The sequence below is a fragment of the Crocodylus siamensis genome, chromosome 1, assembly GCF_052110815.1.
Source record: "Crocodylus siamensis isolate JL-2025a chromosome 1, ASM5211081v1, whole genome shotgun sequence".
NCBI lineage: Eukaryota > Metazoa > Chordata > Crocodylia > Crocodylidae > Crocodylus > Crocodylus siamensis.
In genome coordinates this window covers 206,099,828-206,244,006 of record NC_143395.1, presented here as the reverse complement: position 1 = coordinate 206,244,006, position 144,179 = coordinate 206,099,828, and the positions used below count along the sequence as shown (strand labels likewise).

Genomic DNA, 144,179 nt, shown 5'->3' with positions numbered 1-144,179 from the left:
GGGGAGGGAGGTAGCAGGGGGGCTGCTTCATGTGTGGGGAAATAAAAACTTGTTCCTCTGATGTGGCTGCAGTGAGTGTGGGGCTGGCGGTGAGCCAGGGCCTCCTGCATCTGGTGACCTGACCCTGCTGGTGAGTGTGCTGTTTGCCCAAGGCCTGGGGTGGGGGGGGGGCTGCCACTGTCACTGCTGCTGCAGGTGATCCTTCTGCTGCCAGGCATCTTTTGCCCATGCTGCCTCCTCTGCCCAGGTCATGCAGAACAGTTTTCCCTGAGCCTCATAGATACTATGCAGCACAGAGGCTGGGACAATCACCCATGGGAGTTTCTCTCCTGTGAACTCACCTGCCACCTCGAGTACCAGCATTCCTTGATATTGCACAAGGTGCACTTCATCAGGGAGCTGGTGTGGATTTTGTGGGGTTGCAGGTGGTTGGTGTAGAGCTGCATGAGCCAGAACAGGAGTGGGTAGGCAGGGTCCCCACTGAGGAAGGGTGGGACCACAATGGCACCCAGCTGCAGGTCCAGCACTCCTGGCACAAAGAGCCCACTCTTCACCAGGCCTGGCAGGCCAAAGTTGTGAAACATATGGGAGTTATGGGTGCTGCCTGCTGCAGCATGTTGAAGTTCCAGGGGTGGCTGTGCCCTGCTTCACCCCTAGGACATCTTTCCCATCTCTCCTTCTATGCCTTGATGATGTAATGAAAAATAGTGAGGCTTCCCACAGGCCTTTGTGTCACCCCAGTTCTACTGAACCCTAACAAGATTTCTCTGGCACCCTACTGGTCCTCAGGCTTCTCACTGGGCCTCACTAGTCCTCAGGCCCCTTGCTGGGACTCATTCTATAACTGTGCCCCCAGGGCATCTCAAGCCTTAAGGGCTAATTGCATAGATCCAAATTTTTTTCTATACGTGCCTCACGGGTGCTACTGTAACATTGTTCCCTTCATTGGGACTTTAGGCTTCTCAGCCTCTGCCCTTTAATGTAGCTAGAACTTCTAGCCTGGGCCCACTGTATCAGACCTGGCTCTGAGGCACTAGCTCTTGCTTGTCTTTTCTGGTCACCAAGCCCCTGGCCCCTCTCTGCTCTACAGCCTAGCACTCCACCCATGTCTGGGCTCAACACTAGTTCAAGCCTTGGCCCTTCCTCTGGCAAGGCTCAAGGCAATCATGTGTCTTTTGGAAACTAAGGGGACCTCCATAAAACACCCCTTACTGCCTCAACTCAAACTGCTGGTGTAAACATAACATAAACATAAGCTCCTGGGCTACAACATAAGCATAAAGAGATAACAGCCCCCTGTCCCTTTAAGAGGCTAAACCTGCAGTTACTAATAAAGTGTACCTCCCATCATGGGTTCCTTGCCTTGCTGTTCCTGCAGGCAGCAAAGCAGTCAGGCTATCATCCCCAGGCATCTCTTCTTGGCAGGAGCCCCTTTTCCCATGGCTGCAGGGCGAAACTCCCTTGCCAGCCCCAGCCTTGAGTTTATATCAGGGGTAGGCAATTATTTCAGTTGGAGGGCCACTTAATGAGTTTTGGTGAGCTGCCAAGGGCCACAAGAGTAGCTGTGCCCCTTGACAGGTGCCCTGCCCCCAGTCACCATCTTGGGACCAGAAGTCTCTCCCCTAACCCTCTTCCCCCAACCTTTGCCACTGGAAGTCCCTCCCCCTACCCCTAGAAGTACTCCTTTTGAGAAGGGGGTTTGCCATCTTGGAACTGGAAAAAAACCCTCTATACTAAAAATTAAAATCTACAATAACATTTCAATTTTATTTCAAAAATATTTTTGTCCTGATTTGCATGCGTTTGCATTGTGTATTTAGAGGTGATTGCATAATAGCTCAAAATTTAGTCTTTCTCGTATATATTGTGGGGTGGATGTGGAGGGTGTTGGGTGTATGGGTGGGTGGGTATAGAGTTTGTGGGGGGCTGTGGGTGTATGTGTATGTGAGGAGTCGGGGGTGGATGTGTGTGTGGGGAGTGAGGGATGTGCGTAAGTGTTGGGGGTGTGGGTATGGGTGGTGTATTTGTGGAGATGTGTGTGGATGGGTATGGGTTTGTGGTGAGTTGTGAGTGCATGAGGGTGGAGGGGAAGGGTAGTGGAGGGGTGTGTGTGTTGGGGGGAGCCTGTACTACAAACATGACCCCCCATTTTGCACAGCCCCTGCAGCCAGCAGCAGCAGAATGCAGAGCCCCCTGACAGTATGTGGTCCCAGCAAGCCCCAGGATTGCTGCCCCAGGGCACCAGCACAGGCCCCACACTCCCACTTGCCTGTCACTTTTACCACCACCATTTCCCCCACCCTTGGTGCTACCACTGCCACCCTTCCCCTGCTACTTTCCCACCTTTCACTCACCCCAGCTCTCTGTTACACCCACCCAGCCAGTGCTCATGTGCATGAAGGCACTGTGGTGGTCCATGATGCCCTGGAGCACCATGGAGTGAAATCCCCTCCAGTTGTAATAGGGACATTCTCCATGGGGCAGGCAGGTGACAGGGATGTGGGTCCTGTCCAGGGCCCCAATGCACTGGGGGAAGCCCCAGGCTCTTTGTCACACACCTCCCTCCTTACTTATGGCCAGTAGGCAAGAAAGGGTGTGGGGTGCCCATTTGCTGCCTGGTTCTTCCAGTCTTTCTCACAGCTCAGCAGGCAGTTTTCCCCATCTCTTATCCACATACACTTCTAACATTGGATCCCAGGCTACCCGTCTTACGATCCCTCTGATTTTATTCCAGCTGCTCCTGAGGACTCTTTGACTGTTTGAGTTTTTTCCCCAGTTCACATTCCTCCGTGGGAAACATGGCACAGAGGACACAGTGGTGGGAGTCTACTATAGACCTCCCACCCAGGATCAAGAGCTTAACCAGGAGTTTGCCAGGGAATTGGCTGAGGATGCACACTCCCGGTGCATGGTTGTTACAGGAGACTTCAACTACCCAGACATCTTGTGGGAAGAGCGCTCGGTCAAATCTGAATGGTTGCAAAGTTTCCTCATGTGCGTGGATGAGCTCTATCTGACTCAAGAAGTCTATGGGCCGATAAAAGGTAAAGTGCTGCTTGACCTAGTACTGGCAATGGGGGACGACCTAATTGTTACACCCTGTCTCCATGCAGTGCCCAGCGACTAGGGAGATGATGATCGAATTGCCCATGAATTCTGTTACTCTTTAGGCAGAGCAAACAGGGAGCAAACAACAGCACACATTGCTCACAACAGCTTTATTCAGAATGGAGAGCTTCAGACTAGCTCCTAAAAAACAACAAACTGGGGAGCTGCCTTAAACACTAGTTCTTTTCACATTTTATACGCCTTAGTTCATACTCATTAACATTCTCCTGCCTTCATCCCTCCTCCTGTTCCACCCATTTCTTCTCCCATTTCAAGCTCCTCCTCTGTTTATCAATTACTTCATTAGCATAGGATTGCCTATGCATTTCCTTCATTTGCGTGCCTCTCTGCTAAGAGTGCATGCGTAAGGCCATGAACTCATGGTTTCATAGTTTCTAGGGTTGGAAGGGACCTGAGTAGATCATCTAGTCTGACCCCCTGCCATGGCAGGAAAGAGTACTGGGGTCAAACGACCCCAGCAAGGTGTACATCTAGCCTCCTCTTAAAGACCCCCAGGGTAGGAGCCAGCACCTGTACTCTGGTACTTTCTTAACTGATTTCAGCACCATCTCCAAGGTCTGGCTTCTGTCTTATGTCCTGATGATAGCTGGTGGGCTGCATTTTGTTCTTCTTACCCAAGGAATCGTGTATCCTGCACACTATTCTATTGTTAAAGAAATTACTTACCTAAGCATTTGCAAGGTTAGTTTAATACATCATTCTGCCTTGTGACAGGCAGCTTTTGCTAAAACACAGATTAAAGCCTTGTTCCAGCTGCAGATTCAATGCTCATCAGTAATCCAAATTATTGTCACCCTAACACTAATCAGCAACCTAATGATCAAAGGGAAGCTGGGTGGCAGTGACCACGAGCTGATTACCTTCACCATCCACCACAAAGCTGGCAAGTCACTCAGCAATACAAAAGTCCTCAACTTCAGGAAAGCTGACTTTGACAAGCTCAGAAGGCTCATCAGTGAGGCCCTAAGAGACCACGACCTGAAGAGGATGGAAGTTCAGGATGAGTGGTTGCTTCTCAAAGGAGTGATCCTGGATGCACAAGCTAAGTCTATTCTGTCTCAGGAAAGGCAGCAAAATGGCACAGCAGCCCCCTGGGCTCTGCAGAGAACTAGTGGACCTCCTGTGTCTAAAAAGAAAGGCCTACAAAGGATAGAGGACTGGATCCACCTCCAAGGAGGAATATTCTACACTGGTCTGGACCTGTAGGGCGTGAATCAGGAAAGCCAAGGCTGTGACGGAACTCCAACCAGCTACAAGTATCAAGGACAATAAAAAGTTCTTTTTAGATATGTGGGGAGCCAGAAGAAAAACAAAGGACACTGGAACCCTGCTAAACCCGATGGGACAACTGACAACCGACACCCAGGAAAAAGCCAATGTGCTAAATCGGTACTTTGCATCAGTCTTTCACTAGTCCCAAGAGATGCCCCTGCCCATTATGGGACGGGAAGGCCTGGGTGAGGGAGATTCCTTACCCTCCATCAATGCTGACCTCATGAAGGAACACCTTGAGAGTCTGGATACCTTCAAGTCTGCTGGCCCTGACAGTTTATACACCAGGGTACTCAAGGATCTGGCAAGCATCATAGCTCAACCCCTGGCACAGATCTTTGAGAACTCCTGGTGCTCTGGTGAAGTGCCTGAAGATTGGAAGAAGGCCAGTGTGGTGCCTATCTTCAAGAAAGGGAGAAAAGTGGATCCAGCAAACTACAGGTGCATCAGCCTGACCTCTATCCTGGGGAAGGTCTCAGAAAAGATTATCAAAGAGACCATTCTTAATAGACTGACCAATGGCAACATCCTGAGGGATAACCAGCACAGGTTTGTTGTGGGTAGGTCTGTTAGACCCCAACTCCATGTGGCGCCCAATGACTAGGGAGACGACGGTCCTGTGGCGGGCCAGTAAGGGGAACTCCTGCGTTGAGCCTTCAACCTCACTACATCTGTCCACCTTCCAGACTCCACGTGTCTCTCCAGGGGTGCCTAAGCCCGAGCAGACCCACTTTCGAGCCCCACCACGGAGTCCGGGGGTAACATGTATGCCACCACCCCAAGAAGGGACTGTCTTAGTCCTGTGTCCTCAGGGAAACACAGGCCTAATAGTCCTATTGGTACTTGACCCAATACAAGAACTTGGGGCATGTCCCCAAGTTGGGGACAAAAAAGAAAATAGTCTCCCTTAGTCCGCAGACCCAAGGAGCCTCCTAGGCATAATTAAGTCTCCTACACCAGTCACAAAGGACAACTTTATTGTTCCTGACAGGATGAGGTAGAATAGGGTAAGAGGCAGAGCACTATCAAGGGATTACCATTGAGCAAAACAATCTAGCTGAGGTAGCCGTTTGATAAGCAAATGCATAACTGTGAGCTGACTAGCTCTCTAGAAACACTTACAAGTATCATTCAGAAGATGGTAGAGATCTGGCTCGGAGATTTCCAGAGAGAGAGCATTTCAGATGGATCAGACTCTCTCCCTGTGTCCTGATGCTTGAGCCATGCTGGTAAAATGGCTTCTCCCCTTCCTCTTCTTGGACCAGGCCCTTATATAGCCTTTCTGACCTCAGCAGCCCAGTCCAATAGAAGCCAGCAGTGTTGGCAACTAGCCAACCAATTTAAAAAGCATCACTGGTTAACTGGGCAGATGAGCAGGGGCTTTACCCTCCCCCCACTCAGGTGAACAGAGGGACCACACCCTAGGCACCAGCTTTTGTCACATAGGCAGGGACGAAAATCCCCCCTCCCTTAGGAATTTGACCCCAGTGTCTCAAGCTGGCAGGGACAGATTCCTGGGGAGAGACACAGAAGGTGGCATTTGTGGAGGTGGCACCTGTGGAGCCTGTTACTTATTAGCCAGAGCAGAATAGGGACCAAACACCAGTACACATTGCTCACAACAGCTTTATTCAGAATGGAGACAGCTTCAGGAGAGCTGTCTTGCCATAAGAGATGAGAAGCAGCAATAAACAATAGTTTTTTTCCCATATTTATACACTTTGGTTTATACTCATTAATATTTGTTCTACCCTCACCCATCCTATGTTCCACCCATTTCTCCTCCCATCTCAAGCTCCACCTCTGTTTGCTGTTTGCTTCATTAGCATGGAATTGCCTATGCATTTAGTTCATTTACATGGTTTTTTGCTATGAGCGCATGTCTAAGACCTTGATTTCTCTTCTTTGGTCAATGGGCGGACTTTGACCAAAACCTGGAAGCTTCTGGAGGCTTCTTCATCAATCGCCATTCACCTTTTTGCATATGTTCATCTTGGAAACTGAGTTAGGCTTCTCTTGCCCTGGACCAGATCAGCTCTCAGATCATTCTGGGGCATGGTAGGTGATCTTGCATTCTGTGTCCAAGGCTCTTGCACTGGCTGATGAGTTCCCCTCATAGTTAACGGGATCTCTACCACACTCAGAAATTCTTCTGTGTGCTTGCTTGCCCAGGTATGGCTGTTCCCCTGGTGTTCAGTATGCCACGGTATTGTCCCCTGCAAAAATCTTTCTGCTTTCCTCCTGAAAACACCATTTCCCTTTGCTCTTTTAGGGGAGTTTGCCCACCTCAGGGCATCATACCCTCTGTACAAGTAGGGCCACATTCCCGCTGCCCACAAGACTCATTACAGTAGCCTTCACCCCATGTGCTTCTGGGGGGCTTACTTGGCTTTCCTGGGGCTGAGAGATTCACTCTGGGGTGAGCTCTGTTTTTCTTTGGGCTTGAATCCTGCTTCTCCAAAGCCAGCTCAGGCCTTGGCAGGAGAACCTGTTTCCCCCTTTGGCATCTGTTTGCCCTTCTCTGGGGTTCCCTCCTGGTGCTCTGATACTGCAGTTCTCCTTTGGGGTGAGCTGGCCTTCTCCCTAACAGCCACTATCATGGAGACTTGCCTCTGCCCCCTCTTCTCTCAGTTGCCCTTTGGGTTGGGGCTGTGCCTGAGGTCGGGTTCTTGCAGTTACCCTCATTATTTGCCATGGCTTTGGGAGCCTTTTGGCCTTCCCCCAGGGGTGCAGGTTTCTGGGAGCACATCTGTTTTTGTGCCTTCATGTGAGTCTTTGTTTTCTGATTCCTCAACCTCAGACTTAGTTTCTCCACCCACCTCTCACACCTGACTCAGCTTTGCAATGCTACGCTCAGTTTGGACTGAGCTGCTTCAGCTCTCCTAGCTACAATGTAAGGTTTCTCAATCTAGGTTTGACTTCTTTTTTGAACTGATGGAGTCCAGTGTCACATCTCAGCTACTCTTCATTCAGTCTCCTATCTTCTAGGTTAGCTCTCTGAGTTGGCTCTCTGGAGTGCTCCTGCAAGTTGTCCTTCTGCACACAGACTTCAGCTAACTCCTGGTTAGTTTTCAAAAGTGCTTCTTTGCTCTGTTTTCTCACCCTGCTTGCTCACCCTGTCCATGATGATGTAAATATGTAATGGGCATCAGCTCCTGCACCAGAGCTTAGATGTTAATGAGGTCTTTCTGCAACACAAAATCTGCTTGCTCTGTATGCATCTCTCTTGCCAGTCCTGCACCTCCTACTTCAGTTTTTGCTGATACTTATTTTGTGCATCTTTTTTTCAGGGCTGCTACCTTGGCCTTCTGCTTTTTCCCTTCTGTTGAATTGTCAGGGCTTTCATTCTTTGGGACAGAATCTATCCCCACAGTCTGAGAGGCAAGAGCATCCACTTTGTCTTGGAGGGCTCATAGCTTTGCCTCCAGTTCTTGGCTTCTTTCTGCCTCTGGTGCTGTCAGCTGTTTTACTTATTTTCTGCTCTTGGCCTCAGCTGCCAACAAGCATTTCAACTCTTTGCTCTTGCTTTCTTTGCTTCCTGTCAACATCTGCTATCTCAGGGAGGTGACCTCTGCCTCAGCTTGCTCACAGTTTCAATGCTTTACTACCAGCTCCCATTGCAGCTCCTCCACCTGTCCACCAACTTCATCTGCAAAGAGTTGTGCCTTTAGCAGTTCATATTCCAGTGTGACTATACAGTTAGCCTCCAACACCGCTTTACTCTTGCTGCTTGGGAGCTTCAAATCCTGGATGGATTTGTTTTCCGACAGTCTCTGCTGCACCACTATCCAAACTTACTGGGCCTCTGTACTCTGCAGCTGAAGCTAGCTGATCTCTTTTTTTACATGCTGGAAGATCTGCACTATTTTCTTCAGCAAATCATAGATAGCTGCCATCTGGATTCCAGCCTGCTGAATCTGCAAGTGGATTACCCCTCTTAACCACTCCTCCCGTTCCTGGGCCTGCTCAATCACAGCAAACTGTTGTTTGATTAATGCCTGCAGTAGCTGCTCCATCTCTACTTTCTATACCTCCCCTAACCTTACTGCTGGGCTAAGAGATCTATCTGTATCTGGCCTGGCCTCACTTGACCCACAGGTTTCCTCACTCTCTGGCATGGCCAACTTTCCTGACCAGTGCACCAGCGTAACACACTGGGGTCTCAGGGGTGGCCATGATGTCCCCTGGTGGCTCCATCACCATGCCCCGCTCAACCCCTAGGGTGCCTTCCCATGTCTTCTGCCATGCCTTGATGGTATAATGATAAATAGTGAGGCTATCCACAGGCCTTTGCATGGCTCCAGTTTCACTGAACCCCCAATAGGTTTCCCCAGCACCCTACCAGTCCTCAGGCTTCTCATTGGGCTTCACTAGTCCTCAGGCCCCTTGCTGGAACTCATTCTATATCTGTGTCCCCAGGGCACCTCAAGCATTGAGGGCTAATTGTGTGGCTCCAAATCCTTCCCTATACCATGCCCCCCAGCCTGGGCCCCTTTTGACTTCCCTAAGCCTCACTGTTCCTGCAGGCAGCAAAGCAGTTGGCCTAGCATCCCCAGGTGGCTCTCCTCAACAGCAGCTCATTCCCCTGTGTCTGCCAGGGAGAGACTCCCTTGTGAGTCCCAGCCTTATGATCAATGCTTATATGATCCCAGGGCCCTGCCTACCTCTGGTCACCTGACCACCTGCAGGTAGCTGCTAATTGTTTCATTAGCCTGTTGCCCTAGCAGCCTGCAGCTGCTGCACCCTGCCTGGCCTTCAGTGGTCCCTGGCCAGGCTGCTTTTATTTTAAAGTAACAGGAAGTCCCAGATCTCTGTTACACACACCCACCCAGCTGGTGCTCATGTGCCTGAAGGTGCCATGGTGGTCTACAATGCCCTGGAGCACCACAGAGTGAAATCCCCTCTGCTTGCAATGGGGTGGTCTTCATGGAGCAGGGAGATGATGGGGATTTGGATCCCATCCAGGGCTCTGATGCACTGGGGGGAACCCAGGGCATGGAACCCTGCCTCCACTGCCAGCGATCATGCATGCAGAGTACAGTGGTCCTTAGCACATCCTGGAGAGCACTGAACACTTCCAGGACAGCTTCCCTGGTGGTGGCCTTGCCCATGCCAAACAAGTGGCTGATGTACCACAGGCTGGCAGGGCCAGCTTCAGGAGGATGAGAGCCAGGTGCTTGTTTGCAGGGAGGGGCAGCCACATGGCAGTGTCCTGCCACTCCAGGTAGGGCCAGAGATGCTCCAGGAGGTCCTGGAAGGTGGCCCCAGTCATTCAGAAGGCCTTCAGCCACTACTCATCATCCCAGATGTGCTAGATGATGCCTCTAGTCCTGGCTGGCCCAGTGGGTCCAGAGGTGGTGGGGCCAGAGGCCTAGGAGTATCGCAATGGCCCCAGTGGTGGAATCCAGAAGCCCCTTGTTGTTGTCCCTGCTGGCAACAGCTGCACAGTGGTGGAAACAGTGGCAGCCCTGGGAAGGTACACTGCACCCAGGTAGGCTGTCACTGCATGGAGAGGAGCCAGGTGGGGTGAGACGGTCATAGGCCAGGAGATGGTTGGCGCAGCAGGCCAGGAGGGCCAATGCAGTGGTCATCAGGAGCCCAGGGCACTGGTCATTGCTGCCAGGGGCAGGGACTGGAGCAGCCGTAGTGCGGGGAGGCAGAGTGGACAAGGAGAAAGCTGCCACGTGCTGCCCCTGCAATGTGCACTCTGGTTCTGGACATGGAAGTGGCTGGCCAGGGAGCACAGAGTGGGGCTGACTTTTGAAGAGAGCTGCCAACTGCTTCCAGCTGCAGCTGGAGCCTGGAGCTCCCCCAGTGGTGGCAGGGGACCATTGTAGGGCTGCAGGAAGTTTGGTGCTAAGAGCAGAAACTCTATAGCCTAGTCCAGGGGCAGGCAATTATTTCGAGCAGAGGGCTGCTTACCGAGTTTTGGCAAGCTGTTGAGGGCTGCGTGGGTAGCTCCACCCCTTAACGGGTTCCCTGCCCCCTAGTCCCCCTCTTGGGACTGGAAGTCCTTCCCCTAACCTCTAACCTTTGCCACCAGAAGTCCCTCCTCTTGCCCCTGGAAGTACTCCTCTGGGGAAGCGGGTCTGCCATCTTAGGAGGGAAAAAAACAAATTAAATATTAAAAGTCAAGCATGCATAATAATATATTTTAATTTAATTTAAAAATATATTTTGTCCTGATTTGTGTGTGTTTGTGCTGTATATGTAGAAATTATTGCATAATATCTCAAAATGCAGTCTTAAGGCGTGTATAGATGAAGTGGGGGCCCTAAATTGTGGAGGTGTTTTTAAAAAAATACCACTTCAATTTAGGGCTAATTAAACTCCCGTGTCATGCAAACACTCCACTGACTTACCTGCCTGTCCAGTGTGGAGGGGCAGCCAGGCTGCCAGCGGGCAGAGCGGTCTTTGGGTTGCATGGGGGGGTGGGGAGGGCTGGTGCTTCCCTCTGTGGCAGTGGTGCCCCTCTCCCCCACCCCTGCAGGCAGCACTCACCCACAGGCACCCAGCTCGTGCACTCCTGGGGGCCACTGCAGCCATGGAGGGAAGCATTGGTCCCCCACACAGCTCAGGCAGAGAGGTAGGCTCCATGGTAAGAAGAGGCTCAACACTTTTCTTGGTCGGAACCTGCTTTCCTGGGCGGCTGTCAGGCTGCCTGCAGGGCTTCCTGCAAAGCCATGGACCTGCACAGAGCCTGGTGCTTCACACTGTGGCTGTAGGGGCAACAAACTAAAACTCTTCAAAGCACTCAATCTGCAGAAGTTTACTCGCAAGTAAACTGAGCCTAGATCAAATTCATGTGTAGACACACTCAAGGACTCCTAAAGCTGCCCTAAAACCTCAGTTATGAAATCTCCATTTAAACTGCTAAATTATACACTATGAAAGTTATGAGTTTTGGATATGTACAGGTCCTAGCACCTTCACAAAATTATGATATAACCTGGATTACAAAAATGTAGTGACATAATTCACTTAACTAGAGTACAGTAATGGATGGATACAGCTTGTTCAGGAAGGATAGACAAGGGGAAAAAAGAGGTGTAATCCTATAGATAAAGGCAATGTACATGTGTTCTGAGGTGCAGTATGAAGTAGAAAGCAAGCCTGTTGGAAGCCTTTGGGTAAAAGTAGAGAGGAGAACAGTATAGGGATATTATGGGGAGTGTTTGCTACCGGCCACCAAACCAGAAAGAGGAGGTGAATGAGGCCTTTTTTTAAACAATTGATAGAAGCTGCCAAATTTCAGGACCTAGCTCTCATGAAGAACTTTAATTAATCATGAGCCTGCTGGAAAGGAAACACAGCAGTAAATTCTTGAAATGTATTAGACATAACTTTTTCATACCGATAGTAGACAGGCCAACTAAAAAGGAGAAGCTCTTCTTGACTTGCTGATCTTAAACAGGAAGAAATTGGGTCCTAAGGGGAGGAAGGATAGCAGCTGAATAAAAACACTGTACTTCAGAAGAGCAGAGCATTTATACATGTGGTCCAGGAGTTGGGGTAAAAGGGCACTTTAATTAAAGTGCCCGGAGCATATTGTATATCAGCATCCCCACACTTAAAAATGGTGGTGAGGGTGCTTTAAATAAAGCTCATTGAATGAGCTTTAGTTAAAGTAACCCTGCCATCATTTTAAAAGTGGGGGGATGTTGATACATGAGAGGCTGGAGTCTGCTGGAGTATGGTAATTACCAGGCTTCAGCAGACTTGACTGAGTCTGCTCTGCTGTGTAATAATTAGAGCGCATTGAGGCAGCCTTGCTGCTCACGTATAGGCACCAGCAGATTTCAACAAACTCAGGGGTCTGGTGGGTAGGGTCCCCCAGGAGGCAAGTCTGAGGGGAAAAGGAGTCCAGGAGAGCCAGCTGTACTTTAAGGAGGCCCCCTTAAGGTGCAGGAGCAAGCTATCCTGCTGCAATGAAAAAATGGGAAGTGCAACAGGAGGCCATCCTGGCTAGACAGTAATGAGTTGAAACTCAAAAAAAGAATCCTTCAACAAGTCCAAATGTTGTCATAATACTAGGGAAGAGTATAAGTGTATCACATGGGCATGCAGGGAGAAGATGAGGAAGGCTAAGACACTATTTGAGATACAACTGGCAAGAGACATAAAAGACAACAAAAAGGGATTCTACAATTATGTCAAAAGAAACAGAAAAACCAAAGCAACAATTGGTCTCTTACAGAATGCATAAGGCAGTCTAATTACAGACAGCACAGAGAAAACTAAAGTATTTAATGCCTCTTTACTTCAATTTTCACAAATAGGGGAAGCTTTCAGATGATGAGTGCACATGGAAGCAAAGATAGGGAAGGAGACAAATGGCCTAAAGTAATGACAAAACAGGTTAGGGCTTACTTAGCCTAAAAACAGATATTTTTTTGTTGCAGCATCAGCTGTGCTAGGATGTATCCTGGAATAGCTGATCCAATTGATCAGCAAAAATAGATGTCACTGTTGTTCTGTAGGGTTGGGCCCCTGATGCTCCTGGGGCAAATTAGTCCATTAATAGCTAAGAGGGCTGATCCTAGGGCTGAAGTTCCTCTGGCAAACGCCACAGGTACTGGTTAAAGGGAGGGTTGGACCACAGATTTCTCAATCTTCTTTCCTTTCATTCCATTTCTGCCATTTTTCTGCTCCCAGAGTGAGATGTTTTTTCTCAAAGTAAGATGTGCCTTCTCTCACAATATAGCCCTGTCCCGAGCTAGTTTTTTTTTCAATTTGTGGTATCAATGCTACACTTCTTAATGTTTACCTTGAGGGTGTCCTGGTATTAGTGCAATGATCCTCCCACTTTATGCCAAGGACCTTCCAGAGGTAGTGCCAGTGATGTCATTCCAGACTTCTCAGGTGGATCCTGTACATCACCCAAGCTTCACAGCCATAGAGAAGAGTTGGGATTACCACAACCTTGTATAATAGGAACAATGCTCAAGTCCTGATGTGATCATTGAACACATGATGATTCAGTCTTCCAAAGGCAGAGATGGCATATCAGATCCTGCATAGGGTCTCCTCATTGATGCTGGTCTTCTTTGAGAAATGTCTGCCAAAGTATTCAACATTCTCCAATTCCTGTCCATCAATGAAGAATATTGGCCTGGAGCTTGCTAGTGAAGCACTTTGTTTTCCTGATGTTAAGGGTTGTCCCAGGGGGACACAAGCGGAAGCCCCAGGCCACCCTCCTGTGGTGGGACTTGAGACAGGCTGACCCGCTTGAAGAGAGGAATGAAAAGCCCTGAAAATGGGGCATATTTACTGTTTTCAGAAAGAATGGAGCCATGCCAAGACAAACTGCCCATGCAGTTCATCAGCTACTTTTACTGCCAGTTGGGAGTGGCGCCAGCTGATGACATCATCAAAAACCACTGCCCAGCTAATTTAACAGCCAGAGATGAAGAAATGGAGGCGTAGCAGCAACACCAGAGCCAGGAGGCAAGGCTGCTCCCCAGGCTGCACACGGACTGTGTCGGCAGCCCAACAAGAAGCCAGAAAGAGACCCACAGGAGGGGTCCCAGCTCCATTAAAAGAAGCATCTCCCTGGCTTGGCTGGGCAACCGGGCCAAAGAGGACAGTGTTGAAGGGATCCTGAGGACCACAGACACTAAACCTGTGAGTGCGGTGGGCTGAAGCCCCAAGCTCCAACTATTCCTTTTTTTCCCTTTTTTTGTGTGCTGTTGTTTTAGAGAGTCCACAAGAGCCCAGAGCAGAGAGAGAGGCTTTGGGTGCCTCCTTGTGTCAAGGGGAAAGAGGCAAGGAAACTCAGCATACAACTACACTTTGAGAAAAGAGTGGGGACCGTGACAAGGGTGGTCTCATGCTTTTGGCCTTCCTGGGTGAAGGGACAACAAGAGATGGGCAGGGAGAGAGAGCACAGGTTACAACATCAAGGGACTGGCCAGAAACCCATCATCTGGCTGTCCTGAGGGCTGGCACATGGCTGGGGTGTAAGGGAGGTGAAGCCCCAAGAACACCTGCTAAGGGCAGCACCTGGTCCATGAGAATCCGCAAAAAAGAACGCCACCACTGAAGAAAACAAGATCAAGTCATGGCAGATGAGTGCCAGGGCCTCCCTCAGGGGCAAACGCAACCCAACGCCTAGGCCTCAGGGACACAGCCTGTGGCCGGCACTGGGTGTGCACTCTAAAGCTACTAGAGAGCACCTATATGAGGCCAGGTGGGTGCAAAGGTCAGTTCCAGGCACTGGTATGCTTGAGAGAAGCAGTTAAGGACCATTTGTAGGTCCTCCTCAGTATATGCAATGACAGCAACAATCATCAGCATACTGAAAATCTACAATCAAGGCTGAAGTAACTTTGGTTTTGACATGGAAGTGGGAGAGATTGAAAAGGTTTCCATCCATCCTGTACTCAGTGCCAATGCCATGTGGCAGATAGTATCAGACGAGCATTTTGATGACCACAAGAAATATGGAAAACAAAATTGGTGAGATCACACAACCCTGCTTGATGCTAGTTTGAATGGCAAAAGGCTCTGTAGTAGAGCCACTGTATAGGATGGAGGCAGTCATCTGGTCACGAAGGAGTCTTAAGATAATGATAAATTTTCTTGGGCAGCCAAACTTTGGTAAAATTTTCCATAGATCCTGTCGGGGATATGTAGGGCCTTGTAAGGTATTGTAGGGCCTTGCCCCCCCACTGTGGTTGAAGTTTTTACCTTGCATCAGATCTTACTTTGAGGATGCTGGCATTGCATTGTTTTTCACCTGCTACAATTTCATGTTTTGGTACTGGGGGAGTTGGTCATGCATGAAGAGTTGTGCCAGTCCCATGCAATGGAATGAAGCATCAGTTTGTGGGGCTTCTCCCCTGTGCTGTACCCTTACCACTGCTAGTGGTTGTTCCAGCTGGGTGTTCTCCTACTCTTGGCAGAAGGAAAGAACAAGCCAGGCTTCTTCACATAGCTGGACTGCACACCTTATGGGCCACTTAATTCCCAATTAAATGTCCAATGGGGGGAAAAGAACACACAAAGGATAAAGGTATGTAGAGAACAGTTTGTCTAGTCTCTCACCCCAGCCCCAGCTTTTCTAGGCTGTGATGAGCATTCAGGCCTCTGCAGGCCTGCCTGCCTTAAAGCTTTCAGACCTTGGGGCCCTCGGGAGTCCTTGCCCCAGAAGGGTGATTAGCTTAAACAGTTCTGGCCCTCAACAGGGCAACTAGCCTATGCAGTCCTGGACCTAGCAGGGCAAAATCAATCTGTCATCTTGAGATTTCAGCAGGCAACCAGCATCACTGGCATAGCAGGGGAAGCAGGCACAAAGGATAAAGAAAAATTCACCCACAGAAGGGGGGTTAGGGAAAGAAAAGGAGGAAAAAAGAAAGGAAAACCCTGTCCATGTAGGGCTACAAGCCCTCAGACCCTTGGGGTACCCAGGAAGTCCCTCTGGGTAAGGAAAATTCACAATACCTTGTCATCCCTGCTTCTATGGTGGTTCTTTCCAGCTTCATGGACACAGCCTCACATGCCCATTGACCATACCTCCTTTTGTGGTGATCCTCCAATCACTCATCTTTCTGCAAAGTACCTCTGCTCCATAAGTGTCAGCAGGCAGGCACTGGCTGGAAAGCTTCCTTGGCATCCTGGCCTCAGAGACACAGGAGGATCCCTATGAATCTATGAAAGAAGGGGCTGGCTATAAAATGCCTCAGCCAGCTCCAAGTAGCTAAATCCCTCCTCTGCCTCCCTGCTAGGAAGGCTCTGAGGTGACTAGCACTGCAATAGGAGTCCCTGTAGAAGCTCCCTGAGTCTTCGTTATATTAAATACAATGGGGACCCAGGGTGCCTAGTGTCCCCTACAAGCCTTGGTATTCTGAGGCTTCCCCACTCCTGGGCTCTGCCTGCCCAGTGTTGGGTCTCTCCTTCCTCCCTGAAGCACTGTTCATGCCTTTTCAATCTCCCACAGTGGTGCCTGCAGCTGATGTCATTATCTGGGAACCACCAAGCTTGATTGAGAGAGAACTCAAAAAGTGGCCTGGAGACACCGTGTGTCGCATCAGGTGTGGCTTTCTCCACCCCTCAGTGTTGGGTGGGGCTCCTGGGGTTCCAGGGATTTTTTGTGCAGTCCTTGCTGCAATGAGGGAGCAGTCAGTTCAGTAGAATTTGAGCAAGGATCTTCCCAGTGATGGAGAGAAGGGCAATACCTCAATAGTTTCCATAGTCAGACTTATTTACCTTTTTTAAAATGGTGAAAATATTGGCGTTCCTTAGGTCAGTAGGAATTTCTTCAGTGCTCTAGATTTTGAAAAGCAGTGTGTAATTTGTTGGTCATAGTTTCTCCACCAACTTTGAAGACCTAAGCTGGTATGCCATCAGGGCCAGAAGCTTGATTGTTCTTCATCTGTTTTATTGCCCGGTAGACTTCTTCAGAGGTTGGTGGACTGGCAAGTGCTTCGCTTTCTGAATGCTGTGGAGTGGATTCAATGGTTTCATCAATCATTGTTGATTCTCAGTTCAGGAGTTTTTAGTAGTGCTCCTTCCAGCAGTTTTTGATGTACTCATTGTCATGAAGGAGTACTGAGGAGTGTTCACATCTAAGAGGGGTAAGCCTGCAAGAACTTGGTCCATACACAACCTTTATTGCACTGAAGAATCTCCGTATGTCATGATTGTCAACAAATTGTTGGATTTCTTTCACTTTCTCTTCCCACCATTTGTTTTTGATTTCTCAAATCTTCCTTTGGACTTCAGCTTGAAGCTGTCAAACAGTTCCCTGCTTCTGACTGTACGTAGGATGGTTTTGCCAGTTGCAGAGAGATTTTCTCTTCTGAGTGATCAAGAAGGGCTTTGATCTCAGCACTGCTTTCATGAAACCAGTCCTAATGACATTGGGTGATAAAGCCAACTGATTCCATACAAGCCTCATGGATGGTCTCTCTTAGAGCTTCCCAATCTTCCTCAGCACAAGTGCTATCATTTTTAATCCTAAGATTGGTGAGTTTCTTACTGAGATGTGTTTCAAGGGCTTCACAGTCCCTAGAGTTCTGAAGGTATTTGATATGGTGCTGTCTTTGGACTTATTTGGGTTGCTTTTGATGTTTCAATGCAACCCTGATGAACATGATTGATCTCAATAAACAATGATCAGTCCAGCAGTCATCAGCTCCTCTCATGTTATGTGTGATAAGGACATCTTTTAGATCACACAGTCTTACAATTATGTAGTCCAAGAACTGCTATTGTTTTGAGTGGGGGTATTGCTATGTTGTTTTGTACCTGTCACTGCCTGAAATTAGTGTTAGTAATGACAAGGTCATGCTCTGCACATTTATTGAGTAAAAGAATGCTGTTGGAATTGGTCTGGCCCACTCCTTCCTTCCCAGTGGTGCCCCTCCTCATGTTCTTCATGGACTACCACCTGGATGGGATGGAAAGGCTTGCATGTACTGATGACCCTAAGAGCAAGAGTGTTGGGCATGTGTCACAGAGCACTCGGGTGCCCTGCACCTGAGAGCAGAAAACAGGTCGGGGGAGGCCCCTAGTCGCAAGATGGGAGAGGCTCAGTGGCCAGTTGCCTGGGCAGCCAGAGTAACAGGTGCTGGTTGCCAGGAAAACCTCTGGGGAGCCAGCTGACAGGAAGGGGCAGGGTCTGGCCCATATAAACCCAGGCAGGAGGCCAGGAGGGCAGTTCCCCTCTGGTGACCAAGGAAGGAAGAGCTTGGCCAGTGCAGACAGAGGGGGCAACTCTGACTGTGTGAGCATCCCTGGGGTGCTGCTGGGGTTGGAGTATTTCCTAGTAGGGATTGAATGGTGTTTGGCTGGACGGGTTAGTTTTTTTGTTGTAGCCCAGGGGGCTTTGTGTTTTGTGTTTGTTGTTACACTGGAGGACCGGGTGAGGCTATTAGGGGTTGGAGGAGGCCTTATAGGGGCTCCACAGTAGCATGGGGATCCCGGTGCCAGAGAGGGCACAACATTTGGGGTGTAGCAACCCCAGCCCCAGAGCGGGCAGTTGCGAGAAGCCCCAGAGCGGGCAGTGCGAGACAAGCCAGAGAGTGCCAGTGAGGGTGCAGGCTGTGAGACAAGCCAGAGAGTGTCCATGTGGTGCAGAGAGTGGAACAGACCGAAACAACATCAGGTACATCCACAAGGTTTGGGCTGCAGTGTAAGGGGAGGAAAGGAGCCGCAGATAGTGCCCCAGGCACCGAGACAGAAAGTGGGCAGCCTCCTGCTTGATTAATATCTTCTAATCAAGCAAGTAACAACAAGGCGTGGCAGGAAAGAAGGCAGGCGTTTGGCCCATAATCGGACTTGTGGGGTCACTAGTAGATGGAGCCAAAGAGTCACATCTGTCACAGCATCTTATACTCCTGGTAGGGTCATCCATGCTGGTAAGATCAAATGTGAAATATCAGACAAACAGCAATCCAGCACAACACAAAGAATTCAGTGGTGGAGCAAGCAGATGTAGAAGGCATACTTCTCACTGGCTGAAAAGGTGAATTAAGGCTGCAGTGGAGGATGTTGTTTTGGATCTCCTTGCCACTGGATACCAGTTTCTCCTCTTCCAAGATTTGTGTGGTTGTCAAAGTGCAGTGGCCTCCTCATGCAAAACAAGCCACATGCAAGCTTCTTCCACTGCTGCAATAACCAATATCAATACCCACAATTTCTACAAAGTCCTGCAATGATGGACAAGTGGTGACAGGGACAAACAAAGTGATCTCCAGGAGTCCCTAGTCACAGATCGACACTCAGGCAGCAGTCACACAATGGTTGCTTCACCCTTTATAGGTGGGTGACAAGAGGGTGATTTAGCAGGTGTGATCCTGACTAAGCAGCCCTTTTTAGGATTCCTTCTGTTTACCCCACATGGGGAGGGGTCTATGAAAGGTGTCCCAAACAAGTTGTCTCATTTATCTTGCCCAGCTGGATAGCCACTTCCAGGGGGATCATTCTAATTGTGGTTGAAACACAAAAATGTCTTTTGCACCCTACAATGTATAAACCCTACTGGATGACTCAAACCATGACAGATCTGAACACAGAGCAGCTATTGTCACTTGAGAACTCTCATGATAACATCAATATCACTGCTCTCAGTAAGACCAGACATTCAGATGAAGGCTAACTGAGGGAGGAGGAGGGTGGCTATACGTTCTTCTGGGATGGGAAACCTTCAAACAACAGGTGAATATATGGTATTTGTTTTGCCATTAACAACTAAATTGTCAGTCAAATGACTGAATTCTCTGTTGACATTAATGAGCACCTCCTGACTCTCCATCTCTAACTGACCAATTCATTTTTTCATTCATTTTTTACCATTATGAGTGCATATGCTCCAACACTCGATACCAAAGAAAACAAGAAAGAACACTTTTATGCTGACCTCGATGAAATCCTGACTGGCATCCTGAAAAAAAGATAGGATTACCCTCCTTGGAGACTTCAGTGTGAAAGTTGGCTGGGACTTTAACATGTAGAGGGGCACCATTGGGAAACCAACAATGTACCTTGTTGCCAACAGTATATTGGGTTGTATTAACAGGAGTATTACTTGCAAATCTAGGGAATTGATCATTTTGCTCTGTTCAGCATTGGTAAGGTCTCACTTGGAGTACTGTGAGTTTTGGGCCCCACACTTAAAGGAGGATGTGGATTTGAAAGAGTGACAAAAATGATTAAGGACCTGGGAAGCAAGATTTAAGAGGAAAGGCTGAAAGAACTAACGTTCTGTAGTCTGGGGAGGAGAAGACTGAGGAAGGATTTGATAACAGTCACTGAATAGCTAAAGGGTGATTACAGAAAGGGTGAAGATGGACTTTTCTCTGTGGCCGTAGGCAACAGGATTAGAAGCAATGGCCTTGTAACAGGGAGCTAGTGACTCTTGTTGCCTTAAAAGAAAAAGTGGAATAGCAAGGTCTTTCTGTTACAAGGAGCTAGAGGGCTAGCTGGGTGCTAGCTTCAGGGTAATAGGCAAGTAGAGCAGAGTTCCAGGTAGATAGCAGGGAAGGAATTGCAGCTTATCTAGGAAAATAGGAACAGGCTACTCATTAACTTGAAGGAGCACTGCTGTGGCCAGTCAGAGGAGCTCCTGAAAGAGGCTGAGGAGATATAAACCTGAGTTCCTGAGGTGAAATTGCTAGTGTTGTGGTGAACTCTGCAAGGAAAGGGGCTCCTTCCAACTCAGACTGTCAGGCAGTGGAAGCTGCAGGTCAGAAAAGATACCTAAGAGGCTGAGACAGAGCCAGTGAGTGGGGATGAAGCTTTTGCAGCAGCATAATGACCCAGAGGAGACTTTGGGTCCTTAAGTTTGAAGCATTTTTGGTTTTCATTTGAACTGGAGGTTTGGGTTACGGCTGCACGAGTGGACAGGAGGCCACACAGCAGGGTGCCTGGGGATGCTCTGTGTTTTGAGACCTGCATGGGGCAACGATGAAACAGGGATGAGGTTGAGGAGGCTGATGAGTAATTAGTGGGGCTGAAGCTCAGGAGGCAGAAGCCAAGGTGGGCCAAAGTTGAAACCACTGAAGACTGGGTAGTGGGGCTGGAGCTCAGGAAGGTCTACAACTAAGTCAGGGCCAGGGACCTGGAGAAGGTTAATGCTGAGTGGGCCAAAGTGTGGGTGGAGGGGTTAAGGCCTGAGAGAGCCTGAAGTCAAGACAAGCCCAGAGAAATAAATAGGGCTTTGTCGGGACCAGGATTCTGGCCAGCATTGGGACAGACAGAAGTCCCAGTGAATAAACCAAAATCAAAATCTACGAGCTAGTGAGATGCTGGTGCAGAACTGGGTAGAGGATTTTGGGTCTGTTACCATGAGTAGGACTAGTGGGGCTGGTGAAGCCAGACCAACTGTGGATCCAGTGGATATACTCAGAGATGCTGGGAACAAGCCTCCAAATGTAAAAGTCAATTTTATCGAGGCATGGCAGGAAAGACTGAGGGGTTACCCTGAGGAGCTGAAGTGGGTAGGATTTATTTAGCCACCAAGGAATAATGTAGTCATCCTCAGGGCCAGTTCTGTTACAAGGCCCAAGCTGCAGCAGAGGAAGTTTAGGTTGGAGATTTGGAGGAGCTTTCTGACCATGATGATGGCAGAGATGTTATGGCATTTCTATCACTGGAAAATGTCAAGAGCACATTGGATGGACACCTGGCTGTGATGGGTTAGCCAGGGATTATCCTGCTTTGAGCAGGAAACTGGACTAGATGACCTTAAGTCACTTCCAGCTCTGCTTTCTTATGATCAATACCTCTGCCTTCTCCCTAACACTGGTGGATTCTTTGACTCACTAATGGGAACAAGCTTTGTTCAACCAAGAGTAAGCAGCACTTGCCAGACACCATTGCTACTTCACAAATAATGAAATATGTTGGTCTTAGTATGTTCAGGCTTGTGCAGGAGAAATCTAAATTATCCATTCTAGTTTAGCCATATGAGTCAGTCTCATGGGCATGTCTACATGAGATGCTACCTGCACAGTAGCCTAACAACACTGCACAATAGTGTGTCACAGCCCAGACAGTGCTACTATGCTGCTGCACAGTAATGTTAGACTACTGCACAGTAGCATCACTAAAAGGAGTTTGCCTGTGCTACTGCACAGAAACTCTAGTTACTGTACATTTAATTAGTACTTGATTATATAAGTACTAAATTAAATGTGCAGTAAGCACTGTGCATTAATGAACATGTAGACATGCCCACAATCTATAAAAGGGGCCTAAGATGAGGTGTCTTTCATTTCTGGGACTTAACTCCCTATGGAGAGTTTATCTCAATGAAAACTTTATGCCTGGTAACTCAGCTATGTCACCAGATAATTCACTAGTGTCATAGCCTCTCCAGTAGGAGCTTTCCTGAACACATTAACAGAAAAAAACAGACCAAGAACTAAACCCTCAAACAGGGGACCAAATCCAGATGTGGGAGGGGAAAATCCACTGGCTTCCCCATGTTAGGCAACAAAAAAAGAAGATAGAGTAAATATGGATGAAGAGAGGTTTTGGTATTCTCCATCATAGAGAACAAATAAATAGTGCTCCTTAATGGAAAAACACACACAAATCAGAACACCAAAAATTCATACACAAAAACATGCTCAAATAATTACTGATGGAGAGGAAATGAAATGAGGGGTAAGTAAAACAAGAAAGAGGAGATTGGTGAACTCCCCATACTAGACTGCTCCATAAATGTGCTGTTAAGCTCCATCCTGCACTTTTGATGCCATCAAAAGCTGCTGGAACCCCCCAAAACTTGTTTTAATTTTTGTGCCTCAGTCCTATGGAGCAGCAGGCAATAATGATAGTAGGAATGCTATTTTGTTTGACTTACCAAAATTCCCTAGGAGCATGGCATGCTTCTTGAATTAAATCCATTATGCTTGGTGATACAGTATAGTTACTAAACCTAGTTTTGTAAAGTTAATCTTCCCCAAAAGATTCTAGGATCTGTGAAATTGTTCATGGCAACCATGAACCAACAGCTAATCTGAGCCTATGGCTCAAAAGTGGGCATCTGACGGCATCTTCTGTAAATAGTATTGAGCAGAAAAGAAGAGGAAAGACATCAGTGGAATGCACTTAAGAGAAATAGATACATGCATGAAAGAAAAGTACTTTGATATTAAATATATTTATGACTTTAAAAGGCACGAAAAATGATACTAGCCATTAACTAATAGACATTCCACCTTTGTTGATGCAGCTGCCATCCCTAACTAAAAACACCTTTGCTATGACTTTATCTGAAGCCAGGTGCACACATGGTTAAATTTTGGGATTGGGCTGGGGAGAGTATTATTTTCTCATCCTTTACTGGTTATGCTTTGTATGCACGATACCTGTTGAAAATCTGATTGTATGTTACTTGTTTCATTCACTCTTGCTGTGCTAACATGTGGAGCTCTTGACCTTCTGATCAGTCATCCTTCTTTCTATGATAATATGTATGCTGAAGGAACCTAGTTTAAGGAATAATGCAGGTTCTGTGAGCTTAGCTGTACAAAGTAGCTCATTGTAAACTGCTCTGCTATAATTTTGCTGCTGATGAAATTTGTGTCTAACCAATGTATTTAGGTTCTGGGGGAATAGTGTTATCTGAATACTTTGACAGGAATGACCCTTGTCACCCTTGTCTGGGGAAGAAATGACTCAAAAATATACCTTTTTATACATTTTTCCAGAGGCTTACAGACTGAAAATGTGGTTAGTCCTGTGTTACTATACAAAGTCCTAGAAGCTGCATTCATGTTACACTGGGCTGCCTAGAAAAAAATCTTCTATCTTGTAAATAGATGGAGGTGATTCATAAATTCATAGAAGAGAATCATAGAGTTGGAAACAATGTCAAGGGTCCAACCCTCTATGTAAATGCGGGAGTGCTATTCCTAAAGCATTCCTGTTCAGTGCTTATCCAGTCTCTTGGGGCACTTGTACATCACAGGTTTAATCCTCATTAAATTCAATAGGTTTAAAAAAATTGTAATTGTTTATTTTAGAGTGCCTCATCAGTGTTTGCACATACTGGGCTTTTGAAAGAATTAAGCACAGTGTACAATTCCCTGTAAATTCCAGCAGGGGGAGAGGCGTAGCAATCTACCCTGCTGCTGTCTTCCCAACTGAATTACAGTAAGGGGTGCATGTAAACAAGTAATACACCACTAATACCCTCCCTCCTGAACCCCTCCCCCCTGGAAGCCTCATGCTAACCTCCCCTTTACCCCCCCCCACAAAGCCATGGTGGACACCCCACAACTACATGAACTCCCACCCATCCCCTCCCATGCACCCTATACTCCCTTAAAGAACCCTTCTTACCCCCGAAGTGAGAGATTCCCACAGTAACCTGAAGTCATCACAACCCCACCCCATCCACCACAAAACTTACCTGGGGGAGGGGACACTTCAGCTTTCCCCACCTGCTCAAATAGGTGCCCTGCTGCTTGCACCCCCATAGGATCTGGTCTCCAGCAGGTGGCCCATGGCAGGGACCCCCACAGCAAGCCATGTGCATTAGGGCTGTGCGAAATTTTGTCACCAGTTTTGCTATGACTCATTTCAAGGTCAAAATAGTGAAATCAAAATGAAACAAATATCGTCAAAACAGCCTCGAAACAAAACGAGGCAAATCGAAACGTTTCATTGTTTTGATGCTGTTTCAACATTTCACCCATAGGATATAGTGGGGAAGGTCAAAAGAGCCTATAACTTTGTCATTTCTGGCCTGATTTGGATTAAACTTGTAGGACTGGTAGCCCTTTCTCGGGGCATGAATCCTGCCAAGCTTCAAGGAGATGGGTGCAGGGGTTTGGGGGAAACTGTACCTCAAGCTGTAGACAAGCAACACTCATGACTTGGGTGACGCTGTGTGTGTTAAGGCGCAGCAGGGTGAAAGCTGGAGGCCTACTATCGCCCGCTAAGCCATGAAGCCTGTCAGCCTTCAAGGAGATAGGTGCAGGGGTTCTGGGTTCTAGGCCCCTGCACCTGTAGCTGCTGATAGGCAAAACTCGTGTTAAGGGTGCTTGTGGGACTGTGTGTCTTGGGGCAGAGTGGGTTAAAAACTGCAGCATTGCAATGCCGGCTTATGTTCATACTGTGGTCAGTTATTACCCCCAGGTCGGTGGTGACAAGTGATGGGGGATCTTTAGTCCTACTGCCTGATGAGAGGCAACAGTTGCATAAGCACCCATGTCATAAGTTTTGCCTGTCAGCAGCTAGGGGTGCAGGTCCCCAGAACCCCCCTGCACCCATCTCCTTAACAGCTGGCAGGCTTCATCACCACAGCAGGGCCTAGCAGGTCTCCAGGTTTCAACCTGCTGTGCCTTAAAACACACAGTGTCACCCATGTCATGAGTTTTGCTTGTTCATATCTTGAGGTGCAGTTTCCCCAAACCCGCTGCATCTATCTCTTTGAAACTTAGCAGGCTTTATGGCCTCAGCAGGAGCTAGCATTCCTGCAGTTTTGACCTCGTTGTGACTTAACACATACACGTGGCACAAGTTTTGCTTTCAAAACTGGGGTGTAGTTTCCCTGAACTCCCTGCACCTAGCTCCTTGAAACTTAGCAGGCTTTGTGGTCTCATCAGGGGCTAGCATGCCTGTAGTTTTGACTATGCTGTGGCTTAACACATACATATGACACAAATTTTTCTTTCAAGACTTTGGGGGTGCAGTTTCCTGAACCCCCTGCACCTATCTCCTTGAAGCTTGGCAGAATTCATGCCCTGAGAAAGGGCTACCATTCCTGCAAGTTTAATCCAAATCAGGCCAAAAATGACAAAGTTATAAGCTGTTTTGACCTTCCCCAATATATCCTATGGGCAAAATGTCGAAACAGGGTCGAAATGGCAAAACTGTTTTGACGGACTGGAATGGAACAGCTGTTTTGAGCCAAAACAAAATTAGAAACAGAATGCTGTTCCACTGAAATGTCAAAATGGAATGCTGCCATTTCACACAGCCCTAATGTGCACCATCACCTACCACACCCCCAAACCCCATAAACTCCCATGCAAGAAAATAAATATAAATGTAAATATACATATGAAATGTATTTTTTATTCATAAATATATCAATATACATTTTTATGGGGTGAGGAGCAGGTGGCTCCTCATCCTCCTCCATGTCACCGGTGGTGATTGCAGCTGGAGTGGGGGGAGGAAGTACACCACCTGTGGTGGTGGCAGCAAGTGCACCACTAGGACCACAGGATAATACATCATGCAGGGGAGTAGACCAAAAACTCATGTCCTTCTGACAGTTTGTTTTCTGTTTCAGGGCTACATTTCCCAGCATCCCCCAGTGGTTGGGGCTTCGGATGATTTCCACGGGGACTGCTGGTGCACCTATGTGCATGACTGGGTCTCGCATATGGCACAGCTCTGTGCAATGTTGGGGTGGCTATAGCTCATACTGCACCCCACACAATCTTTCCACCAGACCTAATGGCATGGCATGCATCTCAGCACATCGAGAAACAAGAAAGTGGACAAGAAAGTGGACACCTTTTCTTTACACCAAAAAGCATTCTTTGCACAGTTGGATATAGTCTTAAAAGGTGGCTAAGAAGCTGGCTGAATAGCTAGATAGCTGGAAGCTGGCTGGATATAGCATTAAAAGCCTCAGACACCTTTAGGAGGATTATTGTCCTCCCAGAAACCAAGGCAAACAACGCCCCCCTTTGACCCCCCACACACATACCAAAAAGCTGAGGACTCCTACAGGCTGCTCATACCATGCCCCCCACGCGTCCCACCTTGGCCAAGGAGAAGTTTAATTAACCTTTCACAGGACATCATCCATCCAGGGACACTAGGTTACCAGGTATTGGGCACTGATATGTTCATGCCCCCCACTTACCCTTGCCCTTCCCCAGCTTCCAGCCTGCAAACAAACCCCCTTTCCCAGCCCAGGCAGCTACTCCATTCCCTCCTCCCAGGTCCTGTCCATCCTCTGCTCCATCACCTTCCCCCAGACTTCCCACCCTAACTGAAACCTCCTCTCTACCGCTACAAACAAAAATGTACTGAAGACACAAACATTTTCTGGTGTAAATAGGCAAGAATTTAATTTTAATGGAAAGAACCATTGAGTGCTAGTTGTCTGCAGCATCCATAATATGTGCTGCCAGGCAATCCTGCACAAGGGCCACCTGAACAGCATCTCCATGCTGGTATTGTCATGTGCCATGAGCTGCCCACCCACGTCTCTGCCTCTCACACTTCATCACCTCACAACTTACTGAAAACCTCCCCCATGGTTTCACAAATATTGTGAAGCATCTAGGCTGCCACTATAAAGGCTGTTATGTTTTCTGACTCCAACTCAAGCCTGCAATTTGGAGCCCTCCACTGTGCTTTGAGGTGGCCAAAGGTGCCTTCAACAGGTATCCTGCATTTGCTGAGATGGTAGTTGAAAGCCATCTCCTGTGGGTTGGTAACGTGCCCTCCATAAGGCTTCATGAGCCAGGGCTTGAGGGGATAATCAGTGTTAGCTATTATAAGTGGGACGATGCAGGGAGCCATGCCAAACTGGTTCACGATGTAGCAGAAGCTGGATGGGGCGGCCAGTTTCATGATGGCCATGGCCACCCTCTTGTCCAGCATGATGATTCAATGCGTGACACTGTCCTGCCTCTCAATTTTTGGCCCATCCTAATTACAGGATGATGTAATTAAATGTCTCCCTGGTCATTCAGAATATCTCAAGGCACTGTTAATCATTCCAAGTGGTCTGTACAATTTGCTCCCCCCAGTCTAGCTGCTTGCATGGACCCAAACCCTACAGTTGCTGCTCCTGAGGGTGATCCACAGAGCCCTGTCAGTGCCCACCTCTGTGCTTGTCTCTTGGTAATCCACACATCTCAGTGCCATTTTTCACGAGGTGCATCTACATGCAGGCATCTCATCACAAGTGTTTAGAAGCAGGAACATAGCATATACTGCCATCATTAGCTGCACCTCTATTTTATGCAGTAAATCCAAGGCCAATAGCAGAATACTTAACAACATTTCCTCCTCACTCATTTTGTCACCATTCTCCTCACGCATTTTGTCTTGAATCTCCATTTGGCCCTCCTCCTCACTCATCCCATCTGGATTCCACAAAGCCAGGTTGTTTTCACATATGCAGGAGAGCCACTTCTCAGTACATACGACCACCACTAAGCAGGGGATTGGGGGGAGGGGGTGACTCTGAATGGTAATGGGAGCTGCATACAATCAATTAGCATTGCAAGTGACATCCTATCTGCATGTCAATGATTCCCATGGTTAGGTGTCTGTGCATTGGGCCATGGCCTTTTCCCTTTACCATCGTGGGTGGGTGTAGGGAAGGTGATGTACCACACATCCACTTCGAACTCAAATGTGGGGTTAGGATGACCCCTAGCACCTGTTCATGGGTCCTGGGTGCACAATACTGGCTTTTACCAAATCAATGAATAGACATACCTAAGAAGTACCTATCCAGAAAATGGTAGATAGTTCTCAGGTGTACCTACTCATTCTTGGGTTTTTATTCTTTGAAAGAAGCATCTCCCCAGAAAACAGGCCTGCCCTGTTAGAACCCTGTTTTGAAAGAAATATCTCAGAAAAGAGCCTTGCCCTGAAGTAGCCCAGGTTTGAAGGAAGCATGTCTCCCCAGAAAAGAGCCGTGGCCTGCACCAGCCAAGATTTCAAACAGAATGTGTGATGGACAGCACTATATCTCAACAGCTACCATTAACACCTCTCAAAAGGAACTAAGGCAGGAAGAGTCACCACAACCATCAACTCCTCTCCCAACAAATGTCCCTCCATACTTGACTGCCACCCAGTTTTGGAATGAACCTCCATTAGCAGACATGCTGCATTTGTAGTGCTGGATGAGCATGGCAGCCTTCTGCATCCTGCTGTCCTCCCCTAACGTGTTAGAACGAGTTCTGTGCCCCTCCACCCCCCAGATATAATTCCATTGTTCAGTTCATTCATTGCAAAAAAGATAGGGTTCTGACAGTCAAGGACACAGTGCCTTCTTATGGAAAAATACCAAGGGTTCATTAATACCATTAATATCTGAATTATCACTCACTGGATGAAGCCACTGTAGTAATTCTACCATCTTTTCCTGAAGGTTCTTGAGTTTTTCTTGTGTAGTTTTCACTTGTAACTCTCAGAGTCTTTGTTGCAAGTCACTAACATTTGCTACTTCACAAGAGCGGCAAGTTATAGAATGAATTTACCCAAGTAGCTGCCTTTCATATTGAATAAAATAGTCTTTTATAACCTGGAATTGCAAGCATGGTGGGGGTAAGGGAGGTTTCTAGGTGGTGGGGTGGCTGTTCTATGTCTGTCTGCCTGCCTGCTGCCTCTGTTTATTGGACATTACCTGCAAGCATGGAGGGTACCCCATGACCAGTGGGACAGAAAACAATGTGGTTGGCTCCTGATCACTTTTTCCCACATGTAACAGTGTTAGTTGGCTGCATGGGAGGGGTGGGGGGGGGCTGTGGGTGTAGGTCGGTCTGCCTGCTCCCTTTGCTGCCTGCCCCAATGGCCTTGGTTTCCTCTCTCTGCTCACTTTGCTCCAAATGTAACTGTGTCACTTGGTTCTATAGGTTTACTAAGCTAAAGAGTGCTTACTGCTTCTTGCACATTGTTTAACATTGTTTATCTTGAACATTCTATAATGGTTGGGATGTTATTTATGTAAGTTAGGGTGAATAAATCATTAAAGCTTAATTCTGTAAAAGAGAATTATCTGTCTCCTTTTCTTTCAATGTGTCTCCTGTCCTCACTTGCAAATAAACACTTGTCTGAAAAAGCAGGGAAGGTCATGTAACTGGAAAACCCAGTGAATCCTCAAGCGGCAACAGCAAGGCATCAGGAGGGGTGGGGGGGATTAAGATTCCTTGGGGCCCTAGGCCTGGGGCCCTTTCCCCTCCACCCTGTGCCATGCCCCACAGCAGGAGCACTGGCCAGAGCAGGATGCACTGTCCCCCAGGCCTGGGGAAGGAGCCACAACCCTGCCCCACAGCTGTGGGCTCCACCTCAGACTAGCACTGCAGGAGTAGTTGTCCAGGATAGGATGTGGTGCCCGCCAAGACGTGGGGCAAATACCACAGCTGCCTCCGCTCTCTGGTCCACACTGGAGCTGGCACTAGGGGTGCAGCGCCACTGCCCACTCAGAGCATGTGGTGCAGACTGAGGTCCAGAGTGACCCCTTGCTCTGCCACAGCTCAGTCCAACCGCAGCAGTGCCCAGCAAATGATGGCCAGCAGCCACGGCCTGCCCCATCATGCATGCCCAGCCCAGCCACTGCTTTCATCCATACCAAGGTTGGGGCCCAGGCCCAGCTGTGTATTAATCTGCCTATAAGGGGACTGGGGGACTGGTGGTTGAGAGCGATAGGCGTTGCCAGGGCCAGGGGTGCCATCACAAGTTAGGGCCAGCAGGATGGGGTGAGACTGTGCAATCATGACTGGCATGGCAGCACAAGGGAACCTAGTGGCTATGGGATGGCTGCACGCAGTGCTAGGAGTGGGCAGGCACCAGCTGTTATCTTTCCTGCTGCTATGAGTCTAAATGGAGAGCTGGGTAAACTTGTGCACTCATTAATGGTGCAGAAGGCAGCACACAAAAAAGGGGGCAGCTACAAGGTGTGCACCATTTAGCTGTGTCTGACTGAAAGGGAAATGAAAGCAGTCCCTCCCCCCGCCCCCATAGGCATGCAAGTGGTTCTTTCCTGGGCTGAACCTGGGGCAGGTTATGTGGTAACTGTGCCATTCTCAGTTATGGGCTGCCGGCTGCCATGGATCTATCTGACTGTGAGGTGATCTCTTGTGCAATCACAAATGGTGTGGAAGGGAGCCAGCACACAGCACAAGAAAATAAAAAAGAGCGGCAGCCATGGGCTGCATTCAGTCATGGGTAGGGGCGGGTAATGGGATGATGGTGCCATTGTCACCCTGGCCAGGGCATGCCTGGGGCATGATTCGTACAGGAGAATGAATACTGATGCATGTTAGACTGAGTGGACTGCTGTATCTGCATCTGCCATGCTAGACCTGACATTCGGGAAAACAGATTACACCCATTTACCAAAAGGGGGCAGCTGCAATTCAAAGTGACATTTGGTGGACAAAGGGTGAACTACAAAAAAATGGCTGCACCATCTGGTGGAAAAGTGGCTTATTACATGTCTTTGAGTTCCTTTGTGCTTGCACATAACAAATCCATGGATACAACACTTTAATGCATGGTGAGCCAAGCTAAACTATGTCTGAGGAGTTTTACTTTAATACACCAGAAAGACTTTTAAAATGTCCAGAAAAATCTGCTTATGCACACAGTGACACCGTTGGAGCTCAAGAAAGGGCAGAAACACGTGACATGGACAAACACCCCTGGTGATAAGCTTCAGATTCAACAACATCCCTGGGCAGCCTATCTTGCCCTGTCAGTAAAGAAGACTTCCCTGATATATAATCTAAATATACTTTTCTGCAATTTGAAGCCATCACTTTACATCCTGACATCTGCAGCAGTGGAAAATAATTGTACTGTTCTTTCTGGCAGTTTTTCAGATATTTAAAGACTACTCTCATGACTTTAATCATTTTCCCCATGCTGTTTAGTTCTCTTAATGTCTCCTCAGACAGCTTGCCTTCCAAGTTGTCAGGGTCAAGTCTTAAACCCCTAACCGCCAAAGCCAAGCCACATCTGAGCTCTCCACTAGGTCACAACTTGTGGAGGAAGGCAGAATGGCAAGGAAAGGCTGGAGAAAGGTCTCTCACTACTGGCCCCTTATTGGCCAGAGGCTCCCAGTCTCTGATTGGATCCTGCTGCCTATAAACAACTTCCTGTTACCTGGGGAAATTTTCTGGGCAACAAGGTTCTTGTTGCCTTTGGACTGCCCTGATGTTTCCTTGCCTCTGTGTGCTGCTTCTAGATCTAGCCACCTGTTGTTGAACCTTCCCAGATTTTGACCTCTTCCTCTGCTTTGCAGCCTGCATTGTTGGAACTCGGCTGTCACAGGCATCTGACGCAGCTTGCTCCCTGACCTTGCTATGCTTGGCATTTTGGTCCTGACTTGGACTCTGACCCTGGCTACCTCTTAGACTTTAAGCTAAAGGCTTGTGCAAATCTGCAGTCAAGCCATCTATGCCATGATGCATGAGACAAGCATTTGATCAATTTTGTCAATTCTGACTATTCTGCACGACCTTTTCATGAACAAATTCAAGGAATGTGGGCTGGACAAAACTACAATAAGCTGGAGAGATAACTGGCTCAATAGCTACAACTTAAGGGTAATTATAAATGGATCCATGTCAGAATGGCAGGAGGTTTTAAGTGGAGTTTCTCAGGGGTTTATCCTGGGCCCAGTGCTGTACATTGTGCTTATTAATGTTTTGGATGCTGGCATGGAAAGCTTCTTGAGCAATGTCACAGGGCAGGGGCCCAGGAGCGGCTGTGATCTCTCCTGGCGCCCCCTACTTGTAACTGTTCTATATTATTAAGCTTGTAACTGTTTTATATTAGTTCAATTTTATATTATATTTCTTTTCTTTTCTGTGTAACTGCCATGCAGCACTCTCACATTTATGTAACCTTGAGGCCTTTGCTGTTAACCAAAGCAAGCGCCTGGTACCACTTTTTGCTGCCTTGCAATTTTTACTGTTAGTCTAAACAAGTGCCTGGTACTATGCTCTGCTGGCAGTAGGCCACACACCTGTACTCTGTAAATTTTACTTCTTATCTAAAAAGTGTCAGTTTTACAGAAACGAAACTTATGTAAAGAATCTGCCTAGTAACTATTATGTAAAAAAAATTATCCTATCTCTGTATGCTTAGCTTATATCATAGTTAGTGTCATAGAGGCAGTCCAACGAACATCTATAAAAGAGGTAAAAAGGCAGGAAGCAGCAGAGACGACGACCAGAAAATTCTGTAGGCCTGATCATCCTACAGACCGGTTCCTAGCCTCCCCGCCTGGGCATACCCCAGCGAAGACAAAGGCCTCGAAAATCCGACAACTGACAACGATTCACCGTGTTACAGTTTTGTACTGTATATCCCATTCATGAGCCGTTAACCAGTTCTGGGACTACGGAGCCGGCAGCCGCACCTAGCTTTGGACTAGTTCCACTGTTGGAGAGCAAGGGCTGGCTCTGGAACCTCGTGAACCAACGGACACCCTATAGATTATCACATTCATGAGCTGTTGACCAGTTCTGGGACTACGGGGCCGGCAGCCACGCCTAGCATTGAATTAGTTCCGGTGTTGGAGCGCGGAGGCTGGCTCTGGAACCCCGTGAACCAACAGACCCCCTTTGTATCCAGCATACTGTAACTGAAGAAACATCGGAGACTCCACTTCTCGACTGCCTCTCATCGTAGCTTAGACAGCATACCTACGCTCGCTATACTTGTATTTACTGCATCTTCGTTCCAACCGGCCTCCCCTCTTACTCGTAAGAGGGTGAGGCCAGGTGAGTGAATAAAATCTTTTTGTTTTACCTTATATCTACTCTGTAATAACTTCTATACTAACATCCCATCTCAATGAGCCGTTGACCAGTTCTGGGACTTAAGGAGTCAGCAGCCGCACCTAGCTTTGGACTAGTTCCAGTGTTGGAACGCAAGGGCTGGCTCTGGAACCTCGTGAACCAACGGACACCCTATAGATTAAGGAACACTAACAACTTACTCCAAGTCATCTACTTGTGCCAACTCGGCGAACCTTGAGGGTGACTATAAAGCTACCTCAATCCCGCCCCACAAGCTGCGCGCTCGCACAGCTCCGCAAAGCCCGCGGCTCCCCTAAGCGGTGCCGGAACTGCTAGCCCCGCATCCCGCCACACTACTGTGCCAAGTTGTCCGTCAAGCACCCTTGTTCTCGCCCGCCACATCTTTGCTGGTAATATTGAAAAAGGGAGGCTGCCTTCTTCGTCCCCCTAGACACGGTGTTCTTAATTATCCTCGTCCCTGTTCTGCGTAGAGTGATTTGGTGCACCCCGCCCTATGGGCTATGTGTGGCTCCTACCACCCCTAATACCACACCCCAAGCCTCTCAGATGTACTGGATGTTGTTGAGTCTATTCTCACAATGCGCTCGCCCTCTCCTGGGGCTCCTTATTCCTGTATGCCCTCCCTGGGGCTCACCGCGATGCTCTCACCCTCCCTGGGGCTCACCGTGATGCTCTCGCCCTCCCTGGGCCTCACCGTGATGCCCGCGACTGAGGCTCAGGTGGCCTCAGCCGTGCCTGGCCTCCAGACCCTTTTCTGGGTCTTGCACCCCACTGGGCTTCTCCCAATAATGTCCACACTGGGCTGGGGTCGAGACACCCCAAAATGCAGCGCTACCTCCGGCGCCAGGAACCCCCCCCACACACACTACTGAGGAGCTCATATGAGGCCTCCTCCAACCCCTACAGCCTCACCTGGTCCTCCAGTGTAACGACAAAGCAAAACCATAAGCCAACCGGCTGCAACACAAAATAAGCCTCCTGGCTAATCATCATTTCCATCCCTGCCAGGGGTTCCTCTACCTGGTATCCGTGCCCATAAGCTGCTCAAGCCATCCGGCTTCCCAACTCTTCCTGCTCCCACAGAGCTCCACCTTCCATGACTGCCAGGGGGAACTGACTCTGGTCTCAGCCTGACTTGTTTATGTAGGCCAGGCCCTGCCCCCTTCTGGTCAGCTGACCCCTGTGGTTGCCCCGGCAACCCGCACCTGTCCTTCTTTAGGAGCAGGCACTTCAGTGCCCTGAGACAAGCAAGTTTGCAGATGATATGAAACAGGGAAGAACTGTGAACACACTGGAGGAAAGGAAAACAATTCAGAAGGATCTCAACAGATTGGAAAGCTGGGATGGAGCAACAGAATGAAGTTCAAATGCCGATGCTATACCTTGGGAAGAATAATCAGTAATATAAATACAAAATGGGTGGCATTTGCAGGATAAATACAAAATGGGTGTCTTAGTGGATCACAGACTCAAAACACATCTCCACTGTGATGCAGTTTCATAAAAGGTGAACGTAGTTTTGGGATGCATCACTAGAAATATTGGGTGCAAGACACAGGAGGCAACAGTGCCTATCTACTCACCACTAGTTAGGCCTCATATAGAGTACTGTTTGCAATTTTGGGCTCAACATTTTAAAAAAGGACATGGAGAAGTCAGAGAGGGTCCAGGGGTGGGTGACAAAATGGCAAGTGGCTTGGAAGGCAAAGAGAGGTTGGAGGAGCTAAGCAGCTAGGAACAACAACTCATGGGGGCACATGATAGTAGTATTCAAATACTTAAAGGGAAGTCACAAAGAAGACATGAAGCATATTTCCACTCTTGCTCCAAAGTAGGATGTGGACCAGTGGCTTGCAATTGCAGCAAAGTAGGTCTAGACTGGTTATCAGGAAAAACTTTTTCACTGTTATAACAGTGAGGCGGTGGAAGACCACTTAGGGAAGTTGTGGACTCTCAATCACTGGAGGTGTTCAAGAAGAGGTGCAACAGCCACTAGTCAGAAATTATCTAAACATAGCTATGTTATGTTCTACTGTAGGCATTTTGTCAGTGGGTGCAATGTGCCCTGTAGCTCTGCCTGAGAGCTGTTGCCCGCTTCCTTGTGCTTGTTTGCCACACCTTGATGTAAAACAAATAAAGAGGAAACCTGAGTGTTGCAACAAAAGGGAAACAGTATTCTTTCAATGGGGAGTGTGTCCTTCACAGGGCTCCACCTCCCCTATACCCTGTCCTCACCACACCTGCCAGGCCAATACCATGGTCTTTCCCATACAGCCAACTCTGGCTTGACTGGTCACTCACCTGGTCACTGACATTTATTACCCCCTCCACAGTGGTACTCACCAGGGTTCACTTAATCCTGATGCACACCAATTTTATTGGTGCATGCTCCACGAGTCCAGTACCAAACACAGGGTCCTCACACCCTTGGTGAAGGGGTTCTCCTCCTCAGTCAGTTACTCCCTTACACAGACCTCACAGATTCAACATTCATCATTGCAGGCCTTGCCTTAGAAAAACCACCAGTCTTCCTCAGTGGTGCCCTTTGGTTGCTTCATGGGCTCCACCAACTAGCTTCCCCAGAGGAACTTCTCAGCCACTCTCCATACCTCATAACTTACCCATAGCCCGTCTCTGCACTGGAGGTTTGAGTGGGCTTCTATTTCCTGCCAACTGTTCCTTACTGGTTCCCACCCCAGCTGCCCAATGCTCATCTTGGCTGGAGCATGAGTAAGTTGCTGTCCCAGGCTCTTCTTTATGCCTATGCACAGCTCTTCCCTAAGAGACTGTGCGTTCCCCTCTCCAGGGGTGTTGTGCTTCAGTCCTCTTGCTTTTGGGCCTGCCGAGCCTCTTGGGACAATTATGCTTGACTCCTCAGCCAGATGGTCACCAGCAGCTGGAAACTGCTAAAATCTGGGCCTCAATGGCACTTTGGGATCATTCCCGGGCAGGCTCACCAGCATTAGAGGAAGCTCGGCATGACTCCTGCATGAGTCAAGCAGTGACTCCAGTCACACCTGGGGTCCCACTCAACACAGGGCCTGGGGACTGGCTCCCCAATGCACCCCAACAGCCTCGCTGACAGCAGTGGAAGCCCCATGTGGCTTCTGGGTAAGTTAAGTAGTGATTCTGGCTGCACTTGGGGTCCTGCTCATAACAGAGTTCTGGACTTTGCTGGTTTCCTCATGGAGCTGGGAGGAAATGTGGTGGGACCCAATGCATGACTGAGTGGTGAATATCAAGGGCTATAGGCTGTACAGGAGGGACAGGACAGGGAGGAAAGATGGGGGTGTGGCACTCTACATCAAGGAGGAATACACATCCTTATCAACTAGAACAAGGTCAGAGAAGGGGTACACTAAAGTGCTCTGGGTTAGAATACAAGGCAGTCAAGGGGAAAGAGACTTAATGGTGGGGGTCTACTACAGATCACCCAACCAAAGGGAAGAGCTAGACCAGGAATTTTTAAGTCAGCTCACGGAGGTAGTCAGGTCAAAGGACGTGGTCATCATGGGTGACTTGAACTTTCCAGACAGCTGCTGGGAAGAGCAGTCAGCCAGGTCTGACTGCTCACATACATTCCTAGCAAAAATACAGGACCTCCATCTAACCCAGGAGGTGCACAGTCCCACCAGAGGAGATGCCTTGTTAGATCTAGTACTGGCCATGGGCGACGACCTGGTGAAGGGGCTGCGGGTGCTCGACCACCTGGGTGACAGCGATCATCACCTGCTGGAATTTACCATCCAGTGCAAGGTGGCAAAGGCCTGCAACAAGGCAGCAGCCCTGAGCTTCAGGAGGGTGGGCTTCAATGAGCTAAAGAGAATAGTCGGGGAGGCACTGAGGTCCCAGAGGGGAGGGGAATCGGGTGTCCAAGAAGAGTGGTCGTTCCTTAAGGAGACAATCCTCCAAGCCCAAAAGGAAGTAATCCCAACACGGATCAAAGGGGGCAAGAGGGCACAAAAGCCCCTATGGCTCACCAAAAGCATCCGGGAACATCTAGCTAAAAGAGAGGCCTACACCCAATGGAAGGGAGGGGCCATCACCAGGGAGGACTATACGTCAGTTGCTCGGGGCTGCAGGGGGCGGTCAGGAAGGCCAAGGCAGAGATGGAACTGGGACTACCTACCTGGATTAAGGACAACAAAAAGTCCTTTTTTAAATACATAGGGGGCAAAAAGAAAGTACCTGGTACCGTGGGGGCACTGCAAGACACGCTAGGAAATGTGGTCATTATACCAGATGACAAAGCTAACCTATTTAACAATTTCTTTGCCTCCATTTTCCTGAGCAGGGACCAAATCAGTGCCCCCAGTGGGACCCCCTCAGGCCCTAGGGGAGGCGCACCCAGGCCAAGGGTCAGTGAGGATCCAGTCAGGGAACTTCTGGAGGGACTGGACGTATTTAAATCAGCAGGCCCTGATGATCTCCAACCCAGAGCACTGAGGGAATTAGTTGAGGTCATTGTGGGACCCTTGGCATGGTTTTATGAGCACTCGTGGTGCTCTGCTGTGGTGCCAGAGGACTGGAAGAGGGCCAACGTGGTTCCCATTTTCAAAAAAGGGAGGAAGGAGGACCCAGGAAACTATAGGATAGTTAGTCTTACCTCGATCCTGGGTAAGCTTTTTGAGAGAATTATCTTGGTGCATGTCCACAAGGGCCCAGCGGGGGAGTTTATGCTTAGGGCCAACCAACACGGGTTCATTAGAGGCAGGTCCTGTCAGACCAACCTGGTGGCCTTGTAAGACCATGTCACAAAATCCTTAGATGCGGGGGTAGCAGTGGACATAGTCTTTCTAGACTTTAGGAAGGCCTTCAACACTGTCTGTCACCCCATCCTCATTAAAAAACTGGGGGACTGTGGCGTCGACTCCTACACAGTCAGATGGGTCGCTAATTGGGTCGAGGGCCACACCCAGATAGTGGTGGTAGATGGATCATTTTCGACCTGGAGAGATGTGGGTAGTGGGGTCCCCCAGGGCTCGGTCCTTGGGCCAGCACTGTTCAACATCTTCATCAGTGACTTGGACAAGGGGGTAAAAAGCACCCTGTTCAAATTTGCTGACAACACTAAGATGTGGGCACACTGGAAGGAAGGAATAGGTTGCAATCAGACCTAGGCAGGTTACAGGAGTGCACAGATGAGAATAGGATGGGTTTCAACACTGACAAGTGCAAGATGCTGCATCTGGGGAGGAAGAACCAGCGCCATACCTACAGGCTGGAGAACTCCCTTCTCATCAGTACAGAGGCAGAAAAGGATCTTGGAGTCATCATTGATGCCAAGATGAACATGGGCCGACAGTGTGGGGATGCAGTCAGGAAGGCCAACCATACCTTGTCATGCATCCACAGATGCATTTCGAGTGGGTCCAAGGAGGTGATCCTCTCCCTCTATGAGACACTGGTCAGGCCACAGTTGGAGTAGTGCATCCAGTTCTGGGCGCAGCACTTCAGGAGGGATGTGGACAACATGGAGAGGGTCCAGAGGAGGGCCACTTGCATGATCGGGGGCAGCAGGGCAGACCCTACGAGGAGAGGCTACAGGTCCTGAACCTGTTCAGCCTCCACAAGAGAAGGCTGAGGGGGGATCTAGTGGCCTGTTACAAACTAGTCAGAGTGGACCAGCAGGCACTGGGGGAGTCCCTGTTCCCCCAACCACTACCAGGAGTGACTAGACATAATGGTCACAAGCTGGCAGAGGGTAGATTTAGGCTAGATATCAGGAGGCGCTACTTCACGGTCAGGGCAGCTAGGATCTGGAACCAACTTCCAAGAGAAGTGGTGCTGGTTCCTACCCTGGGGGTCTTTAAGAGGAGGCTAGATGTACACCTTGCTGGGGTCGTTTGACCCCAGTACTCTTTCCTGCCATGGCAGGGGGTCGGACTTGATGATCTGCTCAGGTCCCTTCCGACCCTACCAACTATGAACTATGAAATTCTCACTCTCCCCTTCCTCATTCGTGCTACATGTGACAGGGTTTGGGGGTTTTTTTTAAACTTTCCTCACTAGGATTGGGTATTGGCTGTAGCCAAGGCTAAGGATTTTGACTCAGGTGTGCCAGTGATTCTTCTGTGACTTTAACTTGGAGCTTCCTGAGTAGAGAGTCCTGCTTCTCTGCTCAGGGTCAGTCTGATCACCAGTTTGGGGTCAGGAAGGCATTTTACCCCATGGTCAGATTGATATGAACTGTGGGTTTTTTGCCTTCCTCTGTAACAGGGGATGTGGCCCTCATCCTGGTATCTCTTGAGAATATGCTAACAACTTCTACAACAGAGCATGACATTGGCTGCTGTGATCCCCCTTCTTTACCTGGGGCAGGTTATGGTGTTATTTCTGGTGTTGTGTGTATAGTTTTTCTAGGAGTTTAGACAATGGATTAGTACAGAATGGTTTGGATAGGGATGATCCTGCTTCAGGCAGGGAGTTGGACTGGATGACCTATGGGGATCCCTTCCAGCCCTACTTCTCCATGATTCTATGGCATGATGTGGTGTCCATATGCATTTGCCTCTGCCTGGAAGAGAAGCATGGAGTTAAATAAAAATAAAAATGAGGGAATAGGATATAGGTGGCATTTCCCTCCATGCACCTAATCTGCTATGGTGACTGACTTAAATATAGAGGGTAGCCTGGGCAACAGTGACTGTGAAACCATCAGATTCACTGTCCATCAGAAGGCAGACCAATTAGATAGCAGGGTTGAAGTTTTGGACTTCAAAAATGTAAATTTCAACAAGCTCAGGTCACTAGTAGGAGAAGTGCTCTGGGTCCAGGGACCAAGGGTGAAAGAAGTGCATGAAGAGTGTTTGCTACAGCATTTCAAGGACATGATCCTTGAAGCACAAATGAAGTCCATTCCCATGCAGAGGAAAGGTAGCAGAGGGGATGGGAAGCCCTCTTGGCTAAACATGGAAATCATGGTACTCTTAAAAAAGAAAAAAGAGGCATACAAACAATGGAAGATTGGGACAGACTTCCATTGAAGGAGGACTATACAACAATAGCCTGCACCTGTAGGGAACAGATTAGAAAGGCTAAGGCAGTGACTGAACTTAAATTAGCAATGAGAATCAAGGACAGCAAAAGGTCCTTCTTTAGGTATGTAGGGAACAGGAGGAAAACAAATGGGAGTCTGGTGACATTGCTCAACAACTCAGGACAGCTGGTTACCAGCACTCAGAAGAAACCTGAACTCCTGAATGACTACTTTGCTTTGATATTTCACCAGAAGAAGGGGAAAGTCATGCTAGATAGGGCACAGAATGAGTATGGTAGGCATGACTGCCTTCCTACTATTGCTTTAGAACTGGTGCATGATCAGTTAAAAAAAATGGACATATATAAGTCAGCAGGACTGGATGAACTTCATCTGAGAGTGCTGAAGGAGCTAGCCAAAGTCATCACAGAACCCCTGGAGAGACTGTTCCAAAACTCATGGTGCTCCGGAGAGGTCCCTCAGGACCAAAGTTGTGCCCATCTTCAAGAAAGGGAGAAGAGAGGACACAGGTAACTATAGGCCAATTATCCTAACTTCTATCTCCGGGCAAAATTCATTAAGGAGTCTATGTATTATAGGCTTGCAGAAGGTAGGATTCTGAATGACAGCAAGCGTAGCTTAATCATGGGCCGGTCTTGTCTTATCAATACTTTTACGATCTCACCACCTGGATAAGAGAGAGGAGGTTGACATTGTTTACTTTGACTTCCAAAGCATCTTTGATCTGGTATCCCATGATGTTCTCACAAGAAAATTGGAGGATTGTGAGCTCAACTGTGCAACAGTTAGATGGGTAGGAAGCTGGCTGTGGAATAGGACCCAGAGAGTTCTAATAAACAGATCTGTGTCATCCTGGTGAGAAGTGGTTAGTGGTGTCCCTCAGGGGTCAGTGCTTAGTCCAGTGCTTTTCATCTTGATCATTGATTTGGATGTGGGGGTGAAGAGCTCACTGGCCAAGCTATGGGGAAGTGTAGTCATGCTTGAAGATAGGCTGCAGATACCGGCGGACCTACACAGGCTAGCAAGTTGGGAGGATCAGAACCAAATGAAGTTCAACATCAAGAGATGTAAAGTGCTCCACCTGGAGATGAACAATCCCCTACACATCTACAGGCTTGGTGGTGCCAAACTGACCAACACCATGAATGAAAGGGACCTAGGGGTAATAATGGACCACAGTGTGAATATGAGCTGTCAGTGAGAGACTGTTACCAGCAGGGCAAATAATTCCGGCATGCATGAATCAATGCATCTCAAGCAAAACCAAGGAAGTGATTTACTCAGCATTGGTGAGACTGCAGCTGGAGTACTGCACCCAGTTCTGGGCACCGCACTTGAACAAGGACATGGTAAAGCTTGAGAGAGTCCATAGAAGAGCCACTCATATAATCAGAGACTTGCATGGCAAGCCATACAAGGAAAGGCTGAGGGACCTGGGACTCTTCAGCCTTAAAAAGAGAAGGCCGAGAGGGGACTTGGTAGCAACTTACTGCTACATCAGGGGAGTACATCAAAGGCTTGGTGAACAACTGTTTACTAGGGCACCCATGGGGAAAATCAGGAGTAATGGCCACAAACTCCTGGAAGACTGTTTTGGCTCAACATTAGGAAAAACTTTTTAACAGTTAGGGTTTCCAGACTGTGGAATAAGCTCCCTCCAGAGGTGGTGCAATCACCTACCCTGGAAATCTTCAAAAGGAACTGGATGGTCATCTTGCTAGGGTCGCCTGACCTCAGTTGTCTTTCCTACTTAGTGCAGCATGGCAGAACCTGATGATCTTCTAAGGTCCCTTCGAGCCCCTTACAATCAATGAATCTATGGTACTGTGTTACCATGATGCTCAATGAAAGAAAAGCGATGAGGAGCAAATGAAGAGCTGACACAATAGAAATTTTTAATTCACTGATGAATTAATTTCATTTTATCTGAAATTCCTAGTGTGAAAATGGAGAGAAATTGATTCTCTTTTTGCTGTCTGGGAAGACACCAGTGGGAACTGTATCTCCTAATTAAGGGATTTTTCGAGGCTTCCTTTGCCCCAAGACAATGATGGGGAATAAATGCTGTAGTGTGTAAATCAAAATCATATTGGAAATATAAATAGGATTCAAATTTTGACTGCACTGGATGTTAACAGCTCAAGTTCTAAGTGGAGAGTCAATTAAGAAGAGTCCTAGACACAGTTGGGGTAACAATAAGATATGCATTTTGTTCTTTCAGCGTAGCTCATTCAAAGTGGCAGGACAATGTGTAAGAAAACAGCATCTATCTTCCCACCTATTTTATTGCAATGATTTTAGGATGGTAAGTTCATCATTTCAACCACACACATCTCTTTAGGAAGGGACAGCAGAATTAGAACTGCCAAGTCAAGATGAAAAAGTGGTGATGAAGCAGAATGGGAACCCTGGACTGGGTATAATCAGAAGATAATGCAAAAAAAAAGATGCAAGCTGAACAGCAGGAAAATAGTCAGATCTGTCAAAGAGGAGACTAGTCAAGAATTAGCAAGTTATGGTTTCTTGGCTATACCTGAAAGCCCTAGGGAATGAGTCGTTAGGAGTAGTCTTGCACCCATCTTCAGGTAAAGAACTAGTTGTCATGTAATATAATTCTGTTGCAGTATTTTTATATGAGTTCATATTTCTTCTGATGTCTGTGGACAGTGAATAGAGGAACAGAGACTTGTAGGGAAGCACTGGAGAGAAGACAGTGCTGAAGCTTCTAAAGCAGGGGTGGGCAGAATCCAGGCCACCAAGAGATTCTCTTTGGTCTGAGGTAGGTCCCTCAGCCCTGCCTGACCTATTCATGGGAGGCAGCCCAGGCCATGGTGAGTGTGGCGAGCCCATGGGCATGTGGCAAAGCTGGGATGGCACTGCCGCCAGACCTAGCCCCACTGCCCAAATGCTCTGGCCCATCTGCCCTGCACCCACTGCTGGGGATGCCAGACAGAATGCAATGGGGCCACAGATGGTGGGCAGAGCCAGGGTTGCCGGACAGTGACAGCATGGGACTGGGGTCCAGGACAGAACTGTGATCCTCTCCCTGTACGTCTCTGCCTGCAGAACTGGCACGCATGGGAGTGACATGGAGGGAGTAGTTTACAGCTCTGCCTTGGGCTCCAGCTCTACTCTGTCATAAACCTGTGATCTTGGCCCTGGCCCCACCAGCATATCCCACTCCCAGATGCTGCTCCCTGCCTGCATATGGTCCCATTTCATCTGCCTGGCTGAGCATGCCTGCCTGCAGGGGTCCCAGGTTGGTCTCCATGGAGACTCTGCCTGGCTGCCCATCTGTTCTGTTTGACACCCTTGGATAGCATCAATTGCACCTCACCCCACCCCACTGCACTGGGCCAGGCTGGTTAACTCCCCCCTCCCCCACCCTTGGCCTGCAACAGCTCACCAAAACTCCTTAATGGACCTCCAGCCTAAAATTGTCCATCCCTGTGTGCTAACACTAGTAGATTGGAGGCATACTGCTTGCAGCATAAAGTGAGAAGACTTCACTGTAAGAGTATTCCATTGCTGATGGTAAAAATGATTCACAGAATAGTTGGAAGATAATCTTCCTTCTGCCTGCTATTGCTGGCTTAATAGCATGTAATGCTCTTATAGTTTCATAGTTAGTAGGGTCAGAAGGGACCTGAGCAGATCATCAAGTCTGACCCCCTGCCATGGCAGGAAAGAGTACTGGGGTCATTTGATTATCAAGCCTTGTCTTAAAGACCCCCAGAGTAGGAGCCAGAACCACTTTGCTTGGAAGTTGGTTCCAGATCCTAGCCGCCCTGTCAGTAAAGTAGCACCTCCTGATGTCTAGTCTGAATTTAGCCTCTGCCAGCTTGTGATCATTATTTCTAGTCACTCCTGGTAGTGGTTGGGGGAACAGGGACTCCCCCAATGCCTGCTGGTCCCTCTGACTAGTTTGTAACAGGCCACTAGATCCCCCCTCAGCCTTCTCTTGTGGAGGCTGAACAGGTTCAGGTCCCATAGCCTCTCCTCATAGGGCCTGCCCTGCTGCCCTCTGATCATGTGGGTGGCCTTCCTCTGGACCCTCTCCATGCTGTCCACATCCCTCCTGAAGTGCGGCACCCAGAACTGGATGCAGTACTCCAGCTGCGGCCTGATCAGTGTCGCATAGAGGGAGGGATGTGGACAGCATGGAGAGGGTCCAGAGGAAGGCCACCCACATGATCAGAGGGCAGCAGGGCAGGCCCTATGAGGAGAGGCTACGGGACCTGAACCTGTTCAGCCTCCACAAGAGAAGGCTGAGGGGGGATCTAGTGGCCTGTTACAAACTAGTTGGACCAACTCGAGATGCATCTGTGGATACATGACAAGGTGCGGTTGGACTTCCTTACTGCACCCCCACACTGTCGGCCCATGTTCATCTTGGCATCAATGACGACTCCAAGATCCTTTTCTGCTTCTGCACTGACGAGAAGGGAGTTCCCCAGCCTGTAGGTATGGTGCTGGTTCTTCCTCCCCAGGTGCAGCAACTTGTACTTGTCAGTGTTGAATCCCATCCTGTTCTCATTCACCCTCCCCTGTAGCCTGTCTAGGTCTGATTGTAACCTATTCCTTCCTTCTAGCGTGCCCACATCCCCCCATATCTTAGTGTCATCAGCAAATTTCAACAGGGTGCTTTTTACCCCCCTCATCCAAGTCACTGATGAAGATGTTGAACAGTGCGGGCCCAAGGACCGAGCCCTGGGGAACCCCACTGCCCACATCCCTCCAGGTCGAAAATGACCTGTCCACCACCACTCTCGGTGCGGCCCTCCAGCCAGTTGGTGACCCATTTGACTGTGTAGGTGTTGACACCACAGTCCCCCAGTTTTTTAATGAGAATAGGGTGAGAGACAGTGTCGAAGGCCTTCCAAAAGTCCAGAAAGACTATGTCCACTGCTACCCCCGCATCTAAGGATTTGGTGACCTGGTCATTGAAGGCCACCAGGTTGGTCTGACAGGACCTGCCTCTAATAAACCCGTGTTGGTTGCCCCTAAGCATAATCTTCCCTGCTGGTCCCTCGTGGACATGCGCTAGAATAATTCTCTCAAAAAGCTTACCCAGGATCGAGGTAAGACTAACTGGCCTATAGTTCCCCAGGTCCTCCTTCCTCCCTTTTTTGAAAATGGGAACCACATTGGCCCTCTTCCTCTGGCACCACAGCAGAGCACCACGAGTGTTTGTAAAGCCGTGCCAGGGCTTGTTCTAAATGCTTAGAACAAGCCAGTCTAAGAATTTAGTATGGCAGGTTATGTTTTCCTTCTGTAATTCATATTTGGGTCCTAGAAGGTGTTCTCTAGGGTTCCCAAATGTGCTAAGACAGTTTGGGAATCACCTTAATTTGCCCCAAGAGCGGACACTGGCATGGGAAGAACCCTCCATTTCCACTTGATGATGATGCTGTAAGGGTCCTGTGTTGGGAGGCCACTGAAAGGATCACATTGTCAGCTTGCAAGAATTCTGTGATGCAGGAGGACAGAATCACAATTCAGAGGGACCTTGATTGGTTGGAAAGCAACCAGTAGGATGAAGGTCAATGCTGACAAGGGCAGGGTGCTACATATCAGGAAGAATAATCAAGAATACAAATACAAAATGGGTGACAATTGGGTGGATAACAGTACTGTAGAGAAAGATATTGGAGTCTTGGTTGATCTTAGACTTATCAGGAATCTGCAGTGCAAGGCAATGCAACTACAAATGCAGTTTTGGGCCACATCACAACAACAGCATTAGATTTAAGATATGGGAGGTGATACTGCCACTTTACTTGCTGCTAGACTGGCATCATCTAGAGTATTGTGTGCAGTTTTGAGCTCTGCATTTCAAAAAAGGATGTGGAGAACTTGGGGAGAATCCAGAGACATATAAGAAAAATGACAAAATGTTTGGAAGGAAAGCCATATAAGAAGTTGAAGGAAATAGCTATGTTCAGCTTGCAGATGAGGCAATGAAGGGGGAATGTGATAGCAGTCTTCAAATATGTGGAGGACTCCCATAAAGAAGAGGGAGAACAACTTTTCTTCAAGACTTCAGAGAGTAGGATGCATAGCAATGGACTGAAATTGCAGTAACAAAGGTTTAAATTGGATATTGGAAAAAACTTTTTTGCTGTTAGAGCAGTGAGGAAGTGGAACAGGCTGCCTATGGAAGTTGTGAAATCTTCATTGGAAGTTTTCAAGAAGAGACTGGATAAGCATTCAGCAGGGATTACCTGGAGTAGCTTTGCCTGGATTGCGATGTGACAAGCAACAGTTAGGAGCCTAAAATATCCATAAACACTCTTCACAAGAAAAGCGCTGCAGGCCAAAGCAGGTAGAAATTGGAAAAGGCCAGGCTCAGCAGCATGAGAATGAAGCAGAGCTTTACTAAAGAAGAATAAAGCATCTGTAATAAATTTATGGAGGGAATAGGATGATAGAAAGGAGATTTTTTGCTCTATAGTAAGGGGTTGTCATATGGAGTTGTTTCCAATCCATTCAGAGAAGATTCGGCCCAATTCAGAGGCCGAATCTCTGAATTCAGATCAAATCACTAGAAGCTTAAACTTTCCGAACCAATTCAGAAGAGATTAGGAGATTCAGAAGGCAGTCTTTGAGGAGAAACAGAAACTTAGAAGAGGAAGGGGGGAAAGAACTGACATATCTAGCTGGCCAGTGAGTGTGATTTCTCCCTGACTGCCCTTCCAATCACAGCGTCTGGGGGATGGACATAGAAACAGCATTAAAGCCTCTGTCTGCAGGCTTTTCTGTCTCTTTCCTGAGCTGTTTCTGCCTGAGCAACAGTGTCTCAAAGGTACTGGCCTGGCTTCCTAGTCAGTGGCTTGCTACTTTTTGCTCTTAGAAAGGATTGGACAGGATATAGTTTAGCTTAGCTTAGCCTCTCTCTACTTCCAATTCATTTGTTTTGTGGAAGAAATCAAACTTTGTGTTGTGGTTAAATCAGAACTGACAGAGCCAGCTTTTCTTTAATTAGGGCTATACTGTGATCACAGGGAGAATTTCATACAGCATGGGGAATCACCCACTTGTCTGTTTCAAAAGAATGCTCCTACTCTATAAGTTTACAAGCATATTTATACTTAAGACAGAGAACAAGAAAAAAAAATGACCTTGGAGAAATTAAAACAGACCTGCAGGCAATTTACTTAAATAAAACATCTGTGTACAAGGTAATAAGGCATGCAGGATTCCTTATCTCAGAACATGTAACTGAAATACATAGTATCAGCACTTCTGGTCTTTGTCTGTTTTCTTAGTCAAGCAGGCCAGAAGCCTGACCAAATCTACTACTACAGTTTCAATTTATATTTGTTTTGGGTTTTTTTCCAATACTGCTGAAAGACAAAGCATAAATGTTTTCCCTGGCAGTGTGATCCGTCACTGTGAAAGGAAGCACATATTACACACACTCTGAGACACACATCATAAAAGAAGAAAAAGTCAGATATTCATAGAAGAGATTCAGATTATGTATAGTAATTATTAGTTATTAATAATACTATTATAGTTAATTTACATACAGACTAAAGACAACACAGAAGAGATTCAAATTGATAGAGATTCAAATTGATAGAGATTCAAATTGAGATTAACACACAACACAGAACTCAGAGTCCTAGAAGAAGGAGATATATTATTTTAGGTATACTACACAGAAGAAGAAGAAGAAGTAGTAGTCACATGTTCACATTAATAGTACATCACAGAAGAAGACACCATATGTAGTTATTAATAATCAAAGCAGAGTCCAGTGCACACAACATAGGGGAAAGAAAACATACAACACAAAAGAAGTCACACTTCACATTCATAATTCATAATAAATAAATACATCACAGCACAGAAGACAGACAGCACATATTTTATATAGTTCTTAATAATCAATCCTAATCAATCAAAGAAGAGTCCAGTGCATGCAACACAGAGGAAAGAAAACACACAACACAAAAGGAGTCGCACGCATACACATGTTTTGCAGCGCAGGAAAGATTAATATGAAGTGTGCTGGAAAGGCAAGTGCCAGGTCTTCTGGCAGGGGAGGGAGAGGGGCTAGAGGGGGTAGGGAGAGAGCTAGAGCTGCAAGTTCCCCCACCCCCAAACATAGATGCATCCTCTTCCTGAGCAGCCATGAGTCTTCTGCTGCCAGTGGAAGCAAGGAGGTGGAAGCAGTACCTGATGCCCCTGCACCTCATGCAGGGAGTACTTGAGGGAGGAGCTGTGCAAAGCAGGATGGCAGATAGCCTTGACATTCACCTCTAACATCTGGAGCAGCCAGGGTGGCGATCACACCTACCTCTCCTTCACAGGACACTGGTGTGATCAGTCAGGCTGTCAATGGGCTCTCCTCCAAGTCGAGTTGCTGGATGAGTCCCACATGGCAGGGAAGATCAAGGTGGCCATGAACCACATAGTACAGGGGTGGCTTGTTAGGCAAGCCAAGCTCACGTGTGGGTTTGTGGTCACTGACAATGGGGCCAATATGGTCAAGGCTGTCTGTGATGCCAACTTAGTTGGCATCTGCTGTATGGCACACAGGCTGCACCTGATAGTCAGAGATGCCTTGGAGGGGGACAGGGCTGCTGGTGATGGCGCTGTCACCACTACCGCTACGAGACTGATTTCACAATGCAGGAAGGTGGCAGGACCACAGCCACAGATGGAAGGAATAGTAAAGAAGTCAGAGGCTGGCCTGGCACACAATGCAAGCAAGAAAGCCAGTCAGTGAGAATGGAAATGGAGGCATCAGGGGGTGAGGGACAGGCTGGGGGGGTGGGGGGAAGTGGGATGAAGCAGCGCAGGTAAAATCGCAGAGGTACCTGGGAAGTCAGATGTCTGGCAGTTGCAGTGTGTCAGAACTCCACTCTCTAATCTATATTGAGTCCATGAGTTTCTGTACCTAGGAAGCTGAATTTGGCACCACCTATTTAACTTATTTTGTTAAAATGTTTGTATACATACATGTTCTCTCGTTGTCTTAAAAATTCAAACCTGACACCAGTATTTCTGGCAGGTTGTAGTGTGCCAGAATTCCACTGTCTATATTGAGTCCATGAGTTTCTGTACCTACTACCTAGGAGGCTGATGAAGTGAAGTTCATAGGCCTGGCCCTGAAAAGTGGTTTGTAAATTGTTCCATCACAGGATCAGGCCTGAGAGACTGGAGGAAGAGTGGGTTTTTTTGGTGAGGAATGTGCCCTCACAGGTAGTTGGGTATTGTTGTCTTTGATAGATTCTGGTGCGCAGTCTGTGGGTATACTGGAAATAGTTGGCAAGTTTTGTGTTTTGAGCTGTAGGAAGTTGGCTTCAGTTCTAGTGATGAGGTTAGGTGCTTGTTTGAATGTACAAACCACTTTTCAGAGCCGGGTCTATGAAACTGCACTTCATCAGCCTTCTAGGTTGTAGGTACAGAAACTCACAGACTCAATATAGACAGTGGAATTCTGACACACTATGACCTGCCGGACATACTGGTGTCAGGTTTGAATTTTTAAGATGAGAGAACATGTATATATGGCACATTATAACAAAATAATTTAAATAAGTGGTGCCAAATTCCTGCCTACCATATTTACTTGGATCTAAAACAATGTTTCTTTCCTACAATTAGCCTGGCGTTGGGGGGTGAGGGGGAGAAAAAACCTTGTCTTGGATTCAAGTACCAGCCTAAGGCAGGTGGCCACCCGGCTCTAGCTTTGGCCCCAACCCTGGGCTGAATCTGGAGTTGAGCTGCCACCTTCCCCAGGCTGGACTAGCTTGTTTGTCAGGGAAGAAAACACACACCTCAGGAAATAATGCGACAAAGGGGTTGACTGCAGGAGGAAGCTGGTGGTACATAAGGGAGAGGCAGGTTGCGCTGCGGCTGCACTACTGCTGATTACCTTTAAAGGTACAGAACTGCAGTAGCAGGTAAAGGTGGGTGGCGGAGGTGGGCAAGGAGTGGGGAGGCAGGGACAGGCATGGGATGCAAGGTGTGGGGAGGCAGGAAGTGCAGGGGCAGGCAGAGACAGAGGTGCAGGCAGAGTGGTGGGGACAAAAGCAGGGGCAGGCAGAGGCACAGAGAGGCAGGTGGCAGTGGGGGGAAGGCATGGCGGGGGACAAGGGACAGAGGAGTAAGGGGCAAGGGTCTAGCCCTTCCATCCCCCCTGGTGTTTTCCCTGCCACAGCAGTGTGGATGGTTTTGAATTTAAGATGGCCTTCCATGAATTAGATTCTATACATGGAAAATATCAACACATTTATCATTTCCATGTATACAGTTGAATTATTGGGGGGGAGGTATCTTAAATTTAAAGTCATATTGGATTTGTGTAAATATGGTATGTGGAAATCTGTTCAGCACAGGAATCGGGTACAGTTCTCTGAATCCTAGAGTATTTCTGTGCTATTCCCAGCCCCAGTGCAATGTAAAGCAGCCTCTGGTGTGATCCCAAAGGGACCATACACCGGCTGGGGCTGGCTGGAATACGGGGTACGCTGAACATGTTAAACTCTGTCTGTCACAAAGGGGGCAATTTGAGCTTCCATGCTCTGAGGCTATTCTCAGTTGTTCAGAACCTGGCAGCTGCTCTGGCAAGGATGGGATAGAGAAGCCAGCCTGCAACTTGGAAAGCTGCTTTGCTCATTGCACCCTGATTCTCCTCCCTATCCCTTTCTCTGGCAGAAGGAAGGGATTCTTGATAACCTTTAAAGTGTATACATATGTCTCCTATACTCTGGACTCCCTGTAAAGAAAATGGCAGATCCTGGGGTGACAATGTGGGTGTTGAGCTACAGTCAGGGCCACACAGGTTCTCCATGTCATCAAAGGCATATATCTCAAATATAGCCTGGCCTAGTTTGGCCCTGATAGGGGCCCTTTGCCAGCTGTTCCTTCACATAGGACGAGACAGTCCTTGACCTGAGGCAATTACAGTATATATAGACAAAGGATGAGAAAAAGAAGTACTGTCATCTCTCAAGAGCTGGAGAACTGAAGCATGAAAGAATTAAGACCAATTTGGTTTAGTATCCATTAATTTCTGAGGAGCCAAACTGGGACACTCAGAGGTTGTTTTTTTCTGAGTAATTAACATTTTTAACAAACTCGTTATGTTCTCAGGCCAGCTCCCATTGACTTCAGCTGCTAGAGTTTAAAACCTCTACAAATTGATCCCAGGGAATCAGGCTGTGCCTGTGGTGAGCCAGTAGGGGGTGCTCCTGCATTGAGCCGCCCACCTCCCTGAGCCCAACCACCTTCCAGGCTCCGAATGCCTCCCTAGGGGCGCCTTACATCCAGCCGACCCTTCCTGGAGCACACTCGCTAGCCTGGGGGTAACGTAGCTACCACCACCCCGAGAAGGGACTCACTCTCAGCCCTGTGTCCTCAGGGAAACACAGGCCTAAAGTCTTACTCGACCCAGTACATGCACTTGGGGGCACTTCCCCAAGTCGGGGGCCAAAAAGTAAAGTCTCCCTTAGTCCACAGACCTAAGGGGTCTCTTAGGCATAATTTAGACCCACCCCTCAATAAGTCTCCCACACCAGTCACAAAGGAGAACTTTATTGATTACAGGGGTAGGGTGAAAATAGGGTACAAGATTGAGCAATATCCTAGAAATCCTAAAGAGCAAACAGTCTGGCTGAGGTAGCCTTTTGATCACGCATCTGAGTTCCTGCCAGCTAGATATCTAACCAGATCTCGAGCTTACTCACAAGCATCTTCCAAAGACAGGTGAAGTTTCCATTTGGAGGCAGGCCATTTCTAGCTCATGAGTTTTGGAGGAGAGAGCCAATTTCAGATGGTAAAGCTCCTCTGAGTCCCCCACATGGCTGCTGCCCCCTCCTCCTGGGCAGTCTTAACTTATATAGTCCCTGTGACCTCATTCACCTGGTCCAGTGGAGGCCAGCTCCGGTTGGCTGTCAGCCAACAAATTTGAAATACATCACTAGTTGCTGGGCAGACTCCAGCCCACCAGGTAACAACCCCTCACCCAGGTAGCTGATACCAGTCAGGTAGGCAGAGGGAGCAGGTTTCCCACCTCTCTCAGGAATGTAGCCAGTTCAGGTTACCTAAAGAGATAGGGTAAGAGTGTGCCTCCTCTGCTGGGCACATCCTAATCAAATGGTCACAGCACAGAGATTTAATCACATTGTCACAGGGCAGAGGTTTTGGGGAGAAACCAAGGTGGCTTTCTGCCACACTTCCCCCCCCCCCCCCCCACCTCTTTTAAAAGCTTGGATCCGTAGCTTTATAGAGGTATGGAGACAAGCGTGCTGGTTTGGAGGGGGTCGCCTTTCACCCCTAAAGAGAAATTACACACCACATAATACTGATCCTAACAATAAAACATATAAAACATGATAGGCTGTTGATGAGAAGGGGGAAAAGATTGCTCTGGTATTGACATCTGTAGCTAGCCAGTGACTATGATCTTTCTCTGAATTCCCTCCCAATCACAGTGCTCTAGGGAAGGGATGTAGAAACAACATATAAAGTTGTGTCTGAAGTGATCTGTGCCTTTTGTGAGCTGTGTCTGTCTTGGAGCAGCAGCGTTTGAAAGGCTCTGGCTTGCTATCTAGTCTCTTGCTAGTTAGTCTGTCTTCTTGTAAGTTGTATCCAATCCTTTCCTGCTTACCCTCGCCTAGAATCCCTATTGTTATCCCTGTTAGGGTGACAGTATTTGGATCTTGGGGAGCATTGAATTTGCAGCTGAATACAAGGCAAAGCTGCTAACCACAAGGCAGAATGATGTATTAAAAGTAATATTGCAAGATGTTTAGGCAAGTATTTTTTCTAGCCATATAGTATTGTTGTAAGATATATAGTTCATTGTGTAAAAAAACAGGATGCAAACCACTGGCTATCATTAGGAGATAGCGTAAGCATTCATAAGCAAAATCAGCTCTAAGTAACCATCTTAACAGTGTCAACCATTTTCAAGTGAGTCTTTGTGAGTCTGTGTGCTGTGAATGAGGTGAAGTCTTAGGAATGTGGAAGATGGTACAACATGGGACTGAAAAAACAGACTGGAATGTGAAAGACAACACGTAACTGGTAACAGAATCCAAAATAAACATATGCAAAAAGGTGAATGGTGATTGGTGAAGAGGCCTCCAGAAGCTTCCAAGTTTTGGTCGAAGTCTGCCCAGTGACCGAAGAAATGGGGTCAGCATCTTAGACATGAGCTCATAGAAAAAAAGACATGTAAATAAGCATAGGTAATTCTATGCTAATGAAACAAACAGTAAACAGAGGTGGAGCTTAAAATGGGATGAACTAAGAGTAGAACAAAGGAGGGACAAAAGTGAAGTAAATGTTAATGACCATGAACCAAGGTGTATAAATGTAGAAAGAGCTAATGTTCAGGGCAGCTCCCCGGTTTGTTGGTGCTTTGCCCAAAGTTGTCTCCATTTTAAATAAAGCTGTTGCTAGCAATGTGTGCTGGTGTTTGCTCTCTGAGCAACTGGATTGTTGTCTCTCTAGTCATTAGACGCCTCATGGAGTTGAGCTCTAACAATCCCTATCCATTCTTTTCAACTTATTCCTTCCCCAAAATCCTCTTATTTGTTCTTGTTAGTCTGTCTTGATTCTTTCCCCCCACAAAAAGAAATCAGTGTTTTCCCTGACAGTGTGTCATCACTGTGCAGAAAAGTACAACATATATTACACACACACACACATTTTGCAGCACACCAACCATTATAAAGCATGCTGGAAAGGCAGGAGCCAAGTGTTCTGGCAGGGGAGGGAGAGAGGGCAGAGGGAGAGCTGCAAGTTCCCCCCAACCCAAGTATACATGCACCCTCTTTCCTGGCAGCCTGCACCTGCACTACCACCGCTAACACCACTAACTAGCAGCAGCATGACATTGTCCACCCCAGTTTCAGTTCCCAGCATGAGCAGGGGAAGGAGGCAGAATCTGAGTTTGTGCTCCACACCCCTCAAAGTTCCCCTAGAGGCAGGTTTCCTTCTCTGGAAAGCACTTCAGAGGAGGTTGTGGGGGCACGTGGCTCAGGTCCCCTGTTGTTGTGCTTCTGCCTGGTAAGAAGGGGGATAAGGCAGGATCCCCATCCTCAACTCAGAAGTGGGTGGGTAGTGTACTGTGGCAGATGGCAGATTTTGAGGTGGCAGATGATCCCAGGTATGCTACCTGCCAGCACCACCAAAGACAGATCAGCAGGAGCAAGGACATGAAACACTGCCACCATGGTGATGCTGCTGCATCTCAGGAAGCAGCACCCCCTTGCCCTTCCTCCTCAGCCTGGCACCAGCAGGAGCATGTCCAAAAAGAAGTCCCCTTCTCACTCCAAAGCCCTTATCCCCAAGAAGCAGAGGCAGGCCACTCTGGAACAGTGGAGGAAAGGTGGAGACAAAGCAGGGCACATTCCAAAGGTGAGTGAGGTCACCCAAGCATTGGAGAGATGCTTCCTCTGGATGGCCAGCCCTTCTCCTTTGTTGCACATCCAGGGTTCAGGTGGCTCATGGTGCTCATGGCCCCATCCTATCAACTGCCTGCATGCACCACCTTTAGCAAGACAGTGGTGCCCTCCCTGTGTGAGGCATGCAGGGAGTACTTGAGGGAAGAGCTGTGCAAGGCAGGTCCACAGTTAGCCTTGCACTTCACCTCAGACATCTGGAGCAGCCAAGGTGGAGATCATGCCTACCTCTCCTTCACAGGTCACTGGTGCAATCAGTCAGGGCATCAGTGGGCTCTCCTTCAAGCAGAGGAAATGGATGAGGCCCACACAGCAACAGAGATCATGGGGCCCATGAACTGCATAGTGCAGGGATGGGTGAGCTCCCTCACGGGTTCATTCATGGTCACCAACAACAGGGCCAATATGGTCAAGGCAACGTGTGATACCAACTTTGTTGGCATCCGCTGTGTGGCATACAAGTTTCATCTTGTAGTCGGGGACACCTTGGAGGAGGACAGGGCTCCCTGTGACAGTGCCATCACTACCAGACAGCTCATTTTGAAATTCAGGAACGTGGTGGTCTACTTCCACTGGAGCATCAAAGGGGGAAAGATGCTGCAGGACAAACAGGCAGAGCTGAGCATCTGTTGCAGAGCACTTAGGTGCCCTGCGCCTGAAAGCAGAAATGGCTCAGGAGACCCCCCCTAGTGGCAAGAAGGGGGAGGCTTAGCTGCCAGTCACCAGGGCAGTGCAGGTGCAAGGGCAACCAGTGAAACCAGCTGACAGGAAGGGGCAGGGCTTAGCCCTTCTTAAGCCCAGGCAGGAGGCCAGGAGGGCAATTCCCCTCTGGTGACTGAGGGAGGAGGAACTTGGCTAGTACAGACGAAGGGGAGAACTCTGATGGCGGGAACATCCCCTGGTCGCTGCTGGGGTTGGAGTGCTCTCTCTCTGGTAGGGACTGAATGTAGTTTGACCGGACGGTCTAGCTTTTATGTTGTAGCCTGGGGGCTTTGTGTTCTTGTGTTTACTGTTTACTGGAGGACTGGGTGAGGTTATTAGGGGTCGAAGGAGGCCTCATAGGAGCTCCACAGTAGTGTGGTGACCCTGGCACCAGAGAAGGTGCAGCATTTGGGGGCAGTGAGAAGCCCCAGAGAAGATCACAAAATCATGCAGAATGTGGAGGCTCAATGGAACTCCACATACCTGATGCTGGAAAGCCTGATCAAGCAACAGAAGGCCATCTATGAGATTGGTCTTGGTCAGGGAAATTGGGATCAGTGGTCCCCTTTACAAAATGAAGTGGGATACCATCTCTCAGATCTTGGTGGTCCTCAAGCTATTCCTCAAGTAGTAGTCTGGCGATGCCCTCCTTAGTCAAGTGATCCCTGTAGTGAAGGAGCTTGAGAAAGAAATGGAGACATTCCAGGGGATCAGTGCTCCTGGCTGGGGCAAGGCGCTGTAACCAGAGGTGCAGGCACTGGTGAAGCAGCTGAAGGATAGCATCAAAAAATGGCTGGATCCGTTGTGGTCCAGTACAGTCCACGTGCTGGTGGGCATGTGCTACCTGAGGGTGAAGGGGAGTTTCTGCAGCAAAACCCTCAATCACTGGACGGAGGTGCTGTGAACAGAGTCAGGGAGGCAGAAAGGTGGAGATGGGGGGGACACAGAAGAGGGGGATCCACTTTCCCATGCCAGCACTCTGACCATGAGCCAATCTCCCCCACCACAGCCACTGCCAATGTGGACCAAGAGCATGGCTTCAATATTGGGGTCCAGAGGCACCAGACCCCACTATCAGGCAGGTAGCAGAGAGGCTTCAGTGGCTACCTATCTCACTAAGGATATGGAGCTGCTGCATCATGACCCCTTGGCCTATTGGGCAACCCACAGCCAGGTTTGGTGGGATATGGCCACAGTTACCAGGGAACGCCAGGCCTGTCCGCTGACAAGTGTTCCAAACAAGAGGGTGTTTAGCATTGCTAGTGATGCCGTGAAACCCCACCACACCTCCTTGGATCCTGGTTTGGTGGAGCAGCTGGTGTTCCTGAAGGTGAACCTCCCGCTGCTGGGGTTCCCTAAGCTCCAGGTACAGACAGAGTGAATGCCACCTTCCTCACTCCATACCTATTTGCTTTTAGAACCTTGAGGTGCACTTTCACAGAAACCCCTACAGCACTCTGCCTGAAACCTGGCAGGCCTCATGCCCACAGAGGGGCTACCATCCCTGCTGCATTCATCCTATTCTACCTTAAGACACAGAAGTGATGAGTTTTTCTTTCAACAGTTTGAGATGCACTTTCACAGAAATCCCTGCACCTGTTCCTTGAAACTTGGCAGGCTTCATGCCCTCATAAGGGACTACCTTTCCTGCTGCTTTCATCTGAATCTGCAAAAAATGACAAAGTTATAGGTATTTTAGCAATTTCCCCCATTATTGTCTATGACTAAATCTCTGAATTGGCGCCAAATCTCCAAATTCCAATTGGCCAAACCAAATCAGGACAGTCATTCAAATCACTGAATTGAATCGCTGCCCCTCTGAATTGGCTGAATCTGAATCCAAAGTAAATACTTGCTGCTTTGCACAGGCTAATGTTAATATATGGATATTCAGGATGGGTCTGGCATTCACATTAGCAGCACCAACCTCTCCACTTGAGATGATGGAGTATCTGGGAGCAGCAGCAGCTATACTCTTTTGTGTGGACCAGCCACATGGGCTGGATGAGATGCACTGTTTTGGGGAAAGAGAGAGGCCTGGGAGTGGTTTAGTGTTTAAAGGCAACAGAGTTAAGTGCATATCTTTGGCAGTCTTCAGAGCCCATTACTTCCCTCATAAATGTATGTGGATACCTATAAGAGTGCTATGTAGAAATTGTTACATTAGCCCAGGGATTGCAGGAGGGAACTGCAGGCAGGGTACTGCTGTCTGTATAAACAAGTTTTATCATTCTATAAGCTTAACTCCATGGTATTTTGAGAACAACACATGGTACCAGGAGGGGGTGCAAAGAAAGACAGAAAAATAGAGCATCTTGGAATTACAGAGGAGTTAAAGATGTCTGGCAATGCAATGTGCTGGCCCCAGCCTTCAGTTCCCCTGGTTGCAAATCCAGGAGGAGCTAGGCAGAGTCAGTTTGCCCCAAGTGGCAAACTGTCACCAAAGTGCATGTTCAGGCATGTGCGCTGATGCAAAAATCTCTAGCACAAATTTGTGCCACTCCTATTTGAGTTGCTGCAAAGCGCATGTGCCTGCATGTGTGAATGCACCCAAAGGTAATCTAGTAAAAATACAGCTTGTAACAGTCCCAGGAAAGCTACTACCAATTATTCGGTTGCAAAACCATAGGTTTGATTATGTTCACAAGAGAATGGGTACCTTTGATGGACTAGAAAGCATGATCATAGAAGAAGAGTTTTATGATGTGTTTCAAGGCATAGGAAAACTGTCAACTGAGTACAAGATAGAATTAAGAGAAACAAATACTCCCACCATACATGCTTGTACTAAGGGAGAAATTGAAAAAGGAATTAAATAGATTAGTTAATATGGGCATAATAGAAAAAGTAGAGCAACCAATTACTTGGGTTCATTCACTGGTTATAACAGGGGAAAAAGAGATGGATCTTTGAGATTGTGTCTGGATCCTAAGCAAATGAACAGGTACATCAAAAGGGAGCATTTTCCCATTCCCATCAGAGAAGAGGTTTTTAGCAACACGGCAGAAGTTAATATTTCTCCACTTCGGGTGCCTTTGCTGGGTTTTGGCAAATTCCCCTAGAAAAGACTAGCACTAGATTATGTACTTTCAATGAAAGGTATTGCTTTCATAGTCTTCCTTTTGGAATGTGTTCTGCATCTGAAGTATTTCACAGAAATCTGCAGCAAATTTTTGAAGGAACTATGTTTTATATTGATGATTTATTAGTTTGGGAAAACCTGATGGAAGAATATGACTTGAGGCTAAGTAAGGCACTGGAGCAGGTTTGAAACTGAACAAACAAAAATGCAAATTCAGGGTCAAAGAAATAACATACTGGGGAGAAAAACTCCCTGAGAAAGAGGTGCAAATTGGTCCTGCAAGGGTTAAATCTGTTATAAACATGCCACCCCCTACAGACAAGGAAGGAGCACAAAGATTACTAAGAACTATCAATTTTGTAGGAAAATATCTACCTAACTTAGCAGAGCAGACCAAATACCTTAGACCACTCCTACAAAAGAATGCTCAGTGGATATGGGAACATGAACATGAAGCTGAATTTAAAAACTTGAAGGAAAAAATAATGAAAGCTCCAATACTAAAATACTATGACCCTAGAAGACCCATTAAATTGTCAACAGATGCTTCTAGAGAAGATCTTGGAACAGCTTTGCTTCAAAAACATGGGAATAGCTTGGGAGCAGTAACCTATGCATCTAGGGCACTCACTAAGTCAGAGTGTCTATATGTACAAATTGAGAAAGAAAGTTTAGCTCTGGTATATGGCCATAAGAAATTTCATATATTAATTTATGGGAAGCCTGTGATAGCTGAAACTGATCATAAACCTTTGGTAACTATAGCCAAGAAAGGGTTATCCGATATGCCACCTAGATTACAGAGACTTTTCTTTCAACTGCAAATGTATGATTGTTACATACAGTACACACCAGGAAAACATCTACTTATTGCACATATGTTGTCCAGAGCATATGACACAATGGAAAATGACAGAATTCCAGACTTGGACATACCACATGTTAATCTCCTTTAAACAGTGATACCTGTCACGGATAAAATTTGGGCACTAATTGCAAAAGCTACTGCTCACATTATAAAAAATGCTAACAGCTATTTGTGCTGGTTGGCCTGGAAGGCAGCTACCTAGCCCCTACTTTCAGTTCAAGGAACAGCTGTCAGTACTGCATGGCATTTTGTTCAAAAGCTCACAACTTCTTGTTCCAGCAGTACTAAAGAAAGACATGTTAAGGAGAATACACAAAGGGCACCTAGGCATTGAAAAATGCAAAAGGAGAACAAGGGGTGCTTTATATTGGCCCAATATAAATAATGACATTGTACAAGCCTTTACAGCATCTTCTATGTGCCTAAAGTACAGATCAGTGCAAAGACAAGAGCCTACCATGGTCATGGCAGAGCCCATAGTTTTGTGGTATCAAGTGGGCATTGACTTATTCATGCATGTGGGAAAAAATATGTATTAGTGCTGGATTATTATTCTCACTATCCTGAAATTGCATTGCTTGAAAGCACAACAGCAAACTATGTCCTGACTAGGGATCTGGGTTTTCTCTTTCCCATGGAAAAATGGAGAATTTGCAGTTTTGCAATGAGCTCTCTGCAGGCTGACAAGAGTTCTAGCCTGCAAGGGCCTGGGAGGGAGCAGGAGAGGGGTGGTCAGGCAGGGGGCTCCATGTGCACATATATGCACATGGCCACCAGGCAAGCTGGAGAGCAGCTCCCCCAGTTAAGTGGGGGTGGGGGATTGAGGCCCCAGCAGGGAGGGAGGGAGTTGGGCAGGGCTGGAGCTGGGGCTGCTGCCCAGCTAGGCAGTGCCTGGGGCATGAGGCCTGGGGTTACAATGCATGTGGCCACAGGATCCCAGTGGGGAGTAGGACAGGGCTGTAGACAGCTCATCTGGGGTGTGAGGGGAGTAGGGCCAGTTCTGTGCCATTATGTGCACCTCTAGAGGGTGCCCCCAGATCTGTGCGTGGGGTAGGGCAGGCTGCCTGCTGTGGGTTTAGGGAGAAGGGGAGCTCATCCACACCAATGTGTGCACTCCCGAGGGGACAGAGGAGACCCGTGCCCTCCAGATCTGTGCACGGGGTGTGGGCATGGATGTTGGTTGCCCGCTTCAGGCTTAGGCTCCCATCCTGCTGCCCTCCCCCAGGACCACTGCAGCCCGATGTGTGCAACCTGGCATTACAGAGAACGGCAGGACCATGCAGGAGAGCTGCTTGCCACTGAGAGTTCTGTGCTGCCATGGTGAGGTGTCTGCTGTGCACAATCCTGCACTGCCGCTCCTGCAGCAGCCGCAGACATAGGACACATCACCAGGACAGTGTGGCACCAGGACAGTGGCAAGCACCTTTCCTGCAGAGCCCCACTGTTCTTTGGGTGCACACACTGGGCTGAAGAGGCCCCAGGACAGGGCAGCAGGGTAGAAGTCCACAGTGGGCAGCATGCAGCTCCCACCCTGTGAACAGATCTGGGGTGCACAGGTCCTCCCTGTGCCCCAGGAGTGCATGCAGCATTGGGGAGTTGCCCCCCCCCCCAACACCTTAGCCCACAGCAAGCAGGCAGCAGGCAGGGAACTAGGATCTGCTTCACTGCAGCAGCCCCTTCCTCCTGCCAGGCCAGGGGGCTGCAGACCCAGGTCCCTGGCCCCACAACCCTGGCAGCTGGGGGGGCCCCTCCAGCAGGGCTGGGGGAGCAGGACCTGTGAGTGGGAGGCAAGGGGCACCAGCAGGGCTGGGGGGTTGTGGGGGGCCTTTCATTTTAATCAGAGATTTTTGGGGACTATCAGAGAATTTGCATATTTTTATCAGAAAATTTGTAATTTTTTTATCAGAGAAAACTAGGATCCCAGGTCATAACTCACATCAAATCAATCTTTGCTAAACATGGGATTCCACAAATTGTGAGGCCAGAGAACAGACCCTAATTGAACTGGCTTGATTCTAAAGAGTTTGCAAACAAATTATGGCTTGTGTCACAACACATCAAGTCCTGAATACCCACAATCCAATGGTTTGGTGGAAAATGGAGTACAAATAGTGAAGAAATTGTTGAAAAAAAGCTATAGATTCACACACCAATGTTTACCTGTCACTCTTAAATTATAGGGCAATACCCATGAAACATGGACTGTCCCCAGCAGAGATGCTGCTTAACAGGAAATTCCAAACTGCGCTGCCAAATCTTGTGGATGATGCTCATCAGAATGAAAAGCAAGATATGAAAACATTGACAAACAAAAATTGTACTTTATCGGGGTTCCAAGTAGTTATCACAGCTACACAACAAAGATATGGTGCTTATTTCTAGTGGATGAATGTGAAAATAAAAACCACTACTTTCCCATCAAGTTACTCCCAGGTCTTATAAAACAGTCGCACTGGAAGGACCGATATTAAGAAGGCACAGATGACACTTGCAGCTCATAAAGGGAAGAAAAGAAGCAACATCACAGGATTCAGCAAACTAACATCAAATCAACAAGAAACTACAGAGAAGATTGGAAACGACACAGAAGTAGAGATATCTGAACAAGAAAATCAAACAAAAACTGAACCAGTAAGGACTGAAAATGCAGAGAAACTGAGATCACTTACAGCTAAAAAGCCAACACAAAGACTAATAGAGACCTGTTAAAATGTGTTTTTAACTATGGGTTGAACTAAACTGCCGAACTTAGTATTATATGAGGACATGTTACATGGGTGACTGGGGTCTCCTGAGTCTGGGGGAGCACTTGCAGAAGCCACCGGTGGCATTGGTGGCAGGGGTGGACCTGGCAAGCTCCCACTGACATCAGTGGTGGAGGCAGAGCTGATGAACTCCTGCAGATGCCGCCGGCGACATCTGCAGCAGGGGTGGAGCTGGCGAGCATCTGCAGACACCAGTGACGTCAGTGGCAGGAACGGCCCCCCAGGCCTTCCTTACCAATTGCCTATATGTTACTTGTAAAGGGGGAAGATGTGTGGATACCTTTAGGAGTGTTATGTATCAGTTGTTACATTGACCTTGGGATTGCAAGGGGGCATGCAGAACTGCAGGCAGGATACTGCTCTCTGTATAAACAAGTTTTAACGTAAGTTTAACCCCTTGGTCTTTCCAGAATAACACAAAATGGTCCCCATTTCCCCTTGCTCTTAGACCCCCTCTACTGCTATCACCGCAGTCTGCTCAAGCCCTTCCTCCCTCAGTATGTGTTTATGTACCCAGGGAGAGAGCAGTGTAGAGACCAGGACAAGCTGGGTAGATGGGGCAGAGACAACAGATTCAAAGTCAACCTAAAATATGGTAACTTAAGTCAACTTAAATTAAGCCACAATGGAGCAGATGTACACACCCATTGCTCTGCACAGGAATCGGTTTGCTTTCTTTTCCTCCTCCTATTCACTTCTTAAAAATTAGTAACTGGGAGCTATGAGAGCACAGGAAAAACAGCCTCGGTGCTCTCTATTCTGGCAGAACCTCAGTCCTGCCACGCTCCTGCAGCCCCAGACTGAAGCATGCTCAGTACAGAAGGAACCTTCAGAGAAATTAAGAGCTGGATTTAACAAGAAGTTATACTATGTGCATACTGTGTTTTTCAAGTAGTTTGCAACTTTGTTTGACATGGATGGATTTACACAGATAGCAAAAACACCTGCCATATCCCCAGAGCTAACCCCCTGATAAATTTCGAGCTGTGACATCAACTATAGTGCTCTGTGAGCTTCTCAGGAAAACAGCTGTAAGAAAGTTTCAGCATGTCACCATGTTTTCTCCTGACCTCATTCTTGGAAATTGCTGACCCATTTTTGCTGAAACTTGCACCAAAAATTCAACTCTATATGTAGACTCCACATGGAAAATTTCAGCCTGAATAATTATAATATGACAAAATTAAAAGCAACTGAAGACTGGATCTTAAAATCAGAAGTGTCAGGCAACCTTAAATACAAGATTTGCTCCCATCTTCACCTATAATAAAAAGGGTGGATATTTAAATATTTAATTTTGGGAGCACTTTTCTTCCTGCATTAATGACAAGGTGGGGGGAAAACCTTATTTTTGCAAAACACAGGGCCCAAGAACACATCTGATAAGCAGAATCACTGCCGACTTGCATAGTTGTGCCATCTGGTTTACATCGCTTAGAATTATGCATGCCTGAGTTCTGAGGCAGCCTCTCCAGCAAAACTTTCCAAAGTCCCAAACCTAACCTGCCACTAGCAGATGCTACATTGAGATGACAACCTGAGCCACAGTTATCTGCCAGCTATAAAATCAGACAAATAGAGCCAACTGAAGCAATCAACATTGGGATCACTGTAAAAATGTGAACACAGCTTTATACAGAAAGCTTTTGCTTAGACTCATTTGTCTCTAATTGTGAGTTCACATGAAAATAATCAGCTGCAAATCACCACCTGGCAAAAATAATGTAAAAAAGCAGGCATGAGCCTAGACAGCTCTACAGTCTATTTGAAACGCTTTCATTTCCCTCACCATCTTAAAAGCAGAGCAAACACTACTTCACATAGACAAGGCACTTGGGGGTGTCATAAGAAGCAAAAATAATGAGGAAGTGTACAATACTCAGGCACCCATTGGCAAGAATTCAAAATAAAGGGAGACTCTTCTTGAAAATCCAAAACATAGCAGCTCCAGCTTTTTTGATTGGTTGGTAATGGTAAGAGCTGAGCACTTTCAACCCTATGGTTTTTCATTTACTCACCGTGTGCCAGGTGAGAATTATGTGAAAGGGCCCTAATGATGTCAGTTGAAGCACATATTGCCCTAGTTTAGGTTTAAGGAAGTTTTACTGTCATACTGTGTTCTAGTCATCAGTAAGAAGAGAAAGCATAGTATGAAGCTTCGTAAGCATATTAGCAGACACTGGTGTGACACCAGCCTCTTCACTTTAAGCCCATGATAGTGTCTGGCAGAGCCTCAAGCACACATTTTTTCTGCAAATACTAGGGTGAGCTGGCATGTGTGATGCAAAGCTGACATCTAGTGGAGGGAAAGCAAACACAGGTGATCCCCTGACTTTCACAAGTGCACTCTGCGTGTCTTGAGGAGGATGGTGAGGCTCCTTCTCTCATGAAACAATTTGTAAGTAGTTGGTCATTTTTGGCCAGTGTCACCTTGGGACAGATGGATAGACTGCTGTCTATCAGCATATACAAGGTATATTCCCCATGAATACACCACTCTTGTGAGCTGCAGAAAATGCAGCAAAACCTAGAGGCCATTGGGTGCATTGTAGCTTTCCAATGTACTACGCTGCCAGCCCAACGACAGGAACCAAAGGTGTTTCAGACGTAGATGTCCCAGGCCAGCTGACTTGAAATATTGTCAGGCTAGGAAGCGGTAGGTTTTTCATTTGCAGATTGAACTATGCCTTGCTTAGACTATGGTGTTGCTCCAATTACAAATATCAATACAGTTGACAGTGCAAGCTCTAGAGCTGACTGACATTGGTCTGCTTCTGTTCTGCTGCCTAGAGGAGCCTGCTGGCCTAACCAGCCTGTCTTCTGGGAGATCACACTCCCTGGACACTCTGTGTACTTAGAAGGATGTACTCTGTCACATCTTTCCCTTTTTACAAAGTCCTAACTAAACTAATAACATTAAGAAAACAACTATTACAAACTCGAGCTAACATGTTTCATTCAATCTCTGTAGCTATTTCAGCAGTTTTCTAAGTCTACTGTATTGCAGCCTCCCTTTGTCTTCATTCTTGTCTGCATTTGAATGTTCAGTATCCTGGTCACACTCTGGGCAAACTTTTAAATTAGTTACAACTGGGGTCTGTGCTCCTATTTTACTCATATCATCCTCATCATCAAGGACTTTGAGCAGATGCCTGTGATTCTCTAAGATTTGCCCTTCACCTGTGGTCACAGAATGTGAGTTGACATTTGATTGATATCAATGTGATATCTTTGACTGACATCTTTGATTACCTTAGCTTTACCTGGCCAGTGTCCATCTTTCCAAATGTGCACTGAATCAGGGTTTTCTAACTTTGGAAGTGGTCCTGCTCCTTTTTTGCAATTCTGCATCTGATTGTATTTTCCTAGTCTTTTCTCTACTATCATAGACTCTTTTGTCACCCTTTGTTTCTGGCCCATGTCAGGTAGTTGAGTTTTTATACACCTGTTGTAGAGTAGTTCCGCAAGTGACTTTACACATTGCAGTGGTGTAACTCTGTAACTGAGTAGTCCTAAGCATTGATCTTCACCTTCCTCCCTTGCTTTTTAAAGCAGGCTCTTCACAATGCATACTTCACATGCTGCCAATCCAGTGCCTGCAGGGTGTTTGAAGCAAGATGTCTTCTGATGAAAACCATACACTTGAGCAAAATCAAAAAAGTTTTGTTTTGTTTTGAACCCCCTGTTCCATTTTGTTTCATCAAAACTGTTTTGCTGTTTTCACGCTGTTTTGACATTTTACCCATAGGCTATAATGGGGAAGCACAAAACTGCCTATAACTTTCTCATTTTTTGCCTGATTTGGATGAAACTGGCAGGGGTGGTAGCCCCTTCTGAGGCCATGAAGCCTGCCACATTTCAAGTAGATATGTACAGAGGGTTCTGGGAAACTGCACCTCAAGCTGCTGACAAGAAAAACTTGTGATATGTGTGACTTTGTGTGTTAAGGCATGCCCTCACTGGCGCTGGGGCTTCTACACAACATGGTAGTGTGTCCCAATGAGGTCTCCTCCTCCCCTACAGCCTCATCTCAGTCCACCACTTCAAATGGCAACAGCTAATAACTTAGTAAGCAGCACAGTAGCACCAACAGCATCTGAGGCAGCCAGACTGCAGACTAGAGTCTTTCTTTCCTTTCCTGCAGGAGCTTCTTCTCTAGCAACTGCCAGAGAACTCTCCCCAGCCCTGGGGCTTAGATTAGGCCAGGGCCCTGCATCCTTCCAGTCAGGTGCTAGGAGTGTTGGTCTAAGGACATGGCACTGGCAGACAACATCATTTCCTTTGGCTCAATCTAATCTAGTATGTTTTAGCAGACCAACTGAATGATAGTTACAGAAAAATATCTTAGCAAGCTTTCTGTTTGAAAAACTCTTTGTCACGCTGAAGAAGAGGGTCTGTGTGTTTGTTGTTCCTGGATGGAAGGAATAGTAAAGAAGTCAGATGCTGGCATGCAATGCAGGCAAGAAAGCCAGCCAGTGAAAATGGAAATGGAGGTGTCAGGGGGTGAAGGACAGACTGGGGTGGGGGACAGCGAGGGGGATGTAGCAGTGCAGGTAAAAGTGCAGAGGTACCTGGGGAATCAGATGTCCAGCAGGCTGGACTGTGTTAGAATTCTACTGTCTATACTGAGTCCGTGAGTTTCTGTGCAGCTCCTAGGCTGGGCTCTGAAAAGTGGTGTGTACATTCAAACAAGCGCCTAACCTCATCACCAGAACTGAAGTCAACTTTCTAAAGCTCAAAACACAAAACCTGCAAACTATCTCCAGTACCCCCACAAACTGCACACCAGAATCTGTCAAAGACAAGAATACCCAACTACCTGTTGGGACACATCTCTCATAGAAAAAACACTCTCCCTCCAGCCTCTTAAGCCTGATCCTGAAAGGGAATTTACACACTGCTTTTCACAGGCAGACCAATGAATTTCACTTCATCAGCCTCTTAGGTACAGAAACTCATGGACCCAATATAGATTAGAAAGTGGAATTCTGACACACTGCAACTGCCAGACATCTGACTCCCTAGGAACATCTATACTTCTACCCGTGATGCTACATCCCCCTCACCCCAGCCTATCCCTCACCCTCTGATGCCTCCATTTCCATTTTCACTGACTGGTTTTCTTGCCTGCATTGCATGCCAGCCTCTGGCTTCTTTACTATTCCTTCCGTCCAGGAACATCACACACACCAACTGCAGGTGCTTCCTCAGCATGACAAAGGGTTTTTCACTTTGAAAGCTGGCATCCCAGGCAGCTAAGCTGAGCTCACCTGAAGTCTCACAACTCCACTGCGACCAGCAAGCCTCAGGCCTGTCAAAGTCATTTCCAGAGACAGGACTGTAAGGTGCGCGCAGTAGCCGGAAGTTATGGCACCTCCTTCCCTCCTTTCACCAGGGAAAGCCTCAGTCCTGGCATTTCCTGGGGCTGCTGCACTGCCAGCAATCCCACCAGGCCTCCCCAACCCTGGCAGAGTGCAGTTTTTGTGGTCATGGCTGGGACCTGGGGCTTTCTCCTTCCCCATAACCCCAGTCCATACCTCTAAGTTCATCCTGGCACAGGGGCTCAGCAGGGACATGTTCTTCCCCTCTTGACTAGTGATTCAATGAGTGCCCCTTCCACCTCTGAGATCAGGGTATTAACTGGATTTTTAAAAAGGAAAAACGGAAATAGGTGCAGATGGAGTGAGGAGGGTAGCATTCACTCCATCTGCACCTAGAGCTTGGGGGAACCCCAGCAGCAGGAGGTTTACCTTCAGGAACACCCACTTGATGGTGGGGTATGGGGCCTCTGGACCCCACCGTAGGAGCCATGCCCTTGGGGCACGTTGGCAACACCTGCGATGGAGGAGGAGACTGGCTGGTGGATGGCATGCTAGCATGGGACAGTGGATCTCCCTCTTCCACGTCCCCCCACCACTGCTGTTCTTGCCTCCTTGATCCTCTTCACCAGCACCTCCATCCACTGATTCAGGCTTTGGCTGCTGCATACACTGCCTTTCACCTTCAGGTCACACATGGCAGCCAGCACATGGACTGTACTGGAATGCAAGGGATCAAGCCATTTCCTGATGCCCTGATTTCCTGATGCCCTCCTTCAGCCACCTCACCAGTGCCTGCATGTCTGGTGACAGCAACTTGCCCCAGCCAGGAACATTGATCCCCTGGAAGCTCTCCGTTTGGCTCTGAAGTTCCCTCACTACAGGGATCACCTGGCTAAGGAGGGCATCGCCAGTGCTGAGGGTCTCGGTGGCCTCAAGGAAGGGCTTGAGGACCACCAAGATCTGGGAGATGGTATCCCACTCAGCTCCGTTAAGGAGGCTACTGATCCCAACCTCCCCGAGCTGGGCTGTCCCATGGATGGCCTTCTGTTGCTCCACAAGCTTCTCAAGTATCAGGTACGTGGAGTTCCACCAAGTCTCCACGTCCTGCATGATTTTGTGCAGTGGGATGTTCGGCTCTTCTTGCATGTCCTGCACCATCTTGCCCCTGTTGATGCTGTGATGGAAACAGCCTGCCACCTTTCTGCATTTGGAAGTGAGCTTTCTGGTGGTGCTGGCACCATCACCAGCAACCCTGTCTTACTCCAATGAGGGACAATTTGTATGCCACACAGCAGATGGCAACAGAGTTGCCATCATGGACCACTTCCACCATATTGGCCTCATTGCCGGTAACCATGAACCTGTGGGTGAGCTCACCCTGACCAATGAACCAACCCTGCACCAAGCGGTTCATGGCCCCCATGGTCTCAGTTGCTGTATGGGACTCACCTCGACTCGACAGAGAGCCCACCAACGGCCAGACCGGTTGCACTAGTGCCCTGTGAGGGACAGGTAAGCGTGATCTCCACCCCAGCTGTTCCAGATGTCTGAGGTGAAGGGTAAGGCCACCTGCAGACCTGCCTTGTGCAGCTCCTCCCTGATGTACTCCTTTCGTACCTCATACAGGGAGGGCACCACAGTCCTTCTGAAAGTGATGCATGCAGGCACTTGGTAGGATGGGGCCACGAATGCTGTGAGCTGCCTGAACCCTGACCACTGCAGATATTGCCCACGTACTTGGCCCACAGAAAAAGGAGGATGTCCAGCATGCCCCTGCCCCTGGCCCTCTTGTCCTTGTACAAGATCTTCCTGGTGACCTTTTCCCATCTGGAGCCACTTTGTTGTAGGCCTTCTCCAGGTCCAGGTTGAATCTAGCATCCCAGCAGCCCACACAATTGGTCCTCATGAATGACTGCATCTAGGATGGATTTGAATCACTTAGCCAAGACTTTGGCCAGCAGCTTGTGATCAAAGTTCAGGAGGGCAATCAGCCACCAGTTCTTCAACTTCTCCCTCAGACCCTTCTTGTACAGGAGGGTCACAAGGCCCCAATCCATCCCCACACCCAGCTGGCCCTCATGCAGGTGCTCCTGGAAGAGCTCCAGCAGATCCAGGCCCACCAGGTCCCAGAAAGTCAAGTAAAACCCCTTGGGAAGGCTGTCTGACCATTCTTGAAACTCCAGAGGATCCGCTTGAGCTCCTCCAGCATCAAGCCACTGCTCATCCTCCCTGAGGGTATAGATGAGGCTTCAGGCACAGCTGCATGGCCTCTTGGTCCACCGGCTTCTCATCATAGAGCTCCCAGTAGAAGGTGGCCACTGTGGCTAGCATGCCATCCTTTGTCTGGTGCTCCACTCCCCCTCCGTCTCTCAGGCATATCATAGCTTCCTCCTTGCTCTTCTTCAGCCTGGAGAAATAAACAGGCCACCCTTCCCCCTCCTCCACCCAGGGGGCCCTGCCCTAGAAGATATTTTTCCTGGCCTCCTCCCAGTATCAGGCACGGAGTTGGGCCTTCACATCCAACATGGCCTCCCTCACATCATAGCTGGCGGCTGCCTGCCTGTGTAGGTCCTGTAACTTACAGGTCAAGCACTCATGCCACTTCTGGTGGAAGAGGGCCCGCAGCTTGCCTCCTCACTGGAAAAAGCCCCTGGTCATCTCTTTCACACTGGCCCACCACTCAGTCTGGTTCTGGTCCAGGACCCAGAGGATCCTCCAGCCTGCATAGTACTCTGCATAGCTGTGCCTAGTCCACTCATCTTCCAGGAGGCTGGTGTTCAGCTTTCACACTCCTCTGCCTCTTTCCAGCTGTCCCCCCAGGTCAGCCCAGGATGGTGAGTGTAACAGGAGGGGTGTCCTGCGGGTCACCATGCTGTCCCCTAACACTCCCTTTACTGTGCCAAGTTAACCTAAAAGTACTCTCAATTCTCGCCCACCATGTCTTTGATGTTAATGTATAATAGGGAGGCTGCCTTTCTGTCCTCTTGGACACGGTTATCCTGTTGTACACTGTCCCAGTTCTGTAATGGGCGATTTGATGCACCCTAGCCTTATAGGCTATGCATGGCTCCAACCATCCCTTTACCTTGTATGTCCCAAGCCTCGCAGATGTAACTGATGTTGTTTGGTCTCCTACTATGTCTCACTGGTACTTGGGCCCTCCACAGCCCCTGTCTCACACTGCGCCTCCCTGGGCACTCAGGCTCTCTGCAGCCCCTGTCTGGCTGCCTGCTCTCTGGGGCTTCTCACTGCCCCCTCTCTCTGGGGCTAGGGTTCCCATACTGCTGTGGGTCCCCTATGAGGCCTCCTCCAACCCCTAATAGCCTCACCCAAACCTCCAGTCAAACAACAAATAAAACACCAGCCCCTGGGCTATAACACAAATTCATGCCGCTCAGCTAAAACATCATTCAAGCCACCCCAAGGGTGCTCTATCTCTAACCAGGATCAAGCTGCTTGTGCATTCAGGCCTCTTCCCTTATTTGCTCAGGCAGAGATTCTTCCCCCTTTGGCTGCCAGCAGGGAACTGCCCTCTGACCTCAGGCCTGGGATTTATATAGGAACCAGGCCCTGCCCCTTCCGGTCAGCTGACCAGGTGCAGGTGCAGCCACTTCCCTCATTAACTGGTTGTCCCAGCAACCTGTATCTGGGTTCTTATCTCTGCTCTCAAAGTAGCAAGCACCTTAGTGCTTAGTTCTGAGAAACACCCGGGTATACAGTCGGCTTTCTCTACCTTCCACCCCATGGGAAGGAAGACAAAGTCAATTCTGGATTTGGTGCTGCCCATGGGGTCCACTCGGGTGAAGTGTCCCCAGGGTTCCTTTGTCTGTATCCACCAGGCCATGATCATGGACAAGTTGCTTCAGCTGCCTGGAGGATCTGTCTATGCCCATCCCACTGATTCTACTAAACCTGTACTCCTCACTGCGGATGCAATTGAAGTCCCCTGCAAGCATCACTGGGCAGCTGGTGGGCATTGTAATGGCCACTCTTTCCAGGAATGGGTCCCTGGTCTCTCTATTGGCTGCTGCATATACTGCCAGAAGTTCAAAAACAGTTCCTTGTGTCTCTAGGGTAGCTTCTAGCAGCCTGCCTGCAACAATCTCTCTTGCTGCAGGGGACAAGATTATAACACAGCAATTTTATTGTTCCCTGAGCCAGAGCACATGGTCAGGCCATGCTGCCAGCATTTGGAGAGCAAAGTCCTGCTTTTCTGGCTGGAAGGTCCACATTCCTGCAGGCAGATGATATCTACCTTTATCTGTTCCAGGGTTTGCAGCACCTGGTCCCACTTGCCTCATTCTGCCACATTTCTGATATTCATAGATGCAACTCGGGTGAAGTGTCCCCGGGAAGCTTCCCATGGCACTGGCTGCTTGCAGGGGACAGGTGGGGTGGGGTAACTTGTACTTTCATTTTCCAATTCCCTGACCCAGTCTCCATCCTGCTCTGCTTGGGGTCAGAGGCCAGCTCTTCACCAATTTCTTTACACTGTGTGGACTTCCTCTCCGTGGGGGATGCTTTTCGGGGTGGGGAGGGGGATAGCCTTCATTCACCCTTAGTTTCATAGTTTCATAGTTGGTAGGGTCAGAAGGGACCGGAGCAGATCATCAAGTCCAACCCCCTGCCATAGGCAGGAAAGAATACTGGGGTCAAACGACCCCAGCAAGGTGATTATCTAGCCTCCTTTTGAATACCCCCAGGGTAGGAGCAGGCACCACTTCCTTTGGAAGTTGGTTCCAGATCCTAGCCACCCTGAATGTAAAGTAGTGCCTCCTGATATCTAGCCTAAATCTACTCTTGGTCAACTTGTGGCCGTTATTCCTCATTACTCCCAGTAGTGCTTGGGGGAAGAGGGGACTCTCCCATAGCCTGCAAGTCCCCCTTGGCCAGTTTATAGATGGCCACCAGATCCCCTCTCAGCCTTCTCTGAGGTTGAACAGGTTCAGGTCCTGTAGCCTCTCCTCATAGGGCCTGCCTTGCTGCCCCTCGATCATGCGAGCAGCCCTCCTCTGGACCCTCTCAAAGCTGTCCATATCCCTCCTGAAGTGCGGCACCCAGAACTGGACGCAGTACTCCAACTGCGGCCTGACCGGTGTCGCATAGAGGGGGAGGATCACCTCCTTGGACCTGCTCGTGATGCATCTGTGGATGCATGACAAGGTGCAATTAGCCTTCTGACCGCATCCCCACATTGGCGGCCCATGTTCATCTTGGAATCAATAGTGACTCCAAGATCCTTTTCTGCCTCTGTGCTGATAAGAAGGGAGTTCCCCAGCCTGTAGGTATGGTGCTGGTTCTTCCCCCCCCACCCCAGGTGCAATACCTTGCACTTGTCAGTATTGAATCCCATCCTGTTCTCATCCACCCACCCCTGTAACCTGTTTAGATCTAGTTACAGCCTGTCCCTCTCCTCTAGCATGCTGCCCGCTTCTCCCCACATCTTAATGTCATCCACGAATTTGAACAAGGTGCTTTTCACCCCCTTGAGCCTATGAAGATGATGCAGGTTTTTCTTCCCAAGGTGGAGAACCTTGCATTTTTCGGTGTTGAACACCATCAGGTTCTTGTCCATCCATTTCATGAGTCTGTCTAGATCTGCCTGGATCACCTTCCTATCCTTTCTTTTGCTTCAGTTTCCCACTCCCTATCTTCTTCTGCTTCCTCAACCTGGCTTCTTTCCCCAGCTCACCTGCTATATACAATTCTATATGCTGTCCCTCCACCTTCCTCCTCCCTGACTCCATCACATCTGTTCCTCCCTCCCTTTCATGCAATTACATTTCGACTCCCCGCCATCGTCTTCAATGCTCTGTGGGTGGGTCTTCCTCCAGTCATCCTCTTTCAACTCAGCTAGCAGTTTCACTGCCTCAGTAACAGAGTCCTGCCAGCTTTCCTCTGTGTTTCTTCCACAGTAAAAATGTTCATCTCGGACCTGCTGTCCCCAGTCTCTCCTCCTCTATCTTGCTCCTCCTTTCTTCCTCTTTTGGTTCCCTAGCCTGGTTTGAATATGAGTCTGGATACTGTCTGCAAACATGTCCTGGACCCCCTCAAAGATTGAATTGCAATTTCTCCTTACACACCAATGCTTGGCGTCCATTCCCACTGCACCTGTAGTAAACTGTAAGGCTGCAAAATGCAGCCAGGTGGCCTTTCAACCTACATTGACTGCAGTGTTTTGGCTGCCCATGGTAAGTTAAGTATCTACAGTGTGGCCCAATAATCACCAACAGGAGGTGCTGTGCACCGCCGCCGCCGCCCCCCCGGGTTTCTGTGGTCCTCTTCAAGCAACACTCTCGCCCTCCATGCCCCAGTCCATATTTGCCAATGGTCTAAGAAGCAGTCGATAAACATTACCTGCTACACACAAGGTTCAAGCCATCACAAAATGTCCTCCAGTTCAAGCATGTCAGTATACATCTTGAAATATAAGACCCTTTCTCTTGCCTTCTGGCCCACTTTGAGTCCTAGCCCTCAAAGGTCCTCCTGGTCTGCCACTTCCTTGTATCATTCCCAAAAGCCATTGTACACCTCACATTACCAAAAGGTAACATTCCAGTGTTTGAAATTATTGAAAGCCACTATGCAGCTAAGGTCTCATGGCTTCACTTGTAGATCTTCAAACAATACTTTCCTCAGAAAGTCTGCCAGGGATAGGGTAGTGGACCCCTTAACACCTTCACTCAAAAGGATAGCTTTCACCCGCAACTTCACCATAAGTCTTGGGTCTAGAACCTTCTGCTGCTCCTCCAATTTCTCTCCCCAGGTGCGCTCATTCTCTGCAGAAGGGCCTCGTCTTGTATGGCCCCCTTCTGACTTCTCTGCTGCCTTCTTCTTTTGCTTAGCTTCCCCTGGCACTAACTTGCCACACCATCCCACCACTTGTCACTGCCCCTCCTCCTCCACTGCTCTTGCTTTATGCTCACCAAGAAATGTCTTCATTGTCAGAACACCCAAAGTGCCAGCCCCATCCAGGCTTGCCATCATTCTCATCTCTGTAGACGTCTGTTGCCTCCTCACTGCCATCACTCTGGCCCCCTGAGACCTGACCAAGAAACAGCCAGGCCACCACCCAACTGCTACCTGATTGGGGCCCACAAGCGGCTGACAGCAAACACTGCCCTAGGTAGCCCACTGATGTGGTCATGGGAATTGCCCTACCAGATCCACCTTAGCAATTATGGTATTTCTGCTGCTAGGTAAGCTGGTTGCAGTGAGAGACAATGACAGAGATGGAGCATGTGAGCCAAACACAGCAAGCCAGAAGGCATAGCAAGCATGAGACAGAAAGAAGGAAAGGGAGAAAAAGGGAGAGAGAGCAAACTCTCTTTCTCTGTCTCTCTTCCCTCCCCCCCCCAGTGCAACACTTTCAGTTGCTGTGATAGGCTCACATGCTCTCACTGTATCCCTTTTTCTCTCTCTCTTGCTCTCTCTCTCTCTCTCCCCCCACACACTCTTCTCAGAACCCTCTTGGTTGCCATGATTGGTTCTGTGCTCTCTCTATCCCTGTCTCTTTCACTTTCACTCCCTCTCTCTCTAATTTGCCTTGACCATCTGACTAGCTGTGATTGGCCAATCATATCTGGTTGCAGTGAGAGAGAAAGTGAGCCAATCACAGCAAACCAGGGGGTCATAGTGAATGAAAGAGAGAGAGAGAATGGGATAGGGAGCAACCTTACCTCTCTCTCCTTCCCTGGGCCCATCTTGGTTGGTGTGATTCTCTCTCTGTCTCTCTCTCTTACTTTTTTAAAATTAAAATATATTTCTGTAGAGAGAGAGTTATTTTTATATATATATATATATACACACACACACACACACTTCCTCTGTCATAAACTTCCCATCACACATCTTAAAACCGCATTAAGAAACCCATGATTTTCATTACAATAAATGCACCCACTCCCCTGCATCCCGAGCCCCTGAGCACCCACGCTCACATACCCCAATTGCAGTCCTTTAGTCCAAGCCCTGATTTGGAGTTTACATTCTCAGTTCATTTACTGTCCTTGTCGCTGTCAATGTCACTGTCACTTCCACTGCTGCTGATCCTGTTGTAGTCCTCACTGTCTCCAGGTCCAGTTGCATCTCTGTCCTCTTTGTTCTCTCTGTCCACTTTCCTTGCCAGGGGGTCTTTGAATGACCTGTGCCAGGTGTCACTTTTCCAGATGAAGCTGGCAGTGTCTTCTCCATCCTCACTTATTGATTTCTGGTGGTAGGACTGAAGTTCTCTCAGAAACATTTTAACACAGTCTGTTTCCTTGAGCTCCACATTCCTGTATAATAGGAGGTTCCTGCATTGCCACAGGGTGCTCCTAACACAGGACACAAACTGCTCAAAACACGTTGTCTGGGACCCCTGCTGCTCAGTCAGGTGTCCATACATCACAACCTCCCTTGTCATCAACCTGACTCCTGTCACTTTCAAGGAGCCAGCTTACTTTTTTCCACACAACCTTGGCATACAGGCAGTGCCACAGGAGGTGATCAATAGCCTCTGCTTCCTCTTGGCAGGTTTCCCTGGGGCAATTGGGTCTAATCCCTCGTCCCTCCCTGTATCTCCACACCCTCACTGGGAGTACTCGGTGTGCTATTAACCAACTCAAGTCCCTGTGGTCCTTATGGAGGTCCTTGTGGAAGATCCAGTTCCAGGTGACTTGGCATCTCCACAACTGATAGTCTGTCTCTCTGACTGCCTTCTGTATCTTTTTGTGGCTGGACATAGTCACCGGGCTTTTCTTCTGTAACCCATATTCACTCTGGAACTCGTTCAGGACCCTGTCTCCCATTGGTTGGTGCATACACCCACCTCCCACTGTCTCAGGAGGTGACCTGCAAAAAACTTTACTAGACAGGCTGTTTTGGTCTCTGCACTGGTCACCAGCTTGCAAACCTGGCTCATGTACTATGCCCACAGGAACAGGTGGATGTCTGGCATCCCCCTCCCCCAGCTAGTTTCTTTTTGTATAGGATCTTCCTTGCCACCTTATCCATTCAGGATCCCCAGAAAAAGATGCTTATGGCTCTCTGGATTCTGTGGATGATACACTTTACTGGGGGGGTGGGAGGGAAGACCAGTGAGGTGTATAGAAGCACTGGTAGCAACACAACCTTTATGAGTGCCATGCACCCACCCACGGACAGGTGATGCACATGCCACATACTCAACCTCTGCTTTACCTTGGCCTCCTTCTCCCAGGCTACCCTTCCACTCAGCTCCCGGTCAGGTTCCATCCCAAGGATCTTGACCCCCTTGTGGGGGACCAAGACCCCCCAGGAACTACAGGTCTCTGAGCTCACCTACAGCCAGGCAGGTGCTTTTGCTTACGTTCAGCTTGGCCTCCCACTGCCACTTCATAAATCCATGTGTACCATAGACCTCTTTCTACTGTACACTTATTCCTGCACAGGATTTTCAAATCATCCATGTAGGCCAAGACCTTGGCTTGTTCCTTACTTCCCCCAGGGATCTGGACTCTGTGGATCCCAGGGTCCTGCCTAATGTGCTGAGCCAGGGGCTCAATGGCACAGATTAAAAAGACTGGGGAGAGTGGTCAGCTCTGAGGGACCCGCAACTCTATCGTGATCTGCTTACTCAGGAAACTGTTTACCAGCACGTCACTGCTTACATCTGTGTATAGAGTCCTTATCCAGCTGGTGAAAGTCAGAGGGACACCCAGCCACTGCAAGGTCTCAAAGAGGAACCAGTGTGACACTCTGTCATAGGCTTTTTCCAGGTCCAGGTTCAGCACCCCATCTTCTGTCCACTATCTCATTCCAGCTGGACCATGTCTCTCAGTTGCAGCCGGGATCCATGGATCTGGCATCCTGGTTACTACACACAACTGGTCCTCATTGATGATGGCACATAGGACAGATTTAAATTGCTTGGCCAAGACCTTGGCTAGCAATGTATAGTTGAAGTTCAGGAGGGTAATGGGTCTCCAGTTTTTCAACTCTTCCCTCAGACCCTTCTTGTACAGGAGCATCATGAGGCCCCTGTCCATCCCAGCTCCCAGGTACCCCTCCAGCAGGTCAGGGCCCACCAGGTCCCAGAATGTCACGTAAAACTCCTTGAGCAGGCCATCTGACCTAGGAGTCTTACCGTCCTTAAATCCTCAGAGAGTCTTCTCAACCTCATCCAGTATCCCCTCTTGCTCCATCTGTTGCAGCTCCTCCTCTCTGAGGGCCCAGGTGAGCCCCTGCAGGCACTGCTGCCTGCCTCCCACATCCTCCAATAGATTGGGGTAGAGCTTCTGGTAGAAGGAAGCCACCACATTTGCATCCCGTCCTTCAATCAGTACTCTGCTCCTGCTCTTTCTCTCAGGCACCTCATGGGCTTTTCTTTGCTCTTCTTTAGCTTGGTGAAGTAAGCAGACCACTCCTTCCCCTACTCCACCCAGGGGGCCCTAGCCTAGAAGATTTTTTTTCCTGGCCTCCTCTCAGTACCAGGCACCAGTGTGGGTCTTTGCCTCTCTCATGTCCTCCCTCACTTCCCAGCCTGCCGCTGCCTGCCTATGCAAGGCCTGCAACTTATGGGTCAGGCACTTGTGCTGCCTTCTGCAGAAGAAAGCTCACCACTTGCCGGCCTGCTGGAAGAAGCCTTTGATCCTGTCTTTGAAGCTAGCCCAGCACTATGTTTGGTTTGGGTACTGAGCCCTTAGGGTACTTCAGCCTGTGTATTGCTCTCTGAACCTATTCTCAGTATTCTCATCTTCTAACAGACTGGTGTTTAGCTTCCACAGCCTTCTGCCCCTTTCCAGCCGTCCTCTCATTTCAGCCTGGATTATGAGGAGGCAGTAGTTCGAGAAACAGACAGGTGTGAACCGAGCTTCCTTTGCCCTCCACTCCTTGGGGAGGAAGACAAAGTCTATCCGGGTCTTGTTTTTCCCTGTGGGTGAACTCCACCTGGGTGAAGTTCCTCACAGATCCTTGGGCTTGTTTACCAGCATCTACTAGGTCCTGGATCAGTTGTTTCAGTTGCCTAGAAGATCTGTCCATGCCTAACTTCTGGGTGCTGCTGACTCTGTCATTCTCGCTGACAATGCAGTTGAAGTCCCCTGCTATTATTACCAGCTGGCCACTCGGCATTGCTTTGGCCATGTTTTCTAGAAACTCACACCTTACCTTGGGGTGGGCTGGTGCGTACATGCACAACACTTTAAAAGTTATCCCATCTGCTTCCATGGTGGCTTGTAGCAGTCTGCCTGCAATTATTTCTCTGTGCTGCAGAGGGTGCACAGTGTCTCTTTTCAGCAGGATTACAATGCCAGTAGCCCTATTGTCATCCGACCCGACCACACGGCTGCTTCATGTGGTCAGCATTTGGAGAACAAAGAGATGGCTGTTTGACTACACAAGCCACATTCCTGCAGGCAGATTATGTCTGCCTCTATTTGTTCCAAGATCTGGAAAATCTGGTCCCACTTCCCTTGCCCAGCAAGGCTTCTAACATTAACTGAGCTGATGTGGAGCCCCTTCATTTTGCTGGCTGTTTTGGGAAAGGGGAGGGGAAGCTTCCTACTTTTGCTTTCTTCTTTTCAACCAGAGACTCTAGCTTGCAACTTTTGTTTTCATATCTCCGGTAACTGTTTTTCCAAGCCCTGTTGTGCTTTTTTTCAAGAGAGTGGTGGGTTTTTCCCTGTCTGGCTTTCCTTTGTCCTTTCCTCTGACTATAGATTATTTTCCAATTGCTTATATTCAGATTTCCTGCTCAGCCTCAGGGGGACCAAGGCTTAGAGTTTTCACCTTCCTCTTCCATGTCCTCCTCTCCCTCTGGAGCTGGCTCCCTGACTCAGGGGCCTCTTTAGTCACCTCCATTGCTCCTTCTTCTGTCTCCCCATCCTCTGCACATTGCTTCTCTGCCTGGTTTGGCAGGGTGCCTACCTTTTTAGCTAGCTCCTTAAGCTGCCTGATGGTTTCCCCCACTTCTTGAGATAGTGCGGGGGTCTCTGTCTCTGATAAGCCCTCTTCCCCTTCTTCCTTCTCCTTTCTCTCTTGCTCTGCTTCCCCAGAGCTAGCTTCTTTGATGCCTCCATGAAATGTAATGTCAGAGAGCATCACGGGGACATCATCCTCTTTCTCTTCTTGAAAGCTTACATTGGCTTTTGCCCTGGGACATTTCCTAAACCTGTGTCCCTCCTCCCCACAGAGGTTGCAGTGCCATGGGCTCCCATTTTATGTCCTTTCTCCTGGCACATTGCACAGATCTCCATTTTGCAATCTTTCCTCAGGTGGCCCTCCTCCCCACATCTGCAGCATAGCTTGAGTTGCTCCCGATAGTAAATCAGGTCCTCATGGTATCCGAAAGTCAGGGCTGCTGGCAAATGCTGCAGTACTTCTGGTTTAGCGGGGGCACATTTCAGCTGGACCCAAGCTCCTGTCCAGATTCCCTCTCCATCTTTTTCCTCCTCAACAGACCTCACTGATTCACAGTGCCTGCTCAGCTGGAAATGAATGTCCTGCTCCTCTATTTCTGCAGTGAAAAACTGTGTGTCCACTGTCCTGGTTGCAGGCATGGCAGATGCAGCAGGTTTTGTGCCTTTTGGTGGGGGGGGACAGAGAGAATGGCTAGGTTGTATGGGAGGATGGGAGTTGTATAAGGAGGAAAGGTTGGGGGGATGGGGCTTACCTAACCTTGAGACCTTTGTCTACATGCATTTTTTGAAAATGGTAGTGAGGGAGGCAAGAAGAGACATGGGAATAGTGGGGAATTTTTGCAGTTTCTGGGTGGGGAGATTGTTGAGGAGGCTGGGGTTATATGGGATTGGGTGGAAAGGGCTGTGGGCTTGGAAGATGTCACTACAGTACATATGCTTGAGGACTTTTGTGAAAGGGATTAGAGGGACTGGACCTTGAGGACTTGGGGAATGCAAAAAGGGTTTTAAAGTTTCTGAGGGGGAGGGAGGGAGTGACAGATGTGGGGGAGTTAGAAAGGGAACAGGTTGGTAGGGTATGGGAAGGGGTGGTAGGGAGGAAGTGGAAGGGGAAACACAAGGAATTAGCATAGGGGGTGGTGTGGAAAATTTTACTTGTGAAGGAGGTACACTGCCGATGGGGTCTGGTAAGGTCACCTAAGTGTCTAAAGGAGCTCTGCATCAAGCTGAATTGGTCTTCCATGTGTCATGGAAGTGCTTCTATGCCCAGAGGAAGCTGGCTTTGTTCCTGCAATGGATAGGAAGGGGTACAAGGGTGTCCTTTGAGAATATGTTATATGGGTTACCTAAGGGTACTGGTGGGACTTGGAAAGTGAGGGTGTTGATAACATGTGTTAAGGTAGTGATATGAAAGGTCTGTTGCCTATTAGTCAGACAGGGGCTTTGTTTTTTATCAACAGAGTGTTTACAGTTGGGGTTACATGGATTAAAATAGTATAGAGAGAAGGAGGAGAAAAGTGGGAAGGGGAAGGATACAGGGAAAGGAGGTTTCTGGCAAGGAGTTGATTGGAGTATACAGTTTCAACCTGATTGGGTATGGGATAATTGGGGCTAGTGTCCAGGTATGTGGAAAGACAGGGTAGGCACTGCCTCTGTTATGGGCTCCAAAGAAGATTTGGGGTTTTATGGTTACTTATGTGTTTAATAGGCAAAGAAAGCTATTTAAGTGGCTTTTGTTATATTCAGTTATAAGTTGTAATCTCATGCATGGGGTTTTATTTTTATGTATATAGAAGCTGCCTGTCAGTGTGATGTTTGTTAATGTTTAAGTGTGAAGCCTGTAAAGTTTTTGTTGATTTGTTATTTTTGGTACTTTACTTAAAAAAGAAAAAGACTGCCAAGGTAAACTGGGCAGGGAAAACACCATGACTGCTCAGACAGTTTTCCCAGGGTGAGTTCTTACCTGGCAGGCAAAATACCATGTATCTGGGTCCATGAAGGCAGTTTTCCTTAAGCACCTGGGAGATAACTGCTCTTCTGGTGTGGTTTAGTATCCACCGAGGTGTTGGGGCTTTAAGCCGACTTTATGCAAATAGGGGGCTCCTCGCTAGCTTGTTCCTATGGCCATATGGCTGTGGACAAGTAAAACTTGCCTACGGGCTTGGGCCTGCAAGTAGGATGCCTGCCATAGGTTTTGGAAACTTCTGAAGCCCCAGGTGGGGGTAGAGAATATTTGCTGGTTGTAGGGCCACTTATGGTTCTGAACTGACTCTTGGATTTGGACTTGATTTGGCTGATTTGGCGTGATTTGGTGATTGGGGTAGGTGAGGGTGAAGGGTGGGTGCTCAGGTGCGCGGGGGAGTGGGTGTGTTTATTATAATGGGAAGTGCGGGTTTCTTAATGCAGTTTTAAGATGTGTGATGGAAAATTTATGATATAGGTTGTGTATATATAACTCTCTATATATAGAAATATATTTTAATTAACAAAAAAAATTGGACAATCACAGCTGGCTGCCAAGAGAGAAAAAGAGAGGAGAGAGAGCGAGCATGTCAGCCAATCACAGCAAGACAGAGGGTTGTGGCAAGCAAGAGACAGAAAGAGGGAGAGAGAAAGAAAGGGATAGAAAGCAACCCCTCTCTCTGTCTCAATCTCTTGCTCACTCTCTCTTTCCCTCCCTACAACCCTCTTGGTTGCTGTGATTGGCTTGCATGCACTCTTGCTGTACCTTTCTCTCTCTCTCTTTCTCTCACCTGCCTTGACCTTCTGGCTCTCTTGATTTTTTTTTTATTATCAAAACATGAAATCTCAAAACTTTCTACTTTATACACACCCTACACTTAGGTTTTGCTGAACGTCCAGCTATAAATATAACTCAAACACAGAATTTTACAAATCTCAGTGGGTATGCTGTGGCCACAAATAACACCATTGGCGGCATCACTTGTTTTAGTAGGCTGACTTTCCCTCAGAAAAAAAACCCTGTGCCCCCATATCCCTACAGTCTGTCTCACCCATCCTAATAGATCCTCCCAAGCCACCTCCCCTTTCTCTTTCACGTCCATAGGCATCCTCAGTACTTTCACTACCTTTCACTGCACACGCAGTCTGTGGCTCCTTAAGTCCCCCAGCTCCCTTACTGCTAACAGTGTATTCTTTCATTTATTCACTCATGTCGCAGCCACTCCCCCATTCCTGTCAACATGTCCCAAAACCCATTACAGGAACCCCTCATTTTGAACTACAAATGTCACATCATCCATGTCAAGCAACTACTTCACCTCCCTATCCCACACCCCTCCCCAGAACCATTACCCCTTTTATTCTGTTATCCTTTCTGATTCCTTGCACCAACGGTTCAATCCCGTACATGAATAGTCCAGGCAACAGGGGGCACCCTTACCATACCCTGGCTTTATCTCGAATTCTGCTTCCAAAAATCTTCTCACTGAAATCTTAACCCTCCTATGCAATGCTTTTATCCACCTAACAAATAGCTCTGTGCACACAGAGCTCTGTGTCCCCTAGCACATCCTGGAGGGTCTCCCCATGGCCTTGCCCATGCCAGATAGGTAGCTGACATCCTGCAGGCCACGAGGTATGGCCAGTTTGAGCAGGACAAAGGCTTGCTTGATTTTTTTTCTATATTAAAGTAACAAAAACTTAAAAGTTCCAACCTGAACTGAAACTTCACACTTGCAACACAAAGGGTAACATATCCATCTCCAAACTCTATATCCATTTATCATTCAACCGCAACCATATAACACAACAAGGTTCAATCTCACCTTACAAACTTGTAAAACATATACCCAACACATTAGAAATTACTTTATTTTTAGCTCATACACAACAAAAGTATATACACATATTTGCAACTTATTTATCTTTATCCTGACAGCTTTATCTCATACACATCTCATGTCATAATCTTCATCCCTCAACACTACTCTTTCCCCACCCCATTTGGCAAAGGCTTGCTTGATTGGCCAATCATAGCTGGTTCCAGCAAGAAAGAGAGTGAGAGAGAGAGAGAGAGAGAGAGAGAGAGAGAGAGAGAGTGAGCCAATCACAGCAAGCCAGATGGTCGCAGTGCATGAGAAAGAGAGTGAAAACAGGATAAAGAGCGATGCCCCCTCCCCCTCTTCTCTCTCCCTGCAAAACTCTTGGTTGCTATGATTGGCTGAAACACTCTCTCTATATACCTTGCTCTCTATCTCTCTCTTTTTCTCTCCCTCTCTCTAACTTGCCTTGACCTTCTGGCTTGCTGTAATTGGCCAATCACAGCTGGTTGAAATGACAGAAAGGGAAAAAGAGAGAGCATGTGAGCCAATCAAAGCAAGTCAGAGGGTCGCAGCTAGCAAGAGAGGGAGAAAGACAAAGGGGCTTTACTCAGTAAAGTCTCAGGGTCTATAAGTGTGGCCCTATTTGGCCATGGTAAGCTAATTAACTCTGCTGTAGGTCAGCACTTGTAAACACAAGTAGTATCCTATGGTGACATTATTTAGTGCACCACAGTGCATGTGTAGATGCTGATGGGGCTGGGTGGGGCACAAGAGTGCTTCAGTGCAAGAGCTGCCTACTGGTTAGCCCACACTAGAAGACTCTTGTGCCGCAGACATCCTCTCCACACCACACTGGAGGTTGTAGCAGTCCCAGGCTGGCAGGCTGATCCCTTGGGTCCCCTTCCAGCTGGGGCTTCTCCAACCCAGTTCAAATGTGCTATGGTCCTGGGTGCACATGTAAATGGGGCACACACAAGCAATAAACTTTGTTGCAAACTGTGCTTACTGATGCCTATGGTCTGGCCTCATAAATATCAGCTTACCCATCTTGAGGATGCAGCCAGCCAATTTTGCAAGCTGATCACAGGGCCATATGACAAGCAGCTCTCTCAACCAATCAGCAGTAGATAGCAGCCATCTTGGGCCAGCAGTTCCCCCTTCCCCCCTACCCTCCAGCAGGCTGTACAGCTGTGCAGCAGCATCGTGAGAACTGCTGGCTCCCTCTATTTTCAGTAAGTTTTCCTTCTTTTTTTCACAGATTTTGCAGGCATTGCCCACTTTCACAGGCAATGTCAGATTGCGCCTTTTCTCCGAAATCCATGGAATTATGATTTCAGTAAGTTCCTACTTATCAATGACTGCATTCAGTGGTCACCAGCAGGGACACCAATGAGAGGATTCTGGGTGCCACCACCAAGGCCACCATCACCCTCCTGGGCCTCCAGCCCTGCTGCCTCTGGGCCCATCAGGCCAGCCAAGACTGCTGGTAGCACATCATCCAGCAAGCCTGGGATGATGACCAGTGGCTGGAGGCCTTCCACATGACCTGGGACACCTTCTGGGACCTTGTGGAGCAGCTCTGGTCCCACCTGGAGCAGCAGGACACTGACATGCAGCCACCCCTCCCTGCAGACACCCAGCTGGCTTTTGCCCTTCTCAAGCTGGCTATACCTCCCAGCCTGCAGTACATCAGCCACCTATTTGGTATGGGCAAGGCCATGGGGAAATCCTCCAGGACATGCTGGGGGACACAGAGTTCTCTGTGTATGACCCAGGTGGTGGTGGTGGGGTTTCATGCCCTGGGCTTCTTCCAGAACATTAGGGCCCTGGATGGGACCTACATCCCAATCACCTGCCCACCCAACAGAGAATGCCCCTATTACAGCTGGGGGGGCTTTCACTCCATGGTGCTTCAGGTCATCGTGGACCACTACAGGGCCTTCATCCATGTGAATGCTGGTTGGACAGGCAGCACCCATGACACCCATGTGTTTCAAAACTCTAGGTGGCTGGGTCTGATGGAAAGCAGCTGATTCATGCCAGGGATGCCAGACCTGCAGCTGGGCACCACAGCCATCACACCCTTCCTCATCAGGGACCCCACCTACCTGTTCTTGGTTTGGCTTATGCAGCCCTACACCAGCCACCTGGACCCTCACCATGCCCACTTTAACTGCTGCTTGGCCCAGACCCATGCCCTGGTGAAGTATGCCTTTGGCTTTCTCAAGGGATGCTGGGGCTCCCTCACCACCTGCCTCAAGTTTGCTGAGAACCACCCCCCCCGCCAGTCGTCATTGCAGCCTACATGCTACATAACATCTGAGGCCCAGCGGGAGCTGTTCCACAAGACCTAGGCAGAAGAGGCATGGCAGGAAGAGGAAGCATGGCAGTGGGAGCACCACCTGTGACTGCAGCAGCAGCAGCAGTGCCCTCTCACCTTACCCAAGATCTAGGGTGAACTGCACACCTGCCAGTGAGGGCCAGGTCTCTGGATATGAGAGATCCTGGCCAACCATCTCCTCCAGCACTCCCTGCTCTAGCCCACCTGCATCATCACTCACGGTCCCCACCCCTGCCCAATCCTAGCACCACACTCACTGCAGACACATCAGAACAAGTTCTTATTCCCCTCACATCAAATAGAGTGCCCTTCCTCCCTCTCTCCTTCCCTCCCTTTCCAGCAAACAGAGCCCTCCTCCCCACTTCCCCCTCAACAGAGTCCTCTACCACCCAGCCCACCCACCAACAATAAAAAAACCTTCTTCCCCGTGAGAACTATTTAGAGTGTCCTTTGTGGGCCATCCCACAAAGGGTGGGGACACCTAGGGGCAGAGCCAGGGGGCAGATGTCCAGCACCCTGGTCTCTGAATGTTCCCCCATGGGTGTGGACACTGTGGCAAGTGTGGCAGGTGAGGGGTTTGCCCAGACTGCAGCTGCTGGTCTCCCGGCATAGGTGGCTCCCCCTCCAGCAGCTGGTGTTCAGGGCCTGAAGGGCCAGTATGCGGTCCTGGTCGCACTGCAGGCAGCTCTGGCTCCATGCCCAGGTGCAGCTGGGGCAAGTAATGGGTCTGGGCCCAGGGGGCCCAAGGCAGGGGTTCCTGGCTTCTAAAGATAGTGCTGGACCTCTTTCCAGGCCCAGATGAGGGCCTGCTGCTGGGTGGCAGATGGCTGCCAGGGGGCAGGTGCGGCTAAAGTCAGGAGCCAGGCAGCAGGTGACACAAATGCAACCACTAGGGCCAAAATGGTGTCCAGCACCTGGCAGTTGTTGTCTGTGGCCTGCACTGCCTGGGCCAGGATGGCATTCTGCTCCTGCAGGAGGTCCAGCCTCTTGTGCTCTAGGGCCAGGAGCTGTGCCCAGAACTCCCAATCTGCCCCATCCCGCAGCAGGTGCTGTCCTCCATTGGCCAGGCCTGCAAGTCCTCCAGCCAGTCTTCTGATGCCACCACAGCTGCTGCAGGAGGATGGTGCAGTCCTGCATCTGCCTCTGGTAGAGTCAGAGCATCTTCAGGGCCCCTGGTATGAATGGTGTGACCCTGAGACCGCATCCCAGCTGCCAGGGAGAGCCTTTTCCCCACATGCAGTTGCAGGACCTGAAGCTGTTTGAGATAGTTTGCAATATTTGTCATATTAGATGCTCTGTACCAGGGGCTGTGTGCTACCTGGCCTCAAATCAGGGGTCAGGTATGCATAGGTGCCCAGGGACCATTGTAAGTTGGCTGGGCAGGCCAAGGCCCAGGTGGCTGCCAGCCAAGGCCCCTGTCCCCACTCACTCCCCTGTGGCTAGCAGGTCCCTAGGTGTTGGCCTCAGGCAGCATGCCTCCCCTGCCCTATTCCCAGGCCAGGACAGGCCAGGCTTCTGGCAGCACCTGCTGTAGTGGCTCCAGACCCTACTCCTCCCTTCCTTCTGCAAGCCAGCTGCTGTCCTGTACTGCCACCCACCCATGCCACCTGGGCTCAGGGGGTGTGGGGCTCCCAGACAACTGGAATGAGGAACTGCCTGAACCCCTGCCCTCTCCACAGGGGGTTTCTCTGGGGAGGTACCCCAGGGCCAGCCCCCCAGTGCACCAGTACTGATCCTGAAGCATGCCCCTGCTGCACATGTCCCAGGCAGTGTGTAGGGAGCTGTTTGTGCAGACTGACCAACCCAGTATGCCCTTCTGCTGCTGATGGCCATGGCGCCCTGGGTGCATCTGTATACCTGGTATGGGACCCTGAGCTACAATGGCATAGGGGTCAAGCTCGGGCTGCCTGAAACCTCTGCTGCCACCTTAAGGACTACCTGTGGCTGCAGTACACATCTGTCCCCCACAGCTGAGGAAGCCATAACCCCTGGCATCAGTGCATTCCTCAGTGTGTGAGAGGCTCATGCCCACCTAGCTGCCTGCCTAGCTGCAGGGGCACAAGCTGCTCAATAAGGTTCAATGCATGCTGTGGGGATGGGGGGAACACAGGGCAAAGGGAGTGTGGGCAGGTCAGGCAGGAAATGGGAGCAGGGCAGGGTAGGGGCAGAGGTGGAAGCATGGAGGGCCCTCTCCGTAATGCGGACCTTACCACATGGCCAGGGATGATGTGGCTGGTGGGTCTTCTCATTCCTGTATGTTGGTGACAGCATGCAGTTCCAACTGGTGTCCTGAGATGGTGGGGCATGGTGTGCAGGTGCCCGGCTGGGCCCGCCCCTGGGAAGGAGCTGGCACTGCTGGTGGTGTCATGTCTGGCCACACCTAGTAGCTGGGCCTGGGGCTACAGAGCTGGCAAGGCAGGCATTGGCCAGGGCTCCCTGACCTGCTTGTGGAGACTACAGCTGGGGAGCTCAAGAAAATGGGCCACTGGACACCCAAGGGGTCCTCTTCTGGTGACATCACTGGAGGTGCCAAGCTGGGACAGGGGCTTGAGCAGGCTGCCCATACTGCTGTAGACAGCATGCCTGTGTCCTGGATCTTGGGTCCTGAGGCACAAGGATGACATCTAGTTGCTGCATGAAGGGCATGGACTTACAGTCACTGCGAGACAGTCATGGTGACCCACTGTGCCCACAAGGTCTTGACCTTTATGCAGCATTGCTGTCATGCCCAGTTGTTCCCACACTCCTGTATCCAGCCTGACAGTGCCTCATAGATATGGGCATTATAGCGCCTGCCCCACTCAAACTGGCACTGCATCTCCACCTTGCCCCACAGCTCAAAAATGTCACCAGTCTCCTCCTTGGACCAGTTGGGACCCCAAGTGGAGGGCACAGATATGGGCACGGGTGTGGGCAGGGGCCTGGGCAAGGAGGATGCTATTTGGGATCCCACACCAGGTCTCTGAGTCCCCACACGGCTGTCCCAGTGCTTCTGAACCTAGGCAGCTGCCTGCAACCCCTAGCACAGGGGCACAGCATGGGACTGTCAGCTGCATAGCAGAGGCAATGTCCCATAACACCTTCAGGCACAGCTCCTTGGCCCCCTAGTGGCAAGGCCAACTCGGGAGCAAGTCTACACATTCATTATAGCTCAGTAACTAATTCTGCAGAAATTTGGTATCTAGATTTGCAGGTAGCAAATTTGTGCACGATTAAGGGATTTTACTGTCCCGTGAGCATATGCATGTATAGATGCATGCACTTACTGCACAGTAAACTAAAGCTACTGCGCATTGAGGCATCTTGTGTAAATGCAGCCAGTGATTCTCAGAAGTGCTTGCTAAGTCAGTTTGTATTCTTTAGAGGTCCATTTTGCTGATCCACTAGCAAAACAAATTTGTACAAACAGTACAAAGATTACTGGAGAGCTGAACTTTCATCCCCCGCATTACTTATTCACTCCAGAAAACGGTGGCAGTTCTGTCATATCCTGTTTGCAAACCACTTTGCAATCTTTTCTGGTGCTTTTTATTCTTGGATCCCAAGGTAAGTTCATTTTGCCAGTGTGTGAGAGAAGAGTGAGGTCTGTTCCTGCGTTATACATGCTTTCTGTTTCTTCTGCTAAGAAAGAATTTGGTTTGTTATTTATGCTTGATGACTTTGGCCTTGTTCACACTAGAAAAATGAGAGACCTTGATATTTAGTGATGTAGTTCTTGTAGGATCAACAATGCAGATGTATAGATAAGGTTCAGGACATTTATACTGCTGCACTATCTTATCTATCTATCCCCTTTTGGAAACTGGGTTGAGTGCTTTTGTGTACATCATTTGTGTTTTTCTCTGTGTCTGGATCACATGCAGCCATCAGGTGGCTGCATCTGCCCTCCAGTGACCACCCCATGGTGATTTGAGATGCTGGTCCCAATTACACATGCCCATCCTACTACCACACTGATGTAAGAGGGACAATGGAAACATTCTGCCCTGAGCATTTTCAGAAAAATTAGATCACATCCCTCTACCAAGAGTTCTCATTCTGTTTTCCTCTAGACCAATACAGCTACAACCTGGATACCTAACAGATTGTATTCAAGACATTTGTTCCTAGTTCAAGAAGCTGTGTTTTCATCTGAACTAAAAAATCTGTTTTAACTAGGCCTAACCAAATCATTACTAACAGACATTTTATTAGACAGATTTTACCTCTTTTTCTGCTTTGTGTACTGCTTGAGAGCAGACAACTTCTTTTGAGCATATAATCATTATTTGGTAAATCATTTCTGGGCATAACTCTTGGTCCTGTGGTTGCTTTAAAGCCTGTGACTGCATGTACTTAACATTCAGCAGCCTTGCTACTTTGACTTGGCACATGTGTTATACAGTATTATTTCTGTTCCCTGGCTGGATTAGGATGATTGTTAGAACCAGTATTCAGTGTAACTACTTGAAACTAAAAAATCAAAATTTGGTCTATGCCAATGCTTTATGATTTTTTTCCTTTTCTTTGTTTTACATTTGCCTCCCAAGTACATTCACTTGCTACAAGGTTCCCAGAGATGTAAGACCAAATGGCTGGCAATTTTTACAAAACTAAAGTAAATATTCCTGGAAAATATATATGCTTCCTTTGCTCTCAACTCAACAAAGAACCTGAACATCCAGGAACTGTACCTAGCTATTCAATGCATTTCTTCTGGACTAGAGGGTGTCCCGGTCCAGGGAGTATATATGCCCCTTTCAGGACTTTCTCAGCCAAATTCAAATGTGGTGCACATCAATGAGTATCATTTGGAGAAGGAGTAGAGGGGCACATGAGGAAATGAATGAGCAGCAGCATGTAGGAAAAAGGGATAGGGTTTTTTATGCCATTGTTCAGGCTCTTGTTGGGTCCTTTTCCTGACACATCTTCACTCTCTCCTTTTAGGTATAATAACTAATGCCATCTTCTGGTAGTAATGTGTAACATAGCTCTGTGTTTATGTTATCTCTGGATAGGCCCATACTTAGTTTTTTAATGTTCTTCCAGATGGCTAAGTCCTTGGAGAAAACCAGAAGAACAGTGAAGTTCTGAAGCAGCCGTCTGGTGCAGTAATAGGGACAGACAAACCTAGTTTAGTGTTTGATTGAGTTTGATCAGTTCATGAATAGGATTGTGTGAGAGGGTTACCTATGATAACAGGGGCGTGCAGCTCATAACCTAGAAAGCTGCTTCTAGCCAGATGTTACTGACGCAGAAAAAAGGCATAAGTGGAGAGATTATAAAACATGGACTGCATTCTGACTCCTGGCCACATCAGTCGGTTGTCTGTAGCCCTAGGGCAGAAGATCAATGGCCTGAGGTCAAGTGAAATAATCATTAACACTGAATAATCTCAGCCTGGTAAAGCAGTAGGTAAGGTTAGAAAATATTCTAACTCTACTCATATAATTAGATCACATACCAAATGCTTCCTTCTTTTGCAGTCCTTTAATCTTTAATTAGAGCCGGGGGAAGGGGCTGTATTCAGATAGACCTGAAGCCAGAATTAAGCCCTCTGGACTTGATGCTGTGACCAACATCAAAGAAAGTAGTTCAAGTTGCCTGTGAAATGTTTCCTTTTACATGTGTATGATTACATGAAAAAATACATTAGAGAACATTAAGGTAACAAAATCAAGAATGCCAGATTGAGAGTTATGTGTGCATTTTAATCTGATAGGAAAACTAAATTCTGGCATTTCCTGACTTTTGAGTGCATGACACTAACATTTAAGTGTGGAGTTTTTATGTAATTTCCTATTAAAAAAATGGGAATAGGAAAATTGGAAATTTCATTTAGTCAGCTCATGCTGACTGCCAGATGGAACAGCAAGAGGGTTGGGACCCTTGGATTCACATCATAGAGGATAGCAGTCAACTTTCTAGGGCAGGCAACTTTCCTTGATCAGTCTCTGTGGAGAAGATTGAGCTGTAACTCCTTTGGAGACAAGTAGTACAGCAGTGTTGCCTCTAAGCTGCATGGCATGCGCAGCCGTGCAGGTGTGCTCAAGCTGTGCTGCCTGGCATGCCTGCACACACCACACAGCTTAGAGGGAACGCTGGAGTACAGTGCTGTTGATCCAAGATTGACACTCAATTAAACTGAAGTGGATAGAGAAGGGAATGCTGAGAGAGTTCAGGAATATGGTTTCTGTTTTGTGCTTGATGGATTTTCCTTCTCCTCTAAGTCCCTGTAGCTTTCCTCTGAAATGCCAATGATATGCCTGTCGGACTTTGAAGATTATGCTAAGCAGTACCTACCCAAGACCACTTGGGATTTTTTTGCAGCTGGAGCGGATGAGTGTTGCACCCGAGAAGACAACATCTTGGCATATAAAAGGTATAAGGCAGTCTTCTTCTTTGGGCCAAAACGTTATACTTTTCCAGTACCTAGCAGCACCCGTCCTCTCTAGCATGACCCAAAGCAAATGCACCTTTCTGTATAACTGATTGTACCCACCACTGAGATGGCGCCCAGCAGGTGAAGGCAGGTAGTATAGGCTAGAGGTGACACAAAGGAACAGTGCACAGCATGGGAGTGAAAGCAAGCACCATACCACATGGGTGATGAGAAGACTGGTGTGAGTAGATGTAATAAGGTGTGGGGTGACTGGGAGTATGAGCTGGACAATATGGAGCATGAGTGTGAGCATTCTGGAATTTGGGGACAGAGTGCATGGGTAATAGCAGTGATTACAGATTACAGGCTAATAAAGGGGAACAGAGTAGCTTTAGGCTGGGTTATATGGGGGCAGAAAGGTGGGGTGGAACAGCAAGTAGCAGGAGTGGGGCATCTAAGTGGGATTTAGGGGAAAGATGATGGGTAGTACAAGGCCAAATGGGGTGAGGCTTGGAGGTAGGTGGTAGAGTCTGTAAGGATGGTTGGACTGGACAGTGAAGGCAAGCTGCTAGGGAGGGATGAAATTCTCATATGGAAGTTCTCCAAGAACCACTGCCCCTAGATTATTCTTCTTGAGTCAAATGACTGTATCACAACCTTCTTCCAGGTGACATTACAACCAGGAAAGCCAGGAGGCTACCCTATTGACAGGTATATCATCTTTGCTTTCTGACAGAATCCGTTTTCGGCCACGCATGCTGCGTGGTATGTCTGTTATAGACACAAAGACAACACTTCTAGGGACTGAAATCAGCTTCCCTGTAGGGATTGCTCCCACCGGCTTCCATCAGCTGGCTTGGCCAGATGGAGAGAAAAGCACAGCCAGAGGTAGGTAACAAATTCATTATTATCAACCAAAGGAAGATGCATTAAAAACCAAAGGGAAACCTCAATCCACTGTCATGGTATTTTATGCATGGAAGTGTTTATGGGGCAAATTCTTTTCTCACCCTCTGAGCCCATTCCTGGGTGTTCTTCTGGTGGCACAAGCAGCTGGGATGGCAGAATTGGCAGTGAACATGGAGACCAATGTGCCATCTTTAAAAGTCAATTTCCAAATGCTGTGAGACTGAATCATGGGCAGAGCTAGGATTTTGAAAAGGGGGCTGAGAATAGTTTGCATCATTGCATCTAACACAATATTTTTTACTCTAGTTAAAAGAAACTAGAACTGCACTAATATACTATGCACCTATAGTTATACTATTCCATTTCAGATGAAAGCAAAAACAAATATAACTCTATTGGAATGTGAACTGATTTTCTATATTATATATTAAGTATAAAAACACAACTAACTACGAAAATATTAATCAAGTCATTAACATTAAATGTACATCTGTTATTCAGATCTATAAAACAAAATGTAACTTTCTTGAGCATCTTGACAATGTATCCAACTTTTCACTAACAGTTATTTCCACATCTGAGTTAATGTTCAACATGGCTAGTCCATTAAGATACTCTTCATCCATTGTGAAACAAGCCAGGTTTAAGTCTCTGGTAACCATGGGTGCCAGAGGAGGAGCAAACTGCATGCTCCACCCTCCCACAGCCCCTGTGCTGGCTGCTCTGAGCATTGTGGTTTGCTGCGGGTGCATAGACACAAAGCTGACATTTTCAGCCTAGCTTATCCCACTGCTTCTCACACGCACCCAGGGGTAGTGAGGGAAGCTACAGAACCAGGTGGCTTTGGAACCTGGTATGTGAATCCCCAAAGGAAGTGCTATGGCAGTAGAGGCTGCACTTGGTTCCCCAGGTACAGACAGGGGACTGGGAGGGAGTCCCCCATATTAAGGGTTGCAAATTGCTACCCTATCCTCTTTAAATCTCTCCACCTGCCCCTCCCCCTGGTTTTCCTTTTACCACCTCCCTTCTTTCTCACTCCTCTCCTCCTCTGGGGCAATCGAAGCCGTGCTACACTGCTGGGGGCTCTGGCTGCAGCAGGCCCTGGGCAGCCTACGGCTACTGCTGCTGCAGGGATGTGTGTAGAGGCTGAGACCCAGCGGGGGGTGCATGAGGCCCTGTGGGAGGGTCATGTGGGCCCTGCAGGGGCACGTGTGCTGTGCAAAGAGGTTGTATGTGCCCTGTGGGGGGAGCTGTGACCCTGTGGGAGGAAGCTGTGGGCCCTGTGGGGCAGGGGGGAAGGTTAGTCTGTGTGCTGTGCAGGGGGCCCACCCTTCCTTAGCATCCCCACCCACACAGTCCCCACACAACCACAGTGCCCCCACAATCCACCCACAATACCCACACCCCAAGCCACCCCCACACACCCCTCACCCACATACCCAGCCACAAACCCCCACACAAGCCCCATACCTCACCCTCACAAATGCTACAGCCACCCACAAACTCCCCCAATCCCCCCCAAACTGCTTTCTATTTGTAAATATAGCAATATAACATTGTACAACATTGCCCAAATATATCAATAAAACATTGCCCTCTCTCTATATAGTGGTGTTTCATTTTAATAGTGGAAGGACACTATTTTGGGTTTTTTAATGAGAGATTTTGGGTTTCTTATTACAGAATTTGCAATTCATAAACAAGGAACACCAGAATCTCTGCAGATGGTGAGACCTGTGCAGAGGAGCCTGTCCAGGGCCAGCACTGAGGACCCAGCTGAAGGGCAGACAAGATGGCTGACCTCTTGGCCATTTGGGGCCAAAAGGACACGCTCTGACAGTTCAAAGTGGGCCACTGCAAGGAGCACATCATCTGAGCGATAGCTGCCCAGATGGCAGAGTAGGGGCACCCCAGCCGGGTCTGGCAGGGGTGCAGCACAGGTTTTTCTCTCCCCCGACTGCAGATCTGGGAGGAGCTCGGCAGGGTTATTTTGCCCCAAGTAGCACAACTTGCCCCATGCCAAAGTGCATATCCGGGCACATGCCATGAGGCAAAAATCCTCAGCTCAAATTTGTGCTGCTACAAGTGCACATGCCTGCATGTGTGGATGTGCCCTGGGAGTGGAATACTTTTGTGCTGGCACCAGCACAGCAGCGTGGTCCCTCCTTGCATCAAGCTATCATTTTCACAGCTTGCTTCCTCTTCTTTTTGCTTACTCTTCTGAAAGCTTTTAATGCTCTCAGTGGGACCATCCTTACCCAAATGTCCCACAGCTGGGCTTTGTTAGCAGGACTGACTCCCCCTCCTCAAAATGACTGATCACCTCATTACAGAACTGTTATGCATCAGGTCCTAGATTATTAGAACTAAATGGGACCCACTCAAATTAGGAGGAAACAGGTTTAAAACTAACAAGAGAAAGTGCATAGTTAATTTGTGGAACTTATCACCACAGGAGTCTGTAAGGGTAGATAGTACAGCCAAGTTCAAAAATGGACTAGACAAATTCATGGATGATAGATTCATTAATAGATATTAAATACAGCAGTCAAGGATCTATCGTCTTTCATCTCTGAACCAATAATGGTGGATGCCAGGGAAGTATGAAAAGGGATAACTCACTCTAGATAGACCCTGATCATTTGCTCTTCCTCTAAAGCATCCACTGTTAGAGACAAGTAACTGGGCTAGATGGACTGTTGGTCTGACCAAGCATGACACTTCTTATGTCTTATGGTTGAATTTTGACATTTATAGTGCTTGATTCATATTAACCAGATGGTAGGATACCTTAGTGTCTTATACTAAAAATACAAATCCATACATATCTTTATAGGAGTATGAAAGATGCTGAGACATTAGCTGTGTTTTATCATTACACCTGTGTACAGACCCATGGTACATCATGCTGAGTTTTTTAAACATCTTCTACAGCGGCTGCAGCCATGAACACCTGCTATATAACCAGCACATATTCCACCTGCACTGTGGAGGAGATTGCTGCAGCTGCACCCAGGGGCTTCCGTTGGTTCCAGCTCTATATTCACCGCAACAGGGCACTCACAGCACAGCTGGTACAACGGGTGGAGGCCCTGGGTTTCCAAGGCCTAGTGTTTACTGCTGATCTGCCCTACACTGGCAAGAGACGAGTTGACATCCACAACAACTTCCAGCTCCCTCCACACATGAAAGTGAAGAACTTTGAAGGAAACTTTGAGGTCTGTAAAGTGACCTGATCACTTTTAACAGAGATAGAAATATATTATGTGTATGTGAGAAAGAGAAGTTACAAATGTAGATACTCCTAGATTACAGAATATAACCACATAGCTAGGGCAGTGGTTGCTACCTTCTGGGGCAGAAGGTAGAACAGGATGACACCTTAGAGACTAACTGGTTCAGGGACTGGTTCAGAGACCATGAGTTTTTGTTGGCAACAGCAAACTTCCTCACATGCATAGTATATGAAAGTGCATGCCTCTCTGAACCAATTAGTCTCCAAGGTGCTGTCTTGCCCTACTTTCTGCTTGACTTCATACCAACACAGCTAACCACCTAACTTTATGGGTTAACTCACTATTTATCAAGCTTAGGAATGGCCTAAACTCAGAAATACCATAGTTACATTTGTTTCATTGACAGGCTATGAGATTTTTACTGAAACATTTATGCCAACAAAGCCCTGGCAGAGTTGCCATTATACAGGCAAAAAGGTACCATACAAACCTAATTAAAGGAGTGCATTTTTTGTGCATGAATAAGCCTAAAAGCCTCTGTATGTACCAGCCAGTGTGCGCCATCCTCCAGCTCTGTGTTCATGCCAGTAGTGCTTGGGCTGCTCAGGCTTCTGGCCTCACCATCACAAAATGACCATGTTCCACTGGGGGTTTTCTCATTCACAGCTGAATAGCATGAGAATTGTGCTGTCTTTTAAATAATTTTTCTAACAACTATCTTGTAGGAGAGGACTGAAAATTGGCAGGAAGATAGGGTCAAATTCATAAATACATTTTGGCATTCAACTCTCATTGATAGTAATGGGGGTTTGGTGCCGAAATGCCTTTGCAAATTTGGCTCAGTTCCTCGGTCAGATATTTCCCTTCTACTGGTCTTCTGGAAAGCTTTTTTTGTTTTGTTTAAAAATCCTACTCTGAATATGAACAATAATAGCTTAGCAACCCTCCCCCACTTCCCATTGGTAGCACATTTGCAGCTCTAGCAATATTGCATGATGTGTCAAGGCACTTTAACCTTGCATCCAGGTAGAAAAACACCCCTTTGGGCTGAAAGGCAGAGGTGAGGGTCCACTGTGAGTAAAGACTAAACAAACCAAAGTTGACTCCAGGATGTGTGTAGCAGCCTTCCCTTCCCTCTTTGGTTTGTTACCTTTTGTACTTAAATGTAACAAATAGTAAGGTTGCATTTGCTTGACCTCCCTTGACCAGGATAGTCCATAATCCAGTCCAGCAAGGACAAGCAGCCTTGTACAGAAAAAATGATGGCTTTGAAAACCTGATCTTTAGCTCTGTCATATCCTGGCAGCCCTCCTGCCAGCACAATCACTGTGAAACCTCAACCTGATTTCCAGAGATTCTTATTTCCAGTACTACTCCCTGTCAGAATTATTGTTTCCAGTGATATACACTTTACAAAACCAGTTAATGGAATAGTTATCAAAGCTTATTAACATCCTCTCTGATAAGAAAAGAATGTGAGGGTGTGTTACATTACTGAAGTCTATAATGGAAGTTCCTTCCTTCTGTACCATGGTTGCAGGAGAACATATGTACTGAGTATGGACTGCCCCCTAACTTCATAGATCCTTCTATAAACTGGAATGACATCTATTGGCTGAAGAGTTTGACTAGCTTGCCCATCATTGTCAAAGGAATTTTGACCAGAGAAGATGCGGATTTGGCTGTGAGACATGGAGTTCAGGGCATTATTGTGTCAAATCACGGTGGAAGGCAACTAGATGGAGGACCTGCCACTGTAAGTGTTTTATGCATACATAGATTGCATAGGTGACAGAGTGCAAAAGTTGACACAGACAACTATGGTGTCCTGGCATGTGTGCCTGCAGATGGTGGGTGTGTTTACATGGCAGGAACCTCAGTTTCTGTAGATGTGTCTGAGTTACCTTGGCTCTTGGCATCATGGAGCACAGTGCAGCCTAAATAATTCTTGGGTGGCTGTTGAACCCCAAGCTGGGTTCTGTGATCTCACAGCTACTCTGCTATCTGGGATACCTGGATTTACATCAGGTACTGCCCCATTTTTTTTACTACTAAAATTTTCACAATGTTTCAATCTTTTATTATTTTTTATTTACAAATTAAATGATTTTTCTTTTAAAACTTGAAATTTATTGAAAATATTTCACACCATATGCCTGTACATCATTTGCACTTGAAAATGGGCTGAACTAGGTGCAAGTGGGATCTTCTTTTTAATCTAGAACTTTATTAGTGGCACATTTTGCAGTAGTATAACTATGGGTGTTGACAGGGACACTTGTTTTGAGCACTGATGTTAAGGAGGTACAAGAATAGCAGAAGCCATGGCAGCAAACATGACCACCATTTCTCCCACTTCAGCCACCACTGCTGCCCAGGAAGCAGAAGTTGTTTGCTACACTTCTAACATTTTGTGTTATGAGGTATGCTGATAAATATTGATTTGACAGTATATTCAGTTACCAGAGTGTTACACATATTTGTTTATCTGTGTAATTCCTCCTTCTCTTCCTCTGTCTTTCTTAATTCAGTTTGAGCTCAATGTGAACATGTTTATTTCTTTGCAGATTGATGCTTTGGTTGAAGTTGTGGACATAGTGCAAGACAAAGTTGAAGTTTATGTAGATGGTGGAATACGGACAGGAAGTGATGTATTAAAGGCACTAGCACTAGGAGCAAAATGTGTCTTCATTGGAAGGCCAGTCTTATGGGGTCTGACCTACAAGGTAAATTTGAGAACACAGAATTTGTATGTGAAATCTCGCACAGACGGCAATATGCTTTGTAGGAACATTTTCCTACCTCCACCCCACTGTCTAATTCAATTAAAAAATTTTTTTTTTCAAAAATCCTGTTTTTATTTTTTCAACCCCCCCACACTTCCATTAAAACAGATATTTTGATCAGAAATGCCTCTTTTGGCACAAAGCCATTTTTAAATCAAAATCCTTTCAATGGAAAATTCTTGATCATGCTAGCTACTGACAATGAAGATATTGCAGGCAACATGTGTTCATGTTGAATAAATGATTCCAGCTTACTAGACAGTTTGTCATTGCCACCAAACTGACTTTATCATGGGTCAAATTACTTATGGACTCCTGGAATCATATGATGATTGAGAATTATAGGTTTCATAAATGTTTAAAAGTACATTTCCAGGTTTCCTTCGTTATGGAGTAATTTCTGGATAATGTGAATCCCCAAGAATCCAAAACTAGAAAACAAATTTTAAAAAACCCCACTTAAAAACCCCCCCACTAACAACAAAATGTAGCATGTTACTTGGTCACATGAAAGGGTGACAGTCCTGGCCCACAATTTTTGAACAACTGGATTGACAAAACTGGTGATAAATAAAAAGATCTCACTCAGATGTGAACCTGAACAGGTCCAGATACATTTAGAAGGCAGGATAGAAATGCACCTTTTAGACTAACTGAATCAGAGATGAATAAGCTTCCATGAGCTAGAGTTCACTTCAACAGATGCTATGAAAGGATGTGCACAGAACAGCCTATCAAATAGGAGTGACCGACTTGAATACACAAGACAGGGAAAGAATGGAGGGAAGGAGTGAGCAGGGCGGGGAGTGGGGGCAGAGCTGAGAGAAACAAACAAATAATAAACCCATTGGGACAAAGGATTAACAAAAACTAATCCAGAAAATGGGATAAGAATCCATAGTTCCTGGTTAAACCATACTTAACACAATCCAGTCTGTGGATGATTTCTTGTTCTGCAAGAAATTGATTTGTATGACCTGATGATAGATTTGTGTCCCCTTATTCTTTCACAAAGGGATTGCCCCTCTGTCCAATACAGAGGTAAACTTAATGGTTTTTAAAATAGCTTAATAACAGCCAATATGCACTTTTGGTAAGGATCCCTTGCAGAGTATGTCCAGGGTCATTTTCTTGAGAAAAAAAAAAAAAGTGTTTTTGGTCCCCTGCTGAAATATAGAATGATAATTTGGACAAGACTTAGAACAATACATTTCCTATAGGTAGGCAAATGTCCAGATATTTCATATTCAGCTTTGGTGACTATAATCTACTGCTGGATTCAAGTGATTAAAATATGAGCCAGGTACCCATGATCATGAGATTGACCTAAAAACACAGAATTTTAAAATAAGTAAGTATGCATTATTTTATATCACTTCTATTTTTAGACTTTTGGCTCATGTTTTTAAGATGTTCTCTATGTCCATGAGGTATAGAAACACGTTTAAAATGAAATCTGAGATTCTCCAGCAAATTGATTCCCACAGCCAGGGCACCAAATATAAGGAACCTCATAACCTCAGAGTTGGCAGCAGTGCTCCTTTGAAACACAAAAATGTAAACTAAAGAAAAAAAACTAAATATTTTCTCTAACATCTTTCTGTGACAAAAAGTAGTATAGAAATAGTATGCTTATGCATTTTCCAGTTGGAAATTGGATTTTTCAGATTATTAGCATCACTTTTACAGAAGAAAGGGCACAGTGAGCTATTTTTCCAAGGCCCAAATCTTTTAACTGAAAAAATACTCTACCTTCGAATATTTAAAATGCTTAAATCACATGAAGCACTAGATGCCTGCAAAGCTGGAATTTTTTTAACAAGCCCACTGGCAGAGGTAATCTGAAAGCCTAGTCGGAGGTAAGTGGGGGCCCATGGTGAGAGGGGCTTAGCCCAGCTGCAGGGAGGCAGGTGAGAGGAGCTGAGGAGGGTCATGCCCCCCCCACTTGGCCCAGCCCCCCAGGGAGCCATGCAACCAGTGCCGCCCAGCCTATGAAGCAGGGAAAGGGGAAGGGACCCCCCAGGCCCCACAAGAGTGGTGCAGCACTCGCAGGCCCTACTGAACATGCATGGAGTTTAAAAGGGCCCACCAATGGCAGAAGCCACACTTGGTCTGTGGGTCCAGAGCAAGACACAGGAGGAAGCACATTGCATCCCCATGTACCCCAGGATCCCCAATGACCCCCAGCCTAGCCAGCGGTAATTGAGGGGTCATGGTGGGAAGGACTTAGCCCAGCTGCGGAGACAGCTGAAAGGAGCCCAGGAGGGTCACGCCCCCCTCTCCCCAGCTCCTACTTCACCCAGCCCCCCAGGGAGCCACATGACTGGAGCCTCACGAACAGAATGCACAAAACAGACATGATTCTAGGCCCAGCATGCGAGTTAGCGTGGGAGCTTGTGCAGGAGGTTGCACAGAGCCCCAGGCAAGGAGCCTCAAGGGAATGGTCGGTACAGTGGTAACCTAACTAGTACTGACACAGTGGTAGGCGGGATGCATCGCACCCCAAGGTTCTCTCCTGTGGCTGGAACCCCATCCCCGGGATGTCCAAGGCCTCCACCCAGATGAAACCCACGGTTCCAGTCTCCATTCAGATGGAGCCCCTGGCTCTCAGCTGCAGGAGCTGCCTGGCATGACTCCAGACATATGAGATCTGGAGCACTGCAGCCTCCCCTTGTGAGGTTTGCTCCATATTGAAGTCTCTGAAATCCCAGATAGTGGAGCTCTAGACCACGGTGCAGAAGCTGCGTGCCATAGGGATGGCAAACAGGAGATTGACTCCTACTGCCAGGCCTTTCACTCCAGGACAGAAGAGTGACCTAGGTTGCCTGCCAAGACCAGGGAGGCCAAGAGGCATTCCCATAATGTCCAGCCAAGGGGTTGGAGAAAGGTTGCCTCCAGCCCCAAGACTCACTGTACCAGGGTCACCGCCATGGATCTCTGCAATAGGTATGAACCTCTTGCAGCACCAGTAGAGCCTGCAGAGCTGCCAGCTACTGCAAGGGACAAAGAAACAACCAGCTATCATCCCCAAGATGAAAACACAAAGTGGTCATTGTGGGTGACTCCCTGAGGGGGACAGAGGGAGCAGTCTGTTCCCTGACCCCTTAGCCCAGGAGGTCTTCTGCCTCCCAGGAGCCCATATACATGATGTGGCTGAGAGGACCCCAAAGCTTATCTGGTCCTCCAGCCACTACCCTATATGCCTTATCCATATGGGCACAAATGACATGACTCTGAGCAATCTAACCTCATTGGTGGATGGGCAGAAAACCACCAGAGCAAGTTCACCAACAATCAACCACAAAACCAGCAGGTTAGGATGCTCAAGGGAACCCACCTCCTACCCCAGCCCAGGAACAGAGCTTCTCCATGAGTACAAGGAAGCCTAGGGCTTCTAATGGCACACTTACATGCCTGTACACAAATGTTAGGAGTTTGGTGAATAAATAGGAGGAACTGGTCCTTCTGCTAAACAGAAATGACTACAAATCTCATAGGGATCACAGAGACCTGGTGGGACAACTCCTATGGCTGGAATACCAGTATAAATGGCTATACCCTGTGCAGGAGAAATCATGCTGAAAAAAAGAGGGGCAGGGCTGTAGCTCTCTATGTGAAGATGGGCTACCGAACCCTACAAGCTGAGACTGGAACCCAAGAAGGATGACTGGAGACCCCTTGGGTTAGAATACGAGGGGAACATAGTGAGGGGGATACAATGGTAGGAGTCTACTACAGACCTCCAAACCAGGAACAAGGGCTTTTCCATGAATTCACCAGGGAACTGGCCAAGGTTGCATGATCTTGGTACATGATCATCATGGGAGACTTCAATTACCTAGATCTCTCATGGGATGAGCACTTGTAAAGAAGCTTTGTGACTGATCTGATTTGGACATGTATGGATGAGTTCTACCTGTACCAGGAAATTTATGGACCAACAAGAGGCAAGGTGCTGCTGGACCTGGTACTGGCCAAAGGAAATCATCTAAATCAGTGACCTTAGAATCAAAAGGGAAGCTGGATGACAGTGACCATGAGTTGTCAGCTTTGCAATGCATAGTGAAAGTGATCAAGTCAGCCAGCAATGCAGGTGTCCTTGACTTTAGGAAAGCTGACTTTCATAAGCTTAGGAGGCTTGTTTTTGAGGCCTTGATTTCACAGGGAGGGGAGCTCAGGATGAGTGGTTTCTTCTTAAGGAAGCGATCCTAGAAGCACAAGTGGAGTCCATCCCCACCCGTAGGAAATTTGGTAATAGGGCTCAACACCCTCCTTCATTCAACAGGGAACTCATGGACCTCCTACATTTAAAAAGAGAGGCCTAGAATGGATCGAGGACAGGAAACACCACTAAGGAGGAGTATATTGCACTGATCCACACCTGCAGGGAGTGAACTAGAAAAGCCAAGGCTGCAACTGAACTCCATGTGGCTACATGAATCAAGGACAATAAAAAGTCCATCTTCAGATATATGGGGAGTCAAAAGAAAAACAAGGGCAATGTTGGACCCCTGCTACACCAGCTGGGGCAGCTGACTACCGACACCCAGGAAAAAAAAAAGACAAACTGATTAATGATTAATTAATCAGCCAAATCCGAGTGGGCGCAAAGCTTTCTCTCACGCATGGATGACTTCTGATGCAGGAAGTCTACAGGCCAATGAGAGGTAAAGCGCTGCTTGACTTGGTACTAGCAACTGGGAATGACCTAAAGTCAGCAAGCAAATGATTGTAGGGAAGCTGGAGGACAGTGACCATGAGCTAATCACCTTCACCCATCTGCCGTAAAGCTGGCAAGTCAGTCAGTAATACAGAAGTCCTCAACTTCAGGAAAGCTGGTTTTGACAAGCTCAGGAGGCTTGTCAGTGAGGCCCTAAAAGGGAGACAACCCAAAAGGGGAGGGGAGTTCAGGATGAGTGGTTGGTCCTCAAGGGAGCAGTCCTGGATGCGCAAGCAAAGTCTATCCTATCTTGGAGGAAAGGCAGCAAAAGGGCACAGCAGCCCCCTTGGCTCTCCAAGGAACTGGCGGACCTCCTGTGTCCTAAAACAAAGACCTACAAAGGATGGAGGACAGGAACCACCACTAAGGAGGAATACTGTGCTCTGGTCTGGACCTGCAGATAGCAAATCAGGAAAGCCAAGGCTGCGATGGAAATCCAGCTAGCTACAAATATCAAGGACAATCAAAAGTCCCTTTTTAGGTATGTGGGGAGCGGGAGGAAAAAAAGAAAAAAAAAATCAAGGGCAACATTGGACCCCTGCTAAACCAGATGGGACAACTGACAACCAATGCCCAAGAAAAAGAAAAAACTTGCTAAATGGGTACTTTACATCAGTTTTTCCAGTCTCATGGGATGCCCCTGCCCACTGCGGGACAGGGAGGCCTGGGTGAAAGAAATTCCTTACCATCCATCAAAGCTGACCTTGTGAAGGAACACCTTAACAGGCTGGATACCTTCAAGTCAGCCAGCCCTGACGGTTTACACCCAAGGGTACTTAAAGAGCTGGCAGGCATCATAGGTCAGCCCACTGGCACGGGTCTTTGAGAACTCCTGGTGCTCTGGTGAAGTACCCGATGATTGGAAGAAGGCCAATGTGTGCCTATCTTCAAAAAAGGGAGGAAAGTGGATACAGCAAACTACAGGCCCATCAGCCTGACCTCTATCCTGGGGAAGGTCTTAGAAAAGATTATCAAAGAGGCCATCCTATACATGCTAGCTGATGGCAATATCCTGAGGGATACCCAGCACGCATTTGTTGTGGGTAGGTCTTGCTTGACCAATCTCATTTCCTTCTACGACCAGGTGAGCTATCACCTGGACAAGGGGGAAGAGATTGATGTCATATATCTTGACTTCAAAAAAAGTCTTCGATCTGGTATCCCATGATCACCTCTTGGCAAAACTGGCGAACTGCGACCTTGACCTCACAATCCGCTGGCTGGGGACTTGGCTCTGCAGCAGGACCCAGAGGGTGTTGGTTGATGGAAGTCAAATCGTTGTGGTGCCCTGTGACCAGTGCAGTCCCTCAAGGCTCTATCCTTTACTTTTTAATGTCTTCATATTAAAAAGTAAAAGTGGGCTGGCCAAGTTTGCCTATGACACCAAACTTTGTAAAACATCTACACCTAAGGACAGGAGGGTGATCCAGGTAGATCTTGACAGGCTCATGAAATAGGCGGATGAGAACCTGATGGTGTTCAACACCAAAAAAAGGCAAGGTTCTCCACCTTGGGAGGAAAAACCTGCAGCATGCTTATAGGCTTAGCAGTGCTACGCTGGCTAGCACTACAGATGAAAGGGACTTAGAGGTCATGACTGACCACAAAATAAACATGAGCCTTCAATGCAATGCTGTGGCTAGTAAAGTGAGCAAAACCCTGGCTCGCATCCATAGATGCTTCTCAAGCAAATCCCGGGACGTCATTCTCCCGTTGTACTCTGCCTTGGTGAAGCCGCAGCTGGAGTTCTGTGTCCAGTTTTGGGCTCCACAATTCAAAAAGGATGTGGAGAAGCTTGAGAGGGTGCAAAGGAGAGCCACACATGTGATCAGAGGTCAGGATAGCAGATCTTATGACGTGAGGCTGAGAGCCATGGGACTCTTCAGCCTGGAAAAGCACAGGCTTAGGGGCGATCTGGTGGCCACCTATAAGGTTTATTAGGGGTGTCCACCAGGATCTGGGGAAATGTCTGTTCACCACAGCACCCCAAGGGATGACAAGATCAAATGGTCACAAACTCCTCTGCGACCATTTCAGGCTGGACAAAAGAAAGAAGTTCTTTACTGTCCGAGCCCCCAAGTTTTGGAATAGTCTGCCACTGGAGGTGGTTCAAACACCCACTTTGAACTCCTTCAAGACACTTTTGGATGTTTATCTTACTGGGATCCTATGATCCCTGCTGACTTCCTGCCCCTGGGGCAGGGAGCTGGACTCAATGATCCTCCAGAATCCCTTCCAGCCTGAATGTCTATTATATAAAAATCTATGAAATATGATTACTTTACATCAGTTTTTCACTAGCCCAAAGGAACCACCCTGCCTAACATGATGCAGAACGACCAGGGTGAAGATGAATATATGCCCACCACTGACATGGATCTTGTGAGGGAGCATCTAGAGAAGCTGAACTCCCATAAAATCAGCTGTTTTGGACAGGTTGCAGCCAGGAGTGCTAAAGGAACTGGCAGATATCATATTGCAGCCACTGGCAAGGATATACGAGAACTCATGGTCCTCAGGCAAAGTACCTGAAGATTGGAAGAGGGCCAATGTGATGTCCATCTTCAGGAAAGGGAGAAAAGACTACTTGGAAAACTGCAGGCCAATCAGTTTGACCTCAATCCCTGGGATCAGAGGGCAAGAGAATAGGCCTTATGAAGAGAGGCTGCAAACCATGAGACTCTTCAGCCTGGAGAAGCACAGGCTCAGGGGTGACTTGGTGGCTGCCTATAAGTACATAAGGGGTGTGCATCAGGATCTGGGAGGAAGACCTGTTCACTAGAGCACCCCAGGAGATGACAAGGTCCAATGGTCACAAACTCCTGCAAGACCATTTTAGGCTGGAAATAAGGAAAAACTTCTTTACTGTCCAATCCCCCAAGGCCTGGAACAAACTCCCCACAGAGGTGGTGCAAGCACCTACTCTGGACACTTTCAAAAAACATTTGGACATTTATCTTGTTGGGATCCTTTGGCCCTAGCTGACTTCCTGCCCTTTGGGCAGGAGGCTGGACCCAGTGATCTTACAAGGTCCCATCCAGCTCTAATGTCTATGAAAAAGTATCTAGAGTCTATTTTAGGTGAAAGACAACTTAGGTTTCCTTCTTCATCCCAGAAAGTATTGAAATTAGCCACCTGTAAACTGAGATAAATAGACTCTTAGGATAACATAGTGGTTATCTGAGAGTCTAGAACTGGCACTGCCCAAATGTTGTCCCAATTCTCCTAGTACATTCTTTATTCTTTGTTATTCAGTTATTGAATCTCTCTTACCTTCCATCCATGCTCTTTTGAAACAGGGTGAAGAAGGGCTACAAGAAGTTTTGCAGATTTTGCATGATGAACTTCGTTTGTCAATGGCCCTGGCTGGTAAGATATTTTTCCATGATTGATTAGTATTTGGTGAGGAAAAAAGTTTTGCCACTTTTGCCTGAGTGAATGCACTAGATACTGTACATGCAATAATGTAGTAAGTCCTGTCTCACTGGAAGCAAGGATCCAGGCTCACCCACCCCTGCTTCTTTTCATGTCAGCAGCCAGCATAACAATGAATGCAAGCAGTACTTTGCAGTCTTCCTCCTGGTCTCACACATCTTCTTCTCAGGCTGCCAGGGATCCAGCTTCAAAGAGTGCCAGAGAACAGACTGTTTCCTGTGCAGAGGTGGTTAATGCATTATACTAGAACAGGGGTGGGCAAAATACAGCCTGCAGGCTGAATTCAGCCTGCCAAGTGACTCTATCTTGCCTGTGGCAGGTCCCTTAGCTCCGCTTAGTCAAAGCACGGGGGGACAGCATGTGTAGCCTATCCTGCTGCCCCTGGGCATGAAGATGCTACCTGGCATGGAGATCAGCTCACTCTCTCTCCTCATGCAGCTCTTGGCAAAAGTTATAGTCCATGGGGCCAGGCAGCATAGCAGTGGGGTGAGGGTGGTGCAGAGGCTTCCTGGCAACCCCCACAGCAGTGACTTCTTCCAGCTGCCACTACCAGTATCTCCACCACCACCTCCACTGGACCCAGCTCTGCTGTCTGGGCACTCTGGCCTGTTCTCCCCACACCCACCACTAGGGGCACCAGACACTGATGGTCAGGGTTTTCCTGGAGACCAGCACAAGAACCCTGAAGGCAGGGTGCATTTGGCCAGACAGATGGGATGGGGCCACAGGCAGGTGGGGAGAAGAGTCTGGGAGTGGGACAGGCGGGTGGGGCTGGAATCATGGGGTGGTAACTGTGCAAGACTGGGACCCAAGGCAGCACCACAATTCACTCTTTGCATGTCCCTGCAATGTTGCTGCCCATGGAACCAGCACCCATCATGGAGACATGCAAGGAGCAGATTGTCAATCTGCCCTGGACCCCAGACCCATGCTATCACCTCCCTATGATCCCAGCCCTGGCCTCACCTGCCTGTCCCATTCCCAGACACCACTCTCTCCCTGCCCATGGCCCCATCCCATCTGCCTGGCCCAGCACATCCTGCCTGCAGGAGTCCTTGGCAGGTCTCCATGGAGACTCTGCCTGCCTACCTGGCTTTGTCTGCCCCCACCCCCGGTAGCGGGTATGGGGCAGACCAGCCTGGATAGGATCAATTGGCATCTTTCTGCCTCCCCTCCCCACACCCCCCTCACCCAGCTCAGCTTCACAATGGCTGTGACAAGGAGCTGAGGCTGGCCCCGGCCCTCAACTCTTCACCAAAATTCCTTAAGTAGCAATGCAGCCCAAATAATTGCCTACCCCATACTAGGATATCAGAAAGACCCAGGTTAAGACCCCCACGGGGGAAAAGGAATCTAAAACCTGGATGTTCCACCTCACAGCTGAGTTCCCTAGCCCCTCAGCTCTGGGGCTAAAACATGGGAGGCCTGCCTCCTGCTCCAGAGTCTGACACCTGTTAGCTGTGTGTTTTTGACTGACCACATATTGAGGCCTTAGCTACTGTTATACATTCACAAGAGATGCACACAGAGCTGTTGACCTGATTTTAAGAATCAGCAGCAGATGCTCAATTGTGGGCAGAGTGCAACACCAATCACAACATATCCTATTGATAACTCGGAGACCTTTATTGATACACAGTAGCAACATATGACAATTAGCAAGCAAGCAAAAGCTCTCACCATACACTGTGCCCCAGGGATGCACACAGGAAGATGGCATGATCATCTTCTGTGGGTGTCTTGCTTTAAGTTTGTGGTGATCTCACTTGGATGAAGTTGCCAAGTGATGCACACTCTTTGTTCCTCTCCAGTGTTATAACCAGGGATCCAGGTTTTCCATTTCCCATGGAAAAACAGAGAAAAGCATGGATTTCCCAGTTTAACTGGAGAAAATGTGATTTTCCTTTTTAGCAGGGAAACACACAGATTTCCCCCTTTTGCAAAGAGCTCTGCAGGCTTACTGAGTTCCAGCCTGAAAGAGCCGTTGGCAAAAGGAGCAGGAAAACCCAGCCCTGCCCAGAGGGGGAGGGATAGGGGGAAGAGGGTGGTACCCAATGCAATCACTTACCAGAGGCTGCCACAGGAGCAAGAGCAGTTTTCATCATTCCTGGAGATAAGTAGGGCTTGGGGATAAGGGAATGAGGATGTGTTGGAGGAAGACATGGAGTGCCTGCCAGCTGGCTTTCCCCAACACTTTCCCCTCCTTCAGACCAGGCAGGTGGGTGGGCAGGTGGAAGGGGGATGTAGCAGCACAGGTAAAAGTGGAGAGGTACCTGGGGAGCAGGTTGTAGTGTGTCTGAATTCCAAAGTCTATATTAAGTCCATGAGTTTCTGTACCTAGAAGGCTAATGAAGTAAAGTTCATAGGCCCAGGTGTGAAAAGTCACTGAGAGGAGCCTCCAGCTGGTCCTGGTTGCCCACGCAGAGCTTGAACTGGCTTATTCAGCCACACAACAAACACCAGGGTAGCGGGAGCAGACCACAGAAATTACCACACAAGGGCAAAAACACACAGGGGAGGCTGCTGAGGCAGATGTAGAAGATTGCTAGAGTGGTGATGGGGCTTTGTTTGTTGAAGATCAGTCCAGGAGCCCCTCAGGCCTCCAGCCAGGCACTCAGCAGCAGAGCTATAAGCAGGAAAACAAAGCAGAATCAGATGCAGTAAGGCAGCTGTGGGGGACTGCAGAAGCAATCAGTTAAGGAAGTAATCCAGTGCAGGTATGATGTTGAGTGATGCAAAGTGGTGCAGCAGGGAGTCTCCCTTTGTCCTGAGAGGGGGCAACAGCAGAACAGATGGTAGCAGTAGCAGCAACAGCTGTAGTAGCTATCCAGTTCAGCCACTCAGGGTGTGCTTCAGGTGCAAGTGGAGGTGAAGGTGTGGGGTGGACTGCCAAGGCAGCTGGGGCAGGCAAGGCACCTTTAGGCTCCGGTAGTGATACTGGGGGAGGGCCCCATAGACAGTACAGGCTCCCTCCCCAGGCTGTCCCCCGACTGCAACTTGGTGGGCTGAGCAGCAGGCTGGAACAGGGGTGCAGAAGCTGGGGTGCAGCACAGTGTGGTAGGCCCCTCCCTGAGGGGGAACAGCCGCTAACAGGAGAAGACCCTCCCCATAGCAGGGCAGCAAAAGCAGTCCAAGACAGGAAGAGGTGCAGCCAACTTACCCCCAAAATCTCTGAGAACAAGCCAGCAGCTAGCAGTAGCCAGGGGCAGGAAGGGGCCCAGCCATCCTCTCCCCAGAAGCTCCTAAGACCAAGCTTGCAGCAGCAATAGCAACAGCCTGGGACTGGAAGGGGCATGGCCAACTTGCTCCCAGAGGCTCATCTCTGAGAAGCTCCTGAGGGCAAGTACCCCTAAACTACTTTTTAGCCCTAAACTACTGGTACTGGCTCCAGTCTCTAGCTCCCCCTGGCTGAAGATCCAGAAGAAGCTGAGCAGTTATTGTGCCCCAAGTGGCACAATTTGCACCATACCAAAGTGCATGTTCAGGTATGTGTGCTGAGGCACATATCTCTGACACAAATTTGTAACACTGCTACTTGAGCTGCTGCAAGCACACATGCCTGCATGTGTGGATGAGCCCTCTCAGGGGAAGATGCCTCAGGGGCGTCATAATTCTGAAGAATTTGAAACTGGGGCACACAACCAAGGATGAGTGCAAGGAAAAGTTCTAGAACTCAGGTATACAATCAGAATCAGGCTGGGAGTCAAAAAGCTACAAAAGGAAATGATAACTTTTTCTATTAAAATGCCAGAGGTATGATGAATGAGATCAAATCTGCAGGTGATACTAATGTGTGGCAATTACAAGCACTCTAGAAAGTGGTATGAGGATGCAAAAAATATTTTGGCCTAGGGGATTCATACCTACATTCCCCACGTCCCAAGAGAACACCCAGGCTAGAGACAATGCTGCTATGTGGGCACTCTCCATACTCCTGTTGAATCTGAGCCACTATATGGCAAAAACTGCAAGACTCATGGGTTCATATGCATTTTACATGGAGTCAATGGATAAATGCATTAATGAAGTTGGGATTGCTTTATGGATATTATGGCCTTGGAAAGGTATTCTCCCTTTAGAAGAGGCACAATTCAATTGCTGTTGTAATCTAATGGAAGTCTTTTCAGTTACATTAGCAGTAGTTGGATCAAACCCAATGTCTGCACCTAAATTTAGGTCCAACTTTGGTCAAGAGGAATTTTACCCTTGTGTAAAGCTATTCACTATGTCAGCTAACAGTTATACTCTAAATTGGGAGAATGGAATTCTTCTAGATTCCTGCTTTCCTTTAGATTAGAACTTGTACTCAGGTCGCCCTAAACTAGCTACAATAATACATTCTTATGGCCTTTGTTTGAGACTCTTAACTTTACTGGACTCAGAATTGTTTATTTCCTCATGGGCTTTTCAAGGCACTCATTACAGCAACAATTGAATGTTTTAAAGTTATGAACGAATGCATCTTCACACCTTCCCCATGAGAGAATCTGACTTTTCAAGCTTAACATTTTCTCAGAAAAGGGCTTTGGTATATAAAGTAACTTTAGAAGCCTTTTTACCTGCAAGCCTCAACCTGATAGATGCTACATATTTGCTTAAGAAAAGATAGTCCCTGCTCCAGAGCACATAGAAGCCAATTTAAAACAAGAACTTTATTATTCTCATTCTAGAGGAAAGACAGGAACATAAGAGCCTAGAGCCTTGACGGTACTAATGCACATACTTGCTTCTCTAGGTGCATGCACCAATCTGCCACCCACTGCTCAGCTGCAGCTTAATTCCACAGGCACTGTGCACATGAGTGTTGCCTTAGATCAAGCCAAAGATCAGTCAGCCCTGAAGACTGGTTCTTCTGCATATCTTAAAGTAGGCATGTTTATCCTGGAATACTCTAGCAGTAAGATCACTCGGCAGCCAGGACTCACATATAGACTACAGCAGAGACTTAGACCTCAGCCCACCCTTGTAAGGGGAGTGCTTTGACTTCTAGGCTGCAGGGTGTTTCTAGGATGAGACCCCCTCATCTGCATTTACAGAGGTACAACTTTGAATAAAGAACCAAGTAGTTAATGGTTCAGGGAGAAGGAGGCTGATACCCTTACCTAGTGGTGGGAGCTCAGTGTGGAAGAATAAGGAGAAGCCATTTCCTGCCCCCAAAGAATGCCTCATTAGTTCTACTAAGAGGAATGACCCAAACTGAATGCCCAAGACCCTGAGAATTAGGGCTATTCCCTGAGATGAGAGTCAGAAGTGTGATGATTTGAACCTAAATCACTACCAAAATTCAGGGAAGAATCAGATCACTTGGATAACTAAGCAGGAAGTGGACGTGGCCTCCCTCTCTTTTCACAGATGAAAGCTAGGCACTTAGCTCCAGGAGTGCACACACAGCTGAGGAACCCAAAGAGAAGTGCTTGTTTTTGTCTAGATCAGCTGCTTTGTCATGGAAGCTCTGTCCTTCTTGCTGCATTTTTTGCCTGGCTTGACTTGTAAGCTCCATATTCTGCTGGTTTCTGAAGGTCCGTTTCCTTAGGCATCTGACTGTTCCTATAAGCTTTATAAGGAGCCTGCGTACCTCACTAGGTGCACTCCACTAGGCATTGAATATTGCAACACTTAAGCAGCCTTTTGAGACTTAAGAGTTGATGACTTACATGGGATCACACTGTGGGCACAGACAGAAATTACATTTGTTGTGCAGTCAGCCCCCTGAAAGTGCTCTACAGCCATGCCATGATACATGTTCATGGCTGCAGAGTGCTTTAAGCGTGGTTGATCATATGAAAAATTAACCCTCATCAAGTGAGGGATCAGATGAAGGTACTCCCCTTAGAAGTTCCCTAAGGTGCTTCAGTTCCCTAGGGTCAATCTGTCATGTGATCTGGGTTGACCCAGCTCCACCCCCACTGCTGTCTGCAGGAAAGGAGGGGGCAAAGGAGAAGGGGAGCAAGCCATGGCCTGTGGTTTGTCCAGCCTGAGCTGGAGGAGCATCAGATGGATTGGAGACTCCCACCTCACAACCCTCCCCAGCCTGCCCACTCCAACTCATGCTGGTCAACCCCAGCCCACAACTTATCCCCTCACCCTCTGCCCCCTCCCTTCCTGCAGGTTGCACCAGAGCTTGGAGTGGGGAGGCAGAGTTGGAGAAGAGAGGCTGCAGGCAGACTCCTCAGGCTCTATCTAAAGTGGAACTCGATTCTCACCCTCGCCCTCCCAACCCAACAGACAAATGTTTGTTGCATTAGGGCAGGGGTCAGCAACTCCTGGCACATATGCTGAGCATGACACGCGAGGCCATTTTGCTTGGCACAACACCGCCAGCAGTGCTGCCAGCCATGGAGCCCAGGTTGCTCCCACCAGGCAGCTGGGAGGCTGCAAGCCCTGCTGCAGGCATACTGGGCCCTGTGGGCTAGCTGCATCCGGGAGGCTGTAAAACAGCTGCTCTGGCATGTCGGCACTCTGGCACCTTCCAAGGTAGACACTGTGGTTTTTTCGGCACTCTGGCCAAAACACATTGCCTACCCCTGTGTTAGGGAGTGCTCTAACTCATAGTGCTTTATGTAAAATGGGGGCCTGTATGTCTGTCAGTGCCCTGTAAGTTTGCAGCACAGTGAGAAACAACCAGGTCTCAGCCTGGCACCTTAGCTACAAACCATCCTACACCTGAATAAACAGCTTCAATCCTGTGTTTTTTTCAGGCTGTCACAATGTCACAGAAATTGGCCGACACCTTGTCCAGTTCTCTAAGCTGTAGAGAGCTTCCTGCACTCCCCAGTGTGCAAACACAGAAGCAATGCTTGTTGACTATCAAGGGCTGGTACATATTCAGGGAGAAAAGGCAGGACAAAGGGAATGCACACATATCAGAAGTCTGCTAAACCATATAGACAAGTGTAGCATCAAGAAAAAAAACTCTAACACTACGTGGTGGAGACATGGAAGGCACCATATAGGCAAAGATCACTCTAAACCTATGATGTGAAGCAATTAGCTTCTTCTGCACTGCAGCAAATTGCTATTTGCTTATGTTCATATGTATTTACCTGCGAATAGCCTGATCCCCAAGTGTTGCCTTTTATTTCCCAACTCCATCCTGCTTGACTGCCAGTGCGGGGGGGCACATCTAGCCTCACCTCTTCAGCCTGACTTCATCAGCCTGTTCTGTTATTTAGCATCCTTTCATTGGACACAGCAGTCAAGACCTCCCTTCTACCCCAAGAACCCGATTTCTCCCATGAACACTTACAGCTGTGTAACCTTCTCACTGTCCCCCTGAAAGTTATTCTGGCTGTCCCTTCAGCTGTTGATGACCTGCTCCCTTACCAAATACAATCAAAAAACAATCTGCATGGTACAGACATAACCAAACTCAGAACACCCATCATTCAAGCCCTTGCTCCTCCATACCTTACTCTATGCAGAATCCTCTCATTACTGGCCAAGCTTGTACTGTAAGCTCTTCTGGGGTCAGGCCTTGCTTTGTGAAGTGCTATGGCACTGTATAAATGACTGCAGTCTCCTCAGTAGTGGGCCAGCACAGGCATATGGTCATCAGTGGCCTGAGCTCAGTTTAATAATAGGAGAACATGCATTTATGGTTGGCATAGTCTTCAGAGGCAGCTCCCATTCTGTTGCCGGTACTAATGGTTCCCATTTCTCCCTGGAGCAGAGATGATATGCTCAATTTCCTTCTCAAGGTCCTGCTGCAGACGAAAGCTTCATGACTGGGCTCAGCCCATGTTGCAGACCAGCAGTGCCCAAACTTCTGGCCTGTGGGCTAGATGAATGGGGCTGAGCCAATCCACAGGCTGGATACGGCCCTGTGGCACCCCCCACTTCCCACCTTTGTGCAGCCCCACATGCTGGGATCAAGCCCCAGGGCTCCGAGCTGTGCCCTCAGCCCTGTGCACAAGGGATTGGATCACCCCCACCTGGTGCCACATGCTGAGATCAGGCTCCAGTGTCCCACACTGCCCCTGCCCAGCCTTGCACCATCGTGCATGCCCAATCTAGCATGCAGGGCCATGTGTCTATAGGGAGCCCCACGGACCAGATGATGGTACTGGATGCCTTGGCTTGTGGGCCAGGGGTAGAGCACCACTGTTTTAGGCTATAGACATGTTCAGTGACCAACAGACCACACTGGCTGGTACAAACTGCAGACAAAGCAAAAGCATGAGTCATGAATAATATATGCTTAAGCTGGTATATGATCAATAATGTTGCATTCAAGTCACAAGCAGTTGCCTTGTAAAGTGGAATAAGAATCTGTTTAATCAAAGCCACTAATATTAGATTAAGCCAAGAATGGCTAACTGCTTTGTGAAGCACTTAACAGCAGCTAAAAGAAACAACAGATGTTTTGCCTTTTGATATTAGAATTAGGTTGTATGTAGTCTGCTGGAATCCTGCTAAAATATTAATGCATTTTGTTAACCTGTTTTCACCCATGGCCATTTACAAGCAACTTATGCCACGTTGCAGAAGTGTGGCTAAGATAGGCCACAAAGCTTGTTTCAGAGTAAACATTCACAGATGTTACAACTAGCCTACTCAAAAAAAATCTAGAAATGGACTATAGCAAGTAGCTTTCCCAGCTGGTAAGGAAAAGAAATAAAAAATTCCTCTTCCTCAGGATTGTAATTTTCACAAGGACACAGCCCCAGCTAATTGTCATCTTCCAAGTCCACAGAAAAACTGTGTCAGTAAAGTTCCCAAAGCCTCAGCAAAACAAAAGAACAACACCAATCACAAAATATTTATTAAAATAAAACACATAAATATTGGATGGAGACAAGGGAGTATTTTGGGAAAACCTCATGTAGCAGGCTTGTGGGTCAGCTCCCAGCACCTGGTGATCCCTGGGTCCCATCTTTGAGCTTCTCTGCCCACACTCAGAGGGCAGAGCATAGTCAGTCTTTATGCTCCTCTTGGGAGGTGCTTCCCCTTGAGGCCTGAGGTGCCTTAAAAGCACTTGTTGTGGCTTCAGCCATCTTGGCATTGGTATAGGTTTCTCCAGCCAAGCCCACAACCGTGGTCCATTGCCTCAGACTTCAGCTCCTGGGCTTCAGCCCTAGTCCATGTCTCTCAGTAATCAGGCCTTGGACTTCTTGGCCCAGATTGGCTCACTTCCCATGTCCCTTGGCAGGGCTTGACACCCAGAGTGTCCCAGGCACCCGGTTATGTGGATTCCAATCCACTCTTTTGCCACAACTTGGTCCTCTGGTTTTAACTCAAATATAGACATTAGGGTGAAAATATTTGGATCTTGGGGAGCACTGGATCAGCAGCTGAATAAAGGCTTTAATCTGTGGCTCAGCAGAGCTGCTGACCACAAGGCAGAATGATATATTAAAAGTAATATTGCAAGATTCTTTGTTAGGAAAGTGCTTGCCTATGTGGTAGTGTGTAGGATATATGTTGTAAGGAGAACAGGATGCAGCCCACCAGCTATTGTCAGGAGATAAAGCAGAAGTAAGACCTTGAAGCTGAAGGAGTCAGCAAGAAAACAGCAATTCATCGAAAAAAGCCGGGTTCACGGTCTTACACATGTGCTCATAAGAAAAAAGCATGTAAATTAATGAAATGCATAGGCAATTCTATGCTAATGAAACAACCAGTAAACACAGGTGGAGCTTGAGATAGGAGGGAATATGGGTGGAACAAAGGAGGGACAGAGGTGGAGTAAATGTTAATGAGCATGCACCAAGGTGTATAAATGTGGGGAAAAAAACTAATGTTCACTGCAGGTCCCCAGTTTGTTGGATCTTTGCCAAAAGCTGTCTCCATTCTGAATAAAGCTGTTCCAAGCAATGTGTGCTAGTGTTTTCTCCCTGTGCAACTGGATCATTGTCTCCCTAGTTGTTGGGCACCAGATGGAGTTCAGGTCTAACAGTAGAACCCTATGGGTCTCTATTCTTTGAGCCCTCCTGCCTTGGTAGACTTGTCACTACACCCCCAGCCCACTACATACCTTACCTGGGCCAAGCTGGCTCCTAAATGCCACCAGTCCCACTTAGAGCTCCTTGCCATGTGACAGACAGGGTCAGACTGCCCCTTCTGTGCTCAGAGGCTGGGCTTTTATGCCCCAAGCCTGGTTCCCTTCTGGTCTGTTCTCTGTTCCTGGGGCCCAAGTACTGCTAATTCTGTCAGCAGCAGCCTGGCCTCCTGCAAACAGTGGCTCAATTCATGCAGGCAGCTCACACCTGCCTCTCCTTGCCATCAGGCTTTCTGGAACCTGCCCTGGCTTTTAGTAATAGGGGTAGGTGATGCTGATATTACATGTCAGCAAATTCAAAACACCCTGCTGTCAGCTTGCATGCCACCTTTCTCCTCTCTTTTGTCTCCCCCCCACAACCAGGACAAATTAGAATCTTTATCATTCTGTTGCAGGTAGCTAGATAGGCATAAAGACAAATGCTTGTTCTTGTGCTTTGGTGTGTAATCAATAAAAGGTTGGGTTATAGACCTGTCTCTTGTCTCTTTATCTGACTTGGTTGTTAATAATACCTTACCTGCTAAGAGGGAATAGAGGATCATTGGGAAGTAAAATCGTATTTTGATTTTTTTTTTTAAAAAAGGGTAATTATTAAGGGAATTGTAACTGTCTGTGAATTCTGTGTCTAAACTTACAAAGAGCTCCTGATCATAGACAGGCCATGGTTTTGTCTCTTGAAACTATGTGCACCCAATGGGCAAGTCCACATTAGCATGCACGTGCCTCTTGCCCTGCCTCAAACCCCTTTGAGGCGGGGCAACAGGCACATGCGGGAACAAAATAATGTTCCCTGCACTGCAAATTTGCAGTGCAGGGAGAAAATTAGACCCCTGGGTATCCAGGGGTCTAAAAAAAGTGAAGTATAAAAAAGCGGGGCAGGGCATGGCCCCTGAATGTGCCCTGATGGAACCGGGGGCTGGGTCCTCCAAAGAGACGCGCTGGCAGCCAGAGCATCTCTGTGGTTGCCCCTCGCCCTGGTGAGGCAACACACGGCTGGCCAGGCTACATGTTTCAGCACCGGGACTCTGTGCCGGTGAGTAAGGGGTCAGGGGGGCTGGAGGAGGGGGGAAGGAACTGTGAGGGGGGACTCCCGATGGCCCCACCCACTCCCTCAGCCCCCCCGAGCCCCACCAGACCCCCTGAGCCCCCCAACACCTGCCGCAGCTGGCCCTTCCCCCCCGCCAGCCTCCCCAAGCCCCCCGACCCCTGCTGGGGTTGGTCCCTACCCCCAGCAGCCCCCCCCCAAAGCCCCCAACCCCGGCTGGGGCCAGTCCCTCTCCCCACCATCCCTCTGAGCCCCCCAACTCCTGCTGGGGCTGGCCCCTCCTGTTACTTATCGGCAGTTGGAGCTGTATCTGCTGACTGGGGCCCCACCAACACAGTGCAGAACAGGGTGACAGCCCCAGCGGCCCCAGCCTGAGCCCTCCTTCCCCTACACTGTTCTGTGCTGCCCTGGGGGGGGCTCTGCCAGGAGGCCCTGGAGCCCCCTCACCACTGCTTCTCAGGTAGGCAGAGGCTTTTTTTCTCATTTTTTTCTGTTCTGTTTTTTCTGGGGGGGGTTATGTGATGGTGCCTGTGGTTGTGGGGGTAGCCTTGGAGGCCTGGGGATGCAAGTTGGTGGGTGGAGCTGGGGAAGCCAATGGGGGGAACTGGGAGAGTGGGGGGTGGGGCTGGGTGGGGCAGCCAGTAGGGGGGCTGCAGCAGCTGGTGGATGATGGGGCCAGGTGGGGCAGCAATCAGGGGGCTGGGGTGGGGCATGTGAGGGGGCTGCCATTGCACCCCTTGTGGGGGGTGAACCCGTGTTGGGGGAGCCATACCCCTTGTGAGAGTACCAAACCCCTGTTGGGGGGCTGAACCCCTTTTTGGGGGGCCAAACCCTTTGTGTGGGGGCTGAACCCTCTGTTGGGGTGGTGAACCCTCTTTGTGTGTGGGGGCTCAACCCTCTGTTGTGGGGCTGAACCCCTTGTGTGGGGGCTGAACCCCTTGTGTAGGGGCTGAATCCCCTGTTGGGGGGCTGATAGCCCTTGTGTGGGGGACCAATCCCTTGTGTGGGGGCCATCGCCCTGTGGGAGGGCAGCAAAGTATGTATTCATGAATTCATGAAACCTGTATTTAGAGTTCACTTTATTATTATGATAAGAGACTTGCTTTAACACTGTAAGATATATCAATAAAACATTGTCCAACTGATCACTGTCTCTGTCTCACTCTCTCTCTCTCTCTTTATAGTGGTCTTTTGTTTTACTTGTGGAGGAACATGGATTTGGGGGTATTTTAAAGAGTGACTTTGGGGGATTTTTTTAATCAGGGATTTTTCAGTTTTCCAGTAGGGAACACCAGAATTCCTGCTAGGGAGGCCAGTGGCAGGACCCTGCCTGCTCAGAGCTGACACCTTGAATGCATCTGGCTGTGGCTGACGTCCTGGCCAAATGGAGCCAGGAGGACATGCTTTGACAGTTTAAAGCAGGCTACCACACCCGGAACAACTTCGGGGCGATAGCTGCCCAGATGGCAGGGCAGGGGGCACAAATGGCAGTAGTACCGCACAAACGCCAACCCTGCAACCTCAGTCCACTGGCCCAGAGGGGCAGATGCCTCTACTGGCTTTGCAGTCCCCATCCAAGTCTGGCAGGTGCACAGCAGGTCACAGCCAGGCAGCAGCCCCCACTGCCAGACTGCTGCAGTGGGTAGAGGGTGCAGGGAACTCTCAAGACTGCTTCACCAGTCCAGCTGGCACAAGGGACAGTGTCCCCAGGTATAAATTAGCTTGGCCACAGAAGCTCCTGAGAACTAGTAGCCCTTAACTTGTTGCCAGAGTGGCTTTTTATACCACTGGGGACAGCACAGGTACTGGCCCTGGGCTCTAGCTCCCCCTGGCTGAAGATCTGGGAGGAGCCAGGCAGAGTTATTTTGCCCCAAGTGGCACAATTTGCTCTACAACAAAGTGCATGCTGAGCATATGCGCTGAGACAAAAAGACCCGGCTCAAATTTGCACCACTTCTATTTAAGCTGCTGCAAGCGCACATGCTTGCATGTGTGGATGCACCCAATGTGGCTTCTGGTAACAATGTGGACCCTGTCAGCAGTGGATCTGACCCAAAACCAATAATGATTTCCAATCCCTCCTTCCCCACATAAGCTGCTTCCTTCTCTATCCTTCTGCTGCTTCCCACTGCTGTACCCAACACCAACTCACTTTGTCTTCTTTTTCCCTATCATTCTCTTATCCCTACCATCAGTGCATCATAGCCAGCTCTCATGATTCATCCAGCATTTACAGCATTACAGTCAAGGATGGAGTTTGTTATAGACAACAGGAGCTCCACACCTGGGCAAACTGCACCAGGAGGAGGGAGCTATAGCTGATTGGCTGTTAAACCACTTACCCACTTCCTGGTCTAAAGCAGCCAGTAGAGCTCTTCCCTTGCTCCTCAAGGATCTGGCTTGTCTCTCACTGGCCAGGGGGAGAGATCAAACAGAGTCCAGTAGCTTGGATTGCATCTGTTTTCCCCTACCCATGCCTTTAATGGTTCCTCTGTCTCCCACCTCTCTACCCAGAAAAAGAAAAGTGGGGTAAGGATCTATAGGACTTGCCCTCCTAAGGGCACAGCAGGGATGTGGGGAGAGGGAAGATAATGGAACCTCAGGCCTGAGAACGTGTTTAGAGTAGCCCTGGAGATGCAGGAGGAGCAGGGCTGGGGTGGCAAGTGAGGACTGGTTTGGAGGGAGGGAATCATTAAATGCCAGGGTAAGAGTTCCTGCAGCAAGGGAAAAATTGCCTCTCTTATATATATGTTTGGGCTAGTTGGCAGCCCCCAGGGCACAGAGGTGCAATGTAGGCCATTAGGAATGAGCTGTTTTGCCAAATGGAGGAAGTCTGGCTAGACAGCATGGAGTTCACTGCATAGTAACATCCTCTCAAGAAGTAGCATAGATTAGTTCACATAGTACTTTGTGCTGTTGTGGCTAGTTTGCTTTCAGTACCTGTGCTAGTGTGCCTATCTTTACACTTCACATACACAAGCATGATTTGGAAAAGTCAGTCAGAGCCTGTCAATCCACATCCTACAAAACATCTGTGATATTTGGACCCTTAGAAAATTGACAATAGTAAGAATAAAATATTCCTAATTTTCCAGAGGATAGTGCTTCTTCCTATTTGTTAGGCTGGCTCAAAACATTCTAATCCAAATAGGAAGCTGTGGGTTATATAGCAACACCAGATTGCTTTTTTGGTCCTGTCTGCACACTGGTTAAAGATGTGATTTTTTAACAGACATGTCTAAAGTGGTGAAACCCCTTTGTGCTCATTCATTACCATCTCTTTAAATAAACTAGTGAAAATGTTATATTGAAAGAAATGCTGAAACTGTTGCACTTTTAAAGACTGGAAGACTAAAATCCAGATAAACATGAATAAAATGTGAAAGTTATGTAGGCCAGTGCTATAAATTATATACTGTTTATTTTGGTACGTTATTGTCTTATGACCTTCCTGCATTGCTATCACTTTGGCCCACATTCACAACCACAGCAGCTCAGCTAATCTCTCTTACCACTTCAAAACAATCAACATCCCTGCCATTCCACAGAAAACAGACTTACAATCCCAGCATAAGGCTATATGCAATGCAAACTTGGCATTCCTACAATAGCTCCCAAGCTCTGGATTTTAACTCTGCTCTCATACTTATTCATATACAAAAATACATCACAATATTTACCGCTACATATATGAAATATTACCTTACTTTAGTCTTACTCTGTTGAAAGTCAGAGTACAGGCTGTGCCCAGGAGTATGACTGAGGAAAAAATGAATCACTTGGACATAGTTTTGTGTTAGCACTGGAAGGCACACTATTGTGCAATGGTGGGGCATACAAAGTGTCCGAGAATCATGTTTTTTGGGTTCTGAAAGCTCACTCTTGCCTCTGCCCTATGGTACCACCCATTAATCATCAGATTACAATTGAGGCATTAGAATCTGTGTGGTCCCCAATAAAATTAATTGGATTTTTAACCACATTAGATTTAAGTTTTAAAGTTCTTTAGGGCACCTACTTTCTATTTCTATTTCAAAATTCTATATTTATTTTAGGGCAGGATTCTGAGGTTCCTGAGAAGCCAGGCAGGTGAACTGGCAGGAAATAAGGCAGATTTCCATGGGAAACCTGTGTTCCTGCTTACCTTCTATTGGAACTTTGACAAAATCAAACTGAGTGCATCAACACAAGATGCTTACCGAAGAGTTGCCTAATCAGCTTCACAGTAAAGCATCACTGTCTACACGAACAGTGCTATTAGACTGAATTAAACTAATTAACTGCTGTATTGCCCAGAAAAAGTACTATTCTACGGTTGAGTTATTTACTCCACTGTAATGCATGTGTAGACAGTTACTGGGGTGGGTTGGGGCAAAAGGGTGCTATGGTTCAGGTACTGTGGGCTAGCCGCACACTATAGTACCCTCATGCCCCAGATAGCCCCTCCGCAGCATGTTGAGCTAAGCAGGAGCAGCCCTGGGCTAGCAGGCTGCCCCGGGCCTCCTGCCAGCTATAGCTGTACCACCCTGGCTCAACGTGCTGTGGTCCTGGGTGCATATGTAAATACTGTGCCCAGGAGCAATAAACTCTGGCACAAACTGACTGTGCCAGAGTTTATTGCATCAAATTAATTTTATTTGTAGATGTGTCCACTGTTTCCATGACACCTTTTGTTTTCAACAATTCAGAAAATTCCAACAAAATAGTTAGTCAAAGTGTTGCTTCTTTGAATCCTCAGAAATAAATATCTAACTTCAGTTTAGCCCAAAGTAAAAAAGTTTAAAATTATGATCACAACTTTGGGTAAATTACATTAATACCAGTGTCTGGCCAATTTTAGAGGGAACTGCATGATATTTGAGAACCAAAGAATATGTTATTTTTTGCATTTACAAAATACTAACTGATCAGTTGCATCATATATAAGACTTCTAGAGGGTTTTTTCTTTCTTTTTTTTTTAATAATAAAATGAGTGGAAACATAGCCAGTCAAATGCACTTCAACATTTCCATTTGTTTACTTTAAAATTCTTGTCTAAAGTTCTGAGAACTGGATTGCCATCTTTTGGCACATTCCAGGTTCTGCTTTTTCTTTGTTATACTTCGTTGTTAAATCTAGTTATGTAGCTCACATACATTTGGGGAGAATCAAGTTATTACTTCAAAATAATAAGTTAAAAAAAACTTGTTCAGTAAGTAGCAAAATATTTGTGTGTGAAATCTTCAGTTGTACTTTAATTTTTGGTGCCTTTTTTGCCTTCTTCTAAAGCTCCATGTGTTTGATGATACTTGAAAAAAACATGGAGCACCTATATACAAACAGCAAGGCTGCTCTGATGTGTTGTAATTACAGTGTGTTGGAGCAGACTTGATTAATCAATTAATCGAGTCTGCTGGAGGGTAGTAATTACTGCGCACCAGCAGACTCCAGTGTCAGATGTATCAGCATCCCCACACTGAAAAATGGTGGCAGGGGCAGTTTAACTACAGCGAATTCAAAGAGCTTTAGTTAAAGTGCCCCTGCCACCATTTTTCAGCATGGGGACACTGATACACAAGATACTCCCAGCGCTTTCAGTTATAGGGGCTCTTGAAGCCACTCCAATTAAAGTGCTCCCCCCCCCACCCATTCCCAAAGCATGTGTATAAATGCCATGTTTGAGATTGGCAGACAAGGTTCTTTGTGTGAATCTGATATCTTTTATTAGACCAACTTAAATAGTTGGAAAACAATTTTTAAGCAAGCTTTTAGGTTCAAAAACCTTCGTCAGGCTAAGAAAGTTTCAGCAGTTGGTGTGTGCTCTTCCTGGATGGAATGAAAAGTAAAGAAGCCAGAGCCTCATCACCAGAAGCAAACTTCCTCAGGCCCAGAACACACCAAATGGATAAAGACCAGGCCATGACAAAAAATGGAAAACCTGCCAACACATCTCCACCACCCCCACAATCACGACACCCCACAACAGAACCATCAGCATTCCCGGATCTTACAGCTGCACCTCCAGAAATGTAATATATCTCATCCAATGCACCAAATGTCCGATGGAAAATACATAGGCGAGACCAAAAACAACTGCACGCCAGAATGAATGCACACGGGAAGTCTATCAAAGACAGGAATACCCAATTACCTGTGGGGGCACATTTCTCAAAAGTATCTCTCTCCAACCTCTCAGTCCTGATCCTCAAAGGAAACTTACAAAACACTTCCCAGAGATGAGCCTATGAACTGCACTTCATCAACCTCCTGGATACTAAAAATCATGGACTAAATATAGATATTGGATTTATGACACATTATAACCTGCCTGACATCTGACTCTCCAGGTACTTCTCCACAATTCATCCCCCTTCCCTCCCTCCAGCCCAGCCTGTCTCTCACCCATTGACTCCTCAATCTACATCTTCACTGACTGCCTATCTTGTATGCATACCAGCCCAGCCTCTGGCTTCTCTACTATTCATTCCATCCAGGAAGAGCACACACCAACTGATGAAATTTCCTCAGCCTGACAAAGGTTTTTTGAACCCAAAAGCTTGCTTAAAAATTGTTTTCCAAGTATTTAAGTTGGTCTAATAAAAGATAGCAGATTCGCCCAAAGAACGTTGTCTGTCTATGTCCTTAGACCAACACGGCTACAACCTACACCCCATTACATGGTTGAGATTTGTATTTTCTAATTTTAAAGTCTGTTTCAGTATGAGATTGTAAGCATAAAGTGAGCCATGAATCATTTGGAAATTTTACCCGAGATTTAAAAACTACATTATATTGCTGCATCATCTTCACCTTTATTGCATATACTTCATGGCCCTTTTTTATCTTCATCAGCTGTCTCTAATGGTTTGCATTAAATGGGCGCATCTACATCTGCAATGAATGTGCATGAATAAACTGATATTGCAGGTACTGAACACATTACAGATGAACCTAGTTAATATAAATCACCATTTTTAATTTATACCAGCTGAAGTTTTTGCAAATGGCAAGACAGACTCTTTTGGAATAATACTAATATTAATACTACTACCACTACTGCTACTACTACTACTACTAATAAAAACCTAAATGCCTAGACATCTATAAACAAGGCCTCCCAGAGAGGCCCTCCTCCAGTGACTCTTCCTCAGGGCTGGGCCAGTGGAGGGTCCAGCAGCCCCCAAGTGCTTGAGTAAATGTGCCCCCATGGACTGACTCCCTGAGAGCCAGAATCCGGTCCAGCTCCTGCATGTAGGGTGTGGTCCTGCAGGCAACCCCAGATCATCAATTATGGTTGATCATGCCAACTCACTGAGCCCGCAGGGCCTTCACCTTGATGTGGCACTGCCTCCTGTCTCAGAACCTCGGCCTCACCCCAAATCACAATGAGGTCAGCAGTCTCCCCTGCCACCCAGTTTGGGTCCCAGGCTACTTTCCCCGGGGTCAGGATGCTGCCATCAGTGTTGCTGCCTCTACCAGGGACTCCAGGTGCCATTAGGTCCAGGCATATAGCCATAGGTGTGCAGCGTGGTGCCCAGGGGGCAGGCAGCTACAGACACAAGCCCTGAGAGGCAGGCCAGGGCTATAGGACTGATGGAGTCCTGTAACCCCCACGTCCTTTTCTACAAAGCTGCTGTTTAACCAATCAGTCCCCAGGCTGTAGCGATGCATGGAATTCTTCTGTCCTAAGTGCAGGACTTAGCACTTGTCCTTATTGAACCTCATAAGGTTTCTTTGGCCCAATCCTCCAATTTGCCTAGGTCACTCTGAACCCTAGCCCTACCCTCCGGTGTATCTACTACTCCCCACAGCCTGGTGCCATCTGTGAACCTGCTGAGGGTTCTATCCATCCCATCTTTCAGATTGTTAATGAAGATATTGAACAAAACCAGCCTCAGGACCAACCCTTGGGGTACTCCACTTGAAACTGGCTGCCAATTAGACACTGGGCCATTTATTACTATTCTTCCACACTACCCACAAAACACAACAATCTAGCCAGTTTTCTGTCCACTTTATAGTCCATTCATCCAAACCATTCTTCCTCAGCTTGCTTGCAAGCATACCATGGGAGATGGTATCAAAAGCCTTGCTAAAGTCAAGGTATATCATGTCCACTGCTTTCCCCACATCCACAGAGCCAGTCATCTCATCATACAAGACTATCAGGTTGGTCAGACATGACTTGCCCTTCGTGAATCCATGCTGACTGTTCCAAGTCACCTTCTTGTCCTCCAAGTGCTTAGAAATGGAGTCTTTGAGGACCTGCTTCATGATTTTTCCAGGTCTGTAGTTCCCCAGATCCTCCTTCTTCCCTTTCTTAAAGATGGATTGCCCATTTCCAATCCTCTGGGGCCTCCCCCAGTTGCCACAAGTTTTCAAAGATGATGGCCAGTGGCTCTGTAATCACATCAGCCAACTCCCTCAGCACCCTCAGATGCATTGCATCCAGCCCCATGCACTTGTACATATACAGATTTTCTAGATACAGGCAACCCCCACTTAACTCTGTTTTGCTTAGTGCTATTTCACTATAGCATTCATTTCACTTTGATACCCATTTTAATTTAGCGGTCTAGGTTTCACTACGACAGTCGTGGGTATTGGGCAGGGGGCACTGGCAGTGCGCAGCCTTGTCGCCATCTTGCTTCATCAAAAACTTATGTGCTCTGTGCTTTTTCATGCTCTTTTGTGTTTGTGTCACCATCTTGCTTCATTTTTTGAGTTGCACCATGAGTCAGAAACTACAACTGACTCTGAGACTGCAAGTGCTGAGGAAAAACAGCACAAAAACATAGCTTAAACTGGATGTTCTGAAGAGAACTGAAGCAGGGGAACACCAGAATGAGGTCTGTAGAGCACTGAATTTGCCTGGGTCAACTGTTCGGACCATATTGAAAAATAAAGACAAAATAAAAGAATGTGGTAGAATTGTAACTCCTTTGAATGCTTTGAAACTCAGTAGGAGTAGGGCTCCAGTTACGTTAGAAATGGAGAGGCTGTTAAGTGTGTGGATTGAGGATACAACTCAACGCCATATACCCTTGAGTATGCTGCTTATTCAGAAGAAGGCCGAGTCTGTATGATGATTTACAGAAAAATTTGCCTGAGGGGTCTGCTTCTGAGCCTTTTTATGCAAGTAAGGGGTAGTTCAAAAGATTCAAGAAGCGCAGAAACTGGCATAATGTTTCTATTCAGGGGGAGGCTACTAGTGCTGACACCCAAGCAGCTTCCAGTTACAGAAATAAGTTTGTGGAAATTATTGAGGGGGGTTATACAAGTCTCCGATGCTGATGAGACAGGCCTGTTGTGGAAGAGGATTCCTTCTAGGACCTACATTTCTAGGGAGGAGAAGTCAATGCCAGGTTTCAAGGTATCTAAGGATCAACTTACTTTATTGCTTGGTGGTAATGCTGCAGGGGATTTACTTGTATACCACTCACAAAACTTCAGGGCTTTCACGAGGTATCTTAAAAGCAATCCACCAGTCTTTCGGAAGTCTAAAAAGAAGGCCTGGGTGACAATATCAGTCTTTTAGAGTTGGTTCAAGGATTATTTTTGTCTTACTGTTGAGAAATATTGTGCTGAGACCAATCTGTCCCACAAGGCACTTCTCATTTTAGACAGTGCACCAGGACATCCTACCACACTTGATGACCTGAGTGATAATGTAAAAGTTGTTTTCCTGCCCCCAAATACCACCTCCATCATACAGCCAATGTCATTGCTGCCTTTAAGGCTTATTACATAAGGAAAACATTTGTCCAGGCAGTCAGGGCTACAGAAGAAGAGGGTGCTCTGATCCTAAAATAATTTTGGAAGGGCTATAATATCCACAAGGCAATATATATCATTTCAAGTGCCTGGGATGAAGTTGACTCCAAAACAATGAATGGTGCCTGGCAAAAGCTTTGAGCAGACTGTGTCCAGGATTCCCAAGAGGTTGAGGAACCAGTGGTGACAATTTAGGAGAATATCATTGAGCTTGGAAGGAAAATTGGATTTGAATAACTTGAACCTGAGGACATTCAGGAGTTGATCGATTTCAACAGGGAGGGTCCTCACTCAAACAGAGCAGCAGAGAAGCCATGAAGAGGAAGAAGATACTGAGGAAGATGTTCAACCAGCAAGCACCTTAACCAGCAAAGGCATGGCTTAAGGTTTCAAACATCTTGAAGATTTTCTTTCCTGCTTTGATAAGAATGACCCTGACATGCAGCACAGTTCTGCATTTGCAAGAGGGGTTAACAGTGAAGTCAATTGTTACAGGCTGCTTTAGGAAAGCAGGAAGCTGAATGTGCAATTATCAATGGATTCCTTCTTCAGGAAGTGTACGACTCCTGCTTCAACCCCTGCAGCCAGACCTCAAAAAAATCCTCAGCCAAGCACTTCAAAATCCCCTGAAACTGACACTAACCCTGACAGCTCTGATTTTGAGTGCTGAAGGAAGCCAAAAGAGCAAAAAGTGAAAGTGCATCTGTGCATACAGTTCATTACTTTATTTTGTAATTTTATACATCATTTCAAAGTTCAAAGCATTAAATAAAGTATTTATATACATTTAGATGTCTGAATTGATTTTATAGTACTAGTGGGGGATTTCAGTGATTTTATAGTATTGGTGGGGAGCTTCAGGAACAAATTATCTCCATTTAGATTCATTCCTGTGGGAAAATTGGTTTCACTTAATGCTGTTTTGCTTAGCACTCGGTTTTTCCAGAACCAATTAAGAGTGCTAAGTGGGGGTTGTGTGTAGTCCCTAACCTGTTCTTTCACCACTGAAGGCTGCTCACCTTTTCCTCTAACTGTGCCGCCAGGTGCAGTGGTCTGGGAGCAGACCTTGCTTGTGAAAACTAAGATAAAAAAGGCACTTCAGCCTTTCCCTCATCACCTGCAACTAAGTTGCCTCCCCCTTTCAGTAAGGGACCCTGACCTTCCTCTTGTTGCTAACATACTTGTAGAAACATTTCTTGTTAACCTTTGTGTCCCTTGCTAGCTGCATCTCCAATTGCACTTTGGCCTTCCTGACTTTATCTCTGCATGCCCCAGCAATACTTTCATATTTCTAGTTGTTTGTCCAAGTTTCTACTTCTTGTAAATTCCTTTTTGTGTTTAAACTCACTGAAGAGTTCTCTACTAAGACAAGCTGGTCACTTGCCACAATTACTATTTTTCCTGCACATTGGGATGGCTTGTTCCTGCACCCTCAGTAAGGTTTCTTTAAAATATAACCAGCTGTCCTTGACTCCTTTCCCCATCAGACTGGCCTCCCATGGGATCCTGCCCATCAGTGCCCTGAAGCAGTCAAAGTATGTTTTCCTGAAGTCCAGGGTCCATAGTCTGCTGCTCTCCTTTCTTCCTTTTGTCAGGATTGTGAACTCAATCATCTTATGGTCACTGCTCCCCAACTTGCCATCCACTTCTCATCCCCCACCAACTCTTCCTTGTTTGTGAGCTGTAGGCCAAGAAGAGCACAGCCCCTAGTTGGTCTCTCCACCAGTTAAACCAAGAAGTTGTCTCCAACACTCTCCAAAACCTTCCTGGATAGCTTCTGCACTGCTGTATTGCCCTCCCAGGAGATGTTAGAGTGATTGAAGTCCCCCATGAGAACCAAAGCCTGTGATCTGGAAACTTCTGCTAGATGTCCGAAGAAAACCTCATCTACCTCATCCTCCTGGTCTGGGGGTCTATAACAGACACCCATCATAACATCACCCTTGTTGCTGTCCCCTCTAACGTTAACCCAGAGACTTTCAACAGCAACTCCTCCTCCTCTTCTCCCCTGCCTGTCCTCCCTGAATAGTTTGTACCCATCCATAACAGTGCTCCAGTCATGTGAGCTATCCCACCAAGTGTCTGCTATTCTAATCACATCATCCTTCATTGACTGTGTGAGGACTTCCAATTTTTCCTGTTTGTTTCCCAGGCTCTATGCATTTGTGTACAGGCACCTGAGGTGACTAAATGATTGCCCTACTTTCTCAGGAAGAATGAGACGTCCCCAGTTGCGCCTCCTGCTTGTGTTTCCTCCAGGTCCCTTGCTTCTCTGCTTCCCTCAAGGCTTTGTTCTCCAACCTCCAATGAACCTAGTTCAAAGCCCTTCTCACTAGGTTCAGGAGCCTGTCTGTGAGTAAGTTCTTTCCTCCATTTGTCAGGTGTATCCTGTCTCTTCCCAGCAATTCTTCTTAGAATAACATCCCATGTTCAAAGAAACTGAATCCCTGCTGGCAACACCACCTGTGAGCCATACATCGATCTGGACGATGTGTCCACTCCTGCCATGGCCCTTCCCCTTGACCAGAATAAGAACATGACCCATGTCTCTTCACCCTTGCACTCAGAGCCCTGTAGTCTCTCTTCATCTGCTCAGGGTCACCCCTGGCAGTATCATTGGTGCCCACATGGATAAGCAGCATGGGGTAGAAGTCAGGGGGTCAGATGAATCTCAGTAATCCTTCTGTGAGAACTTGGATCCAAGGTCCAGGCAAGCAGCAGGCTTCCCAGGACAACAGGTCAGGCTGGAAGATAGATCTCTCCATCCCTCACAGAAGGGAGTCTCCAACCACCACCACCCATCGCTTCCTCTTTGTGGTCGCCATCCTCCCTACCTTGGGGTTTCCTGGCCTGGCCTCTTCCACCAATGGATTGCACTCCTCTTCCTCTGTTGCTAGCACTCCATATCTGTTCTCCAGGCAAACCACTGCACATGGGGATGGCTACTTCTTGCTGCCAGAAGATACAAGCTTCCTGCTTCCACCTTCCTGGGAGTCCATGCCTTCTTCCTTGTCTAGCACCACCTCTGGCAGTCCTTCCTCCACAGTCCTGGAGGTTTCCTCCTGCATGGAATCAATGAAGTCCTCATGATGGAGGATACTTCAGAGCCTTGCTACCTCCTCCTGTAGCTCTCTTGCCTTTTCCATGGGGGACACCACTAAAAGGCACCATTCAAATTGCAGGCACTCCCCCACCTGGCTAACACTGGAAGGAATCTGCAAGCTGCAGTCTGCACAGCACCAAACCAGGACCTGGGTGGAAGCCTCAACAGTGTGTGGTCCTGCCTGGACAGACACCTCACAGGTGGAAACAGAGGAAGTGCTGGAAGTGGCAGTGGCTCTAGGATTTCAGTGTCCTCCAGTCATGTCTCTGGGTTTTTTAATATGTTGCCTCTCACTTCTTGCCTCTGTTTCCAAGCAGACCTTCCCTAGCAAACTCCTCTGTAGCTGGCCTGTTTGCTGTCCCTTGATCTGAAGGGTTCCCTTTTCTCTGTAACCTCTTTCCTCCCAGCAAGCTTACAATGAAGGAATCAGAGAGAGAGTTTCCAAGCAAACTCCCTAGCAAGCTCTCCCTTACTCTGGAATCTAGTTAAACAAGGGACTTACGTCTTCGTCTAACAGCTGCCTTTTAGCTGCTAAAATAAAAAACTTTGTAGGTTAGTCAGTCCTAATTACATATTTAAAAAATAATTTTACCTTTCAGGCTCCCCTTTAAAGAGGTGGGTTTTCATAGATTTCATAGACATTAGGGCTGGAAGGGACCTCAGAAGATCATTGAGTCCAGGCCCCCCGCCCGAAGGGCAGGAAGTCAGATAGGGTCATAGGATCCCAGCAAGATAAGCTTCCAATTTGCTCTTGAAGGTGTTCAATGTAGGTGCTTGAACCTCCTCAAATGGCAGCCTGTTCGAGACTTTGGGGGCTCAGACAGTGAAGAAATTCTTCCTTATGTCCAGCCTGAAACGGTCTTGTAGTAGTTTATGACCATTCAACCTCGTCATCCCTTGGGCAGCTCTGGTGAACAAACGTTCCCCCAGATCCTGGTGGTCACCCCAATAAACTTATAGTTGGCCATCAGATCACCCCTAAGCCTGCACTTTTCCAGGCTAAAGAGCCCCATGTCTCTCAGCCTGTCATCGTAAGGTCTTCTTTCCTGACCTCTGATCATGCGTGTGGCTCTTCTCTGGACTCTCTCAAGCTTCTCCACATCCTTTTTGAATTGTGGAGCCCAAAACTGGATGCAATACTCCAGCTGCGGCCTCACCAAGGCTGAGTACAAGGGGAGAATGACGCCCCAGAATTTGCTTGAGAAGCATCTATGGATGCAAGCCAGTGTTTTGGTCACTTTAGTAGCTGCAGCATTGCATTGCAGGCTCATGTTCATCTTGTGGTCAATGATGACCCCCAAGTCTCTTTCTTCCGTAGCGCTAGCCAGCATGGCAGTGCTGAGCCTATAAGAATGCTACAGGTTTTTCTTCCCAAGGTGGAGAACCTTGCATTTTTTGGTGTTAAACACCATCAGGTTCTCGTCCGCCCATTTGGTGAGCTTGTCCAGGTCAGCCTGGATCACCCACCTATCTTCTGCCATGGATGCTTTGCCCCAAAGTTTGGTGTAATCAGCGAACTTGGCCAGTCCACTCCTGACTCCAATGTCCACATCATTAATGAAGATGTTAAACAATATGGGTCCAAGGACAGAGCCTTGGGAGACCCCAGTGGTCACAGGACACCGTGATGAGTGACTACCATCAATTACTACCCTCTGCGTCCAACCAAGGAGCCAATTTCCCAGCCAGTGGATCATGGTGGACCCAAGGCCACAATTGGCCAGTTTCGCCAAGAGGTGATCATGGGATACCAGATGGAAGGCTTTTTTGAAGTCAAGATATATGACATCAATCTCTTCTCCTTTGTCCAGGTGATAGGTCACCTGGTCATAGAACGAAATGAGCTTGGGAGGAGGCCGCTGCCTGGTGCCGGGCCCGGTCAAGCCCCCGCCCAGGCCCCTACTTGGCCCAGCCCCCCAGGGAGCCCCGTGACCGGAGCCGCGCGAACAGGCTGCATAAACAGGCACTTGAGTTAGCGCGGAGTTCACACAGGGGAGGGCGTGGGAGGGCACGAGACCCTGCCTGAGACCTCCCCCAGCCATAGCCAGCCCCAGCCGTAGCCAGCCTACCAGAGGCATGACACGGATGGGCACGCGCTGCACCCCGAGGGTGCCCTCGAGCTCTGCGGCCCCTCCACTGGGCACCTCAGAGACGGCCACCCAGACGGAGCCCATGGTTCCGGGCTCCACGCAGACGGAGCCCCTGGCTCTTGGCTGCGGGGGCTGCCTGTCCCTTTTTCAGGCTCTGGAGCCCAGGAGCATGGCCCCCTCCCCTTGCGGGGTCTGCTCCCTACTGGGGTCTCTGGCGCGCCAGCTGGAGGAGCTCCAGGCCACAGTCCAGAGACTGCGTGCCATCAGGGACTGTGAGCAGGAGATAGACTCCTACTGCCAGGCCCTTCTCCCCCGGAAGCCACAGGGGAGAGCTCCGTCTCCCTCCGTGATTAAGGAGGACTCTGGGACCTCCCGCTCTGCCCAGTCAGGGGCATGGACCAAGGTGGTCAAGGGCCCCAAGGCCCGCCGCACCAAGGCCACTGCCCCGCCGGAGCTTAGCAACAGGTTCGCACCTCTTGCAGCACCAGCAGAGCCCACGCAGTTGCCAGCTCCCCCAGGCAACCCAGGCTCGACCGCAGCTACTGGCCCCGCTCTCCCCAAGACAAAGCGTAAGGTGTTTGTTGTGGGAGACTCCATCCTGCGGGGCACTGAGGGGGCAATCTGCCGCCCCGACCCCTTAGCCCGGGAAGTCTGCTGCTTCCCGGGGGCCCGCATCCAAGACATTGCGGAGAGGATCCCGCAGCTCCTCCGGCCCACAGACCACTACCCCATGCTCCTTATTCATGTGGGCACCAATGACACGGCTCGGAGCACCCCCAGCCAGGTCATGAGTCGCTACAGGGAGTTGGGAGCAGGGCTTAGGGATCTGGGAGCTCAGGTGGTGTTTTCCTCGATCCTCCCAGTCTCGGGCTATGGGCTGAGGAGGGAGAGGAGGATCCACGCGGTGAACCAAAGACTGCGGTGCTGGTGTTATTCAGGAAGGCTTTGGCTTCCATGACCACAGCCCGCTCTTTGGAGAGAGAGGCAGCGAGCTGCTGGGAAGAGATGGCCTCCACCTCTCTCCCCTGGGGAGGAGGCTCTTCTCAGCCAGGCTGGCTGACCTGCTCCACCGGGCTTTAAACTAAGCCCGCTGGGGGATGGGGGGACTACTGCCCCTGCTGGCCCGCTGAACGGCCCTTGCAAAGCCAGCGGACCAAGGCACTTAAGGGGGCACTTAAGGGAGCTCACCCCTGCCCCAGCCCTGGCACAATCTGTGGGCAAGGCAAGAGCCCCCAAGGGCACACTTGCCTGCCTGTACACTAATGCCAGGAGCCTGGGCAACAAGCAGGACGAGCTCGTCCTCCTGCTCAGTGCAAAGAAATATGATGTCATTGGGATAATGGAGACCTGGTGGGACTCCACCCATGACTGGACCACGGGTATAGAGGGCTATACCCTGTACAGGAGGGATCGTGTTGACAAAAGGGGCGGGGGTGTAGCTCTCTATGTGAAGGAAAACTACATGTCCCTGCAAGCTGATGTTGGCGACCGGCATGGACAGCTAGAGACCCTCTGGGTAAAAATTCGTGGGGAATTCGGCACAGGGGACACAACGGTGGGAGTCTACTACAGACCTCCCACTCAAAGTCCCGAGCTTGACCAGGAGTTTGCCCGGGAACTGACTGAGGCCGCTTGCTCCAGGACCTTGGTTGTCATGGGTGACTTCAATTACCCGGACATCTCGTGGGAAGATCACTCAGCTAAATCTGAGCGGGCGCAAAGCTTTCTCTCGTGCGTGGATGACCTCTACCTGACCCAAGAGGTCTATGGGCCAACGAGAGGCAAAGCGCTGCTTGACCTGGTACTGGCTACGGGGGATGACCTAATCGGCGACCTAGTGATCGATGGGAAGTTGGGTGACAGCGACCACGAGCTGATCACCTTCACCATCCGCCGTAAAGCTGGCAAGTCAGTCAGCAACACAGAAGTCCTTGACTTCAGAAAAGCCGACTTTGACAAGCTCAAGAGGCTAGTCGGTCAGGCCCTCAGGGACCATGACCCCAGGGAGATGGGAGTTCAAGAAGAGTGGTTGCTTCTCAAGGAAGCGATCCTCAGTGCACAAGCTAAATCTATTTCAACACGGAGGAAAGGCAGCAAGAAGGCGCAGCAGCCCCCCTGGCTCTCCAGAGACCTAGCCGACCTACTGTGGCTAAAAAGGAAAGCCTACAAAGGATGGAGGACGGGATTCACCTCCAAGGAGGATTACTCCGCGCTGGTCCGGTCCTGCAGGGACCAAACCAGGAAAGCCAAGGCTGCAACTGAACTCCAACTAGCTTCAGGCATCAAGGACAACAAAAAGTCCTTTTTCAGGTATGTGGGGAGCCGGAGGAAAAGCAAGGGCAACGTTGGACCCCTGCTAAACCAGATGGGGCAACTGACGGCCAGGAAAAAGCCAACCTATTAAATAGGTACTTTGCGTCAGTCTTTCATCAGTCACATGGGATGCCCATGCCTGCTATGGGACAGGAAAATCTGGGTGAGGGGGATCCCCTACCCTCCATCAATGCTGACCTCGTGAAGGAACACCTTGAGAAGCTGGATACCTTCAAGTCAGCTGGCCCTGACAACCTGCAACCCAGGGTACTCAAGGAGCTGGCGAGCGTCATAGCCCAGCCCCTGGCATGGATCGTTGAAAACTCCTGGCGCTCTGGTGTAGTGCCCGAAGACTGGAAGAAGGCCAATGTGGTGCCGATCTTCAAGAAAGGGAGGAGAGTGGATCTGGCTAAATACAGGCCCATTAGCCTGACTTCTATCCTGGGGAAGATCTTAGAAAAGTTTATTAAGGAGGCCATCCTTGAGGGACTGGCCCAGGCTAACATTCTAAGGGACAGCCAGCACGGGTTTGATGCAGGTAGGTCTTGTTTGACCAATCTCATTTCCTTCTATGACCAGGTGACCTATCACCTGGACAAGGGAGAAGAGATTGATGTCATATATCTTGACTTCAAAAAAGCTTTTGATCTGGTATCCCATGATCACCTCTTGGCCAAACTGCCCAGTTGTGGCCTTGGCTCCACCACGATCCGCTGGCTGGGAAATTGGCTTCGTGGTCGGACCCAGAAGGTTGTGATTGATGGCAGTCACTCATCATGGTGCCCTGTAACCAGTGGGGTCCCTCAAGGCTCTGTCCTGGGACCCATCCTGTTCAACATCTTCATTAATGATGTGGACATTGGAGTTAGGAGTGGACTGGCCAAGTTCGCCGATGACACCAAACTTTGGGGCAAAGCATCCATGCCAGAAGATAGGCGGGTGATCCAGGCTGACCTGGACAAGCTCAGCAAATGGGCAGATGAGAACCTCATGGTGTTATACACCGAAAAATGCAAGGTTCTCCACCTTGGGAGGAAAAACCTGCAGCACCCTTATAGGCTCGGCAGTGCTACGTTGGTTAGCACTACAGAAGAAAAAGACTTGGGGGTCATCATTGACCACAAGGTGAACATGAGCCTCCAATGCGATGCTGCGGCTAGTAAAGCGACCAAAATGCTGGCGTGCATCCATAGATGTTTCTCGAGTAAATCCCGGGACGTCATTCTCCCCTTGTACTCGGCCTTGGTGAGGCCGCAGCTGGAGTACTGCATCCAGTTTTGGGCTCCACAATTCAAAAAGGATGTGGAGAAGCTTGAGAGAGTCCAGAGGAGAGCCACACGCATGATCAGAGGTCAGGAAAACAGATCTTACGATGACAGGCTGAGAGCCATGGGACTCTTTAGCCTGGAAAAGCGCAGGCTTAGGGGTGATCTGATGGCCACCTATAAGTTTATCAGGGGTGACCACCAGATCTGGGGGAACGTTTGTTCACCAGAGCGCCCCATGGGATGACGAGGTCGAACGGTCACAAACTCCTGCAAGACCGTTTCAGGCTGGACATAAGGAAGAATTTCTTTACTGTCCGAGCCCCCAAGGTCTGGAACAGTCTGCCAGCGGAGGTGGTTCAAGCACCTACATTGAACACCTTCAAGAGTAAATTGGATGCTTATCTTGCTGGGATCCTATGACCCCAGCTGACTTCCTGCCCTTTGGGCAGGGGGCTGGACTCGATGATCTCCCGAGGTCCCTTCCAGCCCTAATGTCTATGAAATCTATGAAATCTATGAAACAAGACCTACCCACAACAAACCTATGCTGGCTATCCCTTAGGATGTTGGTGTCAGCCAGTCCATTAAGGATGGCCTCTTTAATAAACTTTTCTAAGATCTTCCCTGGGATAGAAGTCAGGTTAAAAATGGTCTCTTTGATAATCTTTTGTAAGACCTTCCCTGGGATACAGGTCAGGCTGATGGATCTGTAGTTTGCTGGATCCACTTTCCTCCCTTTCTTGAAGATAGGCACCACATTGGCCTTCTTCCAGTCTTCTGGCACTACACCAGAGCACCAGGAGTTTTCAAAGATCTGAGCCAGGGGCTAGGCTATGATGCTCACCAGCTCCTTGAGTACCCTGGGGCGTAGATTGTCAGGGCCAGCTGATTTGAAGGTATCCAGCTTCTCAAGGTGTTCCTTCACAAGGTCAGCTGTAATGAAGGGCAGGGGATCTCCCTCACCTGGACCTCCCTGTCCTGTAGTGGGCATGGGCGTCCCATAGGACTGATGAAAGACCGATGCAAAGTACCCATTTAATAGATTGGCTTTTTCCTGGGCATTAGTTGTCAGTTGTCCCGTCTGGTTTAGCAGGGGTCCAATGTTGCCCTTGATTTTCTTCCAGCTCCCCACATATCTGAAAAAGGACTTTTTATTGTCCTTGATGCTCAAAGCTAGTTGGAGTTCAGTTGCAGCCTTGGCTTTCCTCGTTTGCTCCCTGCAGGACCAGACCAGTGCAGAATAATCCTCCTTGGAGGCAAATCCCATCCTCCATCCTTTGTAGGCCTTTCTTTTTAGCCTCAGGAGGTCTGCTAGGCCCCTGGAGAACCAGGGGGGCTGCTGTGCCCTCTTGCTGCCTTTCCTCCGAGATGGAATAGACTTACCTTGTGCATCGAGGATCACTCCCTTGAGGTTCAACCACTCTTCTTGAACTCCCCTGTCCCTGGAGTCATGGTCCCTTAGGGCCTGACTGACAAGCCTCCTGAGCTTGTCAAAGTCGGCTTTCCTGAAGTCAAGGACTTCCATGTTGCTGACTGACTTGCCAGCTTTACGGCGGATGGTGAAAGTGATCAGCTCATGGTTTCTGTCACCCAGCTTCCCGGCAATCACTAGGTCACTGATTTGGTCATCCCCAGTAGCCAGTACCAGGTTGAGCAGTGCTTTGCCGCTTGTTGGCCCACAGACTTCTTGAGTCAGGCAGAGGTCATCCACGCACGAGAGGAAGCTTTGCAACCACTCGGATTTTGCTGAGTGATCCTCCCACAAGATGTCTGGGTAATTTAAGTCACCCATGACAACCATGGTCCTGGAGCATGTGGCCTCAGCCAGTTCCTGGGAGAACTCCTGGTCAAGCTCAGGACTTTGGGTGGGAGGTCTGTAGTAGACTCCCACCATTGTGTCCCCTGTGCTGTGTTCCCCACAGTCGTCCACCCCGGTCACCGACATCAGCTTGCAGGGACATGTAGCTTTCCTTAACATAGAGAGCTACACCCCCACCCCTTTTATCTACACGATTTCTTCTGTACAGGGTATAGCCATCTATACCCGAGGTCCAGTCATGGGTGGAGTCCCACCAGGTCTCCATTATCCCTATGACATCATAATTATTTGCACTAAGCAGGAGGATGAGCTCCTCCTGCTTATTCCCCATGCTCCTGGCATTTGTGTACAGGCAGGCAAGTGTCCCCTTGCCTTGCCTACAGATTGTACCAGGGCTGGGGCAAGGGTGGGCTCCCTTAAGTGCCTTGGCCTGCTGGCTTTGCAAGGGTTGCTCAATGGGCCAGCAGTGGTGGTAGCCCCCTCGTCCCCCAATGGACTTAGTTTAAAACCTGGTGGAGCAAGTTAGCCAGTCTGGCTGAGAAGAGCCTCCTCCCCAGTGGAGAGAGGTGGAAGCCATCTCCTCCCAGCTGCTCACTGCCTCTCTCGCCAAAGAGTGGGCTGTGGTCATGGAAGCCAAAGCCTTCCCAATCACACCAGCACCGCAGTCTTTGGTTGACTATGTGGATCCTCCTCTCCCTCCTCAGCCCATAGCCCAAGACTGGGAGGATCAATGAGAACACCACCTGTGCCTCCAGACCCTTTAGTCCTGCTCCCAAATCCCTATAGCACTTCATGACCTGTCTGAGAGCATTCCGAGCCATGTCATTGGTGCCCACATGAATAAAGAGCATAGGATAGTGGTCTGTGGGCTGGAGGAGCTTTGGGATCTTCTCCACAATGTCCCAGATGCATGCCCCTGGGAAAAAGCAGACTCCTCAGGATGGAGCCTCCCACAACAAACACTTTGCGGTTTGTCTTGGGGAGAGCGGGGATGGTAGCTGCAGTTGAACCTGTATTGCCTGTGGGAGCTGGCAACTCAGCTGGCTCTGCTGGAGCAGCAAGAGGTGTGTACCTGTTGCTAAGCTCCGGTGGGGCCTTAGGGCCCTTGACCACCTTGGTCCATGCCCCTGACTGGACAGAGTGGGAGGTCCCAGAGTCCTCCTTTGTCCTGGAGGAAGACGGTGGTCTACCCTTAGGCTCCCGGGGTAGAAGGGCCTGGCAGTAGGAGTCAATCTGCTCACAGTCCCTGATGGCACACAGTCTCTGGACTGTGGCCTGGAGCTCCTCCAGCTGGCGCGCCAGAGATCCCAAAAGGGAGCAGACCCCACACAGGGAGATGGCCATACTCCCGGGCCCCACAGCCTGAAAAAGGGACAATCATTCCCTGCAGCCAAGAGCCAGGGGCTCCATCTGCATGGAGCCCAGAACCATGGGCTCCATCTGGGTGGTGGTCTCTGAGGTGCCCGAGGTGCCCAAGGGGGGACCATAGAGCCTGAGGGGACCCTTGGGGTACAGTGTGTGCCCATCCATGTCATGCCTCTGGTAGGCTGGCTATGGCTGGGACTATCTACCCTGGGGGGTTCACAGGCAGGGCCTCAGGCCCTCCTGCGCACCCTCCTGCGCGAACTCCGCACTAACTCACGCGCCAGCAGAAAAGCACACCTTTTTGTGCAGCTCCGGTTTCATGGCTCCCTGGGGGGCTAGGCAAAGTAGTTGGGAAGCAGGAGCGGAGGGAGCAGGGTGTGCGTGTACCCACCTTAACTCAGCAGCGAAGGCAGCAGCTGCAGAGGAGACAGCGGCCGGGGCAGCAACAGCTGATTTCCCCCTAAAGTAAGTGGGGCAGAGGGTACAGTGCAGCTGAGGCAGATCTGGACGGGAAGCCCTCCAGAGCCCTTTTAGCTCGCCCAGCAGGGAGCTGCACTCCCGAGCCGTGCATGGGCAGTGCACACGAACACTGCGCGCAAACAGGCATGCTATGCAAGGGCTGGCGTTTGGGTAAGGCGGGCAGACCTCCCACCCAAAGTCAAGAGCTTGACAAGGAGTTCGCCTGGGAACTGGCTGAGGCCGCATGCTCCAGGACCATGGTTGTCATGGGTGACTTCAATTACCTGGACATCTCGTCGGAGGATCACTCAGCAAAATCCAAGCGGTTACAAAGCTCCCTCTCATGTGTGGATGACCTCTGCCTGACTCAAGAAGTCTATGGGCCAACAAGAGGCAAAGCGCTGCTCGACCTGGTACTGTCTACTGGGGATGACCTAATCGGCGACCTAGTGACCGACGGGAAGCTGGGTGAGCTGATCACCTTCACCATCCGCTGTAAAGCTGGCAAGTCACTCAGCAACACAGGAAGCCGACTTCAGGAAAGCCAACTTTGACAAGCTCAGGAGGCTTGTCAGTCAGGCCGTAAGGGACCATGACCCCATGGAGAGGGGAGTTCAAGAAGAGTGGTTGCACTTCAAGGAAGCGATCCTCAATGCACAAGTTAAGTCTATTCCACCTCGGAGCAAAGGCAGCAAAAGGGCACAGCAGCCCCCCGGCTCCCCAGGGACCTAGCAGACCTCCTAAAGCTAAAAAGAAAAGCCTACAAAGGATGGGAGTCACCTCCAAGGAGGATTATTCTGCACTGGTCCGGTCCTGCAGGGAGCAAACCAGCAAAGCCAAGGCTGCAACTGAACTCCAACTAGCTTCGAGCATCAAGGACAATAACAAGTCCTTTTTCAGATATGTGGGGAGCCATAGGAAAAGCAAGAGCAACACTGGACCCCTGCTGAACTAGATGGGGCAACTGACAACTGACGCCCAGGAAAAAGCCAACCTATTAAATGGGTACTTTGCGTCGGTCTTTAATCAGTCCCATGGGACGCCCATGCCCGCAACAGGACAGGGAGGTCCAGGTGAGGGACATCCCCTGCCCCCCATCAACGCCAAGCTCATGAAGGAACACCTTGAGAAGCTGGATTCCTTCAAGTCAGCGGGCCCTGACGATCTACACCCCAGGGTACTCAAGGAGCTGGCAAGTGTCGTAGCCCAGCCTCTGGCACAGATCTTTGAAAACTCCTGGCGCTCTGGTGTAGTGCCCGAAGACTAGAAGAAGGCCAATCTGGTGCCAATCTTCAAGAAAAGGAGGAAAGTGGATCCGGCTAACTACAGACCCATCAGCTTGACTTCTATCACGGGGAAGACCTTTGAAAAGTTTATTAAAGAGGCCATCCTTAATGGACTGGCAGACACCAACATCCTGAGGGATAGCCAGCACAGGTTTGTTGCGGGTAGGTCTTGCTTGACCAATCATTTCCTTCTACCACCTGGTGACCTATCACCTAGACAAGGAAAAAGAGATTGATGTCATATACCTGGACTTCAAAAAAGCCTTTGATCTGGTATCCCATGATCACCTCTTGGTGAAACTGGCCAACTGTGGCCTTGGGTGCACCATAATCCACTGGCTGGGAAATTGGCTCTGTGGTAAGACCCAGAGGGTAGCAATTGACAGAAGTCACTCATCATGGTGTCCTGTGACCAGTGGGGTCCCCCAAGGCTCTGTCCTTGGACCCATACTGTTCAACATCTTCATTAATCATGTGGACATTGGAGTCAGAAGCGGACTGGCCAAGTTCGCCGATGACACCAAACTTTGGGGCAAAGCATCCATGCTAGAAGACAGGCAGGTGATCCAGGCTGACCTGGATAGGCTCAGCAAATGGGCGGATGAGAACCTGATAGTGTGTAACACTGAAAAATGCAAGGTTCTCCACCTTGGGAGGAAAAACTTGCAGTATCCTGGCTAGCACTATGGAAGAAAGAGACTTGGGGGTCATCATTGACCACAAGGTGAACATGAGCCTGCAATGCAATGCTGCGGCAAGTCAAGTGAGCAAAACACTGGCTTGCATCCATAGATACTTCTCAAGCAAATCCCGGGACATCATTCTCCACTTGTACTCGGCCTTGGTGAGGCCTCAGCTGAAGTACTGCGTCCAGTTTTGGGCTCCACAATTCAAAAAGGATGTGAAGAAGCTTGAGAGAATCCAGAGAAGAGCCACGCGCATGATCACAGGTCAGGAAAACAGACCTTATGACAGGCTGAGAGCCATGGGACTCGTTAGCCTGGAAAAGCGCAGTCTCAGGGGTGATCTGATGGCCACCTGTAAGTTTATCGGGGTGACCACCAGGATCTGGGGAAACGTTTGTTCACCAGAGCGCCCCAAGGAATGATGAGGTCGAATGGTCACAAACTCCTGCAAGACCGTTTCAGGCTGGATGCATAAGGAAGAATTTCTTTACTGTCCTAGCCCCCAAGGTCTGGAACAGTCTGCCAGTCAGAGGTGGCTCAAGCACCTACATTGAACACCTTCAAGAGTAAATTGGATGCTTATCTTGCTGAGATCCTATGACCCCAGCTGACTTCCTGCCCTTTGGGCAGGGGGCTGGACTCGATGATCTCCTGAGGTCCCTTCCAGCCCTAATGTCTATGAAATCTATGAAATCTATGTAGCGCAGCTGCCAGGGGCCCCGCCCAGGCACAGCTGCCTGCCATGGGCTCTTCTGAGGCTTTCACCCAGACAGAGCACATGGCCGGGTCAGTGGCCCCTTGCCCCCCTGTCTGTGGGGGGTGCTCAGTGGGATCCTGGGAGGGGGGCCTGGTGGTCCCCTTGCCTGCCTCTCCTGTGCACAACTTAGGGCCCTGGAGGAGCAGGTGAGGGAGCTTCAGGCTGAGGTGAGCAGGCTGAGGTGGATCAGGGATTCAGAGGATGAAATTGATGCCTATTTCTGTTCTCTGCAGGCCCGGTCACCCACTGTACAGCCCCCACAGGAGACGCACCCAACGCAGGAGTGGCAGAAGGTGTCCAAATCCAGAGCTGCTGGGCCTAGAGTGGTGGAAGCTCCCCAGGTTCACCTGGGAAACAGGTTTGATGCGCTGGCAGCTGTGACAGAGAAAGACACTCCCCACATGGTAAAGGATGGGCAGAGAGCAAACACCAGCAGGAAGAAACACCAGGTACTTTTCATCAGAGACTCCATCCTAGGAGGAGTGGAAGGTCCCATCTGTTGGCCTGATCCCATGATGCCGGAGCTCTGCTTCATGTCTGGGGCTCGGGTTAGAGACATCACGGAGAGGATCCCGGTCTACATCTGACTTGCAGATCAGTACCCCATGGTTGTCTTCCATGTGGGGACGAATGACACGGCCAGGGGCAACCCTGACAGCATTATGAAGGATTTCAAGGCTCTGGGGGACAAACTTAAGGAGATGGAGGCGCAGGTGGTATTCTCCTCTCTTCTTCCAGTAAGTAGGCGGACACGAGGCCTACATTAGCGAGGTCAACCAGTGCTTACGCAGTTGGTGCCACCAGGCTGGTCTTGGGTTCTTTAATAATGACCCATGCTTTTGGGCAGGGGGCTTGCTGGGGTGGGATGGGCTTCACCTCTCTCCTAAAGGCAAGCGTGTCTTCTCTTCCAGGTTGGCTGATCTTGTACGGTGAGCTTTAAACTAGCATCGCCAGGGGAGGGGGCCACAGGAAGATGAGGAGACACCACCCGAGCAAGACAGGTAAAAAATGCTAGGAGTGCCCAGGTAAGAAACAGGGGTCCAAACAGTCTCCCAAATTGGGGGGTGGCACACGCAGCTAGGCAGGGCCTTAAATGCCTTATATACCAATGCTCGTAGTATGGGGAATAAGCAGGAGGAACTTGCCCTCCGAATAGCCAGTTCAGACCCAGACATAATAGGGCTTACAGAAACTTGGTGGGATTCATCCCACAACTGGGCAGTTAGCATTAGGGG

General features: G+C 48.4%; 1 protein-coding gene and 1 long non-coding RNA gene across 3 annotated transcripts; both read left to right on the top strand.

Moving 5' to 3' along the window:
- The first annotated feature begins 81,347 nt into the window (after positions 1–81,347).
- LOC149873953 (uncharacterized) lies at positions 81,348–85,672 on the top strand. The gene is made up of 3 exons (XR_016439894.1): positions 81,348–81,380; positions 84,473–84,550; positions 85,220–85,672. It is a non-coding gene; the product is annotated as an uncharacterized LOC149873953 (long non-coding RNA).
- Positions 85,673–89,013: 3,341 nt separating this feature from the next.
- Positions 89,014–143,736, top strand: HAO2 (hydroxyacid oxidase 2). 2 transcript variants are annotated; one of them, XM_090053578.1, is made up of 8 exons: positions 89,014–89,101; positions 91,765–91,916; positions 92,653–92,804; positions 95,760–96,043; positions 97,602–97,817; positions 98,629–98,787; positions 106,867–106,936; positions 143,178–143,736. In XM_090053578.1, exons 2-8 carry the CDS (start codon positions 91,786–91,788, stop codon positions 143,264–143,266), a joined length of 1,101 nt encoding a protein of 366 aa, XP_089909704.1. In that variant the 5' UTR covers positions 89,014–89,101; positions 91,765–91,785; the 3' UTR covers positions 143,267–143,736. The 2 variants fall into 2 exon arrangements, with proteins under 2 accessions (XP_089909704.1, XP_089909711.1); XM_090053585.1 differs by lacking the exon at positions 143,178–143,736 and adding an exon at positions 113,701–117,467.
- Positions 143,737–144,179: the final 443 nt, after the last annotated feature.

Excerpts from the sequence above, each read along its gene's own strand:
- HAO2 (XM_090053578.1), top strand. The coding sequence starts at position 91,786 with ATGCCAATGATATGCCTGTCGGACTTTGAAGATTATGCTAAGCAGTAC. Across the intron at positions 92,805-95,759 it reads AGAGAAAAGCACAGCCAGAG|CGGCTGCAGCCATGAACACC; the intron begins GTAGGTAACAAA and ends CATCTTCTACAG. Across the intron at positions 96,044-97,601 it reads ACTTTGAAGGAAACTTTGAG|GAGAACATATGTACTGAGTA; the intron begins GTCTGTAAAGTG and ends CCATGGTTGCAG.